The sequence below is a fragment of the Ceratotherium simum genome, chromosome 9, assembly GCF_057802395.1.
Source record: "Ceratotherium simum simum isolate JZ-2026a chromosome 9, ASM5780239v1, whole genome shotgun sequence".
Lineage (NCBI taxonomy): Eukaryota > Metazoa > Chordata > Mammalia > Perissodactyla > Rhinocerotidae > Ceratotherium > Ceratotherium simum.
Window position 1 is genome coordinate 83296268 of NC_141908.1, and position 143804 is coordinate 83440071.

At 42.8% G+C, this 143804-nt stretch overlaps 2 protein-coding genes across 12 annotated transcripts in view; one reads left to right on the plus strand and one right to left on the minus strand.

The window, feature by feature from the left end:
* The window catches only part of IDH1 (isocitrate dehydrogenase (NADP(+)) 1), a 15746-nt gene extending 7801 nt beyond the window's left edge, over positions 1 to 7945 (minus strand). The window contains exons 1-4 of one of the 2 annotated variants that reach the window (XM_087435723.1): positions 7828 to 7945; positions 7251 to 7313; positions 4576 to 4713; positions 1647 to 1938 (exon numbers count right to left, since the gene is read on the minus strand). In XM_087435723.1, the coding sequence (XP_087291849.1) occupies positions 1647 to 1938; positions 4576 to 4697 (414 nt within the window). In that variant the 5' untranslated portion in view covers positions 4698 to 4713; positions 7251 to 7313; positions 7828 to 7945. Of the gene's footprint in view, positions 1 to 1646; positions 1939 to 4575; positions 4714 to 7250; positions 7314 to 7762 lie in introns of both variants that reach the window. The other variant, XM_087435722.1, reaches the window with a different exon arrangement.
* A 6775-nt stretch (positions 7946 to 14720) lies between these two features.
* On the plus strand, positions 14721 to 100295 carry PIKFYVE (phosphoinositide kinase, FYVE-type zinc finger containing). 10 transcript variants are annotated; one of them, XM_087435725.1, is made up of 42 exons: positions 14721 to 14742; positions 18099 to 18279; positions 20008 to 20151; positions 23135 to 23253; positions 24248 to 24419; positions 29825 to 30032; positions 31805 to 31894; positions 46553 to 46691; positions 47967 to 48124; positions 49525 to 49636; positions 50587 to 50734; positions 51259 to 51426; positions 57813 to 57872; positions 59467 to 59596; positions 59947 to 60205; positions 61181 to 61255; positions 63668 to 63775; positions 67087 to 67227; positions 67912 to 68038; positions 68271 to 69430; positions 71341 to 71441; positions 72609 to 72680; positions 73344 to 73515; positions 75804 to 75982; positions 77581 to 77694; positions 78366 to 78474; positions 78579 to 78733; positions 79644 to 79734; positions 82298 to 82358; positions 83218 to 83355; positions 84134 to 84254; positions 86080 to 86175; positions 87670 to 87753; positions 88630 to 88739; positions 90347 to 90511; positions 91828 to 91887; positions 92548 to 92724; positions 93749 to 93852; positions 94585 to 94713; positions 95816 to 96077; positions 96485 to 96559; positions 97107 to 100295. In XM_087435725.1, the coding sequence occupies exons 2-42, from the start codon at positions 18108 to 18110 to the stop codon at positions 97220 to 97222; spliced, it is 6381 nt and encodes a 2126-aa protein (XP_087291851.1). In that variant the 5' UTR covers positions 14721 to 14742; positions 18099 to 18107; the 3' UTR covers positions 97223 to 100295. The 10 variants fall into 10 exon arrangements, with proteins under 10 accessions (XP_087291851.1, XP_087291850.1, XP_087291852.1 ...); XM_087435724.1 differs by lacking the exon at positions 14721 to 14742 and adding an exon at positions 15047 to 15129; XM_087435726.1 differs by lacking the exon at positions 14721 to 14742 and adding an exon at positions 15047 to 15129 and having other exon boundaries at positions 88630 to 88727.
* The last annotated feature ends 43509 nt before the right edge of the window (positions 100296 to 143804 follow it).

The following is a 143804-nucleotide window of genomic DNA, read 5'->3' on the forward strand; positions in this document are numbered from 1 at the left end:
CCTTACAAGGAAGGGACTGTGATGTAGTGCAAATAACACATCTAGGGGCAAAGACTTGGGGTCTGGTCCTTAGACCTTCAGGGCTCAGTCTCTTCCTGATGATCGTCACTCTAATGCCAGGCCCAGGACTTGTCCACATGAAGCAATCATTCTGGAATCGGCTGGGCACGTTGATGACCCTGAGGAAATGGCCATCCGAGGACGGCCACCTCTCTCATGGGTGTGAGCTCCTCCAGGGGGAGGATATGCCCAGCCTGCACTGGACCTCCCTCAGCAACTGAGGAGATTTCAGCAGCAGGTGCCAGAGATGCAGCCATAGCCACCTGCTCATGTCCGTGTACAGTAACACTAACGACAGCAGGGAAGACCTGTCAGACAATGACAAATGTCTATTCTGTTGAATACCTAGTCTATGCAGAGGACTGCTGACATAGAAAGCTCTTCACTATGAACGGTAATTTATTCCCACTTCTCAAAAGCAGGACACCAAGGCACTCAAACTCCAAAAGTGCTTTGTCTAGGCTGATGCACATTTAAGGATCAGGGAATCAACCTGAGGGTTGGAATTTTCAATGTGGGCTTTAATAAACGGAATGACCATTCTTCAAGTGACTGATGCCGAAACAATAAAAAAGGAACAAGGACAAAAAAGACATCACTGAACTTAGAGCAGTGTTCCCAGGATTAGTGGGATTGCAGCACCCTGGGCCTTTCCTGGCCTCTAGGGGGCAGCTGGGAAGGGACCGCCCAGGATGCAGGACAGTTTGAGTGGCAGGGCAGAACAAAGTAAACTAGCCCTCAAGGACCGACAGGTGGCCCTGTCCCCAGGAACAGAGTGGTCTGCCCTGGCCACAGTGTTTTTAAGGATGGCCTCATCCAAGCCTCTGGAGTCCAGCATTAGGGACTCTTGTTTAAGGCTCTTTTAAGACATAAGCTGCTTTCTATGGAAGTCAGAATTTTGATTTTGTTTAGTTGGCAATTTTCTGTTTAATTTGGCAATGAGCCTACTTGCACAGAGGTATAGAAACTATACTTTGTTTTCCAAGTAGGAAAGGAATGTTTTAAAGAGACTGCTTTCAACTAGTGAATTGGTTTTTCCTTTTATGCATGAAGTGATCATACTTAATATGATCTCTGGTAGTTCTCAGCCCAGTCTGCAGGTTAGCATCACCTGGGAGCTTTAAAACGCCTAAACCCCGTGGAATTCAGATTCAGCTGGTCTAGCGTGGGACTCAGGCATCGGAATTAAAACAAAGAAACAATTTTTTTAAAAAAGCAAAACAAAACAAACACCAGAAACCCATACAGGGAACCTACTGTACAGCTAGGGTTGAGAACCACTGATTTGGCTAAACCATAGGAAATTATCTGCACAAAAACATCAATATCATATGGTTTAACCTAATAAAAAGATAAAGGAAGGAAAAATATGTCTGAAAAAAATCATTTGTGTTGAGATGGGTGCCTCTCTGCAAGTTTATCTGTTTACTTCTATCTAAATGTATGTAAACATACAGATATAAGCTTTTCTCAATTTTGTACCTCGCTTAATGGGAGTAGACACCAAAGATAAGAATAAAACACATGTAAGTCAGAACTGCAGGCAGCCAAAGGCAGAAAAATCAAAGCATGCCAACACGACTTACTTGGTCCCCATACGCGTGACGACCTATGATGATGGGTTTCACCCACCCGCTCACAAGCCGGGGGATATTTTTGCAGATAATGGCCTCCCTGAAGACAGTGCCGCCCAGGATATTTCGGATGGTGCCGTTTGGCGATTTCCACATTTGCTTCAGCTTGAACTCCTCAACCCTCTTCTCATCAGGGGTGATGGTAGCACACTTGACACCCACGTTGTACTTCTTTATGGCTTCCGCAGCATCCTTGGTGACCTGGTCGTTGGTCGCATCCCGATTCTCTATGCCTAGATCATAGCTGGGAGGGAAAATCATGAGCATCATGTCCGGACAGACCGATGGGGACTGAGGGTGCTGCCCTTCTCCCAGCACACACCATTCCACGCACGCGGTGCCGCAGAGCCTGCCCTGCAATTGCACCTGAATCTGCCGAGTTTTAGCCTTAGTGCACCCACACAGAAGACAGCTGCCAGTTACAAAGCACTGAGAAAGGCTGGCCTGCTGGGCCTCACCACACCCTGTGGGAAGCCGTCTAGAAAGAAACATGTGCTGGCCCCTTCGCCTGCTCTCCACCATATAGAGGCAGTAACAACACATGGGTAACCCTCTGTAGACTTCCTTCCATGTAATTAGCATAAACATGTAACCCTAGGCACCATCTTAGTAAACACTGTGCTCTAAAAAGAAGGGGTCAGAGGGTTTAAAGGACTTTTTGTATTATGACATTAAAGTGGTAGGATGTGATAGTCAGTGCCAAAAATGCTAACGACTCCTTCGTTAATGCCAGTTAGTCATATGATGAACCTTTCCCTAATTCTTGGGCAAGTCTCTTTGTTCTGGAAACAAGTCTGCAGTTTATTGAATGAGCAATGAAATCCAGTAACGGTTTTATACACCAAGAGTGATAGCTCACTGCACGCCAACACCTAGACTGCAGGTTGCCCAGAGCTGGAGAGAATGTAGGTCGTCCACGGAGTACAAACAATGACGGTAAAGCTTTATCTAAAGCATAGAATACTTTGTCAAAAACAGGAAAAACAAAACAGTAATGTAACGATTTGCTCTCCAAGGCTTTAAACAAGTTTTTCACCTTCCAAAACATGCTGACTCATTAAGCCTCTAGATTTACCTTTTTGCTCTTGTATTTTCCTTTCCTTAGATATCCCAACTCAGATGCAAATGCAAGGATAGCAATCTTGACGTATTTCCAAACAAAAACAATTCAAAACTGCTTTGACCTTAAATAATTCCCGTAAGTCTACATGAGCCCCTGACCCCCTTATCTTCTGGCACAGGAAACACGGCATATCTACAAATGTCTACTCCTAACTCAAACACGGGGTGTGGGTGGCAGTTCTCACATTTGTGGGAAACATTTTTCATCAGAAGAACCTACCAGCAAATTAGTGGATTTTTTGCTTCTCTTCTTAACATTTCTAACAGAAAAAAATGAATAAGTGGGCTGGACCACTGTCTAGCCTCCAGAAACCAAAACAAAGAGAACCCCTCAAAAAGAACCAGTCATGTAATAACAACAGCAATTTTGGAACAACTTAAAACTTGTTTCAGCCTCCAAAAATTCTTTAGTCTGGGGGCCAGCCCCATGGCCGAATGGTTAAAGTTCCATGCGCTCCGCCTCGGTGGCCCGGGTTCAGGGGTTTGGATCTGGGCACGGACCTACATCACTCATCAGCCATGCTGTGGAGGCATACCACATACAAAATAGAGGATTGGCACAGATGTTAGCTCAGGGCGAGTCTTCCTCAAGCAAAAAGAAAAAAAAAAAATTCTTTAGTCTGTAGCCAGGGACTCTTTTCCTTCTAGGCATAATGACTGTCCTTTAACACTCCTGACGCCTCTAGGCTAAAGAGGCTCAAAGCTTCTTTGCAGCTACTATACCAGCAAGAACTCTGCAAACTCACCTACTGCCCAGTAAAGCTCTGAACAGGTGAGTGCTTGTGAAATGCTTCTTTAACCCCTTGGATGACGTTTCTTATGCTTCATCCTACCTTTGGTTGACCTCTGCAATATTTGCTCCTTCTGATGGTTGCAATATAGGCATTATCAATAGCTAAGGCTTAGAATAATTAAAAACAGTGCCTAATGACACCATGTGAATTAAATGTCTACACCCAAGCAAACAACAGGTCCTCAGGACATAGTCTGATGAATAATTCTGGGTCAAGGCAAACACACTTACAGTTGCCAACAGTTTGGCTGGAATGTGTTGTTCACCATCTTACCAAGCCGGCTTTCTGCCACTTCACCCTTGTAAAAATTCTCTTTCTACCTAGTTCAAATGCACAAAGAGCACAAGCGAGTTTACGAAAATCACAGGGGAAAAATGAGAGACTTCTGTACAGACTTTCATGTCTGTCTCCAAACACTTAAACACAGGGCAAACAAAGGCTCAACTCTTTGGGACAAGATGGTTTAAAGGAACTTCTAAAAGGTGGCATTGGATTAAATAACTTCAAGTGTTCTCTCTGTGCTAACAATTCAGGAAGCGGGCGAGGGCAGGAAGGAAAAGGGAAAAGTCCACTGACTAGTGAAGCAGACCACAGAAAACAGAGCTCAGAGGACAAAACTGTGTTGGTGGAGGAAGGACCTCTGCTACTTTCCCTCCCACAAATAGCACCTCGTGCTTCTCTCACCCCTGACTTATCACCCATAAAACCCTCACCGGAAGTACAGGCTTGGAAAGACCCGAGGAGCACTTTGTTCCCATCAAAGTTCTTCTCTTATGAAGAATGAAAAGTCCAGCTTTTCTAGCAATATGTTAGAATTAGAAGATTCATTTACGTACATTTAGGCATCCCTCCCCAAAAGCTTTATTCGCAAGATACAACTCTATCTATGTAAAAAGCTAGTCATACCCTGAAATCACTTAGATTACGCTTTTTGAGTTTGCCACTTGGAAGAGTAATTCATTTACCTGTGCAGGTCCAAATCCACATACGGAAAAATGAGTTTTTCTTTAATCAACTCCCAAATGATTCGTGTCATTTCATCTCCTTGCATCTCTACTACAGAACCGCCATGGATTTTTTGAGACATTTTGACTTCAATAAAGCTTTAAAAAAAAAAAGATAAGACATATGTCTTGTCATTTATTTCATTATAGAGTAAAAACAAAATACAAGCAATTTGGCTGCTGCATAAAAGGCTAATACTAACCATTACATTCACTGTTAGGACTGGGCACATTCTCTGTATAGAGCATGTGTTACAAGCTTCCCGTGTGGTTTCTGAATCAGCCCTCACAACAACCCCATAAGATGGAAATTATTTTTCCATTTTACTTGGATAAGAAAAAAATTGCTTTCCCAAGGCCACCTGGCGAGAGTGTGAGGGAGCCTGACCCTGTAACATGCCCTTAATGATGAATCATTATTCTTGACTGCTGGTTTGTCTTATGAGATTATTTCCACAATATCATGTTTATTTGAAAACTTCTAGCCAATTCCTCATTTTCCTCTTCTAAGAGGGTGTTTTGGTTAAAATAACTACCCTTGAGAAGATTCGACAAGTTCTTGTGACCCATGTTTAGGGAAACTTTAAGTTTAAAAGTGAAAGATGGGGGCCGGCCCGGTGGCGCAAGCAGTTAAGTGTGCGCGCTCCGCTGCGGCGGCCCAGGGTTTGCCGGTTTGGATCCCAGGTGCGCACCGACGCACGGCTTGGCAAGCCATGCTGTGGCAGCGTCCCATCTAAAGTGGAGGAAGATGGGCACGGATGTTAGCCCAGGGCCAGTCTTCCTCAGCAAAAAAAAAAAAAAGAGGAGGACTAGCAGATTTTAGCACAGGGCTGATCTTCCTCACAAAAAAAATAAAATAAAAGTGAAAGATGAAGAATTCCTGGAGGACTTATGTTTTCCTAGAGACAACAGAGGATCCTGGGGATGTCACACTAAATACAAAACTGATTTCTCAGTTAGAGAAGTCTGTCTATACAAGAACACAAGCATGTCCCTGTCCTGTTCTTCGGTGTCCCAACTCCTGGACGGTTCTTCCGGCTGCTCATGGGCAAACGTAAGCTGCCAATGAGTGGGATGGGGAAACAGAATTGTTTCAGGAAAAGACATCTTCCTGGGGGCTCGGGGTAGCAAATACAAATTGATCTGATTCCTAGAAAGGGCAAGGTGCACCCTTCGGAAGAAGCAAAACTCTGAGGCTTGAAGGAAGACCATGTCCCACTCGTGTCTCCCGAGAGACAGAGGAGGTCCCTAAGATTGCTGAAGGTAGCTGTTCCCTTACAAGTGCTCTAATGTAAACTTTTTTTTTCCAGCAACATAACTGCAAATTGCCTTTATTCCCTTAAGTTAGAGCTGAGGACTGGAAAAGTCAGAAGAACTGACTTAAAGATTATTAGGTAAGAGGCCTGTAAACAGTATCTCTTGAAAAGCTGAGCTAAAGTAATTTGGCCTTTAAATAAAAAAAGGCATGCCTGTAAGCCTCAGTTCCTTGTGACAAGCCAGGATCTATTCCTAACCCCAGACCCATCTTCACTTTCCAAATTGCAATTCTAGAATCCTGCTTATTGGTGTTTAGGAGGCACGCTAGACCATGATTGGGGAACCATCTGGAACTCAATGTGAATAAAAGAAGTGAGCAAACTGGTGTGGATGAGTCAATTACTACCTGTCTGTAATTTCGAGTGTAATTTACAGTACAGCTTAAAGTATGTGATTCAGTCATGCTGACCCCACTGCCACATCTATCTTTGTAGTTAAAACAAAACAAAACAAAACAAGAGGCAGCAAACTTATCTTGGTCTTGATAGCACATTTCCCAGGCCATATTCCTACACAGTATTATGTAAGAGTCATGACTTGGCTATTTTTCCTTGATGGCGACTACAGTTAATAGGTCATGCACCACACTTGAAATTTCAATGCTGAGTGACACGACTTTTTAGTTAATTAGTTTCTTCTCAGTTCAAGCAATCATTTTCTGTAGTAATCTTTCTATATCTCATAATGCATAACTGAAAAATTTCAGATTTTCCTCACATTACTTATCCATTAAAATTCTAAGAAAGTAAAGTTTTATTGTAGACCCTGGCTTACTGCGATGCAGGATATTTTATTTCTTCTAGATTTGAATTCCATGGGGTGGGCTCTAAGCCCCACTGGAGTCTCTTCTCTGCCCTCTACCTCAGATTTTCTGTCTACCCAAACCCTGACTTTGGAAGGAAGGACTTTTCCAACAGGCCGGTTCATTTGGTGCGAAAGCAGCTGCATTCCAATTTCCTGACACACCTGTGCAGTTCCAGAAACTAAACCTGGACTCATAGAGCAGTTTAAGAAAAAAGAGCTGCTCACCCTGTTTAATTTGATTTTCATGAACCCCAAATTTTAGCCACATTTTTTTTCAGTTGAGTTCATAAACTACAATCATTTCTGGGCAAAAATTAGTCTCTTGCGGAGAAGACGCTGGACTGACAAACAAGGAAGCGCCCGCACCTGACTGTTGGGAACACCCCCGCCCGGCTCCCTCGCGGCGCCTCCGCCTCCCTCCAGACCCCCGGGACCTCCGCGACCTCCAGAACCTCCAGGACCCCCGGGACGCCTGGGATGGAAGGCAGCGCGGGAGGGGGACCGCGCTCACTCACCTCCACAGCTCGCAATCGCCCGACCCCTCACTCCCGCGGCCTCGGCCGAGCGCGGTTTCTCTCCTAAAACGGCGGAGCAGAGCAGAGACCTGACGTGAGCACGCTGTGTCCGTGGGACGCCCGGTCTGTCCGGTTCCAGGGACGGCGCTGGGCGCGCCCAATGGACAGAGGGCGGGGTCGGGTCGTCAGGCGCCTTTCGGGGGGCAGAGGTCCTCCGGAGGGGGGAGATCTTCCGGGCGGGGAGGTCCTTGGGGGACGGCGGGTCCTCGAGGGGGCGGGGGGAGGTCCTCCGGGGACGGCGGGTCCCGGCCGCACAGCTCCCCGCGGCCGTCGTGCACCGACCCGCCACCCGGCTGGCCCGGTCCCCGCCCCGCCCCAGCAGCGGCCCGGCACTCTCCGCCCGCGCAGCCCGGCTTCTCGCCGCGGCGGCGGCCTCCCCGCGACCGGCCAGCCCCGCCGCGGCCTGCGCACCCGCCCCGCCTCCTCCGCCCGGTCCCCCTCAGCCCACGGACCTGCGGGAGCCACGCGGCGAGGACCCGCCCCGGCCGCCCACGCACTCCAGCCCGCAGGCGCGCACCACAATCCCAGTGGGGCACAGGCCGTCCCGGCTCCACACGCCGCCTGCCCAGGAACCCGCACCGGCCGGCGGGCAGCGCTTCTCCTCCGCCCGGCTTTTGTCCGCCGGCGATCGACCCCTCGGCCCGCCTTCCGGCCCCGCCCCCGCCACGCCGCCAATCCCGCGCGCCGGCCTCCCCCTCAGCCCACCTCCCAGCCCGACCCCCGCCACGCCCACCTCCGGCCCCGCCCCCGCCACGCCACCAATCCCGCGCGCCGGCCACCCCAAGGTGGGCGGAGCCAGGCCCCTCAGCCCACCTCCCAGCCCGGCCCCCGCCACGCCACCAATCCCGCGCGCCGGCCACGCCGCCAATCCCGCGCGCCGGCCTCTCCAAGGTGGGCGGGGCCAGAGGTCAGGGACGGGTCCCCGACCGCTGGGGCGAAACCGTGGGTTAGTCTTCCCTGCGCTCGCGACGGGGAAGGGGCTGCAGCGCCCGCTAGACTCGGGCCCGCTCCCCGGGCTCCGGGGGTGGGCCGAGACCAACGCCGGTGGGTGCGCCGGGCTTTGCAGCGACCTAGGGCCCGGCCGTCAGGAAGAGGGTTTCCAGGTCCATCCCCTTGTCCGCGCCCTGGACGAGCCGGAGCCCGGTCGCGCCTGGGGCAGAAGGAAGGGCGCTGCCGCCACCGTGGGGCGCGGTGGGGTGTCTGGGGGCAGCTAGGTCGCAACGGGGTGTCAACTTAAAAGGCAAATTCACCTGTTAATTTACCCTTGAAACGAGTTTACTTGGGAATAGCCAAAAGAATTGCAACTTGGGATATGCATGCTGTGGTGAACCACAGGCAAATCCAACCAACAAGGAAGGGGAGCTGCTTTTATAGGGAAGAAGGGGGAGAAGGAGGGGCTGTTCTAAAGGAAAGTCCATTGGGGGAAAGTGACAGTTCAGGGTGGCAATGGCTTCTCATTGGCTGAGCTGCAGCGTTTCTCATTGGCTGAGCTATGGTGTTTCTCATTGGCTGAGCTTCAGCGTTTCTGATTGGCTGAGCCATGGCATTTCTTATTGGCTGAGCTGCAGCGTTTCTGATTGGTTGGGCTGTTGCCCAGGTGAGGAGAGAACTCTTCCTTCAGGAGTAAAGTAGTTGTGCTTCCTGTCCGAGGTGCAAGCGATGATAGGGCTTGAGAGTTCCCCCTACAGGCCTGCCTGACTCCAATTTAGTGAAGGTTTATTTTATTAATTTCCAGGAGGTTGTCATCTACACAAGCAGGCATACCACAGTAAACAATTCCTGCCACCACGCAGGTGGTGACCAGGTCTTTAGAGCGTCTGTACCTGTAATTCCGACTATTACTACATACCGTAAATAAACCCAGTTGTCATTTGCATTAGGTAAGGATAATGAGGGGATTATTATCTGGGTTCCAGTGAAGCTGGACTAAAGCTGTGAAGCCTTAGAAAACAGTGGCTTTAAAAGAAATTCTGTCTCCTGTGGGGAATTATTTTTTGTGTATTCCTTACTCTTGAAAATATGGCGGGGGCGGGGAGGGAGGGGTATTTTAGATTGTGATTTGTAGGATGATAGCGTGCTTGTATATTGCTGCCCAGGATTCAACGCCCCCAAATTTATTTTTAAAATGATCTCTAGCATTGGGTTATTACAATTACTCTTGGAAGATAAACTGATATGAAGGGCACGACGCAAAGTGCGTTTTGGACACTAGAGGGCACTGGTATTCTTCCCAAGGGAAAAGACAGCAGGGAAGAATACACAGCGTCGAGCTTGCTGATTTTTGAGGCGGATTAAAGGAAAGTAGCAGTCATCTCTACTTATTCCTGTAGAAGTGATTATAGAGTTGTATGAATTTGTATTTTCATCTCGAATATGAGACTCAAAGTCACCTGAGGTTATAAATTGACTCCATATGATATGGTTTATTACCCCTTGCCCACTACTCAAATTATTCACATTCTTGTTCCAGAAAGCATTTAGGGCAGCCTTCGAGATACTTACAATATAGCACCATAAAAGACATTGAATATAGGTGAGGAAAATGAAGAAAAGAGAGGTTAAATATAGGAAATTATACAGAACAAAGGTGAGTGTAATCACAAAACGTATTCCATCAAATCCTAAACGCTGCTAGAAATGGGCTACTAACTTGGCTCTAAGCCAGTTTGGGAGAAAGGGTGACACCTAAGGGAGTCTCAGATCTAAAACAGTGTCTCCTAAGCCAGTAGTACAGGGACTACTCTTTCACTGAGAGTATCTTTTTGTAGATCCCTAGAATTGACTTATAATATTACTCTCTCTATATATGCATAAAACTAGATATATGCTTCTTACGCTGATAGCTCTTATACCTCTATAGTATAACAAACGTATAGACTAAATGACTAAGCTATAAAACAATACATTGCCATTAACAACATTAATTAAATGTAACATTCGATGTTTGGCTGAAATTAAATTACTGCTTGAAATGTGAATACGAAGCTCACTCCTTGCGTGCTGGTTCTTTTGAGCTTAGCTTGCCTCTTGGATGCCATGTGAGGATTCATTTAGCACACCATTTTCCTCTGTTTGGTTAATATTGCATGCCTTGACATCATTTGTCTTTCATTTGGCCAATAGAAAACTGAATATTTTAATATTATCTGGCCCCAAATACTGTTGTAAACACAGATAGAAACATGGCCATGAAATTTCTGTCAGTATTTGGTTATGAGACACTCATCCGGATAACAGGGGATTCTCATAAATGTTCTAAGGCATTTTTATTTTCATTTTGATGATTAAAAAAAATGCAGTAGAATGAACAGTTCATTCTACCTCCTGGAAATTTGGTTCATTGAAATTCATTGGCTGTGAAGATTATGGGGGAGAGAACAGTGATTTCTGGATTTGGGTTTTGTGTGACAGTGTGCCCTTCAACAAGGAAGGGATGTAGACAGAGTCACAGATTTAATGGCTGAGATAATAAGTTAAACGTGAGTTAAGTTTGAGATGCATATGCGACAGTAAGATAGATGTTCAGGGGGCAGTTAACCACGTGTATCTGGGGTTCAGGAGGGTTGTCTGGGCTGGAGAGAGAAATCTGGGAATCTTCAGGATTGTTATGGGCTTAATTGTGTTTAATTCTCCCTTAAATTCGTATGTTGAAGCTCTAACCCCTCAGAATGTGACTGTATCTGGAGATAGGACCTTTAAAGAGGTAATTAAGGTTAAATTAGGTCATATGGGTGTCCTTATCAGAAGAGGAAATTTGTACACACAGGGTATCTGTGCACAGAGGGATGAACATGTGAAGAGGCAGCAATAGGATGGCCATTTGCAAGCCAAGGAGAGCAGACTCAGAAGAAACTAATCCTGCTGGCACCTTGGTCTTGGACTTCCAGCCTCCAGAACTGTGAGAAAATGAATTTCTGTTGTTTAAGCCACCCCATCTGTGGCGTTTTGTTATGGCAGCCCTAGCAAACTACTACAAGCATATATTGATAGTGGTTGATGCCGTAGAGAGTATGAGATCGTCTAGAGGTACAGAGTGAGGAGAAATGTCTCCCTCAGCAAGAACTCTGTGGAACACTTAACATCTTTAACAGCTAGGTGGAGGAAAAGGAGCCCCCAAAAGAGAATGAGGAGCACTCTCTGGCGGGTAGTAGAAGAATCAGCAGAGTCTGATGGGGGCCAAAGGAAGAGAAATTTTCCAAAATGGAAGGAGTACTAAAGAGAAGTTGAGGAAGACATGGCCTGAAAATAATTTTGGCAAAAGTAGGAGGACCTCATGAATGACTTTAAGAATAATTCTATCAGGATGATTCTGATACAAGCCATACTATAGGAGATTGAAGCATGAATGGGAGGTGGAGAATGGAGACAAGAAAACTTTTTCTAGAAGATCGATTTGAAGTGAAGAAGAATGCTTTATAAAGTCTTAGTAAGCATAATTTTTGATGACTGCATAATTGTCCATCATTTAATTGTATTACTTTCATGTTGTTTGTGTTGGTTAGAAATTTGTTTCCTATTTATTTATCTTTTACTTGTTTAAATAACTGTGACAAACATATTTAGACTTTATTTTACACTTGAATCAGTTCCTTAGGCTAGATTGCTAGAACTGGAGTTGTTGGATCAAGGAGTATAAACATTTTTAAGGTGCGTGTTAGACCCATTAAATCATCTTCTAGGAGGGATGTACCTTCTTCTAGGGTTTTCACACGCAGTGTAAGAGAGTGCCAGTTTCATTACTTCCTAGCGAGAACTGAATTACATGATTTTTAAAAACATCTTTGCATTCCTTGCTAAAGGGAACCAGAGCTCCTTAGAGAACTGACTGATTCTAGGCCTGTGGCAAGGATACTTCAAGATGAGCCTGGTATATCTTACTGGGTCAGAAAGTAAGGAAGTGCTCAAAGAGTGATGGAGGTGTGTCAAGTGGATGCAGGAGCCAGCTCCAAGGGGCTCTCACTGGGAAAAGCAGGGACAACATGACCATCACAATGAATAGTGCCAGTAGTGAATATAACATTGGAAAAACCCCACAAGTCCATACTGATACTGTTAAAAGATAAGCTGAGGCATATTAAAAATTTTAAGAGTTTATTTAAGCAAGAATTGGGCATCACTGAATGCGAAGTGGTTAGTGGTGGTCCACTGACAGGACCTGGGGAAAGACTTTTACAGAGAAGAGGCGGAAGCAAAGCACGGAAGTTAGCTGAATGGCTATAGCTGAAGTGAATGCCCTATTTGGGAAAGCCCAGCTGGCTGTTTGTGATTGGTTGCCTTTAGGTTTCAAATTCATCCCCTGGAGGCACTGCAGGCTTAGGTTTTGGTTTGCTCATGTAGGCTACTAAGGCGTTGGAGCCCTCTCAGTCTAATGGCATCTTCTCTATAAAGGCTTTCTCCAGCTCCCGTGGGTAGAGTGCTCTTAACCACTTCCAGTCTGGCACTACCCTGTTCAAATAGATTTCTGCTCAAATAAAATCTTTAAATTTTTAATATGCCTCAGCATAGGAGTTTCTATATGCTCTAGGGTCTTGAATCGGCTATCCTGTTCATATGATCTCTAGGTCTAATTTATACTGTCAACTTAAAAAGCAAATTCTCCTGTTATTTTATCCTCAAAATGAGTTTACTTGGGAATAGCCAAAAGAATTGCAATTGAGGATGTGCACGCAATGGTGAACCACAGGCAAATCTGGAAAAGAAAGGAGGGAAACTGCTTTTATAGAGAAAAAGGGGGAGAGGGAGGGGCTGCTCTAAAGAAAGTCCATTGGGGGAGAGTGACAGTTCAGGGCGGCAACGGCTTCTCATTGGCTGAGCTGTGGCATTTCTGATTGGCTGGGCCATTGCCAGGTGGGGAGAGAAGGCTTCCCTCAGTAGCAAAGTAGTTGTACTTTCTGTTGAGATGCAAGTCTCAGTTTCTTCCTCTTTGGAGAGCTCCCTGTGCGGGCCTCCTGATCCAGTTTAGTTCAGGTTTCTTGTATCAATTTCCATAATATTTCATTGTATGTTTATGAAATATTAACATCTGGTGGGCCAATTACAAGCGGGGCCTTCTTTGCTCGTCTTTTTTTAGGAAGGCAGAGACATGAGAATTTCTGAGCTGAGGAGGAAGAGCCACTGGAAGAGGGGAGGTTGAGGATATGGGGCCAGCCCACAGGAGAGGGGAGAGGTGGGCTGGGGAGAAGAGGCCCCTTTGTCCCAGAGGTGAGGGTGGGCAGGCCAGGGCAAGTGTGGATGCAGGTACACGGGGGAGGGGGGGTTACACCCAATAGCTGGACAGTTGGAAAAGCAGCAGTGAGCAATGGGAGTGGAAGCCAACCACCATCCTGGGACCACTACTGTGCCTGCTGGGGACAGTGACCGGGATTTGTAGGAACCAGCCTCCAGGCTCCAATGCTGCTCTCCAGCAGCAGCAGAGAAGACCAACTCAAGGGAAACTGAGTAGGGATTTGCCAAAACCCTGGAGGGTGGAAATTAATAACAGAAACCTCAACTAAACTAGATCAGGAGGCCTGCAGCGGCAGCTCTCACCCCATCACACATTGTCAATTACGCCAACCATGAAGTACAACTACTCTACTACTGAGGAAGATTTCTCTCCCTGCCCAGCAACAGCCCAGCCAATGAGAAACGCTGCAGTGCAGCCAGTGAGAAACGCTGCAGCTCTGCCAATGAGACCCGCTGTAGCACAGCCAATGAGAAGCCCTTGCCGCCCTGAACTGTCACTTTCCCCCAATGGGCTTTCCTTTAGAACAGCCCCTCCCTCTCCCCCTTTTCTCAATAAAAGCAGCTCCCCTCCCTTCTTTTCCAGATTTGCCTAAGGTTCATCACAGCTTGCACGTCCCAAATTGCAATTCTTTTGACTATTCCCAAGTAAACTCGTTTTGAGAGTAAAATAACAAGCGTTTTGCCTTTTAAGCCGAGATAAGGACGAGGGCCTGCAGAATTCAGTGAAAATACGCCTCACTCTGGGTTTCCTCTCCCTTCCCACCACCCCGCCAGCCCCACAGTTGCGGGCAGCAGGCGGGCAGCAGGCGTGAGCGTTTTCTTCCGCCCAGGCCCCACGCTCGCAGCAGGACAGGGTGATGCACCAGCCGGCCAGGCTGGGCGACAGGGCGCGGGGCAGGTTCGCCGTCTTTGCCGCACAGAACTGGACCAGACGACTGGCTCTGGGGCCCGCGTCGCTCACTCCGATCACTGACGGGCGCAGACAGGCGCCCAGAGCGCACCTGCAATGTCAACTTAATCTCCAAAAACTATCTATGACGCGGGTACTAAGGCTGGACTCATTGCAGATGCGAGTTAGTCGTTGGCTCGCGGTCACGTGGTAGTTATCGGCGGAGCCTCTTCTCCCATCAGCCCTGCTTTCTGTTCCACGAGCGGATGTCAGGGCGCGGGGATACATTACGAGTGGGCGCATCATCCAACACATACGGTAACGCGGGCAGCCCGACCCGTCCGGTGACCCAGCACGCCTGACGGTCACGCGAGAGGCCGCCGCGGCTTCCTTTAGGAAGGCGGAGACGGCCCCACCTCTGCCAAGGCGTGGAGGACGACTCTCTCTGGGCTCGACTCCTTCTGCCTGAGCGTCTGATCCGGACGTCGTGCGGAGGGGGAGGACCGGAGCCGGCGCCGGGAGCGCTGCGGATTGGAGGGGAGGGAGCGGGGCGGGGCCTCGGGGGGAGCGGGGGGGCGTCCACCGGGTCAGCTGCTGGGCTTCCGGCCCCGCCCGCCGGCGGCGAGTCCCGGGCGCTGGTGGGGCCGGCGTCCTGGCGCGAGCGGGGGCGGGCGGCGCGGAGGGCCCGGGGCCGCGGCGGGCGGGGTGAGGAGGCGGCGCGGGGAGGCGGGGAGGCGGGAGGGGTGTGGATGCCGGCGCGGGGCGTGGGGCGGCCGGTGTGGGAGCCCGGCGCGGGGAGGCGGGGAGCCCGGCGCTGGGCGCGGGGAGGCGGGGAGGCCGGCGTGGGACCGGGCGCGGGGAGGCGGGGAGCCCGGCGCTGGGCGCGGGGAGGCGGGGAGGCCGGCGTGGGACCGGGCGCGGGGAGGCGGGGAGGTGTGCGGCGGGAGCGCGGGCTGCGCGGTGCGGCCTCTTGTTCCCGGTGTCCCGACGGGGCGGGCGCGGGTGGACGGGGTCCGGGAGGACGGGGCGGGGAGGAGGCGGTCCTCCGAGGCCCGCGGGGACAGGGCGCGGGAGTCCGCGGGGCGGCTGCTGGTCTGGGGGTCCCGAGCTGACCCGCCGGTCCGGAGGGCCGCCCGGTGACGCCTGCCCCGGTTGTGGTTACCGAGGCTCCTCTCGGCCTCCCGATTCTGGGGTCCCGGCAGAACACTGTTTTTCGGGCGGTTTGGATTCGTGACGAGACGGTTTCCCGGGCTCCTGTTTCTTCTTTTCGGGAGAGAAACGCGGGTCGCGCGTGCTCTTCGTTTAGAAAACCTTCATCTGTCTGTATGTCTGTCAGAAATTGAGCAAAAACTCCTTGGTGGTGGAAACTGACATTTCTGACGCTCAGCTGTCCTGCATTATTAGATATGTTTTGAGTATTTTTTAAAACTTGTGGTCAGAAATGACTGATACTAGGGTTTGTGCATCGGCTGAAATTTTGATATGCATGATTTGCATCATGCTTGTTTTCTAAATTTTAATTCCCGGTTAGCCTTTTGACTGGCTCGGCCCACAAGGCGGTGTTCCGTGGTTTGCAGGTACCGGTGGTCTTCAGGGGGCGGGGCCGAGCGCGGGCATATTGGAGGTCTTTGATGTGCAGGTTGGTATTCTCAGTACCTGTCGGGAAAGAGTCCTGGTTTATGTCACGGTCACCAAGCTGAGTTGTAAGGTAGTGTTTTCAGGGTCGCGGGATCACTATGTAATTAGGAAGGTTAACTTGATGGGATTGCATTTATGTTTCAGAGGCTACACTTGCTGAGCGCTTGCATGGTAATTTTTATCATCTCCAAAGCCTAATAAGTTTCCTTCGCAGATGACCCCTAGAAGTGATGGACTCCTCAGGCGGTTGCTAACTCTGCTTCTGAGGCTACTTGTGCCCGAGTAGAATGTAGGCTGTTTTCCGAGGCCTGAGGGTTGTTACCGCCATGACATTGTTCTTTCTCCAGTGCTTGTTCTCCCCCCTTTTTTGGCTTTTTGAGGTTACACTTGATCAGTCACCAGCTTATTCTCCAACCCTTTATGCTGGAATGTGAATTGTGGTGACACTTGAGAAGGAAGTATCCTTCCTCCCCCCTCTCCTCCTTCCTCTTCCCCCTCATCCCCCCCTTACCCTGCTCCTTCCTCTTCTCCTTCCTCTTTCTCTTCTTCCCCCAACCCCATAAACATTTGTTGCCAAAATCATGTTCAGGTCAGTGGTTTCATTTCTGCTGTGGTTAATTAATTTATTAACCAATTAAAGTATTAATGAGGCAACGTCTTGAGTAGTTAGAATTCACATAGGCTAGAATTGGAAGTCTGAAGAGCTACAAAAATAATTTTACGCTAGAGAATAATTCTGTGGTGACACTTGAGGTCTGGTTACAGCTCTACCACTGACTAGCTGTGTGACCCTCAAGGAAGCTTTTCAGGTTCAGTGCACATTGATTGCCTTGCAGGTGAAATGTAGTAAGGCTAGCTCTGCGCGCCTTCCAGGGTGTCTGTAACAATAAAATGAGATGGTAGATATGATTTTGAAAGTGAAAAGAATTTTATGAGTGTAATATCCTCTAAGTATGGGTTAGATTATAAACTATAACATTTTAATGACTAGAATTATTTGTAATTCATGGTTCTTTTTTATTTGAAGTAGTAATCAATATGGGAGAAAATAGACATCAGCATTTTTCTGTAGCCTCCGTCTGGTGATGTGGTTAGCTTTACTGCTTTGGTTGCATTATAATTTTTGGTTATTTAAAAAAAAAAGCCCTTTAAGATCTTCATTTTAATGTCTATGTGAGTTTAGGCTTAAAAGGAGAAAACCCAGGTTCATGTTCCTAGGAGGAAGGGTGATGGGGAACAGCTTGTTGTTTTGGTGGTTCTCATAGGTGAGGAGGCATAGTCTGAGGTCATTTTTTGAGGTTGTAGAAAAGTGTCATTAAGGAGTGACTATTTCATTTCATTTTCTTGCACATATTTATTTTTTATATTTTATAAAGGAAAAAATTGAGTAAAATAAAACTTTGAGGAATTTATATGCTTGTGTAAAACCAGTTTTCCCCATAACTTTTTTTTTTTTGTGCTGAGGAAGATTTGCCCTGAGCTAACATCTGTACCAATCTTCCTCTATTTTGTATGTGGGTCGCTGCCACAGCCTGGCTGATGAGTGGTGTAGATCTGTGCAGGGGAACCAAACCCAGGCCGCCGAAGTGGAGTGCGCCGAACTTAACCACTAGGCCACAGAGCCAGCCCCTCTCTATAACTTTAAAAAGCTGTTACGTATCTTTTTCCAAAAAAATTTTAAAATGGAAAAGATATAAATTATTTGAAAATGCTTTTTTTCTTTTGATCTGCTCACCTTTATGCCTTATCTCCAAGTTTTTAATAATGTTGATATTTTCTGTAATTTGAAGAGTGCTGGTGAACGTTAGATTGGCTGTATCGTCATGGTTTCGGATGATTGAGACTTCCGTATGACCAGGGCTGCAGTGTTTTCCAGTCTTAATTTGGAGTATATGCTGAACTAGATTTATTTATTCTTGGTTTTCATGGGTCTGAATTTTCAGAGTCAGATTTCTAGATATTTGGAAGCTGTTTGGAAGCTGTTCTGGGCTTCCTGAGGAACTTATATCTTTTGCTTATTTCTTTTGTTATTTTAGACTCATGAAATGGCCACAGATGATAAGACTTCCCCAACGTTGGAGTCTGCTAATGATTTGCCTCGATCTCCTACTAGTCCTTCTCATCTCACACACTTTAAACCTTTGACTCCTGATCAGGACGAACCTCCTTTTAAATCAGCGTACAGTTCTTTTGTAAATCTCTTTCGATTTAACAAAGGTAAGACTTAGTCCTCAAGATCAGAGAACCTACAATTTTGAGTCTATGAACAATTTTGAGTCTATGAAATTATCTCGTTCAACTTTCATGCTGTGTCTTTGCAAAACAGGGAAATATTAACAAGGAGATAGCTTTAGTCATAGGTCACTGGGGTTTACTGCTTAAGAGAAAGCTAGAATTTTCACTGTCATCTTATTAATTATTGGCAGCTAAAGATCTGAATTGAAAACTAAAAGGTGTCTTTTTAAAGAGAAGTTAGTGTTCTTGCATTCTTTTTTTTTCCCTTTCTTCATATATTTTAGTTTTCTTAAGTTGACTGACTGGACTTTGTTCTTTTAGGGGTTAATAGCCAAAAGATTTTAATTAAATATTGATTTAATTAATTAAAATTTAATTAAACAATGAAACTCGAGGACCACAACATGGGAGGAAAGGTTCCTAGTTTTTTTGAAAAATCAAAATCTGTCAGCAGTGTGTTGTTAACTGAAACCCATAAGATTAGGGTGTACCTGTAATGACATCAAGTGAAAAGAGAGTTTTAAATGAGCTCTTTTTAAGTAATACATATTTTTTTTGTGTGTGAGGAAGATCAGCCCTGAGCTAACATCTGCCAATCCTCCTCTTTTTTTGCTGAGGAAGACCGGCCCTGGGCTAACATCCATGTGCATCTTCCTCTACTTTATATGGGATGCCGCCACAGTATAACTTGCCAAGCGGTGTGTCGGTCCCTGCCTGGGATCCGAACCGGCGAACCCCGGGCCGCTGCTGCGGAGCGTGCGCACTTAACCGCTTGTGCCACTGGACTGGCCTCTTAAGTAATGTATTTTTTACCTAGAAGAAGACTTAAAAAAACTTGGCCTACATCTTTTGCTTTCTGTTTAGCTGTATTATTTGAAATGTGTTAGAAAGTAATCCCTCTTGTTGTAAGGAATTTGGGGGGTTAATAGTGTAATTAACTCAGTAGAAATTTCAGTAGTATTAACTGACTTTCATTAGTAGTCGTATTTAAAGCTTTATAAAAACTACTGTTAGTCCGTTTTTAAGGCAGTAATCTTTTTTAAAAAAAACCAAAAAACTTTATTTTTTTAGAATAGTTTTAGATTTATAGAGAAATTGGGAAAATAATACAGAGAGTGTTCATATACTCCCACTCTCAGTTTCTACTATTATTAACATCTTAGTATGGTACATTTATTACAATTAAGGAACCATTACTGATACATTATTAAGAACTAAAGTATGTATTTTATTCATATTTCTTCAATTTCTACCTAATGTCCTTTTTTTGTTCCAGAATTCCATCCAGGATACCACATTACATTTAGCCATCATAAGATGATTATTTATTTATTTATTTAGCAAATGTTTATTGAATAGCTACTGTCCACTGGGTGTTATTTTAATAGTGCAAGGGATCCACCCCATAAACAAAACAGAACAACAATCCCTACCTTCATGTGAAACTTGCATTCTATTTCCTTTAATATGCTCAAAACATTTCTGATGAAAAGTAAAACAAACTGAAGATCACATATACCAAGGATGTGATTGTGGCCTGTAATTTTGCCACCTTCTTTGAATTTCTGTCTTTTTGTTAAAAACCCCTAATTTTTACTTATGCATTATTATAGGTATACATTCTTTCCTGAAAAATCTTGTCTATTTGCTTTCTTTTTGCTGAGCTCTGAGTCTTGGTTTTCAAGTAACTCCAACTTTCCTCTGCTACAGAGAGAGTAGAGGGAGAGCAGCAGTTTCTGGGTGGAGGCTGGACCAGCCCTCAGCTCCCTTCCAGGACACAGTCTGTGAGGTCACCTACGCCTTATAAAAAGCAGCTTCCTGAGGAGCTCCCTCGGCGGTCTTCAGCTGTGTTGGGTAAGACTTGTTCGTGTTTCATTCCCCTCTGTCAGATTTTCCCACAGTCGTGTTTCCCAGGTTGTTTGTTGACTTAACTTTTCTGCTATTTGAAATAGACAGAGCCTCTTTAGAATTAAGGAAACTTATCTAGGTAGTGAAAGAATTTGTGGATACCTAAAAGAAATTCTTAAACATTTTATTAAACTTTAGTTTAGGCGAGGCAGAGATCTCTTGACTGTGTTTTGATTAATCACTGCTTGGGTTTCAGCAGAGAACAGTTTGCAGCGTCCCCAGAACACAGGTTAGTTTCAGCTTTGTGACTGAATTCTCTGTCTGTTCATGGATGGCTCGTGTACTGTCATGTGCATGCCCCTGGCTGCGGAGCTTCCTCAGCGCCATTCATGGGCTGCTGCTTCTCGTGGCCTTTGGTCCTTGTTGGGTGCAGACTGTCGGTGTGGCTGGATACGCTGAGCTCCACTTGCCTGATTGTTCTGTGTCCGGGTCTGCTACATGCTCACCGCCATCATTTTCGTGCTCTTCTGATGAGCCTAGGCTGGGGTCAGTGCCTGAACTGAGAGACTAGATGAAGTGAGTTGTTTTATTTCCATTAGATGGTGGAGCTCAGTGCAGTGGTTTGCGCAAGTCAGGGTGTAGAAGAAAGGCGCTGAGAGGTGGCGTAGTGGAGGGAGGCGTGCAGTGTTGGAAATCAGGTGTCTCTGAACACCAGATCTTGTCTGGTCTGGCCAGTCTTCCCGTGAGAAATTGGCAGGCCCAGGTGATGGTGGTTGGCAGAGGGATGTTTTATTGCTAGTTGAGACTTGTCTCAGAATCTCCTCCTGGTGGGTCAGAGGAGAGGAGAAACCAGGCAGAAGAAGAGCTTCTCCTGAGGGCTGGAGCAGAGCTGGCTGCAGCCCTCCTGCAGGTTTCCTGGGCGGTGAGCCCCAGCCTGGGTCATGGCAGCCACCTGGAAGGAAGAGTCGGAGCGGGCGAGGGAGAGAAGAAATGAGCTCCCTTTTACTCCACATGGATGGAAGGAGGAGTCCACCCCCCCCCCCCCCGCCACCTTTCACCTCAGTGACCTCTCCTTAGCTCTTGAACCTGACCCGTGGCAGCACTCCTGTTTTTGTTGAGGGAGCTGTTCTTAATTCAGCGTAGGAAAATTGAGGAGTTGGACTAGAATCTGGTCTTTTAGGGCTTACACACTGACAGCCCACCAAAGCTTGCCTTGGAGTTGTGATAAACTTGAATTGACGTGTCGGTGGAGCTCGTGGTGTCGGGTTTGTTGCAGTCCCATTCCTTCTTGTCTGTATCACGTCCGCTTGATTGTCTGCTTCTGCCTTGGCTGCTGGAGGCATTTGAGCTTCAAAAGCCTGGGACTGTGTGACCAGTCAAGTTCGTTTTCCTGCCAAAAGGCTGCAATTCCACAGTCTACTAGCTCTGTGACCTTGGAAAGGCATGTAATTTTTTAATGTCCATTTTACAGGAGAAACAACTAAGGTTATTTGCCTAAGGGCAGTTGCTAGCCCAGATTTCCTCTCAGGTCTCTGTCTTCCTCATTTGCGATCCGTGCGTCTGTTAGTTCCAGGCACAGTCTTGCTCTTCCTTTTCTAGAAGATGGTGTCATAGTACCTCTTGCACTCCCAGGTGGCTGAATGCAAGGGGCTTCATAGCTCGTTGTTGCCTGTGCTTGGGCGCATGGCTGCTGCAATGCTAACAGCTTCATCTGTCTCTTTTTTCAACTCATAAATCATGGAGAGTTGCTTTACATTGTGATACCCAAGAAAAATTTGGTCATTCTAATACGTTTTTACTCTAGTAACAACACATCTGAGGTATCTGCTGAAATTAGGACATTGCTATTTATGAAAAGATAAAGTTTTCTAATACGGGTGCAGTTTAGATAATTATTTCTGTAATTAAATTATCTTGGGAAGTTCTTTGTCAACTTAGATTTAGGTACCAACCTCTCATTTCTTTGTAATCCTTTCTTTCCCACCTAACCAAAACAAAGAACACCTAAAACAAGTCTAGCAAATAAGTGAGTTTGAGAAAGATTTAGGGTGGGGTATTTTTCATCCTGCTTTGCCGTAGGTTTTAGGTTGATGAGTTTAAGCTAATAGGGATGTTCATCCTTTTTGTCAAGCCACCTCCACTTCATCCTTAGGTTTCATAGCTGCTGGGAGGTAGGAATAGCCAGAGACTTTAGTTGTAATCTTGCTCTAAAATCAGGAAATAAGATGTGACAGCTTTGATGGGCACACCCCATTCTGGCCACAAAGCTAGAATTTGGGCTTGTTTTATTATTGGTGGTACTGGCTTCAGTGTTGCTATTTCACGCATAAATGATCTCTTTCAGTTGGAGCTGCAGGGTGGGGAGTGGCAGGGAAGGGTAGGACAGGAGTTCTAGCAATTACTTGGCAGTTTTAATCTGCTTGGACATTTGAGAAGGAAAGTCTGTGGGTAAATTACCATCCTGGATGTTCTGAAGTCTGTCATACTCTTTGGGGAATGGGCTATTAAATTCCTTTCCGATGATCCACTCCACGAGACTTTGGATATGGGGTCCACAGACTGAACTGAATTGTGAACTCTGTTGTTGACCTTTTTGGCCGTAGAGACTAAGCTAGGTTAACTCACTGGGGTTGCTTTTTCTTCTGTTAAATTTCTAGCAGGTGTTTATTATGGCTTGGGACCAAAGGTTCCAAGAAATCACTAATGAATTTGGGGCGGTGTAAGTGATGCGCCCCTCCCAGGCCTCACGACCATCAGTGGGCTCAGAGAGTGCTTGTCTTAGGCAGCCCTTACTTGCTCATGAGGCAGCGTTTTACATGGTAATAAACACTTTCAACAGCCTCTTCCCTCTATAAAGACCAGTTTTAACTCTCAATCGATATCACTGGCTGGGAGAACATAAGTATATGCTAAAAATAAGAGGCACTTTGCTTCTGTACTGGAGACTATTAAGGTTGCTTTGTTTTTTTTTTTGGTGAATCTGACTCAGACACAAGGAGGAAAGCAGAACCTACCTTTGGAGGCCATGACCCTCGTACGGCTGTTCAGCTTCGAAGCCTCAGCACAGTATTAAAACGCCTCAAGGAAATCATGGAGGGGAAAAGCCAGGTACTGTCTGGAGCGTTAGAAGAGAACTTCTTGTGCACTTGTGTGGGGGTCGTGTGTCCTCGCTGAAATGGAGTAATCCCACTTGAAAGAAAGCTCAGTTAGTGTGTTCTGACTCCAGCTATGAACACCATATTTTTACATGTAAGTTCTTAATTTTATTTTATTTTTTTATTTTAATTTAAAAAAAAATTTTTTTTTGTGTGGGGAAGACTAGCCCTGAACTAACATCTGATGCCAGTCCTCCTCTTTTTGCTGAGGAAGACTGGCCTTGGGCTAACATCCGTGCCCATCTTCCTCTATTTTATATGGGACACGACCACAGCATGGCTTGATAAGTGGTGCTTCGGTCCACTCCCGGCATCTGAACCCATGAACCCCGGGTTGCCGAAGCAGAGCACGCTCACTTAACCGCTGCACCACTGGCCGGCCCCTAAGTTCTTAATTTTAATCTACCAGTTCTTTTCCCTTTTGTGGCTAGTGCTTTTTGTGTAATGTTTAAGAAGTATCGATCTAGTCGGAGGTCAGTAAATATTCTCCCATGACTCCTTCAGGAAGCTTTGTTATTGGTGTGAGGTATAGGGGTCAGGCTCCATTTTCTTCTCATGGATGTCCAGTTGGACCCAGCACCTTTTTGAAAAGACCGTCCTTCCCCGACGCCTTATAAATGGTGTCGGAAGCCCCCGGGTGTGTGAGAGGGTGTGCCAGGGCTCTCTTCTCTCTTCCGTAGCTCCATTGTTTCCTGTCCTTGCACTAAGACGGGCTAAAACCGTTGTAGCTTTAGAGAGAGTCTCAATGGCTGGTAATGTGAGTCTGCACCTTTGTTCTTCTTCAAGATTGTTTTGGTCATTTTGGTCCTTTGCATTCTCATATGAATTTTAGAAATATCTTGTTGATTTCTGCAGAAGTAGTCTAGGGTTTTGGTTAGTGCTGCATTTGCCGTTCATCTTGATGCTCAGTGTTTTCAGGGGGCCTTTGCACATTTCTGCGGTTGCAGGACAGTGACCTGAAGCAATACTGGATGCCGGACAGCCAGTGTAAGGAGTGCTACGACTGCAGCGAGAAGTTCACCACCTTCAGGCGCAGGCACCACTGCCGGCTGTGCGGGCAGATTTTCTGCAGTCGCTGCTGTAATCAGGAAATCCCAGGAAAATTTATGGGCTATACAGGTGAATGCGTTTTGTGAACAGTTTCACAATTTTTAAAGGTTATAACCATAAAACAGTTGTAATATGGGACCAGTGTTGAGCCAGTTTTTTATCTTGGGCTTTGTGTGTGAGAAAAGGGAGATACAGCTTTGCTTTTAAGGACTTTATAGTTGAATAATAAAGTAGGTGGGGATGTTCATAAATAACCAGAGTGTAGGACAGTGCATTGCTGATGCTAGCGAAGCCTGTAGGAGCATACAACCCCCTAGACAAGATGGTTACTAGTTGATATTACTGTGAAAGTTTTCATTTTACACATGCACACCTTCCTTGAGTGATGGGTGCTGCACTTTGACAAATTGCATCTTACTCATATTCTCCCATAAATTTCAGCAATACAGAAATTTTAAATTTGATGAAGCAGAAAAAACTAAACAATGGTGTGTGGATTTATACAGTGATTTGGGAGTGGAAGGGGGGCAGAAGTTACCAAAAAGAGAACACTCTTAGCATCTCTCTCATGTTATTTTTATTATCATACAGGTCTTCCTCTTGGCTTTATTCACTTTTTTTTTTTCACCTAAACTGCTACAGAGTTCAGACCTGAATTATCTTTTATCCAGATTTTGGCTACAGTCTTTAAAAGACTGTTTTACCTTTAGTTTTTCCCTGCCTCTAATTCACTTTTCATATTCTAGTCAGTAATCTTTGTTAATGATAATTTGATCATGTCAGGTGTTCCCCTGTCTAAAACCCTTTCAGAGCCCCCTACCCTCAGGATAGTTAATGTGGTTGGTGTATTAGCTTCCTCGGGCTGCCATGACGAAATAGCACAAGCCGAGTGGCTTAGAATAACAAATTTATTGTCTCACAATTTTGGAGGCCAGAACTACCATAATAGGCCTCACTTCACAGGTCAGGGAGCTGGTGTAGAGATTCTGCCAGTTGCTGGTATGTGTGTTCCAATTATATGTTCTAGAACTGGGGAACAGTCACAGGATGGTTCAGGAGCCCACTGAACCCTCTGTAAGGTGGGCCTGAGCTAGAATTCTGTTGATCACCTGCGCTCTATAAGCCCCTGTGCTGACGGGTAGACCACAGTAACGTTTAGAGTCTCCTGGAATTAGTGTCCATTCAGAGCCAATGTCCACTAATTACCCCGAAGTTTGACCGTCTGCTTCTTCTTGGTGAAGGGTACGGGTGTACGGGTGAAAGGCTGTAGGGCCCTTTGGGGAAGGTTGGTAGAAAGATGGACAGTGTAAGTTTTGGGCAGTGGAGTAGGGTTCTTCCATAAGGGGACTCAGCCTCCCCTCATTTGAGGAATTCTGGGTCTGTAAATGGCTTTAAGTCCGAGAGTTGATGAGGGGTCACGACTCTGTTTTTGATTCAAGTTAGACTTCCATCCACTTGATGTAGAATTCTTCCTCTTAGACAAATCAAGTAAGAGTTTAGAGACTGCCCACCTACTTTACTTCTAGGAACACTGTGATCAGTGCTGTAGGTCCCTCTGAGTCGGACTGTTCTGATTGCTGCTTTCACTCCGTCTATTGCGGTTACCACGCCCATCTTGGCTTTGGTGCTCGAGTGCCACCGCTTTCCCCTGCCTCTCTGGGATCCACTGATCCCCATTGCATTTAGGTTTCCCAGTTCATTGGCAGAAGTTCCCACTATAATTTCTGACCTACAGAGAAGAGTGACTGCAAGGCACTGTGAGGATGCTGGGGTTCCCCTCACGAATTTGTTCTCATAGTCGTGGTGAAAATACATCCTCTGGATCCTGGGGTGAGTGAGCAGGTCTTACTTGGTAAATCCGCTCTTAGCATTACAGTCTCCCGCGGCCTGTGGATCCCTTCCATTGCAGTGCACCAGGGTGGTTCTGGCATTTCAGCTGCATTCAGTGTAGGCCTCCTCCTTTGCTCCGTGTTTCAGCCGGCCAGCCAGCCAGACTGTTGGAGCTCCTTTGAACGCCTCAAGCTACAGCGTTAAATCTAGAATCTCTGCTGAGTGGGCCCATTGCAGTAAATTCAGCTGGATCCAACTTATGTTCTTTCCACTGTCCTCCCGTACCCTTCATATCCATTCCCACATGTGGTCCCTGGCTTTCTGTCTGTGTCAGTTGGGAAGATCATGTTGCGCTTTTGGAGTGTAGTGCATCTCCTCATGGGTCACACTTACTCTTCACTTTCCGGGGTTGCTTCACCTGAGTCTTGTTACAGGTGTAGAGGCAAAGATAGTAGTGGGAGCCGGTCCTGAGAACAGTGTCTTGCAAGGCGGCTGACTCAGGGGAGGCCTTTGTGGTTTTCTCAGGCAAAGTAAGCTGAGTCCCCTCAGACAGGGTGGAAAGGCTGCTTTTACTGTCAAAGAAGCCTCAGCAGAATTTTGGGGTTCAGTGTCCCCAGCTTCCTCAAGATCCTTCTGTATGTCCCCATTCCAGTTTCAGGATCCCATTTCTTCCTAATCAGTGCCCTCACCTTAACAGCAGACGTACTGCAAGGTTAGTGATTTAGTGTGCATCGTCATTCAGCTGCTTGCAGGACGAGACTCTTGGTTTGATTTTCAGCAACCTCACCTCTGTGGCTACAGGAGATAATGGTTTGTTTCAGGGAAGACATAGAAAATTTTGTGTAATTTGTACAGTTCTTGAGTTGGGAATTTGAATTCCTGAGGTCATCCTTTTCTTTCAGCACTTCTTCCAGTGCACTTAGGAGCAACCAGCAATCTCATTATACTCGTTAGTTTGGCAAAAATGTTATAAGATATCAAATACGTGGTCACCCAGAGCTTTGCCTCTTACAAGTATTTGATTAGGAGTACCCACAGGTGGTATTTTGTATGTCTGTATTGCTGCATCAGGCGATGGACGATCAGGATTCTTTTTACTACTGGAAATAGAGTCTTTAATGTCTTTAAATCTAATCGATTAGAGAACCAACTCCAGAAACCCAGGAACCAATTCAGAAAACGCATCCTTATGATCCTGTTGCTCTAGAACCACTCTTGGTACAAAAATTTGTATTAGTCAGGGTTCTCTAGGGAGTCAGAACTAATAGGGTAGTTACAGTCCCCCCCCCCCACATTTATATGCAGAGAGAGATTTATTTTAAGGAATTGGCTCAAGTGATTATGGGAGCAGGCAAGTGTGAAATTCTGAGGGCAGGCCAGCAGGCTGGAATCTCAAAGACTTGAGACGGAATCCTTTTTCTTCTGGAATCCTCAGTCTTTGCTCTTAAGGCTTTCAAATGATTGGATCCACATTATGGAGGATAATCTACTTAAAGTCAAGGGATTGTAAATATTAGTCATATCTAGAAAAACCTTCACAAAAACAACTAGACTCGTGTTTGACCAAACTACCAGTCTTGCCAAGTTGACACAAAATTAACCGTTGCAGATGGGATAACGTATGCTGGACACAGTTGTGTTCTGTGGCCCTGAGTGCATGTAGAACACCTAGAATAACATCTGGCACAGAGAAAGGGGTCAGCGAGTGTTAGCTTGTTGTTACTGGTGGTGTAGCAGTCATATCTCTGCATCTGTCAGCCACCCTTTTTAAAAAAAAATTTTTTTTTATCGAGGTAACACTGATTTATAACATTATATAAATTTTAGGTGTACGTCATTGTATTTCAGTTTGTATGTAGGCTACCTCGTGTTCACCACCTGAAGACTAATTGCCATCCATCACCACACATATGTGCCCTGGCACCCCTTTTGCCCTCCCCCCTCCCCCCTTCCCCTCTGGTAACCACCAATCTAATCTCTCAGTTTTTGTGTGTGTTTGCTGTTGTTGTTTGTATCTTCTACTCATGAGTGAGATCATATGATGTTTGACTTTCTCCATCTGACTTATTTCACTTAGCATAATACTCTCAGGGTCCATCCATGTTGTTGCAAATGGCAAGATTTCATCTTTTTTTTTTTTATAGCGGAGTAGTATTCCGTTGTGTACATATACCACATCTTCTTTATCCATTCTTCCCTCGATGGGCACTTAGTTGTTTCCACACGCAACCTTTTAATTACATGTGTGTCTGTCAGCTCAGGCCTCCAGGCCTCCAGTGGCCTGAGCTGTTTGCTAGCAGGGCTGTCCCCTCAGTCTTGGTGCCCCATCACATGCACTCGGTGGGCCTTGGCTGATGCAGTTTCTTCATGAGAAGAAAACTTTTCTGGTCAGGCTTGGCTCTTCTCTTTGTTGATCTGATCATTTTTGTTCTAATAGCTGCCTGGTTAAGGGAGATTTCCTTACAGTGTAAGAAACGAACCAAGCCTTTGTTGTGGCAGCTTGAGAAAGTCCTGTCACTTCCTTGCTGCACTTCTTTGGCAGCCACTGGCTGGGTGTCCTAGCACTCGCATTCACCCTGCACTGGAGTTCACTTCTTACTTTTGGTCCTGATTGAAGTGGATATGTTTTTCTTTACACTTTTAATAAATTTCATCTGTTGAATTGTGGTGTCAGAAATGAGTGTTGCCACAAGCAATATTTAATTTTGCTTAAAATACATGCATAATTCATTCATAAATTAAATTTGTAGTTTATTAAAAACTGAGTACTATATAATAGTTATCTTAAAATGAAAAAATAAAAGGCCATTTATTGTACTTGGTAGTAATTATGGTAAAAATACAGTGCAGTTAACTTTTAGAAGTCTTTTGTTCCGTGTCACTTAAGTTTTCTAATGGCAAAAAAAGGGAGAATTGTAAAATAACGTGTTATTAGTAAAGTTTAATTATCTTACGTCCTTTTTTAGTACACTAAAATGTTATAGAATCACAAAAAAATTGGTACAGAAAAACAGGGTAGAAATGAAAACTTACATTTGGGCTGGACTGCATCTTAAAAAAAAAATACAACAGTTCCATCCTAACTTTCACTATAAGAATTTCTCTTATAGTTTTCCCCCCATATTTCATGTTGTCTGTAAGCCCATTTGCTATTAGTTTTTAAAACTGTGCCTCCTTGTGGAGGCCACTCCTCAGGGCTTCACAATCGAGACCTAAATAACATTTTTTCCTCCTTACTTGTTGCCTAGGGAAAATATGTAGTTTCTATGTGTATTGGTTTATATACTCTATTAAAATTTTTCTCTTGAACCTACTGACTCTGATAGATGCCTTATTTCACTTTTAGAACTCTGAAAAATACTCTTTTAAGCAGAGTTTTTTTCTAGTACATTGAGTCATATTTTCTTAACTTGTTATAAATATTTGAGGTAATTTGGATACCTGGATGAATGTATCATAATGAAGGTTTTTCAAATATATAACAGAGCTAACAAAATTATTTCACTTGTTAAAATGTCTTTATTGATAGTCTTTACTGGAAGACAGTTCCCTGTTGTTAGATTAACTATTAACCCAAGGATTTAATGTGTTCTGTTTAGTAATATGTCACTGTTATCTTTTACTTATTTTTTTTTTCCTCCTAGGGGACCTCCGAGCTTGCACGTACTGTAGAAAAATCGCCTTAAGTTACGCTCATTCCACAGACAGTAATTCCATTGGGGAGGACTTGAATGCTCTTTCAGATTCTGCTGCCTCTGTGTCTGTACTTGATCCGAGTGAGCCCCGCACACCTGTTGGGAGTAGAAAAGCCAGCCGGAACATCTTTTTAGAAGATGATTTTGCCTGGCAAAGGTACTGTCACCTGAAGATAATTTTATTTATATTTGAGAAATACTGATAGTCTTGTGACATGAGTGCTTTTAGTTAACATTTACCTTCTCTGAATTGTTTCCTACAAATTCACCATTTTCTCCTTTTTCCTTGGCTTGCCTCCAGAAGGATCACAGAAGATGTTTGTGGATAGTGATGCTGTTGCTTAATTAGAATGTTAGTTCTACAAGAGGAGAGACTTTCTGTCCTTGTTCCTTGTTCTACACCAACAACAGAGTATGGCACAAATGAGATCTTGATAGTATTTATTGGATAGGCACCAAACATTATTGAGATTCATAATTTCGAATGTAGCCTTCTTTGAGAAGGAGGATGCTCATAAGATTTGTATTCATAACATTGGTAAATGAAATTGGGTTTTTTTTCCTTCCCCAGGAACATTTCACATTCTTCCATAAGTCTAAATGTGCGGCACTGCCTGCTGTTGGAGATGAAACTCACTCATTCTTGGACGTTACCTAGATTGGTTCAGTTAGAATCCTCAGTTCATCAGTTTCTGATTGTTTTCTTTAGGTTAATAATTTTCTTATGTGTAATACCAAATCTGGCCATGGCATAGCGCTTAGAGTTTTAACTAACATCTTTCTGATAAGTTATTTTCTCAATTACCCCTTAAGAGTGTGAGGAGTTAGTATATAACTGACGAATTTAAATAGGAGTGAAAAATGAATGAATTACTGCTGTGTTCAACATGTATGAATCTCAGGGACATAATGTGGAGTATATCCAGTGATTATTCTATGTATATAAAGTTCAGAAGTGTACAAAACAAATACAGTGTCTAGGGATGCAAGCATGTGAACTCAAAGAAAAGAGAGAGAATGATAGATATAAAATTGACAGGAGCAGTTTCCTTGAGGGCAGGGTGGAGAGTGGAATTGGGTGGGAGCACAGGCACATCCAAGTCAGTGGTCGTGTTCTTAAATGGCTCGGTGGGTGCATTGGTGTTGGTGGCATCATGATTCTTTATACCTTATAGATAGGTTATGAATTTTAAAGAGCAATTCTACATTTAATAAAACAAACAAAAAAATACAGAGATTCTTCAGTTTTTGCTCACTTTAGTTAGCAGTGCCTGGCCCTGTTGTGTGAGCCCAGAATTGGCAAGTGTGATTTAATAAGACAAACCAGGTTGAAAGCTTTCTGAGAGATGTAGGATAGATGTCTAAGGTGCAGTAATTTTAGGTTCTGTGCTAATTGTTTAATGTTCATTCTCTTTTAGCCATCATATTTCTGTGGTAGGCACTCCCTTCTCCTTTTGACAGATGTGGATGGTGAGGTGCAGAGAGATTAAGTAGTGTGCCCAAGGTCACACAGCTAGTGAGAAGTAGAGCGGTCTGCACTTGGACGTAGGTTTGTCTGACTCTGGTGCTATTCCAGGGAGTTATGGGGACTGAGAATGAAATATTTGAACTCAGGATTTTCCCCCAAAATCACCTCAGTCTTATATATGTGGTGTGAGAAGGAGTTCTGTAAGTCAACCATTTAACCAGTTTTATTATTTTATTGGCATTCCATATGCTTAATAAACTCTATCAGTCTTTTGGCATTTGATATACTTAAGATAAAAACCGTTCTATTTCTACCTTAACTAAAGAGAGAAAATAAAAATGACTCATCATCTCATTGCAGGGAAAAAATAGTCTGCTTTTAAATGTTAAAGCACTTCATTGAAATTGGATTTGTGTGTAACTGTCCCAGATCACCTCAGCATTTTCCTGTTTTCTTTGTAGTTTGATTCATCCAGACTCCTCAAATGCTGCTCTTTCAACAAGACTTGTATCTGTTCAAGAGGATGCTGGGAAATCTCCTGCTCGAAATAGGTAAACTGCGAAATGAAAACACTGTGTTGTGTGTCTGATTTTTCATTCTTTTCCTAGTATTGAGAAGAAAAAAGAGATGAAATGGATGGGATTGATTGTTACACAGTTTCTTAGCTCTAAAAGCTGAATTAAACTCTCATTTCCTTTTGCTAGTCAGCTGTCACTTGCATTCTCTCAGTGGCTCTTTCCTCTTCTTCTCTACTGGCTTCAGATCTAGGAACCTTCACCCTCCTTTCTTCTAGCTTAGCAGTGACCTCACTTTCTGTTAAGAGGAGCTAACAGATGGGAGCATGCTCGGCTCTTACCATCACTTACCCACCTGATGACATTCGCAGCTCATCCTTTTTCTCTTTTCCACCTTGGATTCTCCATTTGTATTCTGGATCCCATTCCATCCCGTTTTTTCTCAGTTACCCTGTTGATGTTACCTCTGCCTCTCTCTGCTGACCCTTACCATCAGCGTTTAAACAAACTTGGGTCACCTGTTAAGAAACACAAACCCTTCCTTTTTGTTTCGCCTCTACATTTCCTATATTCTCAATTTCTTCTCAGCCCAAATTCTTTGAAATAGCATTCCTTCAAATAATTGTTCTGCACCTGCTCACTTCCTTCTCCCTTTTCAACTTCCCAGACTCTTACCAACATTTACACCTCCCTACTGAAAATGCTCTCATTGTTACAAGCCAAGTGGTGAGCAAGTGGTTGTAAACCTGAAGAACTGGACGTCTGAATCACCATGGTTTAGTGTACTTTCAGTTTGTTCTTTAAACAAGTGATTGTTAAGTACCTGCAAACTAGGTACTTTGAGTGCAGCAGTGAATCACAGACAGAAACTTAAAGCACAAGAAAGGAATGGGGTGGAGACTGGCGCGTTAGATAGACTTCACTGAGAAGGTGCCATCTGAGCAAGGACCTGAAGGGTGTGAGGGGATGAGCCGTGTGGACGTTGTGTGGAAGAGTGTACCAGGGAAACAGGGCATAGCAGGTTCCCGAGAGGAAGCACACCTGGCAAGGAATAACAAGGAGTCCTGTGCACCTTCTTACAGTTAATTCTGAGGACTCTGTCATTTACTCAGAATGAGATGGGAAGTCTTGGAGAGTTTTACTTTTTATGTTTTAAAATTTTTAATTATTTTGAAAAAATTTCAAACTTGCAGAAAAGTTGCAAGAATAGTAAAATAAATTTTCATGTATTCTTCCTTAGGGTTCACTAATTTACATTTTGCCCACTTGCTTCCTAACTTTTTGTATAATACTGAACCTTGCGAGAGTCAGTTGCAGACATGGTGATGTAGAGCAGTTTTAGGTTCACAGCAAAATTGAGCAGAAAGTACAGATTTCCCGTATATCCCTCCACACACACACTCTCCCACTATCAGCATCCTCGCACCAGAGTAGTACATTTGTTACAACTGGTGAACCAGCATTGACACGTCATTATCACCCAACGTTCATAGTTTATGTCAGGGTTCACTCTCGGTGCTGTACACGCTCTGGGTTTGAGCAAACGTATAAGGACACGTATTCACCACTGTAGTACAGTACAGAGTAGTTGCACTGCCTTAATAGTCCTCTGTGCTCTGCTTATTGATCCCTCCCTCCCCCCCAACCCCTGGCAACCACTGATCTTTTTAATGTCCCCGTGGTTTTGCCTTTTTCAGAATGTCATATAGTTGGAATTGTACTGTATATAGCCTTTTCACATTGGTTTCTTTCACTTAATAATAGGCATTTTAGTTTTCTCCATGTCTTTTCTGGCTTGATAGCTCACTTCTTTTTAGTGCTGAATAATATTCCATTGTCTGGATGTACCACAGTTTATTTGTCCACTCACCTTCTGAAGTACATCTTGGTTGCTTCCAAGTTTTGGCAGTTAGAATAAGGTTAGTATAAACATATATGTGCAAGTTTCCATGTAGACATGTTTTCAGTTCATTTGGGTAAATACCAAGGAGTGTGATTGCTGGATCCTATGGTTAAGAGTGAGTTTAGTTGTGTAAGAAACTGCCAAACTGTCTTCCAAAGTGGCTGTACCATTTTGCATTCCCACCAGCAATGAATGTTCCTATTGTTCCACATCCTCGCCAGCATTTGATGTTGTCAGTGTTCTGGATTTTGGCCATTCTAATAGGTGTGTAGTGCTATCTCATTGTTTTAATTTGCAATTCCCTAATGACATGATTTTGAATACATTTTCCTGTGCTTCCTTGCCATCTATATATCTTCTTTGGTGAGGTGTCTGCCTAGATCTTTGGCCCATTTTAAAATCAGGCTGTTTCCTTATTGTTGAGTTTTAAGAGTTCTTTGTATATTTTGTATAAGTCCTTTACCAGATGTGTCTTGTGCAAATATTTTCTCCCAGTTTGTGGCTTGTCTTCTAATTCTCTTGATACTGTCTTTCACAGAGCAGAAGTTCTTAATTTTAAAGAATTCCAGCTTATCAGTTATTTTTTTCATGGATTGTACCTTTGGTGGTATATCTAAAAAGTCATCATCATACCAAGGTCATCTAGATTTTCTCCTATGTTGTCTTCCGGGAGTTTTATAGTTTTATGTTTTACATTTAAGTCTGTGATCCATTTGAGTTATTTTTTGTGAAGGGTACAAAGTCTGTGTCTAGATTCATATTTTTACATGTGGATGTCCAGTTGTTCCAGGACCATTAGTTGAAAAGACTATCTTTGCTCTGTTGTATTGCCTTTGCTCCTTTGTCAAGAATGAGTTGACTGTATTTTATGGGTGTCTCTTTCCTGGCTTTCTATTCTGTTCCATTGGTCTCTTTGTCTATTCTTTCACACTGTCTCAGTTACTGTAGCTTCATAGTAAGTCTTGAAGTTGGGTTGTGTCAGTCCTCCGACTTTGTTCTCCTTCAATATTGTGTTGGCTATTTTAGGGCTTTTGCCTCTCCATATAAACTTTAGAATCGATTTGTGAGTATCCACAAAATAGCTTGTTGCAGTTTTGATTGGGATTGTGTTGAATCTATAGATCAATTTGGGAAGAACTGACATCTTGACACTATTGTATCTTCTTATCCATGAACATGAAATATCTCTCCATTTATTTAGTTCTTCTTTGATATCTTTGATCAGAGTTTGGTAGTTTTCCTCATATAGATCTTATACACATTTTGTTAGATTTATACCTGAGTATTTCATTTTTTTGGATGCTAAAGTAAATGGTGATGTGTTTATTTTTTAATTTTTTTTATTGTGAAATTTTTGTTGTACATTATTGTTTGTCAGTCACCATATAAGTGCACCCCTCCACCACTTGTGCCCACCCCCCTCCCCCTAGCCCCTGGTAACCACCAAACAGTTCTATCTGTCCGTTTGTTGGTTTATCTTCCACATATGAATGAAATCACGTGGTGTTTGTCTTTGTCTTTCTGGCTTATTTCACTTAACATAATACCCTCCAGGTCCATCCATGTTGTTGCAAATGGGATGAATTTGTCTTTTTTTTATGGCTGAGTAGTAATCCATGGTATATATACACCACATCTTCTTTATCCAATCATCAGTTGAGGGACACTTGGGTTGCTTCGATGACTTGGCTATAGTGAATAATGCTGCAATGAACATAGCGGTGCATAGCCTCTTTGGATTGTTGATTTCAGGTTCGTTGGGTAGATACCCAGTCATGGGATAGCTGGATCATAAGGTATTTCTATTTTTAATTTTTTGAGGAATCTCCATACTGTTTTCCATAGAGGCTGCACAAATTTGCATAACCACCAGCAGTGGATTAGGGTTGCCATTTCTCCATAGCCTCTCCAGCATTTGTTGTTTTTTGTCTTGGTGATTATAGCAATTCTGACGGGTGTAAGATGATATCTTAGTGTGGTTTTGATTTGCATTTCCCTGATGATTAGTGATGTTGAGCATCTTTTCATGTGTCTATTGGCCATCTGTATATCTTTGGAGAAGTGTCTGTTCATTTCCTCTGTGCACTTTTTGATCAGGTTTTTTGTTTTTTTGTTATTCAGTTGTGTGAGTTCTTTATATATTATGGAGATTAATCCCTTGTCAGATACATGGTTTGCAAATATTTTTTCCCAGCTGGTGGTCCCTATTCATTTTGATCCTAGTTTCATTTGCCTTTGTAGAAGCTCTTTAATCTGATGAAGTCCCACTTTTTTATTTTTTCTTTTGTTTCCCTTGTCTGAGTAGACATGGAATTCAAAAAGATCCCTGTATGGCAGGTGACGAGTAATGTACTACCTATATTTTCCTCCAGGAGTTTTATAGTTTCAGGTCTCACCTTCAGGTCTTTGATCCATTTTAAGTTAATTTTTGTGTATGGCGAAAGAAGATAGTCTTCTTTCATTCTTTTGCATGTGGCTGTCCAGTTTTCCCAGCACCATTTATTGAAGAGACTTTCCTTTCTCCACTGTGTGTCCTTAGCTCCTTTGTCAAAGATTAGCTGCCCATAGATATGAGGTTTTATTTCTGGACCTTCAATTCTGTTCCATTGATCTGTGTGTCTGTTTTTGGACCAGTACCATGCTATTTTAATTACTATCACTTTGTAGTATGTTTTGAAGTCAGGGATTGTGATGCCTCCAGCCTTGTTCTTCTTTTTCAGGATTGCTTTAGCTATACGGGGTCTTTTGTTCCCCCATGTGAATGTTAGTATTTTTTGTTCTATTTCTGTGAAGAATGTCCTTGGGATTCTGATTGGGATTGCATTGAATCTGTAGATTGCTTTAGGTAGTCTGGACACTTTAACTATGTTTATTCTTCCAGTCCAAGTGCATGGAATATTTTTCCATTTCTTTATGTCATCATTGATTTCACTCAATAATATCTTATAGTTTTCATTGTATAGGTCTTTCACTTCCTTGGTCAAATTTACTCCTAGATATTTTATTCTTTTTGTTGCAGTTGTAAATGGGATTGTCTTCTTGAGTTCTCTTTCTGTTAGTTCGTTGTTGGTATATAGAAATACAACTGATTTCTGTAAACTGATTTTGTACCCTGCCACTTGGCTGTAGTTGTTGATTATTTCTAATAATTTTGCAATGGATTCTGTAGGGTTTTCTATATATAAGATCATGTCATCTGCAAACAGCGAGAGTTTCACTTCTTCGTTGCCTATTTGGATTCCTTTTTTTTGCCTAATTGCTCTGGCAGACCCTCCAGTACTGTGTTGAATAAGAGTGGTGAGAGTGGGCACCCTTGTCTTGTTCCTGTTTTCAGAAGGATGGCTTTCAGTTTTTCCCCATTGAGTATGATGTTGGCTGTGGGTTTGTCGTATATGGCCTTTATTATTGTTAGGGTACGTTCCTTCTGTACCCACTTCGTTGAGAGTTTTTATAAGTGGATATTGGATCTTGTCAGAAGCCTTCTCTGCATCTATTGAGATGATCATATGGTTTTTATTCCTCGTTTTGTTAATGTGGTGTATCACATTGATTGATTTGCGGATGTTGAACCATCCTTGTGTCCCTGGTATAAATCCCACTTGATCATGGTGTGTGATCTTTTTAATGTATTGCTGTATTTGGTTTGACAATATTTTGTTGAGGATTTTTGCATCTATGTTCATCAGAGATATTGGTCTGTCGTTTTCCTTCTTAGTATTGTGTTTGCCAGGCTTTGGTATCAGGGTTATGCTGGCCTCATAAAATGTGTTGGGGAGTGTTCCATCTTCCTCTATTTTTTGGAATAGTTTGAGAAGGATAGGTATTAAGTCGTCTTTGAAGGTTTGGTAAAATTCTCCAGAGAAGCCATCTGGTCCTGGACTTTTATTTTTTGCGAGGTTTTTGATTACTGTTTCAATCTCTTTACTTGTGATTGGCCTATTCAGGTTCTCTATTTCTTCTTGATTCAGTTTTGGGAGGTTGTGTGAGTCTAAGAATTTATCCATTTCTTCTAGATTGTCCAATTTGTTGGCATATAGTTTTTCATAGTATTCTCTTATAATCTTTTGTATTTCTGTGGTATCTGTTGTAATTTCTCCTTTTTCATTTCTAATTTTATTTATTTGAGCCTTCTCTCTTTTTTTCTTGGTGAGTCTGGCTAAGGGTTTGTCAATTTTGTTTATCTTCTCAAAGAACCAGCTCTTTGTTTCATTGATCCTTTCTACTGTTTTTTTTTATTTCAATTTCATTTGTTTCTGCTCTGATTTTTATTATTTCCCTCCTTCTGCTGACTTTAGGCTTTGTTTGTTCTTCTTTTTCTAATTCTGTTAGGCGTAGTTTGAGGTTGCTTATTTGGGCTTTTTCTTGTTTGTTAAGGTGGCCCTGTATTGCTATGAGTTTGCCTCTCAGGACCCCTTTTGCTGCATCCCATATGAGTTGGTACGGTGTATTTTCATTTTCATTTGTCTCCAGATATGATTTGATTTCTCTTTTAATTTCATCAATGATCCATTGGTTGTTTAGTAGCATGTTGTTGAGTCTCCACAGCTTTGTCACTTTCCTGGTTTTTCCCTTGTAGTTGATTTCTAACTTCATGACATTATGGTCTGAAAAGATGCTTGTTATAACTTTAATCTTCCTAAATTTATATAAGCATGCCTTGTTTCCCAGCATATGGTCTATTCTTGAGAATGTTCCATGCACGCTTGAGAAGAATGTGTAATCGGCTGTGTTTGGATGGAGTGATATATATATATATATATATATATATGTATATCTGTTAAGTCCATCTCATCAAGTTTTTCATGTAAGTCCATTATTTCCTTATTGATTTTCTGTGTGGATGATCTGTCCGTTGATGAGAGTGGGGTATTAAGATCCCCTACTATTATTGTGTTGTTGTTAATATCTCCTTTTAGATTTGTTAATAGTTGCTTTATGTACCTTGGTGCTCCTGTATTGGGTGCATATATATTTAAAAGTGATATGTCTTCTTGGTGGAGTGTCCTTTTTATCATTATATATTGCCGCTCTTTGTCTCTTATTACCTGTTTTATCTTGAAGTCAGCTTTGTCTGATATAAGTATGGCAGCACCTGCTTTCTTTTGTTTGCCATTAGCTTGGAGTGTTGTCTTCCATCCTTTCACTCTAAGCCTGTGTTTGTCTTTAGAGCTGAGATGTGTTTCCTGGAGGCAGCATATTGTTGGGTCTTGTTTTTTAATCCATCCCACCACTCTGTGTCTTTTGAATAGAGAGTTCAGTCCATTTGCATTTAGGGTAATTATTGATATATGGGGGCTTGTTGTTGTTATTGTATCACTCTTTTTCCGGTTCTTTTGCATTTCTTCTGTTTCTCATCCCGTGTGTTTTGGACTACCAGTTCAGTTTGGTAGTTCTGTATGGGGGTTCTCTTAGTTTTCTCTCTCTTTATCGTGTGTGATTCTGTTCTGATTATTTGGTTATTGGTTACCATGAGGTTTGTATAAAAAAATCTCGTGGATGTGATAGTCCATTTTTTGATGGCCTCTTATTCCCTTAGTCTAAGTCGATTCGATCCCTTTCTTCTCCCCCTTCTAAGTTATTGTTGTCACATCTTATTCCTTCTTGTGTTGTGAGTTCGTGTTTAACATGATGAGGATATGTTTATATGCTTGGTGCTTACCTTCCCTTGATCTTTGGTTTTATAATTAAGTGTTTGCTAATCTATTTTGATAGGGGACTGCAATTTGTCTGGTTTTGTCAACCTATTTTCCTCCTTGTTCAAAACTTTGAATCCCCTTTCTCTTTTTTTCCTCAGGGATGAGGGCCTTCTTGAGCACTTCTTGTAGTGGGGGTCTTGTGGCAATGCTCCCTTAGCTTTCATTTATCTGGTATAGTTATTATTTCTCCATCATATCTGAAGGATATTTTTGCTGGATAGAGTATTCTTGGCTGAAAGATTTTGTCCTTCAGAGTTTTGAATATATCGTTCCACTCTCTCCTAGGCCGTAAAGTGTCTGTCGAGAAATCGGCTCAGAGCCTGATAGGAAATCCTTTGTATGTTATTTTTTTTTCGTCTAGCTTCCCTTAATATTTTTTCTCTGTCCTTGACTTTTGCCAGCTTTACTACTATATTCCTTGGAGAGGGTCTTTTCATGTTGATATATTTAGGAGATCTATTGATTTCATTCACTGGTGTTTCCAGCTCCTTCCCCAGGTTTGGGAAGTTCTCAGATATTATTTCTTTGAACAAGTTCTCTCCTCCTTTTTCCCTCTCTTCTCCCTCTGGAATATCTATAATCCTTATGTTGGATTTCCTAATTGAGTCGGATATTTCTCGGAGAGTTTCTTCATTTCTTTTTAGTCTTAGTTTTCTTTCCTCCTTCATCTGGAGCATTTCTGCATTGCTGTCCTCAATATTGCTAATTCTTTCCTCCATATTGTCAGCTCTGGTGCTTAAGGCTTCCAGATTTGTCTTTATCTTCTCTATTGTGTTTTTCATCTCTAAGTTTTCTGATTGTTTTTTTTTATAGTTTCAATCTCATTTGTGAAGAAACTCCTGATTTCATTGAATTGTCTGTCTGTGTTTTTTGTATTTCATTAAGCTTTTTTATGATGGCTATTTTGAATTCTCTGTCATTAAGGTTATACATTTCTGTGCTTTCTGGGTGGACTTTTGGGTGCTTGTAATTTTCCTGTCGGTGCCTGTCAGTGTTGGCTTACTTTTCCTCATAGTGAAAATATATGGTCGCAGTTTCCTCTTGCTGCCGCTGGGTGAGGGTCAAGGGCTGTGTATTCTGGCTCGCCTCAATCCATGGGCACTCTCGTCAGCCCCTGGCTGATCTAAGGCATGGCTGAGTGGAGGCTGCTGTGGGGGGAAGTGTGGGAACAGCTGAGACTGGAGCGCAGCTAGGCCGAAGCAGCTGGGGCTTGGGTGTGGGTGGGTTGCAGCAGCTGCAGCTGAAGTGCCACTGGGCCAAAGGAGCAGGAGCTGGAGCGCCGCTCGTCTGAAGAAGCTGGAACTTGAGTTCACTGGGCTGAAGAAGGATGAGCTGGAGCGCCACTGGTTCAGAGAAGCTGGAACTGGAGTGTGCTTGGCCGAAGAAGCAGTAGCTGTAGCACCGCTGGGCTGAAGAAGCTGGAACAGGAGTGCACTGGGCCGAAAGAGGAGGAGCTGGAGTGCCGCTGGGCTGAAGTAGTGGGAACTGGGGTGTGCTGGACCGAAGAAGCAGGAGCTGGAGTGCCGCTGGGCTGACGAAGCTGGAACTGGAGCGCGCTGGGCTGAAGAAGGAAGAGCTGGATCGCTGCTGGGCCAAAGAAGCTGGAACTGAATGCGCTGGGTCGAAGAAGCTGGAACTGGAGTGCGCTGGGCTGAAGAAGGAGGAGCTGGAGCCCCGCTGGGCCAAAGAAGCTGGTACTGGAGTGCACTGGGCTGAAGAAGGAGGAGCTAGAGCTCCGCTTGGCCAAAGAAGCTGCAACTGGAGTGCGCTGGGCCAAAGAAGCTGGAACTGGAGTGCGCTGGGCCGAAGAAGCTGGAACTGGCGTGCGCTGGGCCGAAGAAGGAGGAGCTGGATTGCCGCTGGGCTAGGGAAGCTGGAACTGGAGTGTGGTGGGCCAAAGTTGCTGGTGCCAAGTCAGCTGGAGCCTGAGCACAGGCCAAGCTGAAGCATCTGGAGCCAGGGGGAGGGGGGGTGGTCTAGCCGAAGGAGCTGGGGGCAGGGCTTGGTCCAGCTGAAGGAGCTGGGGCTGTGGCACTGTCGAGCCGGGGAAGCTGAGGCCATGGCTTGGTCCAGCTGGAGCAGCTGGGGCTGTGGCATGGTGGGACCTGAGCTGCCGCTGCCTCTGGTGCAGCGGCATAGGCTCGTCTCGCTGCTGGTCGGGCCCGGGCACCTGGGGGCTGCTGCCTGTGGAGTTGGGGCGTGGCCTCACTACCCCTTCTGGTGGAGCCCTGGCACCTGTGGGCTGCTGCCTCTGGGGATGTGGCTGAGCTGAGGCACCACTGTGCTGTAGGACCGGTCAGGTGGGCTGGGTGGAGGAGGGGCGCTTACCTTTGCCTCCCCGATCTCAGAGTCGTCCTGTCTCGCTGTCCTCTCTGCTCTCCTGATGGGCTAGCTTGTGGAAACTACCCTTGCAACAGTTACGCTCCCTCCATACGGGGATCCCCACGGGCTATGAGGGGTCTTGGAGATCGAGAGTTTTTATGTGGCGAGCCGCCCCTCCCCCTCCTCCGAGAGCCGCGTGGTCTCAGTCTCTGGGTTGCAGTCCTTCGGGAAGGAAGGGAGCTCCTCTTACCTCCTTCCACTTACTCTGGGGATTCCAGCACCTCAGTCCTTGGGTGTATGGCTGCCTGGGTGCTTCAGACATCCCCTGCATTGTGTGAATAGTTTCTGTAGGAATATGAATGTCCTTTTTGTTGTGTCTTAGAGGGGGAGAGTTCAATGGGGGAAGCTCACTCTGCCATGATGCTGACGTCACTCTGGTGATGTGTTTTAATTTTAAATTTCTGTTGTTCATTGCTGGTATATAGGAAAGTGATTGTCTTTTGTATATTAACCTGTATTCTGCAACCTTGGTATAATTGCTTATTAGTTCTAGGAGTTTTGTTTTGTTAATTCTTTGGAATTTTTACATAGATGGTCATGCCATCTGTGAACAAAGACAGTTTTATTTCTTCTTGCCTGAGCTGTATCCCTTTTATTTCCTTTTCTTGTCTTATTGCATTAGGTAGAACTTCTAGTATAATGTTGAAAGGCAGTGGTGAGATGGGACATCGTTGCTTGTTCCTGATTTTATTGAGAAAGCTTTGAGTTTCTCATCATTAAGTGTTCGGTTAGTTGTAGGTTTTTTGTAGATGCTCTTTATCAAGTTCAGGAAGTTCCCCTCTAATCCTAATTTACTGTGAGTTTTTATTGTGAATCATTGTTGGATTTTGTCAGATGCTTTTTCTGCATCTATTGATATGATCATGTAATTTTTCTTCTTCAGCCTGTTGGTGGGATGGTTGGTGTAGTGTGATTACATTAATTGATATTCAAATCTTAAACCAGCCTTTCATATTTGAGATAAATATCGCTTGGTCTTGGTGTATAATTCTTTCTATACATTGTTGCATTGGATTGCTAAAAGTTTGTTGAGGATTTTTGCGTCTGTGTTCATGAGAGATATTGGTCTGTAGTTTTCTCTACTTGTAATGTCTTTGTCTGGTTTTAGCATTAGGGTAATTCTGACCTCATAGAATGAGTTACAAAGTATTCCCTCTGCTTTTATCTTTTGAAAGAGATTGCAGAGAATTGGTAAAATTTCTTCCTTAAATATTTGATAGAATTCACCAGTGAGCCCATCTGGGCTTGGAGATGAGCCCGTCAGAGGCATTTGTCATTTCTATTACAGTATTTTTGATCTCTAGCATTTCTTTTTGATTTCTTCTTAGAATTTTCATCTGTCTGCTTTCATTACATATCTATTCTTGCATGTTGTCTACTTGTTCCATTAAAGCCCTTAGCATATCAATCATAGTTTTAAAAAATTCCTGGTGTGATAACTCCAACGTTCCTGCCATATCTGACTCTAGTTCTGATACTTGTTCGTTGTCTTCAAAATGTGTTTTTGCCTTTCAGTATTCGTTATAATTTTTGGTTGCCAGGTGGACATGGTGTACTGGGTGAAAGGAACTGTAGTAAATATGCCTTGAGGAGTGCAGTTGGTGAGGTGTGGAGGGAGGGGCAGCCTTCTCTCCTGTGAATAGGTCTCAGTCTTAGTGAGCCTGCACCTCTGACTGTGAGCTTGACAAGTGCTTCTCACTGTTTCCCCTTGTAGGTGGGACAGGATGGCTGGAGGACGCTGGATCCGTGGGTAGCCTTCCTCCAAGTGGAAGGCTACAGTTGGAGTTGGGTATTCTCCTTCCCTAGGTAGATGAGGCTCTGATATAACTGCAGCTGGTTGGGCTCTGGTAGAAGAGTTTCTTCTGAGGGCAGACTTGTTGAGAAGAAAATGCTCTGGCTATTTCAAAATGGTTCCTTTTCCCCTCCTCCTGCCAAAAGCCTGAGGGGATTTTTATGTGATATTCATTCAGAAAGCTGGTGCAATAATCCGGGCAGGAGAATTGACTTAGATCAGAGTAGTAGAAGTGAGGTGGATGAGAAACGGTGAGATACTAGATATATTTTGATTGTAGAGCTAACAGGATTTGCTAACCAGTTGGATAGAAAAGATGACTCAGGTTTTTGGTCTGAGCATTGGAAGGGTGGAATTGCTCTCTATTGAGATGGGGAAGGCTGGGAGGAACAGTTTGGTTTTGGACGTGTTGAATTTGAGATACTTTCTAGACATCCAAGTGCAGTGTCAACTAGACGGCTGGATATACGAGTGTGGAGTTCAGGACAGAGTTACGAGCTTGAGATAGAAACTTGGGTGTTGTCATCATGTGGGTGGTATTTAAAGCTGTGAACCTGGATGGAGATCATCAGAAGAGTGAGTGAGGCAAGCGAGGAAATAAGGACCAAGGATTGAAATTGGAGAAATAAAGAGGAACCAGAAAAGGAGACTGAGAAGGAGAGACCAGTGATGAGGTGAGAGGCAACTTATGAGAGTGTGTTGTCTTAGTAGCCAACTGAAGGAAGTCTTTCAAGGAAGGGGGAGTTACCTGCTGATCTTTTCCAGTAAGATGAAGAGTGAGAACTGACCACTGGACATAACAGTAACATTGGTTACCCTGATAGGCAATTTCAGTGGGTTGTTCAGGGTTCAAGGGAGAATGGAAGAATTGGAGACAGGAGTTTTGCTGTCAAGTGAAGGAGGGAAATGCAGCAGAGGGATGTGGCGTCAAGAGACAGTGTTTCAAAGGATGGGCAGTTACAGGACTCCTGTTGGCATGTACACAAACGTGGGGATGGCTGTGTGCATTTACAGTGTATCTCTGTGCTTTGGGTGAATGCTCAGGTAGATGTGAGTCTTTAGGAAAGATGTAATTTCGTCAGTGAGTACTGTCTCTAAATAAAGTGTTAGTCAACATTCTTACCACTCTTGCCTACTTATTAGAACATCGACAACAAAATTGACTAATTTTCTTTTACATTTTGTCCACTATATCAGAATATGTGGAGGGATGCTTAGAATGTTAGAGAAGCAGAATGCATGGATAATGCACACATTGGAAAAGAGATTTTAATTAGTTGAATAAGACATATTGGCAACTTCTCACTAAAAGAATATGCCAAGAAATGAATAACTAATTATTTTAAAAGATCTTGTTTATAGACTATATTTATTTGATATTGGTGGTTTCTTGCTACCTATTAAGAATGACTTTTTGCTAAACCTGTTAGAAACTTGTGAATAATTTCTTTTTTTTTTTTTGTTTTTTGTGTGTGTGTGTGTGTGAGGAAGATCAGCCCTGAGCTAACATCCATGCCAATCCTCCTCTTTTTGCTGAGGAAGGCCGGCCCTGAGTTAACATCTATTGCCAATGCTCCTCCTTTTTTTTCCTTTTTCTCCCCAAAGCCCCAGTGGATAGTTGTATGTCATAGTTGCACATCCTTCTAGTTGCTGTATGTGGGACGCCACCTCCAACATGGCTGGAGAAGTGGTGCATCAGTGCACACCCGGGATCCGACCCTGGGCCGCCAGCTGCGGAGCATGTGCACTTAACCGCTACGCCACGGGGCTGGCCCCGTGAATAATTTCTTAAATTATTTTAGGAGTATCTTTATCTTCATGCTGGGGAGAGCATAGTTTTTCACTTGAGACCTGATTTTGAATGGCAGCCCTGTTATTTATTAGTTGAGTTACCTTAGACAAGTATTTAATCTCTGATTCTTGACTTCTTTACCTGTGGAATGGACCTGGTCGTGCCTGCCCCACAGGATGCTGTGAGGATCAAATGAGGGAGAACACATGTACAAACATGGCCCTGCCCTGTGTGCTATGTAGTGTCTAATGCTTCATAGATGCTCCTGCTTTTATCCTTTATACAGAAGCTAAACTTGGGTTTCATTTTTTCTGGGTAGAAGCTAACTCAATTTCTAGCTAAAAATTTTTTATAAATAAAAGCTTGCTTGGTGCTATTGATGTTCCACTTAGAAATTATTTATCTGGTAACCGTGCCAAGAGGCCAATTAAGGATATTCTGTCAGTACTTATATAACAAGAGAGGAAACGAATTCCCACTCATTTTTTTATTGATCATATTCAAAATATGTTAATAATTGAGGACAATATTTTTAGTGTAGATCTACTATTGAGAAGGAAGGAATTCTTTTTTGGGACGATAACCTTTTGCTTAGTTGGGATTCAAAGTTAGTGTTTCTTGTCACCAGAACATATAGATGTTCAACTAACAAAACACCCTTCATTCACTGCTTATGCAAAAACTGTTTGGCCTGTCGGCCATGGTTTCCCGTCGCTGATCTGCAAGATTATTTCTGCATTGTCCGTGATTCTTTACGTTTATCAACAAAAAGCACACTAATTTTCATTCAGCATTTTAACAAGAAGAGTTTGTATCTATTTCCTTTGAAATATTACTCAAAAATGAACTACATCTGTAATTGTTTCCCTGTAATCTTTCTATAACAGCTTTCTTTTAAACATATTTTGAAATAATTTTAGACAAACACAGAAGTTGGGAATATAGTACAGAGAATTTCTGGATACTCTTCTCCTAGCTTCCCCCAGAGATCATATCATACATAACCGTTGCAACTACTTTTAAAAGTACCCTTAACGTTGGCAAATAAGCATTTATTTAAAAATGAGTTTTCACTGTAATTCTATTTATTGATGAAGAATTGACAACTGTTTTCACTTTTTATTTCCAGATCAGCCAGTATTACTACCCTGTCACTGGATCGATCTGGTTCTCCCATGGTACCTTCATATGAGACATCTGTCAGTCCCCAAGCTAACCGAACATACGTTAGGACAGAGACCACCGAGGATGAACGCAAAATTCTTCTGGTACTGGTCCCGTATCTTTGACCCATTGCTAGTTTTGAGCATAAAGAATGTTTAGCATACTGATTTTTTTTTTTTTTTTTAAGAAACACACAAGTGAAATAGCCAGTTAGCATGTAAATTAAATAGAGGAAATAATTAGCTTAAGGTTTTATTAGGATCACTTGAGAGAAATTGGTCAAGCATTCCATGCTCATATATTGCATTAAAGTTTTGTTGACTCCTTTCATCTGGCAAGATCAGAATTCAGGTGCCTCCATACCAAGAGAGCTTAAGATTGCTGTTGAAACTTTGAAACATGTTTCTCATACACATGGAATACTTTTCAGACATTTCATCCTATGTTTGTATGAGATAATAATCAGTTGTTTATTGAATTTATGTGTAAAATACTGTGTTCAGTTCCAAGAGTGACTGAAAGAAGTGGAAGATATGGCTTCTGTCCTCAAGCTTACAATTCACAAGGTAGAAGTGAGGTCGATGGGCAGGTCCTTAATAGTAAAAGAAGTAAAACTTAAATAAAAAATAGCAAGGTCATTAGTAGTGAGGGAGTCAGGAAAGGCTTAAACTGAAAGGCATGGACTGGACCTTGAAGGGTAGAATGGATTGTGAGGACAGCAGATCTGAGGAAAGGTAGAGAGGTGAGAATAAGTGTGGCATTTTCCGGGGACCAAAGCAGGATGTATTAACTGGGAGGGTTGGGGGAGATGAAGTTGGAGTCTGTGGGCAGTGAGATTGGAAATGGATTTTGGGCTACCTGGGGGAAGGTATGGATTTAGTCTCTGCAAGTTTAGATTTGAACCTGCAGGCGCTGAGCAATGTTGGAAGTTTTTTTGAGCAGGGAGTGATTCACTGAAGGCCTTTCTCTAGGAAAATGCGCCTGGCAGTTGAGTCCAGGTGAGAATGGTGGGGACCTGGAAGGGTGCTGGAAGCAGTCCCTGTAGGTTAGTGTGGTGGCTGTTCTCTCCCTGCCCCCTCTCCAACAGGGAGTATGGAACTTGTACTTAGACAACTAGGAGACTGATGATCTGTGCCGTTGACTGAAAATATTATTTGGGATAGTTGGTTTTCAAGAGGAAACGTTACGTTTGGAGTTAGATGAACTGAGTTCAAGCTGTTCCCCATGCACATGTCGTTTCTGTTAAATCGTGTAAGTGAGCTATGAGAAAGACATCTGAATTAAATTTCCTTTTATGAATCAAAAAATCACAGCAAAGAATCTGAAAAGGTATATAGTGTCCTTCTCGGGAGTAATTACTTGCTCGTGATGTGCTTCAGGACAGTGTTCAGTTAAAGGACCTGTGGAGGAAAATCTGCCATCACAGCAGTGGCATGGAGTTCCAGGACCACCGCTACTGGCTGCGGACGCATCCCAACTGCATTGTAGGAAAGGAGCTGGTCAACTGGTTAATCCGAAATGGACACATTGCTACAAGGTAATGTGATCTTAAGAAGGCTTTTTGATATTATTTATTACTATTTATTTATTTATTTTTTGCTGAGGAAGATTCCCCCTGAGCTAACATCTGTGCCAGTTTTCCTCTATTTCATGCATGGCACCCTGCCACAGCATGGCTGGTGAGTGGAGTAGGTCCGTGCCTGGGATCCCAACCCTTGAACCCAGGCGCCCAAGATGCAAACCCGCGCACCCAGGCTGCTGAAGCGGAGTGTGTGGAACTTTAACCACTTGGGCCCTAATTATTACTTTATTTTTAATGAGGACATATCGTTGTAGACACAAGGGGAGCAAATTTCTTTGTGAGTAGGGTGCTATTTTCTGCATTTGATGTTTGGGATACTGATTACTCAACCCTCCTGTCTTCTGGGTTTTCACCAGTGGAGAACAGATGCAAGGAGCTGAATGGGGTCCCGGTTTACCTTATTTATTAAAGCAGAGCTGTGCGGTAATTCCCAAAACACAGAGCTCTCTAGTTAGGCGGGACTGGGCAATGCAGCGAGAGCTGAAGACCACGGTGGACTCCCCTGCTGCTCCTCCCTCGTCTGCACGTTGCAGCCTTGAGGGTGGGGTGCATAGCCACCCCGGAGTGGCCTAGCCTGCCTCACAGTCGTTTCTAAAAAAGAGACGCAGATCCTGTTGCCTTTCAAGGTAACGTGTCCCTTGGCTTCTCTGCTTGCTTAGGTTAGCTCCTCCTCCCTTGTGGGAAGAAACAAGTATGTAGGAAGAGGGGAGAGCAGCTTTAAGCTGTGAAGCCCTGGGTTCCAGTTTTATTTATATGTCTTTTTGGCTTTGTACTTTTAGTCAGGTTATTCAGTCTCTGAGACTTGGACCTCTCAGTTCCAAAATGAGGAAACTATGTGGTTCTGTGAAGAAGCCATGAGGATGAAATGAAATAACATGGGCTAAAGTGCTTTATAAATTGTGAAATGCTGCATAAATGCAATGTGCTAGTAAGTGTGTTTCATGTGATACACACGTAACTTTTTTATCTGTATCCGTACTGTTGAGTGTTGTCTTCTCGTCAAGACTGTAAGCTCCTTGGGGGCAGGAGCCGCACTCTTCTCAAGAGTGTTTTCACTCCTCCAGGGGGCACCAGGGGTCAGTACACGTGCATCGAGTATCTGATGAAACGCTTGTTGTAATTAAAGTTAGGTTTCTTTAGGACTGCCTCACCAGTAGGTTCTCCTTTACTGTGGGGCCTGGGAAAATCCTTTAATTTAGCTTCAAGTCTCTCTTGCTTTATCCCTCACCTATCCAAGGACCATATGAAATTCCAACTCTGATTAGAAGGGAAAAAAATTCGGTTTGTGTCTCATTTTCTACCTGTAAAATTATTGACTGACTTTAAAAGTTTCATTTTTGTTGGTCTTGATTCAGGGCGCAAGCTATAGCGATTGGACAAGCGATGGTGGACGGACGGTGGCTGGACTGTGTCAGCCACCATGACCAGCTCTTCCGGGACGAGTATGCGCTCTACAGACCCCTGCAGGTAGTGCCCAGCGCCACCGCTGCCAGCAGAGAGCAGGCTGGTGTGAAGTCTGTCTTCAGCGGGAATAAAAAGTAGTTGAATTATCCAAAGATACATTTTTCTAGCATGTTTTCCCTGCTGTTTGAGGAAAGTTAAAACATTTTTACTTGGTAGGTAGCGATGATGAAAACCTATTGGAATAAAAAAATCCAGTTGGCGTGGCTTTTCTTTAGCTTGGCCTTGTGGTCTTGTAGCTGCTTGTCATTTACCGTCAGTGGTTTTCAGTTTTACTGTGTCTGTGTTTTTAGGACTAAGAGGAAATACATGTAACAAAATGACTGAAAAGTTGAATGTCACTGCTGAAATAGATTTTTATTCTTTGTCAGTATTAAATTGTATAACAATGATAAAATGATGAATATTCTGTTTTTTTTACTTTAATTAGGGAAGTGAAAATTATTTAAAGACAACTTTAAAAAAAGATATACTTTCACTTTTGGTTTATGTTAATTTGATGTATATAATAGTAACACCGTTATGAACTAAAATTGGAAACTCAATGGTTAGAAAAGATGAAGAACTCAAAAGCCTGGTGTGGGGTTATTTGTGAACATCTAACAGGGTTTCCCAGGATGTGTCCTAGCCTTGGCACAAGGTTAGAGGAAATTCTCAGCCATCTTCACTCTCAGGACTAAAGGATGAAATAAAACCCTGTAAAAAATCTGTATATTATGTTTTGTTCATAATGTGCTCCCTAAGCCTACTGATTAATGAAAATTATAATTTTAAGAGTGGAATTGTCAGCATGATACTAGTTTACTACTTAGTTTCTATTAACTTGCTTATTTTTATATAAATTTATTCAGTGGTTTGCTTTGTAGAAATATTGGACTAGAATTTATTTGTAGTGTGACAGCTCAACATTGTTGCCATTGAGGTCAACTGCTGGGATCCTGTCTTGACCCTTTCAGAGTACAGACTTCTCCGAGACCCCCTCTCCAGACAGTGACTCAGTGAACTCTGTGGAAGGACACTCTGAGCCATCCTGGTTTAAAGACATAAAGTTTGATGACAGTGACACAGAACAGATTGCTGAAGAAGGTGACGATAATTTGACTAGTGAGTTTAACTTTCTAACATTTTAGTTTTTATGAACCATTACTGTGTACGTATGATAAAATGAGTGTTTTGTTTGGTTGAAACAATCCTACTTTAAGATTTATGGTTCCAACTAAATGTGAACATCTGATAGCAATCCTTGTCTTAGATACAGTATTTTCTTAAAAAACCAACTTCGTAGGCTAGTGGTGTTTCCAGATTTTGCTGTAGTCTCTAGTTTGCAGCAGCTTAAAAATAACTGAGCTAATATCGCAGCCGACAACTTTCTCACCTCTTCACTGTGATATCAGACTTTCTCTCTGCAGAACCTCCAATATATTTCTTCATTTAAAAAATTCATCTTATATTTAACTTGTTCAAACTTCATTAAGTCTATACAGAAGTACATGAAAATACTGTATCCATTTTGGTATTGCACATTGGGCTTGTATATTAAAAAAACATTTTTCTCCTTTCCTCCAATACCCTGATGAAACCCATTTTTACTCCCCCCCCATATCTCTTCCCCTCCCCAACACTAAAAGACTCTGCCAGTCCTAGCAAGCGCACGTCAGTCAGCAGTTTCCAGTCCACAGTGGACAGTGACTCAGCTGCCTCCATCAGCTTGAACGTGGAGCTGGACAACGTGAACTTCCACATCAAGAAGCCCTCCAAGTACCCACACGTGTCCCCTCACCCTGCTGACCAGAAAGGTAGGAGGCGGTCACCATCCGGAATCCAAACACAGGCTGCAGCATGGGCCTCAGGACCGGACGCCTGCCTGTCCTCTGGCTTCCTCTGTCCCACATGGCTGAGGGTGCTGGGGTGGGCTTTGTTCCACCCTTTCTCATTTTCCCCACACCTCCTCCCTACACTTTTTTTGGCTGGTTCCTTTTATTTCTAGTTTTCTCCCTCAGTACCAGCGCATCCAGTTTAAAGGGTGCAGTCTTTGAAGGAATACATCTGACTGCTCTTCCCTTAGCATAATGTGCAACTTCCAAGGTGGCAGTTCTTCATATTGATGCCATGGATGTTCTGCTCTGTTCGTTTCTCTTTCTTCAGTTAACATTTTAAAGCCTATTTGCTTATGCTGTTACCCAGTAGCATAGTATTTCACTACATCTTTTCAGATGCTTTAACTAGATTGGGGGAAAAACTTTCACACATTCCAAAATATCTTTCTACTATAATTTAAAATGCTTATTATGTATATGCTGTATTTATAAAAGAATTTTCTTCTCTAATTAATACAAAATGAATTCATTATTTTTAGCTATCTTATTTGAGCTTTTAGTCTACTGACTCAAAAATAATAATGACCATATTCAAAAGACATTTGATATAAAAGGAAAAATAAACCATTACTAAAATCTAATGTAACAGTACATAAGAAATCAAATGCTTCTTTTTAATGGATGATGAGGTTTAGCTTAGGGCTAAAATTTTAAATTTTAGTTTAGTGCCATTATATAAAAGTAAATTAGTAAAAAATGCACAAGTAAATAAATGTGGGTTTTCATTATGTTATAGTAACTGAAAAATCATTATTATAAAGAGGAAGCAGTTTATTCCATGATTTCACCTGGAGTTGGAATTTTTAACATTTAGCTCTCTGAAGTTGAATTGTCTCTGCACTTAGATCTGAAATACTTGCGGAATTCTTTGCTGCTTCCTATTTTGAGCCTAAAAATATGATCAGAAAAGAGAAGCTTTTGAATTTAAACATCTATGCTAAGATAATTGGAAACAGATTCACATTTCTGCAACAGATTTCTCATAATTGTCAATATTAGCCTTTACAGTCATGTGCCACATAACAACATTTCAGTCAGCGACCGACCACATATTCGACAGTGGTCTCATAGATTAGCACCATACAGCCTAGGTGTGGAGTAGGCTATACCATCTAGGTTTGTGTAAGTACTGTAGGGGAGGAAGAAATTTTCTTCTACCCTCTAGGTTCTTCTGGCTGGTCTAAGAATTAAATTGACATTAGACAGATTAACAGGAGAAAAACAAACAAAAGTTTAATAACGTGTATACGTGGGAGAAACCCAGGGAAACCTAGTAACTCACCAAGTGGTCGAAGCCCTCCCCTTAAATACCATCCTCAGCTAAAGACAAAGAAGGTGTTGGGGGTGGGGAGACTCAGGGACTTGAAACGGAAAGAATGAATTCACAAGTAGGTGAAAAGGAGCAAACGTTTGGAAAACAAGTGTTTGGCCGCAAAGAAACGGAAGAACACAGAGGGGAGCCCAACAAGCAGGCTTTTCTGGTTTCCTCCCTGTCTACCACATAGTTCACATTATGCTAAGGTGATAGCTCGCTTCCTGAGGCAGGTTTCTGGTTTTTTTTTTTTAAACTTTTTTTTTTTAAGTGAGGAAGATTGGCCCTGAGCTGACATCCATGCCCATCTTCCTCTATTTTGTATGTGGGACACTGCCACAGTGTGGCTTGATGAGTGGTGCATAGGTCCGCACCCAGGATCCGAACCCACAAACCTTGGGCCAGGAAAGTGGAGCTCACAAACTTAACCACTATGCCACTGGGCCGGCCCCGAGACAGGCTTTTTTTATTTGAATTCTTTTACAGAGTTAAGAAGGAGATAACAAGAAAAACTTTCTGAGTCTTTTGTTTCTTAAAAATAATCAGCCTAAAATAGTCCCCATGTTAAAGACACACATTTTGGGGTGGTAAATTTTGTTCCCCTTTAGTACGCTCTACGACGTTCACACAACGACGAAATCGCCTAATGACACGTTTCTCAGAACATAGCCCTGTCGTTAAGTGATGCATGACTGTATCACCAAGATGTAGTAACATGGCATTTAAGAGTTATAGTAATAAAAGAGTATCTTATTTAAAAATAGAAATTTAGAGAGTGTGGGAAAAGAGGAGACTTGACTAGTGTTGAACATGAGTAAATACACATCTTTATAGCAATCCTCAAAACAGAAATTGGAAAAATGGTGGAGAACATTTGGGTGAGTATGAAGAGAAAGTGAAGCAGACGTGACACTCGTGTGAGATGGGCCTGCTATCTGTGGTGCATGGAGGGTACTGGGTGATGCTCTTGTGATGTCAGTTACAGGTGTGGCTGGAGCAGGGTCTGCCACGACAGAGAATAGCTGTTCTCTGGACACACCTGTTGTCAGTTCCATTTTGCTGAGAGTAGAGTGCGAAATACATTTTTGACTTGCTGGTAATTTCACCTCTTGGAAAGTTAAGGAAGTTTTGAAAATCATGGAGAAAGTGGCCTGTCATCATGGAATTCATAATAGCCAGAGATAGACAGTCAGACGTTGACTTCTGGAACCTGACTCATAGTGTCGGGAGAGGGGTGGAGTACAAGGCTTCACCAGGACCTTTTACAGGACAACCGCAAGTTGTGTCTCTAAGAAAAACTAAAGGAGAGGCACCTGCTGCTGAAAATATCATGACTTCTCTGGAGCCTCTGATCCCAACCGTTCAAAAAGATCGTCCACGAAAGTTGAGAGAGGCAACCTTCATGGAAGGATGAATCTGAAAGAGGGGCCAGCACTTTTAAGAAAAATGACAGGATAGCACAAGTCCAGATTGCACTGAAGGGTGGAGTAAATGCCAAGGATATCTTAGAAAAGATTTTAAAAATTGTGATGCAAAGAAAGAAAAATTAGGCCAGTTATTTGGGGAAGTCGATATATTAATTGAAGTGTTTTTTTTAGAGGTAATCTTATCCTTTTTTATCAAGGTAATCTTATAAGGAAAGAACACACCTGGTTGAGAGGAAAGTGAAGTCCAAGATAATGAAGAGATAGAAAATGCCTGGTTGTTTTAAATAAGTCTGTTGCCAAGTTCAGGCAAACTCTATACCAGATTATTCAAAGAATTTGGGGCTGTGATCATGGGGCCAGAGTTTGCTATCTTTGAAGAATTGTGGAGAATAGGAGAGGATCTAGATGACTATAGTCAAAGATACATTAAAACTCTTTTAAAAGATAGGTTCTTGATGCAACATTGGAAGGTGGAAAAATTGTAGCGAAATTTAATGAAAGAATGTACTGTGGTATCTAGAAAAGGGATTGTCGGTGACTAGGCCCGGCGTGGTTAACTAAAATAAGTTGTACCAAAACAACCCTGTTTCCGTCTTTGATGGTGATGTGAGATGGTGGATCAGGAGACTGATGGATACTGTTGTCTTTAATGTTGATGAGACCTTTGATGGTGTCTCAGTATGGACACAGGACGGTTTTGCACTTGACGTCTGTTAAAGAGGTGGTTGTAGGCAGTGGTCATGTTTACTTGTTAAGAGCATAGGCCCTGGAGTCTATGAGCCTCTTTATGTAAAAAACACATAAAGAGCTTAGTGTATTTGGCAACCGTGAGAGCTCAGTAATGCCACTATTTTTATAGTACATGGATTTGTAGTCTGTTTAATGGTTGTGCCATATATTGAAAGAGTAATTAATAATTTGATGTCAACAGGAAGGGAAATGGTCCTCGATTATGCTGTAGGGCTTTGTCAGTCTATATTCACTGTTGTTCAACAACTTTTTTGGTCAGCATTTTTGATATTTTTCAGGTTCACAAATCATTAAAATATGAAAGAATAGCTAGCATGTTGGATAAGAGAACTGGAATTTAAAGATATTTATTTTCTTAAGCAGTAGACTGAGACTAACCAGATGAAATCTAACATAATTAAACAGAAAATAATGTAATTTGGCTTAAAAAGTTTCCTGTTACTATGGTGGAGAGAGCCATTCTTAATAGTTTATGTGGTGTTGCCCTTGGGTACCTGGAGTATCTGAAAGAAATGATATTTGTTTGTGCACGGCTGAAGGAGGAGCTGGGAGCAGGGAGTGTTGCTGCTGTGCGCTGGCCGTGTCCCTGGTGTCTTAGGCCCACCTTCCAGGCTTGTTGAGGATGGATGCCTACACCAGCTGAGAGGCTAGGTCGGCTTGGTGACATCTAAGTTTCCTTTTAATTCTGAATCTATGAAATGAAAAGTCTAGATCTAGAGCTGTGAAAGGATTGTGAGGAGTGTCAGGAATCCTTGAGCCTACTCAGTAAGCGTGTAGTAGAGGAGGTTCCAGCATTGGAAAGGAGGTGATTATTAGATTAACTCCTAGGTCGTTTGCAACCTTGAGAGGCTATAATTTAAGGATTTGATAAATCCCTTAATAAATGTTCTGGCTTTCACAGTTCTCTCTTGTTAGTTTTTAGCATACTAACAAGAATTATTCTTTTTTATTTTTCTTGTGAAGTTGAAATGCAATAATTTATTTTTTCTGTGTTATGGTTAAGGTGAGCACTGATTACGAGAAAGGCAAGATCCTCAGAGTGATCTCGCAATGAAATGAAAGAGTAATAGCCTTCTCCTGCCTCTGGCTCTCGTTCCTCTTAAAATACAAATGGGAATGGGTGGTTTTTATCTCTCCGTTGAAGTTAAAGGTACTAGTTATTAAACCTTTTCTCAGGGATCATCCTCTGTCTTCTAAGGTTGAGGAAATTTGGATTTATAAAATTGGTTGAAGTATCTGTACTTTAAAAAATCTGCCTTTTTACTTCTTATGTAAGCAAACCCCTCATTTGCGGAAACTTGTAAAACTGAGACAGTGTGATCTTCTGGTTTGATTAATTTTTCACTATTGGTCTTAGAGAGTTGTACAATTAAAATATATTTTATTATGTGTTGCAAGCAGGATTCTGAACCGTTCATGGAAGGTCGGTGAGTAGAAGCTAGTGAAGAAAGTGAAAAAGTGGCTTCTACAAGCCTCTAGATCGACTTCCCACTTAAAGGAGAACGTGAGCTATGGGAGCATGTTAAACAGCACCAAGCGGGAACAGTCAGTAAAGTCCAGGGTGTGGGACGCTCCACAGAACGTGTGGCCTGGTTGCTTTCAGAAGTCAATATTCATGAAAAAGAAAAAAGGTAGGAGGTCTGCCTTAGATAGAAGAGAATGAAGAGAATCTTTTTAGATCCAGGTTTGAGGAAGAAAAACATTTATTAAAGCATTTTGGGGACAGTTAGATAAATTTGAATGTGTATGAATTTGATGATCTATTAAGACATTGTCAGTTTCTTAAGTATGTAAATGGTGTTGTGGCTGTGAGAAGAACGCCCATATTTTTAAGAGAGGCATTCTGAAATGTTAGCAGTAAAGTGTCATGAGGCGTGTAACTTCAAATGGGCAGGAAAAAAGCATACGTGTATGTAGAGAGAAATCAGATATAGCAAGTCGTTAACAATGTTGAATCTAGGTGGACGGTGTACAGGATTTTCTGTATGTTTGAATTTTTTCATAGTGAAATGGGGACAATCCATTACTTCTGGAATTTTTATGTGTATCTACTTAAGCTTTGTGTGAAGAGTAAGGCTTGTAAAGCCCGGGCGTTAGTTGAAGGAGCCGGGACTGGCATCTCTCATTCTGTGAGGGAGGGTGGAAGTGAAGGGTAGCATGTGATTGTGTTGTATTTGGCATGGCACACTTGAAGTTTTGAAGTAAAGTTTTTTCTGTGCTTTCTTGTTCGAAGGATGAGCGTATTGGCTTATAAACACTGACGTTTGAAGCCCCTTTGTTTATAAATGAAATCTACTTGGAAAGAATTTTGTGGAGAACCTTTACCTTAAAGGGCTTAAAGTGCATTGTGGTTTAATTTGCATGGTAGAAAGAACCCACTTGAGCTGCGCTTGGTCACAGACCTAGAGAAAAGTTCCTGGGGAAGTAAAGAATGAGTTTCACTTGTAAGAAAAATATTTAATATTCTAAAAGTTTTAAAAGGACACATTCTGAGTGTGTTCAGCAGTTATCTTATGGCAACAATTTGGCAGTGTTTGGTTAGAATTTTTGAAAAACTAAAACTCTAATTCAAAAACTGATAAAAATTCAGGGTTCTGTTGAGTTATTAATGTAAGTCTGTTACGTTTAGCATGAAGTGTGTGGAACAAGTGTAAACAGGCATTTTAGGCTGAAGCTTTCTTGAATTGGCCGAGCAGTGATGGGTGTAGTCTGAGTTAAGACTCTGTGTGTGGGTGTGTTCTCTGTGTAATTATACTGCAGGTCACAGTCATAAGTCTCCTTTCCTTCCTCCTCTCTGCTCTCTCCCTGGTATGCAGAGTACTTGATTTCTGACAACGGAGGACAGCAGCTCTCGATAAGTGACGCCTTCATCAAAGGTAATTTTATCAAAAGCTGTACCTGGGATGGTGTCTCTTTTGTACATGGGGATATGCTTAGGGCCTAACACATTGATTGGTGCGGAATAGGTACTAAAGATGCTAGTATCATGGGAACACCGTTTTTAGTATGTGTAGTAACTCTGAGAATGTTGGAAACCAAGAGTATAAACTTGGACTTGGTTTGAGAGAAGAATGTCTCTGATCTGAAAAGTAGTTGTTTAAAATCTTTTAAATAGAATTTGAATTTTATTCTTTTAAAGGCATAAATAGTTTATGCTTTCCTGTATCATGAAATAATATTAAGTATTGATATGCATATCATCATGGATTGTTGAACTTGTCAAAAAAGCTCACAGGCAGATTTCATCCAATTAGGATGCTGCTTGCCTTGTGGAGGTGAGAAGAGGGATAGGCAGAAGGGGATAAAGAACTAACTTTGTTGATCCATTTCTTGGCGACAGAAGAATACAAGCCTTTTCTTACCCCTTCCTACTTAGGTTAGGATACAGTAAAGACGTTCTTAATTAGTCCATAAGACTCTGTGGCTTAGACCTCAGATAATGGGAGAGTTTCCAATGAAAGAGAACAGGTCGGGCAAGCTGGTATAAGGGAGGCCACTTGCAGCTGATCTCATAACTTAGCAGTGTTTCTAAATTCACCTCCGAGCACCTAGTTCAGCTAGAAGTTTGTAGACCAGCCATTCACATAACTGAAATGTGCAGTTGTTGAAACTGCCATGTCACGGACACATGCCTCACTGTCGTCTGCTGGACTGATGGTTGATTTGCTTTAAGAGGGGAAAGATTAGAGAATTTTTGTAAGCATTTCCTACCTGTTTTCTTCCCGTTCAATCACATTTTCAGCAGTGCAGTGAGCATCTTTTTTTGCAAAGCATTTAATATTATCTATTAATTTTTTGTCTTGATCCATTTTTATTCTTTCTAAAAATTTAAGGATTTTACAAAATTTTATGTAAATTGTTATTTATCGTGTTTGAATATTTCTTTATAGTTTATTTTTGGGTCTGACTTAGAACTAAGTTTTGTTAAAAAAAAAAGCCTTTGTTCCAGTATTGAAAAAGAAACACCATTAAGGATTGTCTGAACAGACTTCTACACTGTTTGAGATGTGGCAGAACTGAGCTTTTCTCTGAAGTTCAGTGCCCACACCGTCACATGTTGTTCTGTCAGCGTTCAGATTTCTGTGCAATGCAGTTTTCAGTTGTGATTTTATAAGGAAAATTAACCTCCTCCTTTGTTAGTCCCCAAATAAATGAAAAAACAGTGTAAAAATCTCGTTTTAGTTCGCTTTTCAGAAGCTGTATTTATAATTATTGGCTTGAGAGTCCTAGTTGCTTATGTAAATAAATTTGCTTTTCACAGTTCTGTCTCTGATTTTGGCTGTTGGGACTATTCGTGATCTAATTCAGGCTTCCTTTATTTATGTATTTATCCATGTCCCTGTCTTTTTACACCAACAATTTGAGTTGGCCAACCTAAAAAATTTAAAAAGGGAAATCGGCAATTTCTAAATCTATGAATAGAAGGTATACAACACGACAATGAAGTATAATTTCTTATTTTATACTTAGAATCCTTGTTTAATCGTCGAGTTGAGGAGAAGTCTAAAGAGCTGCCTTTCACGCCCTTGGGCTGGCACCATAACAGCCTGGAGCTGCTGCGGGAGGAGAATGGAGAGAAGCAGGCCATGGAGAGGCTGCTGTAAGACGGGCGTTTGGATGTGATTTTCTATGTTTGTAATATTCAGTGACTGGATAGGCATATGCATAATTCTTCTTCCTTATAAAGTCAAAAATACTAAGATTACTTAGGAAGTAAAGCCTGTTCTGATGAAATTTCTTATAAAACAAGAGAGTCCTAATCTGTACTTATCTGTCCCCATTGTAATTTATGTGCTAAAATTGCGTTGCATTAAAGGGGTCAGCTTAATTGAAGATATTTGCAGATTTCATTTATGTGCGGAATCATTACGGTGCTGAAATACTGAAAGAATAAATTTGACCTAGAAGATTTATCTGTGAGCCATAATTCATATGCTTATTTCTTTGTAGACTACTTGTTGCATCTTCAGAATTATTGTCTCTGGCAGTATTAACTATGGAAACTTCTTCCTTGCAACATTTTTGTAGTTCAGCTAATCATAACCACATGATGGCACTGCTCCAACAGTTGCTCCATAGTGAGTCATTGTCACCATCTTGGAGGGACGTCATCGTATCACTGGTCTGCCAGGTTGTTCAGACAGTCCGACCTGATGTCAAGAACCGGGACGACGACATGGACATCCGTCAGTTTGTCCACATCAAAAAAGTGAGCTCTAGTGGCCGGCCCCGTGGCTTAGTGGTTAAGTGCACGAGCTCCGCTACTGGCGGCCCAGGTTCGGATCCCGGGTGCGCACGGACGCACCGCTTCTCCGGCCATGCTGAGGCGGTGTCCCACATACAGCAACTAGAGGGATGTGCAACTATGACATACAACTATCTACTGGGGCTTTGGGGGGAAAAAAAATGAGGAGGATTGGCAATAGATGTTAGCTCAGGGTCAGCCTTCCTCAGCAAAAAGAGGAGGATTGACACGGATGTTAGCTCAGGGCTGATCTTGCTCACCAAAAAAAAAAAAAAAAAAAAAAAAGTGAGCTCTGCTAATGCTTCCCTAATGCTGGGAGCTGACGAGGTGGGGCTGGGAGTACTTTGCTGCTTAATGGTGATCTAAGAGAGTCATTACTGCGAGGGTGCTAGGTGAGGGTGCTAGGTGAGGAGGGGAGGTTTTTCTCTTGCTGTTTGTTAGCAGTGCACTTAGGAGTCGTGGAAGCCACTCGTAGGAAGTGAGAGGTGAATGGAAGGGGTGAGTTGGTGGGGAATGAATTGGGAACCCAAACAAATACAGTTTCTTCCTTTCCTGCTTCCTCTTTTTGACACGTCATCTGTGAGAAGGCCTGTTCCCACAGATGACTGTGCCTGTTCTGAGGAAAAGCAGTGGGTAGTTGCTTTATTTACTGCAATGGAATCTTGTATATGTTTTTTGCCTGTGATATTTAACTTAATAGTGGTTTGTTTGGTCACGTGAGTTTATTAGAGTACCAGATGGTATGTTAGAGAGTGAGAGGTGTGAAGATAGACAGTCTTGACCATTGATTATTGATGGGAAGGAAGACCTGTATTGTGAAACTCGTGGTTCTTATTTGATTACATAATAGTTAACATAAAAAAATGGAAAGAAATAATAGCATCCATCTGACTGGATTCTAAGGATGTATCACTGAATTTTATTTTCTTGTTTCGTCAGATCCCAGGTGGAAAGAAGTTTGATTCTATGGTTGTCAGTGGGTTTGTTTGTACCAAGAATATTGCACATAAAAAGGTAATGTGATTCGCTTCAACAGTGCAGTCTGGCAAACTGTGACCGTGTGTTAAGCCAATAATTGGGGTATCCTGATCGTGGAAGAAAAGGAGAATGGGTGTTGAGGGGCAACTGGCAGCGTCTGCCATAGGGTGAAAGTTCGGAGGCTCTGAGAGGGTCTCCCAGAGCTGATGATGATTGGGATTTGATAATGGGAATTTGTCAGACAGAAGAAGGAAGAGGGAGGGAGGGTCAGGCTTCTAGACCAACATATGATACGGCACTGGTAGCATTTCTCCCCTGACCCTGCCACATTTCAGGGAGACAGGGTTTCCCCAACAGACTGGAGTCCTTCCAGAGGCCTAGTCTTTTACAACTCTGTTCTTTCTTCTAGGGCTGAGCCCAGAACTGTCACTGGTATTCTGTTATCTTCTCACCTTCTGTCTATCTCTGCCTTCAGTCCTGAGACCTCTTTCTAGCACTGACACAAAGGAGTGGGGTGAAATAACCTGTCATATTAAGGAAGGTCTGAGATCCTAAGGTGCAGGATGGGAAATGGCAGGAGATGAGGCTGGAGGAAGTAGGCAAAGGCTTTGTACCCCATTAAGGGTCTTGGTCTTGATTCTGAAGGCTATTGATTCTCCAAGTGCAGTGTACATCAGGATCACCTGTGGGCCTTGTTAAACATGCAGATTCTGAGGTCAGCCACTAGAGACTCATTGAGGAGGCTTGGGGGCATGGGGGGTGGGGGAGGGTGGGACTGCTATGAAAGTAGCCACTCTGGGGGTTTCCAGTGTCGTTTGCTCGCCCTCTGTTTTGAGAATCCATTGATCTAGAGCAGTGACTCAAACCTTGCTATGCTTCAGAATCACTAGGGGAACTTACTGAAAATAGAGGTATCCTAGCCCCACGTCTGGGGATGCTGATCTGGTTGTAGCAAGAGCTCACAGATTTCTAGCCTGAGGGACTAGATGGATGAACTACAGTCCTGTTTGCACTCTTTTCTAAGTGGAGACTAATAATCCTTTTTTTGTAAGACATTAAGCCTCCTGAAAATTGTTAGTGACCACATAAAGTGTGCTTGGATTTGCTATTATTTCATAGCAATGATGCAAAGTTAGTATTTCTACCGAGTCTTACGAAAACAGCATATTACCCATCAAAGTAGTGCTTTAAACCAAATTAAGTGATCTTTGTTTGAATTAGGAGGTAAATACGTTGTGCTCGTCTCTGGAACTGAACGTTGTTTGTGGGTGTGGTAGAAACACATGCGTGAATGACTGTCTTGCCCAGCTGACTGTGTTTAGAGATAGTCTTTAATGTGTGGTTGCTAAAAGAGCCCTGGATGTCATTCCTCAGCTGGTGTGTCCCTGTTCTCAGGACCATTTGCCGGCTTGAGTTCTGTAAGCTTGGTTGGGGTCTGAAACCTCGACTGTGGGAGTCAGGCTCCTGGGCCTGTGGCTTTAGTTGCGTGGTCAGCGTATATTGTTTGAGTCTCCGTTTCTGGAGGTGCTTTAAAGTTAGCTTTTTTAACTTCTTATTACCCGATTTGGCTTGCCAATTTACGACTTCTTGGAAATTTATTCTGTTAGAAATATATTTAGGAAGTGTTTTAATTCTTTTTTCCCTCCTCTACCCTTCTTTAATTTTTAAATGGTTAAATTATGCTTTCTGAGTTGCTGACCTCTGAGAGTTTGTGAAATAGTCCCTTTCCCTTCTGCCTAGGACTTGATATCTCTTCTTGCAACATTAGAAATAAAAAAATAGAATAAAGAGGACCAAGCCAGGTGGTCTAGTGGTTAAGATCTGGCGCTCTCACCTCATGGCCTGGGTTCGTGTCCGGGTCTGGGAACCATAGCACCCGTCTGTTGGTTGTCATCCTGTGGCGGCTGCGTGTTGCTGTGATGCTGAAAGCTATGCCACTGGGATTTCAAATACCAACAGGGTCACCCATGGTGGACAGGTTTCATCAGAGTCTTCCAGACTCAGACAGACTCGGAAGAAGGACGTGGGGCCACCCACTTCCAGAAAAATTGGCCGTGTAAAATTGGTGAATAGCAATGGAGCATTGTCTGATATAGCACCAGAAGGTGAGCGGATGGGCAAACAGACCAAGCAGGGTTCCGCTCCGCTGTACACAGGGTTGCTAGGAATTAGAATCAACTCAATGGCGCTAACAACAAATAGAGGACTAGATTAAAATAGCATTAGTGAAACAAAGCCAGTTTTTGAAGAATTTTGCATTGCTCTGAACTAATTATTTGCTTTGAAAAATATAAGAGAATACCACAAGATAACTAAATAAGACTATTTTAATACTAATATAATGAGAATATTTAAGAGGAATTATGAATAGTATGAATTTAAAGTTATTTTTAAAGGATGTCTATAAAGTGCAAACTTTAAAGTCTTTAACAGACTGTTTTTTTGTAGATGAATTCTTGCATTAAAAACCCCAGGATTCTTCTGTTGAAGTGTTCCGTTGAGTATCTCTACAGAGAAGAAACTAAGTTTACCTGCATTGACCCCATCGTGCTTCAGGTAAGACCTTCTTACCGAAACAGTAATCTGGAGGGATTATTTGTGTATTGTAATGCTTGCAAACTGTTAATTAGCATAACGCATTCCAGCTGATTAAATTGAACAAGCTAAGAAATTTGTTTCATTTAAGAAATTTATTATAAAAGATATTTTTATGTGTTATACTTTAGAAGCTTACCAAAGCCTCATTCACTCCTTATTTTAGAGTTTCAAAGTGTTAAAGGAAACACATGGGACTGGCCCCGTGGCTTAGTGGTTAAGTGCTCGAGCTCCACTACTGGCGGCCCAGGTTCGGATCACGGGCGCGCATTGACGCACCGCTTCTCCGGCCATGCTGACGCCTGGTCCCACATACAGCAACTAGAAGGATGTATACCTGTGACACACAACTATCTACTGGGGCTTTGGGGAAGAAAAAAAGGAGGAGGATTGGCAATAGATGTTAGCTCAGAGCCGGTCTTCCTCAGCAAAAAGAGGAGGATTAGCACAGATGTTAGCTCAGGGCTGATCTTCCTCACAAAAAAAAAAAAAAAAAGGGAAACACATGACTTTTTGGGACTATATGGAAGAAAAAGTGAAAATCCAAACCCTGGTTTCTTTTCCTGCTTGGGTCATTGATTGACTTTAAGGATTTCTCTAACTTGTCAGGTTCCTAGTGGTAGTACCCAGTTTTTAATGCAGTTTATTCTACTAAAACACATGTTTCTAGAACAACAATGAGCTTATACACAGTGGGTAAATAGGAATAATGTCAGATGGAAGTTACGTTGGTTTCCATGTGGTTTTTCTTAAGTAAGGGGCCCAGAATAGCTGCAGTAGGATTATAACTCTCAGCTGGAAAGAGAAACAGTGTCAGCTCTGCTGCTACACAGGCGGGAACCGTTTTGGCTCTATTTTAAGAAATTAAACATGAGCTCCTGCTGGAAGGGCTCTCCCCGCACCGAGACGGGCCCCGGCCTGGGAGGGACGGCTCTGCCAGCCGCACTGTTCAGAGCTCTGTTTCCAGCTGGACTATGGTAGTTCTTGTGTACCTTTTATGTTTCCCTTGAAGCCGCCTCCAGCTCTGCTGAGCTGCCTGTCTGGGCTGTCCAAGTTCTCTCTCAAGGTACCAATTTTTGTTTTTGTTAGTGCTCTGGATATGAAGCTGCATGGGTTTTAAGTTTTCTGCCCCAACCCCTTTTATCCTGTTAAGTGCTGTTAATTTTAATTTGCGGTTGTTCAAAATGGGAGGTTTTCAGGAGTGTATATATTGTATTATAGCAGGAACCCTTATACCTGGTTCCAGAAGCATTTAGGAAAAGCATCACTTGAAAATGCAGAGGTGACAGGCGCATTTTTCCCAGAGTGGTGGGAGCAGTAACTCTGTCCTGGATTCAGACGCCCACGGAAGAACGGCACAGTCATGAAGGCACAGTGCTTGATGAAAGTGCTCTGTTGCTTCATGAACTCTGTTTTTTGGGGCTGTTTCCTCTTTGAAATTCAACTACGTATCAGTAAAAATGAGGGGTTTTGACTGGATCTGTACCATTCTTTCTAGCTCTCATTTACTGTGACTTTTCAGTGCAGAACTGAAATAAGAAATAAGGGGAAACAGTTATTGTATCTAAGATACTTTGATGCTGGGGGTTTCCTTGATATCCCAGAATGTTAGCAGAAGACTTTCATGGGATTAGATCACACACGTTGATTGTAAGACACATCCTGATTGCAGAGATGTTAAAATGTGTAAAATTGTATGTCTTGGAATTGGTGAACTGCGTAATTGAAATCCACATATTTATTTATAAAAAGTTATACCTAAATTTATCCACTTTATTTTAACTCCATTCTTGCAGTCAAGTCCACAGACTAAAGTCTTTTCATGGTAGAGAAGTGTGCTCTGGGCAGATATGTACTTAAGAAACATGATTTAATTCCTATAACCTAAAGCATCTTGTTCACCAGTGCTTTAAACATCGTTTTATTATACCTTTACCTCCATATTAAAATTTTTAGTTTGAATTGATAGAAAGCATCAACTTATTTGGATTTTCCTCCTTTTTCTTTGGTGCAGCCAGTGTGGAATAACCAATCAGAGAGGAAGCTGAAAGGTAGAGATAGTCAGAAAAAGGAACATAAGAGGCAGGGCAAGGAGACGTCGGCCAGCTGGGTCTGCTGGTCTGCGGCTGCTCCGTCCCTGCTTGTGGCCTGCCTCCGCGTCCTCTTCCTTGCTGAGCCTGGCCCAGGCCTCCTTTTAACATGGTGCTTCACGTCCAATCATGATAGCTGATTGGAGCTGGAACTGAGAGGAAATGTGTTTGTCATCTCTGTTCCTGAGGCCGGAAACTTAAAAAAAATCAACTTATTCTAGTTATACTTTATGGGAGCTGCACAAATAAAATAATTTTAAATGCCATTAAATTACAATTTAGTAAGCAGAGTAGGAAATTAACACATTTCAGGAAAAAAAATTCCATTTTGTTAATAATGGGAGAATTTGAAAATGTACAATTTCTATCAGTAAAACAGAGAAAGGTGAGAAGAAATAAACTTGATGACAGGGCAGGTTCACTGCAGGGCGTGGGCTCATCCGTGGCAGGTGGCACTGGCTGTGACTGCGACCTTTGGATGTGTGGAGCAGAAGTGACACGCACACTCACACGCTAGGTCATCCTGTCTGAGCCCAGAACTTAGGAAGCAGTTAATGAGTTGTGTTGTTTTAACTCTGGTGCTGTTTACAATATTCTTTTGCTTTGAAAATAAGCCTTCGTCATGAAATTGTGTTAAGCATTATGTTTTAATTTTTAACTACAGCTGTTCTAGGTAGAATGTGATCTGTTGGGAGATTGAAATGAGGAAGTAGCTGAAATGGCGTCTGTGAGAGAGTTATTTATTAAATGCCCAGAAGAGAGACTCTGGTTGGTTTCAGAATGTAAAGGGGAACCCTAACCATATTAAAAACACTTAGAATTGCTTTCAATTTGGGAGCTGTGAGGTTAGGGATTTTTTGTTCTTGTTTTCTTTAACCTCTGAGAGCTAGCTAATTAAATTCTTGGCTTATATTATAGGTCGTTAAGAACTGAAAATCTTTCAAAGTAAAATTAGTGAGTCGCAGAATGGAATTTCTCCTGAAACTCTTTTCAGCATAATTAACCGTTTAGAATGATGAGTGATATTCTTGGTTGTATTTGAATTAATTTACTTACAGACTTATTTGTGGATGGAGGAAACTGAGGCTGAGATTGATATTAACAGTCAAACTGTCCTGATATTTTAGTATGCCTAGATCGTGAATTGTAGCAGGTATAATATTTCTGACTTATCTTACTTAGGAAAGGGAATTCTTGAAGAATTACGTTCAGCGAATAGTCGATGTTCGACCCACGTTGGTTCTGGTTGAGAAAACAGTGTCTCGGATTGCCCAGGACATGTTACTGGAGCATGGCATCACTTTGGTCATTAATGTCAAATCAGTGAGTGTTCTTATTTTTCTATTCTATATCATTTTTAAAAATTCATAGCTTTTAAATGTATATGCATGTGTGGTAGATATGCAGGGGTCTTTGATTATTTATCTGTTTCTGTGCTGCGCCATATATATTGGAATAGGATAGGAGGCACGGCAGCTATTTCATTATTCAGGCTGGCAGAAAGTGTGGTTAATTATGTAGCACTCACCCTAGGTGTTTACGAGACAAAGGTGTGATAGACATTAGGTAATAAGTAGTATTTGTTGAGCCTTCCTTTGGTTTGGGGAATTGCACAAGCAGCAAGTGTTCTCTGCCTTGAAAAGTTACCCTCTTCAGTAGAGCAGCCAGTTCTAGGAAGTTGTCTTCCGCCCCCATCCCTGCCTCCCAGCGGTGTCTTGTGCCAGTGCCTGATGCTTACATTCTTGTTGATAATGTTGTTAAGATGAGTATGGTTTATTTCAGGGGGCACATTGATTACTAAGTAACTATGTGTAGACTAATCTAGAATCTAGAAAATCTAGGAAAAAAGCTAGAAATCTAGAAAAAAAAGTCAATTATTAAAATTAAGGAAATTCATTGTGAGGGTTATTTTTAAATTTTCCCATTACTTTTTCAGATTAAATTTACTGAGAATTTTATTCTTTTCTGTCTAATTTTGAAATATACTGCTTTTCTGTGTTTTTCTAGCAAGTTTTAGAACGAATCGGTCGGATGACCCAAGGTGATTTAGTGATGTCGATGGACCAGTTGCTTACAAAGCCCCACCTGGGCACCTGTCACAAATTTTATATGCAGATGTTTCAGCTGCCTAATGGTGAGTGATCTGGCTCGGATTCTCCTAAGCCGGGCGCCTACAGGAAGGAGGCAGCTCTTTGGCGCTGCGCTGTTTGCTCCATGGGAGTGTCTGTTAGAAATGGTGAGATGAGAACAGCAACTGTGGTCTTCCTCACTTCAGGGTTTCCTCTTGTAGGTGTTGACAGTGAATTGATTCTGTCTAGACTTCTGGATCGCCACCTAAGTCTTCTTAATTTTCTGTTTATTTGTAGAACAAACCAAGACACTCATGTTTTTTGAAGGCTGTCCACAGCACCTGGGCTGTACAATCAAGCTTAGAGGAGGCTCTGATTATGAGCTGGCTCGAGTTAAGGAGATCCTCGTATTTATGATCTGTGTAGCTTATCATTCTCAACTAGAAATCTCCTTCCTCATGGATGAATTTGCTATGCCTCCTACGTTAACACAAAACCGTTCCTTCCATTCTCTGATTGAGGGACAGGAGGATGAAGGGGCTGCACAAGAGCAGCTCAGTGGAAGTCCCCTCTCCTGGGAGCCTGACGTCCCTCCGGAGCATCTGCCCTCTGGTGAGAGCAGTTTGCTGGAATCAAGGACTGTGTTTGAGAAGGGTGACCAGGAACTTAAAGGTGTTTCCCAGGACGTCACCTCGGTGAAGCATCAGGAGTATGCTGCAGCAGCCTGCCCGGCAGGCGTCCCCTGTGCTCTCTTTCCGTCGGTCCCAGAATCATTGTTGCCACTGCATGTGGACGACCAACAGGATGCCATAGGCAGTGAGCAGCCAGAGACTGTGCAGCAGACGGATGAGCTGCAGGATCCCAAAAGCCAGATGAGAGCCTTTAGAGACCCTCTGCAGGACGACACTGGATTGTATGTTACTGAGGAAGTTACCTCTTCTGAGGATAAACGGAAGACTTACTCCTTGGCCTTTAAACAGGAATTAAAAGATGTAATCCTCTGTATCTCTCCAGTCATCACATTTCGGGAGCCCTTCCTTTTAACTGAAAAGGGGATGAGATGCTCTCCCCGAGATTATTTCGCAGAGCAGGTTTACTGGTCTCCTCTGCTCAATAAAGACTTCAAGGAAATGGAGAGCAGGCGGAAGAAGCAGCTGCTGAGAGACCTCTCCGGCCTCCAGGGCCTGAACGGAAGTGTTCAGGCCAAGTCCATTCAAGTGCTGCCCTCGCACGAGCTGGTGAGCACTAGGATTGCCGAGCATCTGGGTGACAGCCAGAGCTTGGGCAGAATGCTGGCCGATTATCGGGCCAGAGGAGGGAGAATTCAGCACAACGGTTCAGACCCTTTTGCTCATTCAAGGGATGTGTCAGGTTCTTCAAGTGGCAAATCAGGAAGCAGAACTGAGGACGACGAAGAGAAAGGGCTGATGCCAAGTGATGCGGTGTGGTCGACAAAGGTGAGCGAGGCCCAGGGTGCTTGTGTCATTGGGAAGGTGTTGAAAAGCTCTGCGGTGGCAGGGGAAGAAGTCAGTGTGACAAATCGGTGCAGACTTATTAACTGTCCTATGCTCTTTTTATTTTAGGTCTGTCAGCTTATATGTTGCTTTAAATGCATGAAGTAGGAGTATAATGTAATGCAGCTGAGTTTGAGGGTTTCGAGCTGAGCTCACAGTAACCTAGGAAGAGCTCTGAGGTAGAGGACGTGGAGCTGCTTAAATTTCTGGCAGGAAGACTTGGATGTGGTGTGTCCTTGATCCTTTTAATGGTAGTGAAGGGGAGAGTGAGAGATGGAAGCTTATTGTAGGACATGGATGTGCTTTTACAAAGTGTTAGATTCATTCATTTATTTATTTATTTTGTGTGTGTGTGGGGGGCGGGTGGAGATTAGCCCTGAGCTAACATCCATGCCAATCCTCCTCTTTTTAGCTGGGGATGATTGGCCCTGGGCTAACATCTGTGCCTATCTTCCTCTACTTTATATGGGACGCTGCCACAGCATGGCTTGATGAGTGGTGCATAGGTCCACCTCTGGGATCCTAACCTGCGAACCCCGGGCCACCGAGATGAAGCACACAAACTTAATGGCTGTGCCACCGGGCCTGCCCGTATTTATTTTTTAACATGAAACACTTCACATATTATTTAACTATAACAGTGCCCTTTTTCTTTACTTTTTAAACAGAAGTTGAGGGCAAATTAAGGAAGATCTATTCATGGAGGCATTATTGATAATGGTGGTAATAAAACTAATGAACAAATCCATTTCTAGGTGAGGAAATGCAGTTGTTGAATAAAAAGATGTTCGGTTTCCCTGTTAGGGAAGGCTAAATAATAACGGTCCACCATTTTTTACCTGTGAGATTGGCAAAAAGGAAAGTGATAAGAGCCATGGTTAATGAGCTGTGGAAAAATGCCTATAGTAAATTTTATGTAAATTTATGTTTACATACATTTATGTGAATTTAGAAAAAGTGTTGGGGAGGTCTCTTTAATTTACATGAGCATGTATATATACCTTTGATTCAGGATTCCTATTTTATAACCGTTCCTGCAGAGGTAAGCAAGCATTTTATATAAGGATGCTTACATCTTGTAAGAGTGTATATAAAGGGTGTTTACTGAAACGTTGTTTCTAATGGTTTGCTGTAAAAAAGGGTGAGTGGGATCTCATTTAATGACCCAGATGGAGCCCATGATGTATTTTCAAGAGTTAAAAAGCAAGTTGTGTTTTAATATATGTAGCACCATCCCATTTTTATAAAAACATCACCTCTGTCTCCCTGTGTGGGTGGTGGTGTGTGTGTGTGTATAAGCTAGCAAAAAGAGACCCTGGTTTTTAACCATACAGTCAGATTTGTCAATCTGGGAGGCAAGGCGGCCTCAGAGGAGGACAGGCTTCGTGAACTTCTTCATATACCTCTGCACTATTTGAATTTCTGCAGAGGGCTGGTGTTACCTTGGTAATGATCAAAAACAGGTATAAAGTACAAGCAAATAAATACCTTAGAATTTAGATTTCTGGATGTCTCAGACTGATGTTATATCCAGCCATCAGTTCAGACTTTCATATTTAATTAACTATTTACTTTCAAAATAATTTAATGCAGTTTTATAAAAATAAAGAGTATTTAGAAAACAAACTATTTAAAAATCTGTTTGTATTTTTAAGTTTAACTTAAACTTTTTGGATTGTTTTACTTCAAAAACTAACTGCTCTTCTTCCTTATATGTAGTTTCTTATAGTTTTAAATCTTCCCCAGAACCCCTGCAGTGGTGGTGGGAGGCTGTGAAGGTCGAGTGGGGTGTGTTGGATTTGAGCAGCGAGCGTGTGCCGACTGCGGGAGCTCACCCGACCCTTCTCTCCCAGGTGGACTGTCTGAACCCTGTGAACCACCAGCGGCTGTGTGTGCTCTTCAGCAGCTCTTCTGCCCAGTCCAGCAATGCTCCCAGTGCCTGTGTCAGTCCTTGGTAGGGTTCTTTTCCCCCTGCACTGTTGCATTTAAGAGCAGAATTCCAGCTTTTAAAAAAAAATGCAAGTATTAGGATCTGTTTTTAGGTACATGGCATGCTGCTGTCATATATGAATTGATAGTAAATGTGTGGATTAAATATGAAATTTATGTTTGTTCATGGGTAGAAGTAAATGAGAGTACCTTAAATAAGAATGAAAAGGATGTGAGGGATGAAAGGAAATTTGTAATTATAAAAGCAAGAAAGTTGATACATAAAAGCTAGTTTTAAGCATTTTGATGGTAACGTACAATTTAGGCAAGTTTTTCTTTAGGCACCATTTTCATAAAAGCAGTCGGTCTTTTCCCTTAAGTTTTTTCTAAAACTTCTAAGTGGATTGATAGAAACAATTTATAATGTTATAAATTATTTGTTTCAAATGATAGTCACAAAAGCCTAGTTATTACATAATTTGATTTACCTTTAGTTTGAAAAGTACTATGGAACATAACTGCTGGTTTTTGGAACACTGTTTCCATGACAAAATGTGCCCGTCTTTTAGTTTTGAACCCTGGAAACACTTACTCCTCCCAGCGAGATCAGGAGTTTGTCTAGAGTCGGCATAGCTCTCAAGGCTGACTTGGGGCAGGGGGCCATAGGAATTTTCTCTGGGAGTTGATGGACTCCTGAGGTCAAGGCTTGAGTACAAGGTGGGTTTCAAGAGGGATATAGCCAAACTCTCCTATTTGTGGGCATTTGTAAGTTAGAGAATTGGCTCTTGTGGAAGAAGATGAGCTGCTGTTCTCCATGCTCAGTAGTGGGTGGACTGGAGAGCAGGAGACCGAGTCCCATTGTATGTTGACAGGGCTGAAGGCTTTGTGAAGGAAACGTTTACTTCTTTCTAACTCAGATCAGGTTTGCTCATTTAATGTTATAGTTTATGCATCCTGATTAAACAGTTTCGTAAGACACTGATGGACTGGGAGTGGATAAGATGCTGTAGTGTGGCTAGTCCAAACCCATTTTATCAGATGGGGTAAGACCTGTTCTAGAACAAGAATATTACCCACTTCAGTACTGTCTTATACGCACATCTGACAGGTAATCAGTTTGTAGTCTCATGAAATGTCTTTACTGTGTGGTAATTCTTACGATAGGTTACTGAGAAATGTTTTCTTCTTTTAGGATTGTAACAATGGAATTTTATGGAAAGAATGATCTTACATTAGGAATATTTTTGGAGAGATACTGTTTCAGGTAAGATCAGATTTTCTCCTTATGTTCCATTTATGCTTTTTTGATGTCCAGAATTTCACCCTAAAACATCAGCGTGAGTTGGAGTATTGTTATGTGGCCTTCATGTTCACACCACATGTCAGAGTGGACCATACCAAGAAGTAATCTGTTTCATATCCAACCTGAGGTGCCTTATCCAGCTCACTCCTCAGATCTTTGCCCGTCTAATTACTCTGCCATCCCTAAGACTTTCTTTTAGGATGTCTGTTTTTACAGTGATTCAGATGAGAGGCAAGAGAAGCATAGGACCTCGGTTTAAGTCTTAGTGCTGTCACCTGCCGCTTATACAACAAAGAGTAATAATTTAATCTTTACCACCCCTTGATAGGGAATAACAAGCTCCAGAAATGTCAGAGTTTAAATAGGTAAAACGAGATGGTGTTTAAAAATCCCCGGCAGATAGAAGGTGCTTAACAAGTGGAAACTGTCCCTATGCTGTAGTTGAAGACAGGGTGTTCAGCTGCATGCTCCGAGCGGTACCAGTGGTACCCTCACAGATGGTCCATTGTCGTTCTTACTCCAGAGAGGGTGCTGCGCTCTCGGCAGTGGTTCTGATCAGCCAGTGTTCATTACACGTGGCTCCTTGTTTCCATGGCTAACATGAGGACTTTCGTTTTGTCGAAGGCCTTCTTACCAGTGTCCTAGCATGTTCTGTGATACCCCCATGGTGCATCACATTCGGCGCTTTGTCCACGGCCAAGGCTGTGTGCAGATAATCCTGAAGGAGCTGGATTCTCCAGTACCTGGATATCAACATACAATTCTCACCTATTCCTGGTGCAGAGTCTGCAAACAGGTAAATGTACTCTGTTGCTATAGTATTTCATATAATATCATTTATTTCTTTATTTGTCTAGTTCTTTTTGCTGGGAGAGGGTAGTCTGTATTATTTTGGATTTTGTTATTTGTCATTGGGCTCGTATTTATTTTACCTTCCAATGCTGTATGTTCTGTTTAATGTTTGTTTCTTGATTCCATTTTAGGATTTATCAGTCATTATATAAAATTAGGTACCTTGTCTAGTAAAACATATGGAGATTGTCTTGAGAGTTCTCAGTTATGTTTATTTATTCATTCAACAAACACTTATTTAGTGCCATCTATGTGCATGGTACTGTGCTAGGCCCTAGGAATGAAAAAAGTCAAGGTATGTCTCCTGTTCTCCAGGAGAGGAGACAGACTTGTGGCACAGTTCATGTGCCAGGATGTTTGTGTGGGTCTGAGCCTATGTCAACGTTTCTGTCTTAAGAGATACAGGTGAGGCCATGTTTAAGTTGGTCTTTGTTGGTTTTCATGTACATTCTTGACAAAAGGACCATGTGTTTTATTTCTTCTGTTTTTTCTTTTCTAACTCTGGAGGAAATATTTGGTACCAACATTATGTTTATAATGTATACTTTTTATTCAAATTGTTTGCAGTGCGTATGTGTGAAATTTAACTTCATTGTTATCTTAATTGGCTTATTTTGAAGTGTACTTTTGGAAGGCACATATGGGAATTACAGATAAAATAATAGTGTGACCTACATCAATATCAGTGGTTGAGGAGGGCAAAATCAAAGTTAGGTCCTTCTGCGGTAGAAACATACAGCCAGGAAATCATTTCTTAAAATTATCAGTCTTAACTTTTTTTTTTTTTTTGTGAGGAAGATCAGCCCTGAGCTAACATCCATGCCAATCCTCCTCTTTTTGCTGAGAAAGACTGGCCCTGGGCTAACATCTATTGCCAGTCCTCCTCCTCCTTTTCCCCAAAGCCCCAGTAGGTAGTTGTATGTCATAGTTGCACATCCTTCTAGTTGCTGTATGTGGGATGCGGCCTCAGCATGGCTGGAGAAGCGGTGTGTTGGTGCGCGCCCAGGATCTGAACCCAGGCTGCCAGTAGCGGAGCGTGCACACTCAACTGCTAAGCCACGGGCTGGCCCCAAGTCTTAACTTCTTATAATTGTTCTTATAGGACTTTAGTTCCTGTTAGCCAGCTGGTAATGTTTCGTTTTGTGGAATTTGTGAACTTCTGTAGATTGCCCAGTGAACTAAATGCATAACTTGTTTGATCTTTATATCTTACATACTTTGGTGTACGCACTTTATTTTAAAACAAAAACTTCCGCTTTTGAGGTTGTGTTAGAAAGGAAAAGGTAAACAGTTTTTGTTACACAAAAATGAAAAACTTCTCTGTGTGTCAAAAAAATTTATAACAAATATGCCCAGACATTAGTGTACTTAATATTAAATTTATATAAGCCGCGATAATAGAAAAATGGGCAAAAGGCATGACAAAGCAATTTAACACAAGTGGCCAGTAGACGTGCAAATAAATTTTACTTGCTAGTAGTCAAAGAAGTGTAAATAAAACCAGTGAAGTACATTGTTTGTTTGTTTTTTAAGAAATCACATTTCAAAGTTTTATAATTCTGAGATTGGTAAGAAAGTGGGGAAATTGGTATTTGCAGATACTGTTGGAGGTTGTATAAACCAGTGCACCTGTTTTGGAAGACAGTGTGGCAAAAAGTATCAAAGACCATATAAATGTTCGTGCCCTTTTTATTAACTTATTCCAAGGAAATAATTATGGATATCTGTAGGTATATATATATATATAAAATACACACACAAGGAAGTTCATCAGATTATCATCAAAATGAAGAAAAACATGTAATGTCTTAAATGCACGTCGGTAGGGATTGGTTAAATATGTCTCTTTAATGGGATGCTCTGTGGCCATTAAAAATCAGGTTGTACGAGAAGATTTTATGTGGGAAAATATTTGTGATCTATTTCTAAGTAAAAACAAAAAGTTATGAAACTAATTACAGGAAAGCATTTTTATTTACAGATGCACTGGCTGTGCTGTACGTGTTTGTGTGTAGAGGGAAAGTACCAGCATGTTAACGATGGCGGTGGGGTTTCTTGTGACACTGCTCTCCCCAGCCATCTCTAACTCCACCGCCTTCAAACCTGTCTTTGTTTTTCCAGTTTTCTGCAGTCAGAATATATTAGATTTATACTAGAAAAGAAAATACATTGTTTTTTAAAAGTTCTCAAAAAAACGTGATTAGGTAACAAAGGATTTATGCTGAATTTCAGGTAACGCCAGTGGTTGCTCTTTCCAGTGAGTCCTGGTCCATGTCATTTGCCAAATACCTTGAACTGAGGTTTTATGGGTACCAGTACACGCGTAGAGCCAATGCTGAGCCGTGTGGTCACTCCATCCACCATGATTATCACCAGTATTTCTCCTATAACCAGATGGTGGCGTCTTTCAGGTGAGAAGTCAGAGCGACCTTGAACACAATCACAGACTCCCTGGAAGGCTTTGTACTAGATGAATTAATTTGTGGTGTGTGTTGTTCCCTACCCTCATCCTTGCAAATTCAGAGGGCCATATTTTGCTAAGAGCTTTCAGGGTTACTGTTTTATCTAATCCTTACCCTAAGAAATAGGTGTTATTATTACCCTCACGTGGAGACCTTATAGCTCGCTTACAGAGCTAGTGAGTGATGGGGTCATGCGATGAACTAGGAGATCTGCTACTGCAGATGTTACTCTTAACCACTGCTTTTGCATCTGAGAGTTTGTCAGAAGTTTTGCTGACATTAAGTAGCATAAGGATAATCAGATATTCCGGATAGAGCTAAAGTCACTACTTCAAAGAATGGGTAGTTAGACTGTGGTGTTAAATGACTTGAGAAAGCCTTCAGGGTCTGCCCTCAGAATGCATCCAGGGTCTGCACGGTTCTCACCAGCCCCACTGCTCCTCTGGACTGAGCCTCTTACGCTCACTGGGTCATCGCAGGAGCCTCACCAGTCTCCCCTGCAGCCTCTTCTCAACACAGCAGTCACAGTGATCCTGTTCACTGGAAATCAGCTCGGCCTCTCCTGATAAGCTAGACTTTCCAGGGGTGTCTTTCTCGCCCTGCGTGAAAGCCAGCGTGTTTATGGGTCTGTGAGCGCCTACGTGCTGTGGCCGCTCAGACCCCTCTGTGCTCCCCTCGCTTGCCTGCTGCAGCCTTGCTGGCCTCCTGGCTGGGCCTCAGTTATGGCAGGAGGCTCTTCTTCTCTGAAGTGCTGCTCCCCAGATACTGGCCTGCTGTTCCTTACTTCCTGCAGGTCTTTGTTGAGATGTCACCTGCCCTGACTCCTCTCACCCCTGGCACTCTCTGCTTCCCTTTCCTGCTTTATTTTTCTCCTTAGCACTTCCCATCTGATATGATATATATTTTAGGTATTTATTTATTTTGTTTATTGCCCAAATCTTGTATTCCTGACTCATAGGTCAGGAATTTTGGCTCTTGTTTGGTGCTGTATCCTCAGCACCTAAAACAGCATCTGACACATAATAGGCCCTCAGGAAATATTTGTAATTGGACCCTATTTCCTTCTTTAAGCAAGAGCTTTTAAAACCATGAACGTAGGGCCTAGGAGGGTTATAGCTGTATACTAGACAGCATGAACCCTCAGGAGGAGAGGAAAGAAGGACTGGGAGAGTCTCAGGAGCTGGGAAGGTGTGAATACCTGTGTCTAGGCTCCTTGTAAGGAAGGAGTTCCTCTCCTCATTCATAGAGGTTTATTTCCCAGTCTTGTGTTTCTAAAGCACATGAGGACAGCCTTGGGGGGTAAATGATGACATCACAGTGCAGTGAAAAAACAAACAAAACAAAATTCTTCCAAAATTGGGGAGGATATTTATAATGGTTGAAAATTGTCTTCAGAATTTTTATGATTGTTTTTAAAATGCAATTTTATAGAAACTTTATTCTCTCTTGTGGCTCATAGGAATTAGTTGATGATCACGATATACCTCTATTCAAAATATTAAAATATTTTTCACTTTTCTACTGTTACTTGTATTTTCTTCTCTCAGTTATTCTCCCATTCGGCTTCTTGAAGTATGTGTTCCACTCCCCAAAATATTCATTAAACGTCAGGCCCCATTAAAAGTGTCCCTTCTCCAGGATCTGAAGGACTTCTTTCAAAAGTAAGTTTTAGTTTCTTTGATCATCTTTTTTTTTTTTGGTACTCTCCATAATCTACAGCTATTTTGTATATCAAGTTTGTTCATTTAGCTTTCTTTGAAAACATAAATAACTGTATTTTTATAATTGTATGTTATATATGCCTGATGTAAAAAAAGAAAAATGTAGTCAATACATAAAAGTATTAGAAAAGAACTTAAACCCTCTCAGGCGTAACAACTGTTAACATTTTGATTTATATCCTTTCAGGTCTTTTTTGTTCTACAAAACTGTAGATGATGATTTTTTTTTTTTTTTTGTGAGGAAGATCAGCCCTGAGCTAACATCTGATGCCAGTCCTCCTCTTTTTTTCTGAGGAAGACTGGCCCTGAGCTAACATCCATGACCATCTTCCTCTACTTTATATGAGACTCTGCCACAGCATGGCTTGCCAAGCGGTGCGTCGGTGCGCGCCTGGGATCCGAACCAGCGAATCCTGGGCCGCTACCACGGAGCGCGTGCACTCAACCGCTTGCGCCACTGGGCCGGCCCCAAGTAGATGATTCTTACTTAGATAAAACATGTTATAGTTAAAGTTTTGTGTGCGACATCTATTTTTCTATTTATGTGAGATTAGGCAATTTGATTTCAGCTTTTCTAAAGTGTTTAATATTCTTTATGTTTATGTTATTAGAGTTTCACAAGTATATCTTGCTGTTGATGAAAGACTTGCATCTTTGAAAACTGATACGTTTAGCAAAACAAGAGAGGAAAAAATGGAAGATATCTTTGCACAAAAAGAGGTAATTCATTTCTTTGACAGAAACCCAAAAGTTAGCTATTAACTCACTAGAAGTTCCTTTTAGGGTGTGTCTCAGATTACCAAAATTGTTTGTGTTCCTTTTAGATGGAAGAAGGCGAGTTCAAGAACTGGATTGAGAAAATGCAGGCAAGGCTCCTGTCTTCCTCTCTAGACACCCCTCAGCAGCTGCAGTCGGTCCTGGAGTCCCTCATTGCCAAGAAGCAAAGCCTCTGTGAGGTGCTGCAGGCCTGGAATAACAGGTGTGACTCTGCAGCCCAGTGTTTGTTTAGTATTATTGCAGAATTTGCTCTGCCACAATGTTGTTAATTTAAATGTCTTTATTAATTATGGATGTTTCATTTTACCCTCAAGTTGTAGAAGCTTTTATTTTCTGTCACCACTACACCCCCCACCTCTTTTCATCCTTTAAAATATATATACTAATCTTTAGGTAGTTTGTGAGCATAAAACAAAGATGAGAACAGCCTTCAGTGCTGTTTCAAATACTTACAGTATGTGTGTTCATTGAATCTAAGATCTCTGAATTAGTATACCACCAAGTGATTCTTGGTTTTTAGGCCAGAACTTTCAAATCCATTACTATGTGTATCTTATACCTTTATTTAAATATTTATTTTGAGGACTGTTTCCCTTTAATGCTTGTTTAGAAGTTCAGTTAGATTATTATATTGTTTATGTTTTGAACACTGTGCTGGGCACTAAGGAAGCACTAGATGGAGTTCGCTTTTATTTGGTCTTCTGAGTCCTGCACTGTGAATGCCATCTTCATTGTACAGAAGAGGAAACTGTAGTTTTAAGAAACTAAGGGATTTGCCCGAGTGATGTATCTGTTAACTCTCAGAGCGGGGCTGTGTGCCCAGGTCTGTTGTCTCTAAAGCCACGTTTTTCGCATTATGTTATGCTGTCTCTTTTGATAACTTGCTATTCTTTTATAACTGTAGTCATAACAGTAATAGTTCTTGATTGGTTGATTAGAAATAAGACAAAAAACTTAGTCTTAATTATTTACAACTTTAAAATCTATTGCAATTGAAATAGGAAAATCTAATTATTGTGGTTTCAAAGCTGTAAGCAGAAAAGTTGTAAATGCTATTCAGGATATTAGAAACAAACCGTATATATTTTTTCTTTTTTTTACTTTAACTGTAGGTTGCAGGACCTTTTCCAGCAGGAAAAGGGTAGAAAGCGGCCTTCAGTTCCTCCAAGTCCTGGGAGACTGAGGCAAGGGGAAGAAAGCAAGGTAATAAAATGTAGTTTTGTCTTTGGGATTTCTTTGATATAAGTATTGTAATTAATTTCATTTATGACATCAGAAGTGGTAGTTTAATTCATAGTTTATTAATAATCTTAAACAGGGTTTTTCACTTTGAAGTTGTGAAGTTTCAAGGAGACATAACCTGGATTAATTTTTTATCTTAGCCGGAAGTAAAATGTTATAAGTCATTTATTTGAAACATTTATCAGAAGCTCCTGTGCACTAGTGTCAGTGAGGGTTGCGTCATGGTGGCAATAGGTGCTGTAGAGAAGAAGTTGTGGACACTTCGAGTGTAGAATAGAGTCCTAGTTTATTTTACTATGCGGTTTTGGGTGTTCTTTATCTCTATGCTTAAGTGAGAAGCTTTTCTTGGAGTCAGACGTGCTACCATTGTGCCACAAGGTCCTGAGAAGCTTTCGTTAAGGGGTCTGCACTGGGTTATTTCTACACATTGATTTAATTAGTCTTTCCTAACTGTGTTAGTTTTCTCTTTTTGTGTAACAAATTACCACAAACTTAGTGGCCTAAAACACAAATTTATTATCTCACGGTGGGTCGGGGGTCTGGCGTGGGGTAACTGGGTTCTCTGTGCAGTCTCACAGCTGAAATGTGGTCAGGGCTGTTATCTGAGGCTCAGGGTGCCTTCCAGGCTCGTCTGGGTTGTTGGCAGAATTTGGTTCCTAGTGGTTGTAGGACCGAGGTCCCCCGTTTGTTGCTGGCAGTTGACTAGAGGCGATTCTCAACTCGTGGAGGCTGCCTGCATTCCTTGTCATGTGGCCCCTTCCATCTTCAAAGCCGAAAACAGTGTGTCGAATCCTTCTCCTGCTTCCCATTTCTGAATTCTCTCTGACCTCTAGACACAGGTTTGAAGGTCTGGTGTGATTAGGTCAGGCCTACCTGGATAATCTCCTTGTTTAAGGTTAGTGGATTGGGGACCTTAAATACCTCTCAAAATCCCTTCATAGCAGTATCTAGATTAGTGTTTGATTGAATAACTGGGAGGCGTGTGTGTCTACCAGGGGCAGGATTCTTGGGGGCTGTCTTAGAATTCTGCCCACCATGCTAACCATATTTCAGATGAATTGCTGTCAGTATAAGGGCTTAATATTCTGATATCATGAGGGCTTTTGAGAGAATATTTTCTTTTTGTCAAGTGTATAGTGTCATGTAGATGCTATAGAGGTCATTTTCATGGAATGATGGATCCAGGTGCCTTAGATCTTGTGTTATTTTGTAATATGTAAATGAATTCTTCCTCTTTGTCTCATAAACAACTGTGTAGGAATCACTTAAAGTTTAGGTGAGAGTAAGAATACGGACTACTGAGGAGGATTTGTGTGTTAGTGTTTGTCGAGTAGTCTGGGCTGCTCGTGGCTGGCACAGACTGCTAGTGGCCTTTCTAGTTGCCCACTGAAGACACTTCAAGGCTAGTTGGTAAGACCTTTAGTTGTAGTATGTAGGCATAGAACCATTCAACAGATGAGCATCTTCTTGAAAGGTTGAAAGTCGATTTGAAGATCTGTAGCACTACCTTTCTGTTCGTCCATTTGATAACTAGTTCTTGAGTGCTTTGGGGTCTGTTCTGGGTACCAGGTGTCCACGTGTGAACAGAGGCCATAGTCAGCGTCCCCGTGGAACATTTGTCTAATGAGGAGGAGACTGACAATAAATAAGTGGACTACTAAACATTTAAAAAATAAGTGGGGAAAAAGGCTTGAGGAAAAAAATAAGGGCAATGGAGAGTATTGCGAGGGAAGCGGGGTGGTGGGTTCTTTTATCTGGGTGGGCGGGGAGGTCTCTCTGGTATGTGAGCAAATCTGAGAATGTTGTAAGTGGTGATCTGAGAAATGACTTTGTGATCAAGTTGTACACAGGGCTTAGGGTCATTCTAATTGTACCTTATCTGTGGATAATGGGACTTGAGAAGGTCCCATGGATAACAGAAGGTTACCAGACCTAATGGATAATCATATGTGGTTCCTAGATGCTCTAATGCTAAGTCAGCCTACTGTTTAGATCAATATTCTCAGTGTGATTCAGAGACCCTGGGGGTCCAAGACCCTTTCAAGGGTTCTGCAAGTTTCCCTCTCCAACTACATGTCGGTGTGAGGCTAGATTTTCTTCATATAGTTCAATCGTAGTAGTGTAGCTCAGCAGGTTAACTGCAGAAGCGAGAGATGAATCCAGCCATCTTCTATTAAGCTAGACATTAAAGTATTTGTAAAGGTGTAAAACAGTGCCACTCTTAGCAATTTTTTTTGAAAATAGCTGTTTTTTTAATTAAAAAATGTTATGTTCATATGTAATGGGTTTATTGTTATTTTTAAATGAATTAATAAATGCATATTCTAAAACTTTGTCAGTTTTAATTTTTAATAAGGTAAAAATTGAAAGGTAGACCCCACATAAACAAAAGCTGAGTGTTTTAATAATTATTAAGAAGTTGAAGGGGTCCTGAGACCAAAAAGTTTAAGATTCGCTGGGTTAAGAAATTTTTTAAATGTGATTTTAATGTTTCCTTAAGAACAAAGTGTTTAATTCTGTACAGATAAGTGCAATGGATGCATCTCCGCGGAATGTTTCTCCAGGACTTCAAAATGGAGAAAAAGGTTGGTCCTTGAGTCTGGTGATCACTGCCATGGATATAAAGACATTTCTTAGTCTATAAGTTGTTTTTAACTGCTAATTTTGAGAATATTTTTGGGTGCAGTTGTTCATAGACTTTTTTCCCTACCTGTAGAGCATTTGTAGCACTGTCATTTAAGATTATCATAAGGTGTATTGCAGGAAGGTAAGTTAGGATGTAGAAATAGTAAATAGAGAAGGCTGCTGTGAGGGGAAGAACAAAACAGAAAAAGGGAGATGGAATTTCTCTTTTGGTTGTTCCAAAGTCAACTCCCAGTTTTCACTGCAAAAAATCTTACGAAGTTTAATTTAAATTTTTTGTCACTAAAATCTTTTCTAGACTTAAGCTGTCTTCCACAGTATTTCATTGAATAACTTGGTGCCATCCTAGAAATTTGTAGGGAAATTTACTTAGACTATCTTTGTAGAACAAGAGCTCAACCCATAATTCTTGGCATTTTTCTATTATAATTAGGTAAATTTTCCCCTGAGAAGAAGCATGTGATTTTTTTCCAATAGTGTCATAATTTCATTCCCTGTTAAAGTTGAATGGGCTAATATCAGGTAGGCATTATGGTCTCGTGCACAGAATATTGGAAGAAGTCAGACTGGGCTGCAGTCTCTGAGCTGTCTCTGACCTGGTTGTGATCCAGTCATCTAACCTGTCTGAATTTCTGTATCCATTCTAAAATAAGTGCTAAAATGGCCTCAGTAATTTTGGAGAAGCTGAAATTCTTTGCTTTGTGAAGTAGAAATATGAGTTGGCATTTTAAAAACATTCCTTGCTCGGTAGAAATGGACTTAATGGTTTTAAATGACTCACTGAAGTTTGTTTTTCTCTAGAGGACCGCTTCTTAACGGCCGTCTCCAGCCAGGGCTCCACCTCTTCCGCCCATCTCCAGTTGCCCAGTCCCCCTGAAGTCCTGCCGGAGCCGGCAGGGGGAGGGCCCCCCGAGCCAGATGCAGCCAGCAGTTCCGAAGGTGCGGTTCCTGTCGCTATCGCTGCTGTTCCTCCAGGAGAGAGGGGCCTGTGCGCACTCTCACACCTTGGGGTTCTAAGTGTGATATACTTGCGGCAAGTGCGCTTTCAGATACAGCTGTTTACATGTCGCTTCTTGGGTTGCACTAGTTGACGTGTAAATATCTGAGTAACAGAATGCTATTCAGCTTCATCTACTTTCTGGGGATATTACTTTCTTAAGCCCCGTAAAGCACATGATCATTGCCTTGTAAAAAGATAAGGGAAATTGCGACCATTTCTCCAATAACAAATATTTGTTCACTAATAGCAAATTTATGCCTTGCTTCTCTCTTTCCTTGCTTTCTGTTTAAGCAGTAACCACTTAACAGTAGTGTAAACTTTAAAAATAACTTTTAAATTGCAGTTAAACTCAAATGTAATACCACAGTGCACGTAATTGGGTTGAACTGGCAACATGCTGTTCGTGCGTGCCTAGGCAGCGATTATGTCATGCTGCCGCAGGCCCCTGCGATGGTAAGAAACTGTGGATTCTAAGGTGGTCTCAATTCCAGGATGTTTGTGTGAGAACATGAGCCCTTGGAGTCAGTGCTGTGTACGCTTCACTGTTGCTTCCTGTTTCAGCCTGTAATAGTCATTATACCTGGATCAGAGCCGCAATTGGTAATTGTGGAGTGCATGTTTCCGTGTTCCAAAAAGGAAAAGAAAGAAAGCTGACTCTTTAGACTTTTTTTACTCCTTCTGAATATTAACGTATAAGTAGAATATTTTTCATCCTAGATGTGTTTGATGGACATTTGCTGGGATCCACAGACAGCCAGGTGAAGGAAAAATCAACCATGAAGGCTATCTTTGCAAATCTGCTTCCAGGAAATAGCTATAACCCTATTCCATTTCCTTTGTAAGTATTATAAAAGACAGTGGCTGTTGGGTGGTTTTTTTCCACTTAATTTTAAAATCTCTCTTAGTAGATTTACTCTCTACATATTTAAATATGTTTATTTAACTGTATATATGTATTTTTCAATCCTAAATTACACTTCATTATAGTAAAAGAAATGTCTTTTGGTATAATGTAGTTTGTAGAACATGTAAACATTATTATATGGTAGATGAGTGGATGAAAAAAGCAGTAACTAATGTTGCTTAATGCTTAAGATGACTGTTTCTGAAATAATTGTTTATGTGTATATGCTTGAAGACATACTGCTCCATCTCTTGATCTCATAATCCATCGTAAAAACATATTGTGGTCGTATATGAGGATGATGGGACTGTCCCAGTAGCCAACTGGGACATGGTGCTTTTCTAGTAGTGGTGGTGAGTTACAAGTGTTCAAGTAATCCTGTTTGTACTGGGCTCGCTCAGAGTGGGCGGGCGGAGGCTGGCTGGGAGAGTTTGTTTTGCTTCCGCTGGTTGACCTGTTTGCCGTCAGATGCCGCTCTTGTTACAGTGGCACAAGTGTATCCACAGGTGGACCTTTGCTGATAAGGACTTTGTTCTTAACTGACTTATGTGTTATTTATTCAATCAATATTTAAACTTACTGACTGCCAGCTCTGGTGCCCCGGGACGTAAAACAAAGTTAATAAGGAAAGGCACTGCTCTCAGAGCTCACAGCCCTCGCAGTGTAGGAGGAGACGCAAAGACTCCCAGCGCGAGGCTCCAGCCTGCTGTGGAAGCAGTGCGTGCGAGGTCCCTGTTTTCTCTGCCTCAGACTCGAGTATCTTTGTTTTTTGGCGGGGTTATGGTCCCACCTGTTTTAAGGCCTTTGCACTTGCCCTCCCTCTCTTCTTAGTCATCAGCTCCTGTGCATGCTTTCTTGGGAGAACTCGGTTAGCCCCTCCCGAGCGCCCCGCCCCACCCACGTTGGAGCTTTGTGCTCTGTGCTCATGGTCCCCCATGGCACTCGTCACAGAAGGCGAGCGTACTGATTTGTAGAGTGCCCTGTGAGCTCGCCCAGGGGCCTGTTTCCTTGGCTTCGTGTTGACGTCTTGCACCTGTCAGGTGCTTAGTAGTGGTTTTCCTTGTTGTGTCTCTGGCACCTTAGGTGCTCAGTAAATAGCTGTTACCTGAGTGAATGAATGCTTTCCTTGGGGATTTAGGGTGGAAGTCAAGGGAGCAAGATTGGGGTTAAAGTGGAGTCACACCGCTGAGTTTCCATGGATAATAGGAGAGCGGCTGCATTATTTATTGTTGGTACATTTCCACAATTTCCAGAAGACTTTTCTTTCATGCTTATAGTAGAACAAAATCTTACACTTCTGCTGTTCATTGTAAATGCTTTTGGAGGCGAATATGGCCCAAAGTCTTGCGGTATAGAAAGCTTTGTCTGGAGTGACTATTCCAGAACCCTCTGATTTGAACACTAATTCTGGTAATTTTCAATTGCCTTCAGAAACTTTCTGCTGATAAATTTTCCTTTGCTGTTTGGTTCAAGAAATGCATACATTTTGGCTTACTTAATTCCTTTTTTTTGATTGAAGTATAGTTGATGTACGATATTATATTAGTTTCTGGTGTACAGCATAGTGATTTGATGTTTATGTGCGTTACGAAATGATCACTATGGCAAGTCTAGTAACCAACTTAATTATATTCTTATAATTGTGCAGTATTTAGTTAACTTAAGATTGTCCTGAGATTTTCTTCTAATGTGTTAATGGTTTATATATGTGATTTTCTGCTAATTTTGTTCTCATTTATGTATTTAAACTTTTGAGCAGTGATCCAGACAAACACTACTTGATGTGCGAACACGAGCGGGTGCCCATTGCCGTCTGTGAGAAGGAGCCCAGCTCCATCATCGCTTTCGCTCTCAGGTATGGCTCGTGGGCCTTGTCACCTGTGGTTCTGTCGATATTCTACGTGTATCTATGAATCGCCTTACAGTTAAGGTCTGTCATGTAGAGTAGAGCAAAATGATTACATAGAAGTAAAAGTGTGTATTATTTGGGCATGATAGCTTATTCTCTTTGTATCTGAAGATGTACTCTTTACCCAAACAATTACAGGATGGTTCTTAAGCAAGCTCCTAATAACTAAATTGACTAGGCAAGTTATTTATAATCCTTATGTCCTCTAACCATTCTCTGTATTATCATATGTATCCCTTCCTTCGACTTACGTACTGACGTAATACTTGCAGCATGTCTGCCTTATATCATCTGATTATCTTTTCTGTGCTCTTCATTCACTTCTTTCCTGCTTCCCACACACAGCAGGTCGTTTCCTTACTCAGAGTAATGCTGTTCCTATGCCTTAGCCCATTTACATGCCCACGGTTATCACGTGTCCTAAAGAAGACTCCCTTTTTAAAAATATTCATATATTATGTCTAAAAGAACAAAGCTTTTTAATCTCAATAGTATCTTGGCAGTGGTAGAACTTCGTTTAAGTAGAATCTAAGATATTTCATTTTTTAAAATATGTTTTTTCTATTGGAAGACATTTAAATTGTAATTTTTCTATTTATATATTTGTTATAAGGAGTTCACTTATTCAAAATATGCGAATGTCTACACTATGTGGTATATACTAGGTATCGGGTCTACACTGGTAAACAAGATAGATTTCTGTGCCTCAGCATTTATGGCACTTAGAGTTTACTGTTTGGATAATGAGGAATTTTTTTCCTTTAGAAGATTCCATATGATAAATTTTTTATCTTTGCCTTTTGGCCTTTATGAAGATAGTATTTGCTTCTTGCTTTATTGCTTAGTCGTACTACATTGATAGATAAGAAAGTCAACCAGCTCGAGAATGTATTTTGTACTATTAGGAAGCAAGTGTTGTAATTAAGGTCACCTTTTTCAATATCTTGGACTCTAAGATGCTTCTCTTGTTCCCTGACATCTGGTTGATCTAAATCAGCTCCCTCTACTAGTCCAAGAGTTGGATTTTTTTGAACAATGCAACATAAAATTTTTTTTCTTAAAATTCAGTACCTTTAAGTAGAAAAGCACTCTCCAGTTCCTTTCCTCTCTATCATGGTACACCCTGAAGTTTCATACACTTGTACTAGCTGCTCATCCTAAACAGGTATTTGCTCTAAATGTTAGTACGTCAGTCTTGTTTAGGATATTGACACTGGTTGGCGTGTGGGTCGTGTTTTGTATTATTCTCTGTGAAGACATTGATCCTCTTCGTGAAGCTTCTACGTGATAACTTTTGTTAGTTAACTCAAATGTTTTTGTTTAATTATGGACACTTAAAATGATTGTGTTTTTCTAATGCAAAGCTTATTCTAAAGCATGAAATTTATTTTAAAAGAAGAGCTTACTGTTTAATATTTTCCAACCCATTTCTACCCTAAGTTGTAAAGAATACCGAAATGCCTTAGAGGAATTGTCCAAAGCAACTCTGCGGAACAGTGCTGAAGAAGGGCTTCCGATAAATAGGTGATCCATAATTGTGTACAATCTGTTTTAATGTAGCTATGTCATCATTTTCTAAATGCTCATACATCAGTTATGTTATAGCATGTCATCACATGAATGTTTCTGGGGTACACACAGTGACATTCATATCTAGTCAAGAATTGGTAGAACAAAACTCAAGTATAGCAGAAGGCCTGGAACAGCCCCTTAGCATACAGTTTTCTGATCCTTGCCATAGAAGTTCAATGTATGTTGCAGATTTCAGCTTTCAAGATTTTTAATTCTCTTTATTCTTTTCATATAAATAACAGTAACTTGTGAAATTAGTAAACTACTGCTTGACTTTGTAATTTAAAGTACTTGTGAACTTTTCATAATAATTAAAGATCCTAATAGTTAAAAAACAAAACCAAACCCCCAAAACCAATTCTTTTAGTATGTGCAGTATTTTACATGTTTAGACAGAAATTGTCATAGGCTAATTATTTTCATTCTGACTGACCTAGGTTTTCCAACTTTACGAACCTGATAAAATTTGCTCTGAATTATATATTATCATGGTGACTAGCATGAGAAATATGAAATTGGTATTTTCTGTAATTGTTTGACTTAGAGGTGCTAATATTGCTCTAATGGACTTTGGAAAAATACTGTAACAGCCTGTGCTTTCACGTATTTTTCTGTACACTTTTATAGTTCTAATATTCTGCTCTTCTTCCTAAGTCCAGTAGACATTTCCAGACTTTTTCTTCCATGTCCTAACTGGTGTTTATGTAAATTATGAATTAGATTTCTGGTACTGTGGGGGCGGTGGGGAGTAGGTTAATGTAGGATGAAGTACTTGCTATTTTCTGTTGGAGTAGTGTAGGACTAACTTTGCTTTGCGTTTCATTTCAGTACCTTCGACAGCAGACCGAAGAGTGGCAGTCCTGTGAGGTTACCTGAGTTCAGTGGAGGCTGTCCAAACCGCGCGGCAGAGGCTGAGCCACAGCCAAGTAAGAGCACAGGTGCAGGAGGAGTTACTAGTTGTGTTTGTAACTGTGGTTTGGAGAAGAAGACACATTAAATAAGAAATGCCATCCGGCACGGATTTATTACTTCTGGTCTTTGAAATATAATATGGATTTTAAATTTTTGATATATCCTCTTTTATACGTATTTTGCTTTTCTTTTATTCTTGCCTTAAGTTTGTTGAACTTGAAACTCCTAGAAGCTCGTAGGTCTGTGCAAGAAGCAGCAGGACCCGCCTTCCTGGCTGCAGCTTTGACTGTGAAGTGTACAAACTAATAACTAGAGCAGCCATGTTTTTGTCATTTGTGAAAAGAACTTTTCCCGCAGTATCTCCTTTAATCCCCACCATAACCACATAAGAGTTATTTGACGTATCCCCATTTTTCAGAAAGAAAGTTAAGACTTAGATTAAGCAGTTTTCTCAGGGTTATACAGGTAGTGGGGAGCTGGGATTTGAACTTGGGTTTCCTTGACTTTGTCAGGCATATGTTCACTACCAGTAACAGAAAACTCAAGTGACTATTGGGGCTTAATAAACAAATGACGGTTATTTTTCTAAATCAGCAACGTCTGCAGGTGGGCAGTTGCTGGCATTGGTTCAGCTACTCAGCATTGTCATGACAATATGTGATAGTTTCTCTATGATTCTCTTGAGTTTTATTCATGGTCAAAAATGTTCCACTTATAATGTCTGCATTTGAGGCAGAAAGAGGGAGGTACAAGCGCAGCTGTTCCCTTTTGTTAGGAAAGCAGAGGCTTCCCTTCAGTTTCATTGGTTTGAACTGAGTGTCACAGCTGCCCCTCCGTGCAGAGGAGACTGAGGAAGTGGTGAGCAGCGGTGTCCCCGTGGGCTGATACACATCATGACTATTCCCTGGGGCTCTGCACATTGCTGCCCCAAACAAAAGTGGAATTCTGTTAGCAAGGAAGGAGGTGGGATTGGATATTAAGGAGGCCATTTGGTGTCTGCTACCCTAAGTAAGCCCTTTATGATTGACAGTTGATGTGGATTTTGTAAATGGTAAATGTACAAGATTAGAATCCTATATATTAATGATATGATGAAGCTCAAAACTAAGAATAAAAGTCTAGAGCAAGCTTTAGTAATATTTTTGGTCATCCTGTACTACTTATTTTTTGAAAAATGCTAAAAATGAAACCTTATATTTTGCTGTTAAAATGTAGGAACACAAATGATATAAAGATATTACCTTTAACTCTGAATTCTTGTAGCCTATAATGCTGTTTGTATTAGTTTAGTTAACTGTACTGTAATACCATAAGAACTCAGCCCTAACATAATCATGTTGCTTAAGATATTATGACTGCTTTGGAAAGATTTTTCAAAGGCTCTCTGTATATTGTCTCACATTTTGATATACAGCTATCTGAGCATCGCTCTTCTATGTTTCTCATAATAAGTGCTTGACTGCCCCCAAAACCCCTAAACATGTGGAATAATAATCTGTGCAAATGAAACTATCACTGTTACTCATACTCATTATCCTCATATAATGGTTGCTGCTGACAAAGGAATGAGTTGAACGTTTTTATTTTCCCACCTGCAGTGACCTGTACTTAATATGTTACCTCTTATTTTTAGCCAAAAAGGCTTCTGGAATGTTATCCTTCTTCCGAGGGACAACAGGGAAAAGCCCTGACCTCTCTTCCCAGAAGAGAGAGACCTTACGTGGAGCAGATAGTGCTTACTACCAGGTTGGGCAGCCGGGCAAGGAGGGGACGGAGAGTCAAGGCACTGAGCCTCCAGGTGTGTTGAAGGAGACCAAATGCGCTTATCCTAGGCTTCAATTTACTTACTGTGGTTGCCTCTGTTCCTTTGAGCCTTAAGAGAGAATTCTTACTGCTGAAACCAGGCCCTTCCCTCTCTCTGCACACCCCAGGGTGGCAGCGTGGAGCTCCACCCGGTGTCAGATGACGTTCCACCACGCCCTGTGTGGTAGAATCAGAAATCTTTAGTTTCCATTCCTGTAAAGTGGCCAAAGCGATGTCTTCTGAGGTTCACCAAGGACTCGGCATCACACGTGGGACACGTCTGTCACCCAGGGTGTATATTCAAATGTTTTCTTTCCAGTGCCCCCCCAGATGTTTCCTTGTTTTCTGGTCTCTGTAAGGTGGAGGCTATTGGTGTCCCCCTTCATTTTGATGTTTGAAAACTGTGTCTACCTGACTGTGTTTGAGTATGGGGTTAGACCAGGAGTGGGTGAACTGTGCTGACTGTTTTTGTATGTAAAGCTGCATTGGAGCCCAGGCACAGCCTTTCGTTCGCTTCCTGGCGGGCTGCTTTCTCGGTGTATTGGCAAGTTGAGTACTGGTGACTCGGTCACGTACTCACCATCTGCCCTTTACAGGAATGGGCTGGTGACCTCTGGTTAGGTCATGAATTGGTAGCTTAAAAAATAGCAACTGCACAATAAGTTTTCATTAGTAATTAAGATGTCTGTTTAGTATTCTGTAGGCTGCTTTTGGGCTGTGATCCTTGGAAGCCATTGATGCTTCAAAAAACATAATTTTGAAATGTGAAACTTACAGGATGACTTGTTCTTCTGGATGTTAAAATGTATTTCAAATCTATAATAATTAGAGTGGGTCTGGCAGTAGGTTTGCCAGACAAGTCAGTCAAATATAAAAAAATAGCTCTGAAGTAGACACTAGTACATTTTATGTATTACGTGTCTATCTTAGTATATGAGAGAGAAAACATCTCAGAGTATCAGGGAAGCGTTGTTCCACACATGGGCAGAAAACTGGTAGCCATGGAAACTTGATGTCAGAGCTGAGTTAGTGTACTGCTGTCATAGGAATCACGTACATGTAGGAAATTATTCTTCAACCTGAATTCTCTATTTTTTAATCTAAAAATTGATCTTTCAAAAGGTACATATATTTTTATTTGTAATAGTTTACACAGTTTAATTGTGTACATAATGCTTGCTTGAGAGAGACTTGACGAGGGTAACCAGTTGACATGCTAGTTTATATTGTTGCATTGGGGAAAGAGAACAGATAACCTGAACTGATAATTATTTAAAATGTTGGCTTTACTAATGATATTAAACCTTTTAGATGAGGTAGATGGAGGAGATACACAAAAGAAACAACTCACAAATCCTCATGTGGAACTTCGTAAGTATGAAGTAAAGTTTTCTTGGCTTGGGGACGGGGACTGTAATTGAGAAAACTGTTATTTGAGGCTTCTAGCTTCATACTAGATAAATATCCTATTTCTTGAAATGAATATTAAGTCCATGTGGCGACATGAGGTTTATTTAATCTGTGATTTAGTTTATAAAATATTCATTATTTATAGATAAATTTAATTGAAATTATAATTTCATTTGTAAATATATAAATTATAATTTGATTTAATTTCTAATGTTTAAATAATTGCTTACTGTATAATCTAGAGCCACAGAGCCTTGACAAGACATCTAGAATTGTGTGTGTGCACATGGGTGCCAAAAATTTATCCAGAATATACCATGGACAGTAAAATTTAAGATGTAAAAGTACAATGATGAAAATACAGTAACCAGTATAAAATTAGAACTGGGTCTAATTTTATGTTTGGTTTTTCTGTAAATATGTGAGGGTGGTTATAAGAGGCTCTCTAATCCTCCCTGAAGATCACTTACACAGAATTGTGATGAATGGTATGTAGACCTAACATGAAAAACTATCATGGAGAAAATTAAACGGTTGCATCTGGTGGGGATGGGGACTGGGCAAGAAGGAAAAGATATTTCTAATTCATAAAAGCTTTTTTTTTAACACTTGTGTTTATAGAATTTTCCGACGCTAACGCCAAGTTTTACTGTCGGCTCTACTATGCGGGAGAGTTTCATAAGATGCGAGAGGTGATTCTGGGCAGCAGTGAGGAGGACTTCATCCGTTCCCTCTCCCACTCGTCACCCTGGCAGGCCCGAGGAGGCAAATCCGGAGCTGCCTTTTACGCGACGGAAGGTACGTCTCATTCCTTGTTTGCTGACTGAGCAGTCTTTTTCCTCAGATAATTTGTGAATTACTTGAACTGAGGAATTATGATACTGTCAGTCGGCAAACACAGTTTTCTGTTTTTCTTTTTTATGCTTAAGAGGATGTAATAAAAATACTTAAGGGGCTGGCCCCGTGGTGTAGTGGTTAAGTGCGCCTGCTCCGCTGCTGGCGGCCGGGGTTTGGATCCCAGGTGCACATAGGTGTACCGCTTGTCAGGCCATACTGTGGCGGCGTCCCACATAAAGTAGAGGAAGATGGGCACAGGTGTTAGCTCAGGGCCAGTCTTCCTCAGCAAAAAGAGGAGGATTGGCAGATGGTAGCTCAGGGCTGATCTTCCTCACACACACACAAAAAATACTTAAAAGAATATATACGTGTATGGTGTGTAATTAGAGACAGACGTTGATCAGATCCTTACTGAACTTGCTCTAGTCTCAAGTTCTCCAAATGTAAATAGTAACAGAGAACTTCTAGAAAACTCAGAAGGGTACCTTAGAGCTAATGGGAGAAAAATAAAGACAGAAATGTTTAACCTAGAAACAGGAAGGCCAAGATCTTAACCTACAGAGGTTTCCAGAAGATGGCAACCATTTCTCATTCCATTCTCCACACCTACTGGAAGCGAGATTATTTGAGGAAATGCAGCAGGAAGGATGTTGCTGGATAAGAAGTTCCATGACTGTAACTTACTGGATTGTTAATGAAGGAGTTTATAAGATTTTACTTAGTCGTTTCAGAAGGTAGCCCCTCTGGTTGTGACTCAGTTGGGGAACTGTCGAGGGAGAGGTTTGTTGATGGTGTAAATCCTCGCAGCTCTTCCAGCCTTTCAGTCACTTGAGAACTGTGCACAGGTTAAAATTTTCTCTGTGACTCAGAAAATGTCCCTTAACATGAAGCACACAAATCATTTGGGATCTTTGGGATGATTTGTTCTAGATTACCTCAGTGCACATTGTGACTGGAGTAAACCTGTGAAACTTCTGCCTTTCAGATGATAGGTTCATTTTGAAGCAGATGCCTCGTCTGGAAGTCCAGTCTTTCCTCGACTTTGCACCACACTACTTCACGTATATCACAAATGCTGTCCAACAAAAGGTAGAGATCCCAGATCTCTGTCTGTAATCAGAGTTAACTGGGCTTTTTCACATGCTGAGAGTTAGTGTAATGGCAATTTTCTCCATGGTGAGATGTGGCAGGACGTGACTGGGTCTGTTACACTGTTGAGGTGTGGCAGAAGGCAGTGATTGCAGACTCTCTCCTGCCTTTGCCCGTGAAGAATTGAGAGAGCTTGGGCAAGTAGCACTTAATGAGTATGTATAAGAGTCACTTAGAAACGTGAAGACTGGATGAAAACAGCTGCACGTTTAGTCATTGGTAATTTTGCTGAGACAGAAATTGGAAACGTGTCTTGAGAAATGAGGGTCTAGATCCTTTACCCAGCAAGAGAGGGAGCCAGTGGCCCCGGTTTGCCAACTTGTACCTGAGCAGTGACCCTCCCAGTAGGAGTGTGAAAGAGTCACATGGATTGTTTTTTTAATTTATGGTTTATTGCACATTATTGGGGAAATTATATGTCATAATAAAATTTATGAATTTGAGAAATTGTGAAGGATTATCCCTTGTTTGAATGTTAAGGATCTAATATTTTTATTGGCATTGCTGCCTTACTTGCTCCTGAGATTCAAGGGTTTGAGTGTCTTTCAAGGTCCTCTGGCTGGTCATTTTAATAGAAAATCATGTTTGGATATTACATGGATAATCCAGGTATTTGTTAAATTACAAATAATCCTTTTTGATAAGAGTTCGTTTTCATATTTTCTTGATTAGAGGCCTACTGCATTGGCCAAAATTCTTGGAGTTTACAGAATTGGTTATAAGAATTCTCAGAACAACACTGAGAAGAAGTTAGATCTCCTTGTCATGGAAAATCTTTTCTACGGGAGAAAGATGGCACAGGTAAGGGTATTGGACTCTGCAAAGCATTAGCTGCTGGAAGCCTGTGTACTTCTGGTTCGTGAATGTCATGAGGAATGTCATGGACATAGTCAGGGAATAACATCTTATTTGATGGTAAATATTAGAGTTTGGTTAATAGGCCAAACTCAATTTCTGATTTGCTGAACCCTGTAGGAAAGAATAAAGGAATATTGTGGACTGGTCCTAAACTTGAACATACCCAATATCCTAGAAATACAGAATTATAAAATTAGAAGGCAGATCTACTTCCACCATCTCAGTTTTAAAGATAAGGAAACTGAGGCCTGTAGAAATTAATTACTTTATGACAGTCACACAGCTGTTCCCAGAACACAGGTTGGTGTAGATTCTAGGACAGGACTCTTCAAAGTGCTGTTCCTTGAACTGTTTCCGGTCTGTGGTGAGAAGGAGCTTGTGCTGGAATGTAAGTCAGTGCGAGGCTTTCTTCACTGGGAATGTCTTGCTCTGAGAAACATCAGCTGAACTCAGCCGTGTGCTGAATGTTGTCACTGGTTACCCTCTGGCACCAGCTCCTCGTGTCCTCACGAGTCAGAACTGACTAGCCCCGGTCTCTGGAAGACACTGCAGGTGGGACACTTGGGTCTTGTAGCCAAGTCCCCTGATGTCTGAGTGCAATGCTTTGCCTGCTGCCCCAGGTTCCTGGAGATAGATGTTGCTTCTACCATGAGAAATTGCAGAGTTTTGCTTTCAAAACTTTAAGTTTCCTAAGACTATTTGCATGTGTTTTGTAAACTGCTTTATGATCCAGGAACATATTTTTGGAGTTACTTGTTAATGTTTCTTAAAATTGATTAAATGGGTTAGTGTACTTCTGAAATGTTTCAGTAACTGGTATCTGGTATTAATCTCATATGATGTGATTATATCACCATGTTTTTTATGTACTATATAATTACAGTGCATGCCTTTAATGGCTTATGTAATAGGATTAAGTTTTTAATTAAATTAAAAACTACATAATGGTAGTGGCCTCAAGGAATCTTTCAGCCTTTTTAATTTTATTACATTAATTAATCATTTGTAGCAGGTCACATAAATGACAGAATTTTCTTTCTGCTAGGTTTTTGATTTGAAGGGTTCACTTAGAAATAGAAATGTGAAAACTGATACTGGGAAAGAGAGTTGTGATGTAGTCCTGCTGGATGAAAATCTCCTCAAGATGGTCCGAGACAACCCTCTGTACATCCGCTCTCATTCCAAAGCCGTGCTGAGAGCTTCCATCCGGAGCGACTCCCACTTCCTCTCCAGCCACCTCATCATTGATTACTCTTTGCTGGTTGGGCGAGATGACATGAGCAATGAGCTGGTTGTTGGGATTATAGGTGAGTCAGTAAGACGCCTTACTTCAGCTTATGATGGAAGCCAGAGTAAAATTGAGGATGCCACTGAGTCTGGTCCAGTAAGAGCTTATTGAATGTTTTCACCAACTTTCATTTGAAAATTCAAAAATAATAGTTTTTAAATTCTAGTACCTCTGTTGTTCCCTCATTTCCATTTTTATCATCTTTACCAAAAATATCTGTATTCAAAAAGCCACTTACAAATGAGGCCCTGTGAGATTGTTGTTAGGATTAAATGAATTAATACGGGGAAAACCCTTGGACCGCACCTGGCATGTTGTCAGCACTCAATAAAGGCTACCTGTTGTAGAAGTAATAGTCATAGTGATTACTATCATTTGCTTGTATTTATTAACATAGCTTTACTGTTAATATTGCCCCTGCAACAGATTATATTCGAACATTTACATGGGACAAAAAACTTGAGATGGTTGTGAAATCAACAGGAATTTTAGGAGGACAAGGTGAGCAGAGTTTTGTTTTGTTTACTCTTTAAACTATTCTCATGTCTTCCTTATCAGTTAACATTTAAAAAATGGATAATTTCTTTAAATTCTAAAAAAACGAGTGGTTATCTCTGATTTTATCATCATTTCCAAAATTATCAAATAATAAAGGGAATTGTTTAGGTGGGGACATATTGGGTTTAAATTTATGTTAAAATGCTAGAAGGTCTCAAAATGAAAAGTTAAAAAAAAAAGGCCAGAGGTTTTCAAGAAGAGGTTGTGTTTAATCAGCACTGGGAATCTTCTGAGTTCTTGGAGCACTGCTGGCCCCATCTGTGCTCCCATGCATCTCTCATCTCTAGGCAAGAGCTGTCTCTTGAAGTAGAAACTTGTACCGGGGAGGACCTGTCCCATGTCATGTGGCACAGCGAACACCCTCCCTCCTCAGACGGCTGTGGTGTGTGTGTCTTCGTGTCAGTTTACAAGAGAGAACATAGTCTTGAAGTCAGTTAACCGATCAATTATGTAACAGCTTTCTACTCCCTTTTCTCTTTCCTAATCTTAGGTAAAATGCCAACTGTGGTCTCTCCAGAGTTGTACAGGACGCGATTTTGTGAAGCAATGGACAAGTATTTCCTGATGGTACCAGACCACTGGACAGGCTTGGGTCTGAACTGCTGAAACGTGCACACATTTTGAAATGGACCGTGAAGGGAAGGGGCTGGGACAAAGGACCAGAAACAAGCTACATATTTTCTTTCTTCATCACATTCCCCACCACACACCAAGGTCTTTCAGTTATGCAGCACTCGGGCCGTCTGTCCCTGAAGGGTTCAAGCTCCGAGGCTTTGCACTCTGGACTCTGCTACCTAAGGATCAGCTGTCCGCAGGCTGGGCAGTTGCATGAACGTTTTTGCACTTAAGCTGACAGATTTCAAAGGGCTGAAGACTAATGTATGGTTAGAGATGAGGAGATAGAGTGAAAAACTCGTTGCTGGAATTGCTAATGAAGAAGACAGTGTCACAGAGGTTGTGACCGTCCTGCATCACAGGCAAAACGGGCTTTATGTTGAGAGCATTTGTAGAGCTGCCGGGTCTGTTCTCTGTTTCTTATGTGACAATTTGATACTGCCTATTATCAGAATTTCTGAAACCTTTAAAGATTCTGAATTACTCTATTAATGGCCAGTTAAACAGATTGACACAATCTGTTCTTGTTTTATTGAGGAATTTGACTTAAATTGGGGATCCTGCCATGTTCTGCATCTGCCCTGTTTTCGAGTATGTTTGATGTTTTTCAAGCTCTGTCTTTACTTCTCTGTGGTGACAGGAGGCTACAGCCATTAACTTGAGCCTTTTTCGGGAGGTATTTTTTAAGCTTGTTTACAACTTGTGTGCAGTTCATGTGTAAGCTGTACTTATCTGCACATGCTCATATTCTAGGTTTTCCCCCACTTTCAGGGAAACATTAGTGAGTGAGTCCACAATGACTAAATCCCCAAAGGGAAAATTATTAATGAAGGATTTTTTTTAAATATAAAAAATAAATTAGACCCGATCCCAAGAACTGGGTGAGACGGAAGCACTTGCTTGTTATTTGTGGAGGTAAAGTGTCTTTTTCAACATAACCAGCAATGAAAGTCACTTCTATAAAATTAAGAAGTTTCTAATGTGGACATCCCTGTTTCCTAACATTCTGTGCCAGTTTCTAGGCCAGTTCTGACTATTGAGAGATGTTGAGATACAATATTCTTAGTAAGGAACTTCTTGTTGAATCGCGTTTTTCTTTGTTTAAAAGGAGATCAGAAGTACTAAACGGTCCTTGAGGAGATTCCGTAACCCTGGAAGTCTGTTCTTGGCTTCGTTCCATAACAGGGATAATTTGGGATTTATCAAGTTTTAGGGGTTCCACTCTTTTTAGGCTTCCTGTGATTGCTCATTTCTGTTGTAACTTTCACATAAGAAGAAGAAGGAGTCTGAATACATTCCATTTACAGAGGCTCTTAGTAGACGGAGTAGGAACATTTTGGAAAGTTTGCCGTGGAGAATGAAAGCGTTAGTTTGGTGTTTGGTGCTTATTAGAAACATGGTTTGTTTTGAACTGGAAACAAGTTGGCCAAGGGCTTAGGGCTGATCTGATGATAAGCATTTTTGAAAAACATGTGGTGTGCCTTTTGAAAACATACAAAACACTGATGATTTTAGTTTTGATATCAAAGGCGAGTAAAGGGCTTGTTCAGGAGTGAGAGACGTGCAACGTTATCAGCTCACGTGCCAGGAGCGAGAGGTTTGGGTCTTGCTTTGAGGAAACACTCTTCTGCCTCTCGGTTTATGTGTTCTGCCCAGACTCTGCGGCTTGTGTATCCTGCCCACGTCTGCCCCTGGTCTTGAACGCTCGTGGAAGGAGTGTCCCCTACTGTAAGTGCTGGTTTCTCTGCTTTAGTCCCAGTACGATGTGTGGCTGGAGTGTTCCGCTGGGACAGCTCGGGACAACGGTGTGTCCTGTTGGCTTTGTTTTCCTTGCCCAGGACTCGAAGAACTATTTTTTAAGGTACTGCTGCCTCTTAGGTAATTGTGTGGCTAAGAAAGATGCGGGTATAATATAATCTGCAGCAAGAGTTGCTGCCTTGCAAGGGCATCTGTGCGTTTAAAGCTGACAAGGAAGGGGAAATGCGAACTGGGTGGGTCTGGAGCGGCAGAGCGGTGCCGGGCTGTGCTGGGCCTCCGTGTAGCTGTGTCACATGCTGTGCTGCTCGGGGAGGCGCTGGGTCGCTGCTGCCTCTCGTCAGTTCCGTTTCCAGGCCGGAGGGCGTTCATACTGAGAAGTTAGCAGTGAGGGAGAAATCTTAATACTTTCTTCCTCAGAAAAATTGTGAATCCCAAGAGTAATTGATAGTAGCACAAGAAGGCTGTGTAAACATGTTGCATTGGTAAAAATCTTATTTATACTTGTGAAGCTTTTTGATGCCATTAAAACTTTACTGAAAAATAAAAAGGATTTACTTTTTTCTAACCCAAGCCTAAGAAAAATAAGGGGAGTAAGCTGTTACAAGACCCTCTGTAGTCTGTTGAATATTTAAAATTTATAGATACTCAAAATTTCCTACAAGATGTCCTACTCTGGTTTTCGCTGGGTCAGCAGTGAGCAGTTTTCCGGCTCTGGCCTTCACCGGGTCTTCTAAATAGTAGGGTTGTGTTGGTTTTTGTGGCCTCAGCTTCTCCCTGGCGTTTGACCCGTCAGCGCTGGGCAAAACTGACAAGGAAAGTCATCTCCCTGTAGAAAGTTCACTTCGCTGGCAAATGAAAACCGTTGTGAATGAGCCTGACAGTGAAACGGCTCGGGCCATCCACTCTCCTCGAGCGTTGACGTGCTGACTCGGACAGTGTTCACACCTTCTAGTGCAATGCTTCTCCTTTGTTTTTGTAACGCGGGTGCAGTGTGTTAGAGAAAAATAAAAATTACAATCATAGCAGCTTTATTAATGCTGCTGTGCTGGTTTTATAAAAAATGTACATTGTCTTTCGATAGGTTTAATTTTAATTAAAGAAACGACATTGTAAATCATAATAGCCTCTTCTAATTTAATATGAAAAATTCAATTAACAGTATTGAAGATGCTTAATGTATTATATTGTATATATTTCCCTACTTTGGTTCCAGCTGTTTTATATGGTTGACATGTTATTTAAGAGATAAAACTGCCTTGACCTTTTGGAGACTTATACTGTAAATAAAGACTTACAATAAACCGAGGGTCAGCTTGACTTAGTTTTGAATTGGCTTGAGAAATTGACGACAAGGGGAGATGGAGTTTGGAGCGCAGGCCTGGCCCTGCCCCCAGAGTTGCCCACTGTGTGTTCTCTCTCCCTTTCAGAAGCTCGGGAAGCTCTGCCCAGCCCAGCAGAGCTGTGACCCCAGCTGCGGGTGCCCCTCGAAGCTCCTGGACTCACCCGGCCAGTTATACCTGGACCCAGGGGTGTGCTCGGCAGGAAGAGTTCTTTGTTCTGCTCACCTACAAGTCTCGTGGGTCAGAAATTAATTTCTCATAAAATTCCTGGGTTAAAGCCTAGCAAAACTATGTTTTTTTAACCTAATTTTTAAAATTGTGGTAAAAAATAAAATTTGTCATCTTAACCTTTTTTTTTTTTGGTGAGGAATATTGGCCCTGAGCTAACATCTGTGCCTATCTTCCTCTATTTTGTATGTGGGACGCTGCCACAGCATGGCTTGATGAGTGGCACGTAGGTCTGCGCCCGGGATCCAGGCCTGTGAACCTTGGGCCACTGAAACAAAGCGTGAGAACTTAACCATGATGCCACCAGGCCAGCCCTCATCTTAACCATTTTTAAGTGGTGCGGTTTGGTAGTGTTAACTATACTCCCATTGCACAGTCCATCTCCAGACCTTTTTATCTTGCAAAACTGAAACTGTACCCCGTCCCCCCAGCCCCTGGTGACCACCATTCTGCTTTCTGTTTCCATGAATTTAACTACTTTAGGTTCTTCATTATAAGTGGAATCATATGGTATTTGTCTTTTTGTGACTAGCTTATGCCACTCAGTGTAATGTCCTCAAGGTTCCTCTATGTTGTAGCATTTCCTTCCTTTTTTAAGGTTGAATGATATTCCATTTTATGTGTGTACCACATTTTCTTTACTCATCATCAGTGGACATTTGGGTTGCTTCTACCTCTTGGCTATTATGAATAATGCTGCTGTGAACATGGGAGGGCAAATATATCTTCAAGATACTTTTAAAAATTCTTTTGGATAAATACAGAGAAGTGGGATTACTGGATCATATGGTGGTGCTGTTTTTTAACATTTTGAGGAAACTCCATACTGTTTTTCCTTAGCGGTTGCACGATTTTACAATCCACCAACAGTGCACAAGATTCCCAATTTCTATACATCCTTGCCACCACTTACTATTTACTTATTTTGATAGTAGCCATCCTAGTGAGTATGGTGATATCTCATTGTAATTTTGATTTACATTTCTCTGATGATTAGTGATGTCGAGCATCTTTTCATATGCTTGTTGGTCATTTGTATGTCTTCTTTGGAGAAATATCCATTCAAGTCCTTTGGCTGTTTTTTAATTGGGCTACTTGATTTTTTTATTGTTGAGTTGTAGGAGTTCTTTATATATTCTGGATATTAACTCTTGTCAGGTATGTGATTTGCTGATATTCTGTCCCATTCCATGGGTGGCCTTTTCACTCTGCTGATTGTCTTTGCACAGGAGTTTTTAAGTTTGATGTAATCCCATTTATTTTTGCTTTTGTTGCCTGTGCTTGTGGTGTCATATCCAAGAAATCAGGTCAAATCCAATGTCTTGAAGCTTTTCTCTAGTTTTCTTCTAGGAGTTTTATAGTTTTAGGTCTTATGTTTAGGTTTGTATCCTATTTTGAGCTAATTTTTGTATGTGGTATAAAATACAAGTCCAAGGTCATTCTTTGGCATGTGGATATCGAGTTTTCCTGACACCATTTGTTGAAGAGATTGTCCTTTCCTCATTGAGTGGTCTTGGCACCCTTATCAAAGATCATTTGGCCATATAAGTAAGGGTTTATTTCTGGGCTATCCTATTGGTCTATGTGTCTGTATGCCAGTACCACACTTTTGATTCCTGTAGCTTTGTAATATGTTTTGAAATAAGGGAATGTGAGATCTCCAACTTTTTCTTTTTCAAAATTGTTTTGGCTATTTGGGATCCCTTGAGAGTCCATATGAGTTTTAGGATGAATTTTTCTGTTTCTGAAAAAAAATGCCATTGGCATTTTGATAGGGATTGTGTTGAATCTGTGGATTGCTTTGAGTAACATGGACATCTTAAAAATATTAAGTCTTCCAATCCACAAACACAGGATATCTTTCCATTTTTGTGCCACCTTTAATTTTTTTCAGCAGTGTTTTGTAGTTTTCAGAGTACAAGTCTTTCCCTTTTTGGTTAGGTTTATTCTTAAGTGTTTTATTCTTTTTGATGCTATTGTAAATGGAATTTTCTTAATTTCCTTTTCAGCTTATTCATTGTTAGTTTATAGAAACACAACTGATTGTGTGTGTGTGTGTGTGAGGAAGACTGGCCATGAGCTAACATCTGTTGCCCATCTTCCTCTTTTTTTGCTGAGGAAGATTGGCCCTGAGCTACCATCTGTGCCCATCTTCCTCTGTTTTGTATGTGGGACTCCGCCACAGCATGGCTTGATGAGTAATGTGTCGGTCTGCAACCAGCATTAGAACCCTCGAACCCTGGGCCACCGAAGCAGAGCGCACAAACTTAACCACTATGCCACCAGGCCAGCCCTCACAACTGATTTTTGTTTGTTGATTTTGTATCTTGCAACTTTGCTGAATTTATTAGTTCTAACATTTTCTGTGTGTGTACTCTTTAGGGTTTTTACATATAAGATCGTGTCATTTGCAAACAGAGATCATTTTACTTCTTCCTTTTCAATTTGGATGCCTTTTGTTTTTTCTTCTTGCCTAATTGCTCTGGCTAGGACTTGCAATACTATTGTGAGTAGAACTGGTGAGTGGGCACACTTGTCTTGTTCCTTGACTTGAGAGGAAAAGCTCTCAATGTCTTTCACCATTGAGAGTGAGATTAGCTGTGGACTGTCCATATATGACCTTTATTATATTGAGGTAGTTTTCTTCTGTTCCTAGTTTGTTGAATGTTTTTATCATGAAAGTGTGTTCAATATTGTCAAATGCTTTTTCTGCATCAATTGAGCTGATCAAGTGGTTTTTGTCCTTCAGTCTGTTAGTTGGTGTGTCACTTCAATTGATTTTCATATGGTGAACCATCCTTGCATCCCAGGGATAAATCACACTCGGTCATGGTGTTTAATCCTTTCACTGTGCTGTTGAATTCAGTTGGCTAGTATTTTGTTGAGGATTTTTGCATCTATGTTCATCAGGGATATTGGCCTATAGTTTTCTTTTCTTGTAGTGTCCTATCTGGCTTTGACATTAGGCTAATGCTGGGCCTCATAGAATGAGGTTGGGAGTGTTTCCATCCTTCAATTTTTTGGAAGAGTTTGAGAAAGATTGGCCTTAGTTCTTTAAATGTTTGGTAAGTCACAGTGAAGCTGTCTGGGCCTGGCTTTTCTTTGTTCGGAGGTTTTCGATTACTGATTCAATCTCACCAGTTATAGAGCTGTTCAGGCTTTCTGAGTCTTCGTGACTCAGTCTTGGTAGACTGTTTCTAGGAGCGTGTCTGCCCCCTAGGCTGTCCCATGTGTTGGCTGACTTATTCACAGTCGTCTCATGATCCTTTTATTTCTGTGGTTCACTTGTAATGTCCCTTCTTTCATTTGTGGTTTTATTTATTTGAGTCTTCTCTCTTTTTTTCTTAGTTAATCTAGCTAAGAGATTGTCAATTTTTTTTATCTTTCCAGAAAACCAACTCTTAGTTTTGTTGGATTTTTTTCTATTCTCTGTTTTGTTTACTTCTGCAGTAATCTTTATTATTTCCTTCCATCTCCTGACTTTGGGTTTAGTTTGTTCTTTTTCTAGTTCCTTGAGGTATAAATTTAAGTTATTGATTTGAGACCTTCTTTTTTAATGTACACTTTTATACCTATGAACTTCCTTCCCTCTTATTCCTGCCTTCACTGCATCCCATAAGTTTTGGTATGTTGTGTTTACATTTTCATTTGTCTCAAGATATTTTCTAATTTCTCTTGTGATTTCTTCTGACTTTTTGGTTGTTCAAATGTGTTGTTTAATTTTCACGTATTTGTGAGTTTTCCAGTTTTCCTACTGCTGTTGATTTGTATTCATTCCATTGTGGTTGGTAAAGATACTTGGTATGATTTCACTCTTCTTAATTTATGCCTAAAAGAAAACTTCTGTCTAGAACCTGTATCCTGATGTCTTAGGCGAAAAGAAAGGAGCAGGAAGATGAGGCAGAGATCCTAGCAAAGTGTTCTGAGCTGATTGGCATGTGGTGCAAAATAGGAGTAAATCCCCAGTTGCTGCCCAGGAATTTTTTCCACTGTCTTCACCTATTGAAAGAAGTTTTGGTTTTTTAAATCTCTATTCCTGATTTGTTTAACTGGAGGTAAAAGCTAAGAGAGGGTAACTTTACTGTAGCAAATGTCCTTATGCATCCTGGCTTGACCGTCTTGAATGTGGCCCTGATTGGTGGTTGTTTGCTGCTTGTACATTTAAAATTTTCAATTTGCCAGAATGTATGTGACACGGTGGAAGAAGCCTTCAACCTCATAAATTCTCACCTTCAGGACGTGGTTTGTGCTTACGTGGCTCTTGGAGAGGTGCCCTGGGAGCCGCCCTGCTCGTCCCTCGGGGAGGAGGCGTTTTCAGGGAGATTGCTGGACCGGGCCAAAACGAGGCCACTGACGCCCTGGATCCTGAGATTCCAGATCTGCCTTCCAGGCAGAAGAGAGCCTGGAGGGACCCCAGGAGGAGGGAACCGAGTCCCTGGTGTTCACCAGAGCCGTCCATGATCTCTAAGCTGTTCTTTGACGAGAGTTTGGTCCATCTTAGATTATGTAGTTTTCAGAGGGAGATTTAAGTTAGAACTAGTATAATTCTTTTTTCAAGTGAAGGTAGCACTAAAAGCTTTTCATTTGGAAGAGCACGTGGGATAAATTTGCTGTCTGTACACCACTGACGGAGTGGAGTTGAGGCTGAATAAATGAGTGAAAAGGACGTGAAGAAAAACTAGGGAAACCTCCACCTATGGATTTTAATTAATAATAATGTATCAGTATTGGTTCATTTATTGTAACGCTTCTGCCTCACTAAATGTAAGCTATCAATAGGAGAAACTGGTGTATGGTGTCTGGAAACTGTCTGTACATAATATCTTTGTAGTTTTTCTGAAACAAACCAACGAAAAACACAAACAAAATGAGAGATTAGACTGTAGGTAGGAATAGCCCCACCTTAAAGATGTTGATTTTAATGAGATTAAAGGGAGGGTCTTTTTTGTCCTTTATTTTTACTATCCTATTAAAATATTTTTCTCTTTCCCCTTCAGAGACCCAACTGCCCTACATTCAGAGGAAGCAGGCGAGGGGAAGAGGTGCTGCCCTGTCCCATGCCTCCCTGGCCTCGGGGGTTCTCCTCCGGGGTTCTCCTGGGGGTGTGGTCGGGGCTCTTCGGGGCACCCTCCCCTGCAGACCTGGGGGCACTCTCCACGTGCAGCTCTCCCCGCCAGGACCCCGTCCCAGGAACTCGGCTGCCTCGGTCTCCCCGACTCACAGCCCCAGGGGCACTGAGGGTCCTCCTCAGTTGCCCCTCGTGCCTCGGCCTAGACGCCCTCCAGGCTCGCCTGGGACAAAGAGGGCTCCCTCAACTGCTTCCTCTCCTCAAGGGTTACTGCCTTGTCCTCGCTGATGTCCACTGTCCACCACGGTTCTACATGTTTTACCTGGTTGTCTTGATTGTTTCAGGCAGGAGGATAAGTCTGGTCCCCATTACCTCATCTTGGCCGGAAGCAGAAGCCCAGGTCAGATGGAATTTTATAAAAATTATATCTAAATGCTGTGTTGGATTATTGATTCAGTGTTTTCTCTGTCAAAGTGAAAGGTAGTTCTCTATTCATGACTTTTAAAAATGATTTTTAAGAAATCCAGTTTCTTCTAATTGAAGTCCTGTTATCTGCAACAAATTAGAACAGACAATAGCATAACTGGGGAGAGAGTTTTAATTAGTTCAATATGCAAACATGCCTTGAGGTACCACCAGATAGTCAACCCTACACATAGACAGACGTCCTCCGGACAGAGCACCTTCTGGGCAGCAAAGAACCGAGCCCAACCCTGGTGTTGCCACCGTCGGTGCCTTTAGCTTCTCATCTCGAATGTGCTGCTGAGCATCCAGGTTGTTCAGGACTGTCCAGGCATCATTAACTGCCTTTTAGCTGGTTGGCGGCAGGGCTTGGTACTTCTAGACTTTTCCACAGAGAATTTGATGGGCATTGCTGCTGCTAACTCGCCACTTCATCCAGGAGAAACCCGTCTGGCAGCTCCAGCCCCCAGACCCTGACCATCATCATCCCCTCCAGTGATGTCACTTGAGGCGCCCAACTACCAGTGATGTCACTGAGGAGCTCCTTTGAGGGAGAGTCCAGCGCCAGCTGCGCGAGGAGAGCATGCCTGGGTCCTGGGGGGACCCCTCTGACACCCGAGTCTAGACGGGATTCCTCTGTTGCCTGGGTCCCGGGGGGATCCCTCTGACTCCCAGGTCTGGAGGGGATCGCTCTGACGCCCGGGTCCCGGGGGGATTCCTCTAGACGCCCGAGTCCGGGGGGCATTCCTCTGACACCTGGGTCTAGACGGGATTCCTCTGATGCCCGGGTACGGGGGGGACCCCTCTGATGCCCGGGTCCTGGGGGGATCCCTCTGACTTCCGGGTCTGGAGAGGATCGCTCTGACGCCTGGGTCTAGACAGGATTCCTCTGACGCCCGGGTCTCGGGGGGATTCCTCTGACGCCCGGGTCTGGAGGGGATTCCTCTGGGAGCGTCTGGACTGATCGCATCACCTCCAGTAGGAGCCTGTTCTGTGCCATCCGTGTTCATCTCTAAATGCCCATAGGTGGGAATTCCCAGGATGACTCTTAATGTCAGAGGATGGCTTCTTCCTCTGTCCATCAGAAGGGAATGCAATCACAGGTGACCCTGAAGAGACTGGACGAGAAGTCCAAGCTCCTCAGTTGTGACAGAAGGTGGACGCTAGCTGCCTTATCCAGGTCTGGCACAGGCTGTCTGGCTGCCACAGGAGCAGAGTTTCCTGCTCCTCCTCTCGACAGGTTTGTGCTCCTCACAACACTGTATCAGCAACGCCCTTCTGCTCTGTCCTAGTGGCGAACCACCTGGTGAATGAGGTCTCCCTGGAGTAGTCAACCCACAGCTGTTCAGCTTTGTGTCACCTCGACTCTCAGTTCTTGTTTGATTTCGCAGCATTTTCCCAAATTGCTGTGTTTGTATGTGTGCAAATTCACAAGGGGAATGATCAGTAGCTGAGTGATTCTAAAACACTTTTTCTTTGGTTTTTGTTTTGCTTCCAACCAAGTTTAATTAACCAGAGGGAACCTAAATTGTGTATCATGGAAGCTCTTTTTGATTGAGAAGATATTAACTTACATAGCAATAGAGAATAAACTGATGGTTTTGAGACTTTTATGCCTAAATGATGGTGTGGATGAGATTGACAGGTTTTAAGTTTGCTACAACACTTGCTGACTTTAAAAATTGCAGACTGAGAATTGACAGTCCCTGCGATTGTACCAGAACAATATGCACATATATATGAACAAAGAATTTTACTGTTTTCAGAGCAGCAACAACATACTGTTTTTAGAATAAGATGAATCCTGAGTCCAAGCAAATGTTGGTTTTACGGTTCGTGTGACGTTTCCTGCCTCTTCAACGGTGCCATCAGTCATGTTTATTCAATGCTGTTAATCTGCTGTGTGGACCGGATGAGTTTGTTTCTCAGTTTGTGTGTGTTCCTCTCGGCCTCATCCCGCAGGAGGAGGGGCTCCTTCTCCCCTGCCGGGTTACGCCCTCTCCTTCCTCAGGCTCCAGGTCCCTCAGGCTCCCGTCTCCTGAGGGGTGTTTCTCCGAGGAGTAAACTTTCGCTTCTGTGCGATTCCCTCTTTGCCTCCAAGGCGCTGGCAAGTGGACATTCCACTCGCAGTCACAGCCCTGCCGCACCTTCTGTGTGCAGCCGTCCCGTCTCCTCTTCCTCTACACAGAACTTTGAGAAGGAGGCGCCTCTGTCATCGCTGCCTCACAGTAGCCTCACCTCACCCACTGCAAGCTGCTGTCTATCCCCACCGATCGCTCCTTTGAAGATCACCTTGGGTTTAGCACCCTTGTGACATCCAATGGCCTAAATGCATGGCCATACTTTCACTCATTCAATCAACAAACTTGTCGGGATCACGTACTCTTGGCTAGGGACTGGTGCTGCAGAGATGAAAGACCCCACTCCCAGCCTCGAGGAGCCTGCAGTCCAGTGGTGGCAACGGAGATAAAACCAGGAACTGTAGATGTGAGGGAAAGACTGATGCAGGTTCATCTGTGGACGAGGTAAGTGTCGTGCTCTGATGAGAATGGTGTTCAGTTAGCAACAGGACAGCTTTGCTGATTTGAAGGATGCTGTGTTGAAGTGAATTTAGAAAGAGATTTGTTTTTACTTTTTTACTTTTAGAGAATTGTGTTATTTACAAAATCTTATTTTTTTTTAAGATGTAAACTTGATGCAGTCTTCTTTGTAAAGTGATGTGTGCCCCCGTGAACTTCAAGGAGAAGAAAGATTAGCTTGAGCACCCAGTTTCAAGCATCTCTTGTGGGCTGTGCTGAATGGCTCGGGGAGGGAGGTGAAGCTAAGGCAGAAGGATAACTCCAACTGTGGGGAGACACCAGAGGGAAATCACACTTCAACCCTCATTAGTAACATGGAGCTGCCCTGTGACGGCAGGACCCTCCCTGACTCCTTGCTGTGTCCTCCACAACATTTCTTTGCAGACTCCCTGAACTGGAGACAAGGCCATGGCACTGTGGGGACCCAGCACTACTGTTTCAGTTTCTTCTGGACAAGCCCATGACCCTTCCCGATTGATCCAACCCTTCTTGATGCCACAGCAGCTCTCTGTCCCGGCCGCATGAATGGAGCCCGAGAGCTGATCTGTGAGGGGATCTGGTTGAGGGCTCTGTCCAACAGAAGGGCTCCATGTTAGATGGTGACCAATGGAGCCAAACAAATCCTCTTTCTTGGTCATTTTGACTTCCAGAGAAAGAGCAGAAGCAGGGCCTGTGTGTGAGCTGAGACAGAGAAGAGAGTGGAGAGAGGAGCTGAGCCACGAGTGCTCAGTAGGGTGGGGAGAGGGAGATCTGGCCTCTGAGGGTGACAAGGCGCCCAGGCCTCCAGCACTTCCTCCCTCTCGTGCACAGGGGTGACTTCTCAGCCCTCCACGAAGCCCAGGTAGGTTCTGGGGTTTCCTTTCTTTCCCGCACGTAGATAATAAATGCCGTCAGGTGGCCTGGGTGAGCCTGCTCCTCACAGCCTGTGCGACTCCAACACTGATGCTTCTGAGAGGAGTTAGCAGTGCCCCCGTCACCATATCTCACATCGTGATAGCTGCACTTGCTGTTAATGTTTAGCCTTATGTTGTTCTGTGTTTTTCATTCATTTTTGCCAAGATAATATAGTGTTAAATGGTATCGCTTGAAATACTATGCTTTTTAATGTAAACTAGCACTTTAAAAAATATGACAAAGAAAACTAACCAGGTAAGCTTTAGAAGGAATTTTAGTATCTATATTATTTTAGAATAGTTCATATGTAAATAAAAAAGCTTGCTGCCATATTTTAATGTGTTTTGTAAGTATAAATAAAATCAGGCTGGCAAATACGTGGTTTTCATCAGATAGGCTTTGTCTGATTGAAGATTAAATATCTTTGTAAAACTTGCCCTTGTTTGAAGTTTCGTGTTGCCACAAGAATTGATCAGCAGAAGCTCATTTACAATCTGTGAATTGATCTGTGAGTCCCCAAGGGTGTCACCTGTTGTTTTTGCACTTGCTCCCCAACCCACACATGCAAGTAAGAGTCAGGAGACAGAAAACACTCCTGTGGTCACCTGTGAAAGTCGAGGTCCCATCTGGGACGCAGCCCTTCTTCCTTGGTCTCTGACGGTCAGAGCACGCCCTGGCGGGCTCTCTTCCCTACAGCTCTCCAGCCCTGCTGAGGGGACATGCCCCTTCCGAGTGTGTAAGGGACATTTGGTGGGTGCCTGCCTGCGGCACGGGAGGCCTTCTTCCCCAGGGACTGGAGAGTGTGCTTTGTTTTTAATGTGCCGTCTATGCACATAAAACCAGGAATTCAGATTAACATGGGGAAAAACTCAGTTATTCAGAATGTTTGATCTCATAGAGCAGTATCCTTCCTTGGTGCCTAACAGAAGCTCTAACGGAATTCAGGTCTGTTTTAGTTTAATTTAATTAAATTGTGAAGCCAGCTCGGCGGCCACTCCAGGTTCCCAGGCAGAACCGATTCTGCAAGGCATCTGCTCTTTCCCAGTTCCACCACTCTGTGGATTTAAAAGCATTTAGCAAAAATTTTTAAATGATCCACCCAGGCCTTTCATGCAAATGTTATAATGAGTAAAAAATATATATAAGCATACTTATTGGAAATTTAATGGCCTCTTCATGAAAGTTCAAGAATTTCATAAGGACGTGGAAAAATACAGGAAGGCAAAAAAGTAGCCAAATTATTGAAGGATTGTTGCTGGACTTGTATTAGGCTCCTGCTAAGGAGGAGCCTAAGTCTGAGTCTAAGTCCTGAATCCACGGGCAAGCATTTATTGCGAGGTTAAGACCAAGGACCTTCTAAACAGAACCTGATCTATGATTGTGTACATTTTGGTAGTTTTCCTTTTTCGTTATTTTTTTCTTTTTTGACCCATGTAGTTGGCAGATCTTTACTTACTGAAAATAGTGACCGCCATGTAAAGAAGACCCTCTTCTCCAAGGAAAAGTTATTTCTGTTTCAGTAAATTCAATAATAGCCACTTCTCTCAAACAGGAGTAATGCACCTGGTACTCTGCAGAGACCAGAGAGACCCGTGCTTAGCTGCTCTCTTTGGATTCTAACCGGTTTTTGCTACAAAGGACGTAAAAGTTCCTTTGGTGCCGTCAGGACTTCTCTTCTGACAGCCTGTCAGCCTCACAAGCCATGTGCCATCTCCGTCTTAAATTAGAGGTAAAACCCTGCCCATTATATTAATCTCTGACAGGTTCCTGTCTAGAGGATTGAGAAACTACTGAAGACAGCTTCCACGGATCTATGGTATTGTGCTAGCAAACACATTGGAAATGAATATAAATTGTTTTCTGGGAAAACAAAAGTCTTGTTTAACTTACATCTCACCAAGTAGCCACGTTTCGGTCTTTCCCAAAGCAGTCTTGAAGTGAGAATTGAGTCTCCTTCGAGCTCTAGCAAAATATTTTCAGTAATAATCGTGCAGCCCCCATTTTCATGATGTCGGCCCCATAGAAAATTGATTGGGCATATTCAATGTTCAAACATTTTAATAAAACAAACACATGAATGGTGTTAAAGTCACCATGATGAAAATACTCAGAAAAATATGGTTTACTTAATAATCACATTTATATTAAAAAAGATGGTTCCTTTTTCTGACTACTTCTTTTCTAAGCTAAACTTGGTTTGGAATTTCTCATTTTTTCAAGGAGGTGCCATGATATAAGGGAGCGGCAGCCTTGGTGGGGAGGGGGTTTCAACCTCAGCTCCCACTGCCTCAACCCTGCGGCCCGCAAGTCAGCCTCACGGAGCCTCGGTTTACTCGTTTATGAAGTGGGATAGCAATAGCGACCTTGCAGCGTGGTCGTGGGCATCAGAGTTAAGACGCTGACGGCTGCGCCTGGCCCGGCGTCGCCCAGCACCACCCTACAGGGAAGACGTGGTGGAAACTGCAGACGAGGCAAGAAACACGGTCGTCCCTGCGTGCAACCGGCCCTCCCCTCGTGCCCGCGGTTCATACCACAGCCACCGAGTCTCCATGAACAACCGTGGTCGACAGCAGGCTGGGTGCTTAGGAACGTCACCGAGTCAGCAGCTGCTGTCTGGGGCGTTCACGGGAGGAAAATGCACCTTCACGAAGTACTGTGTCTTGTGCGGGGTCTTGCTTTATGAAGGTGACCGAGACACGACTCGGAGGGTCGACGCCGCTGAAAGAAAAGCTGTCACACTCCCCCGGAAACGAAAGGCAGGGCCCGCGCAGGGCCACAGGGGACACCGGGCTTGGTCAGGAGGCAGCAGCAGAGGGAGGGAGAGCCTAGGCCGCAGCCTTCGCTGGAGCGTCCTCTGAAAGGCGAGGCGGGGCAGGGGAACGCGAGGACGGCTGGGTTGAACAGTTGCTGCAGGCTGTGGCCCGTGGTCCCGACTTGCACCTGGGCTGGTAAAGCAGAGCAGTACTGCCTCCTGGGTGTGCAGGCCAGACACAGGATGGCTCGGCACTGGTTGATGTAAAATATACAGAAAACTAAAAGTATGACCAATACACAGAGATGATGTTCTTTGTCAAAATACTGTTGTCACCGTGGGACACAAAGGAGCCATAGCAAATGTACGTTTGCACAATTGAAGGTCCAAGTTCTGTAGCGACTTCTTTCATGACTCGGAGGGCTTCCTGGAGTATCTGGAATATTTAGTAATTAATTCAGCCTATGTTCTTCTGCAGGTAATCAACTTCAGTAATAAAAAAAACCAAAAATGGAATTATTTTCTGCTTATTGGAAAGATATTTGCACACTGAAGAGGCAAAACAGTGAAGTTCGACACATTTAGATTATAACGATTAAAAACAGATCTTACGTTCCACGTGAAAAGACCCTTAGTAGGGGGTGTTCCACACCCAGCATTCTTGAGCCACAGTCTCCAGCGCCGGGAAAATGCAAAGGGAGAAGAATCATCCCAGACCAATTTCCCAGTGCTGTCGGCATTTCTCGACTTCATCCACACCAGCTGGATGAACGTGGGTGACTTACGTGACCTTATGAGCCACAGAATCCCTAACCACTAATTTGCAGGACAGCTTCAAGGATGCAGTCAACAGCATGTGTCGCTTTCCGGGGGGCCGTGCCTTCCTTGGCAAGTTCCCCTTCTACGGATGGTTTATGATCAAGTTGTGAAGACGCCCAGGGAGTTTACGGCACAGAGGAAGCAGTCCAAAGGTATAGGATGCAGACCTTAAATTCATGAGATGCTTGTACATAAATTAAGGTAGGGCCTGATATTAACAGTGATATTTGAAATTCAGCGGTGCTTTTCTCTCCCTGCGTCTGGGGCTTTATAAAAACCCCAGCTGTGAGTTATGTATGACAGGAGTTTCATCACCACCTGCCAGCTCTGTGATTTGGGGAAGTTGTTCATCCTCTCAGATTCCAGGCCCCTCATCTGTGCAGTACAGTTATGATGCTCACCTTACTGGGTTACTGCGAGAATTAATACAGTTTACGTGAAACACCTACTTGAGTGTATGACTTCCTTTTCCCTTTTCCCCCTAAATGTATTAGGTCTAGTTAAAAAAAATCTATTTGGAGCTTGCGAATATCTCAGCAGTGTTTCTTTACCCTTTTTAACATTTATTAGGAAAACTGGCATCTCTTGTCACAATTGATAGTAATAAAATATAGAATTTTTAATCAAAGTTTTAGTATTTTTATACAAAATAACTATATTTGCATTTAAATTTTGAATAAATCACACTCAGTTATCTATATGTTGCTACATCTAAAAGAACAACACAGCCATGGATGTCTTTTACAGTGACTATAGTACAGTCATTCGGTTCTTACAATTGCTGGCATGACTCTCAGTGACCCACCCTGACAAGCAGTTCCTTCCCCTGGCGGGACTTGCCTCTAAGCAATAGGATACGGCCAGCGAGTGAGTGTGCAGGTTCCATCAGCATCCCTAATCCGTTGACTGTGAGCTAATCAAAAGGGACATTTTTCTAGGTAGACCTGCCCTAATCAGGTAAGTCCTTAAAAGAGGGCCTGGATGTGCCCGCGAGGGAAATTCTCCTCCGGCCGTGTTGTAGGAGGACCACGTTGTCAGCCTGTAGGAGCTTAGTGTGACCCTCGGCTGACAGTGAGCAAGGAAGCAGGCACCTCAGTCCTGCAACCGCAGGAACGGCATCCTGCCAACAACCTGAAGCTTGGAAGGACCCCGAGCTCCCGATGAGAATCACAGCCCCAGCCAACACCTCGGTCTCAGCCTGTCCAGACCCTGACCAGGGGACCCAGCTAACCCGTACCCAGATTCCTGGCCCAGAGGAAAGGTGAGAGAATACGTGGGCACTGTTTTAAGCCACTATATGTGTGGTAATTTGTTAGCAGCAGTAGAAAAGGAATATCCTATTATATACAACACCTATGGCAACTTGGCAAAGAAGTGTCACAAAAATTCCTTCCATGAAAAAGGAGTTTCAGTAAACACTGAAATAACTTCGGAGTAAAATGGAGGGCAGAATTCAACTTAAGAAATAGGTAGCCATAGAAGAGGGGGATTATTGAAGGAAACAGAGAAAAAGAATACTAGAAACGGACATTTTACAAAATTTGAAGGGAACCCTGTATGTCTGAAAAATAAAATGAAAAAAAAAAAAATTCACAGCAGACAATGTGTCATCAAGACGTGTAAGTTCACCTCTCACCCCGGTTCAGGAAAAGGAAAAGGAGCTATAGGGAAATAAAGAGACTTCAGGACACACGGAAACGACTTGTTCCTGCGTGTGAAGTCGACTTGATTTTCTCCACACCACTTTATTTAAATTACTGGTTACCCAGGAAAAAAGAAAATGAAAGCAATGAATCCCTAAGAGAAGAAACACAGCTCTTTGAAATCTAAACGGCAATTCAAGAGTTGTTCAAATGTTCTGGTTTACCGTAATAAGATTTAGGAGAGTGGTTAACAGCTGACTCAGGAGAATTCTAATTAAATGAAAACTAACATTGAATAACTATTTCAATAGTAGCCTTTCCTTTTTTTTAAAGTTAGGTTTATTGATGTATAATTTATATGCCGTAAAACTGACACTTTCTAGGTAAACAGTTTTATGAGTTTTGATAGATGTATATAGTTGTGTAAGGACTTGCACAATCAAGATATAGGATATTTCCATCACCTCAAAAAATTCTCTTGTGCCCCCTTGTAGTCTAGTCTCCTGCACCTGGCAGCTGCTGATGTGTTTCCTCCAGGGTGTCGTCTACGTGGAATCGTGTTTGCAGAGCACACGTCACTCGATTCTTAGCCCTCTGGCAGGAATTTTCTAAAGAGCGTGGATGTGATGAAGGTGTAGGCAGCATCTCTGCTCAACTATCGATGTGCAGCTGCAGGCAGAGACTTAGCTTGTAGCCTTCAGAGTCAGGCTTCTTTCACTCAGTACCGTGTCTTGAAGTTCACCCATATCGTTGCATGGGTTTCTTTTCATTGCTGCGTAGTATTCCATTGTATAGCGACACCACAATGTGTGTATCCACACATCTGTTGACGTATAGTGGGCTTGTTTCCACTTTTACCTGTTATGAATAAAACCACCACAAGCATTCACATGCAGGTCTTTGTGGAAATGGGTTTTCTTTTCTCTTGGATGAATACATAGGAGTGGGATTGCTAGGTCCTGTGGTAAGTATATGTTTAAAACGATAAGACATTGTCAAACTGTTTTCCAAACTTCTTATACCGTACTTGATTTTTAAAAGAAGAAATAGACTAGCTATTTTGATGCCGTATATCCACAACCTTAGAGAATCAAACAGCTTCCCAGGCAGTGCAGGAACTGCTTAGGTGACGCACGGAGAACGTGGATGCAGCAGGGACACAGGAGACTTGGGTAGCCCGTCCAACTGCATTCCTGAGTCTGATCACCGTGCCCCTCACAAAGAGCTGGGTTCTTCAGCCTATAGGCCCTTGTCTGCCCTAGTTGTTGACCATCAGACAGAGGCGGGAAGAACTTAAGCTATTTCAGGGAAATTTTGATACTACTGTGTACTTAACGGATCGCTGGATGGCTGTACAGTTCGCCCCAGCTGCCTACTCAACCTGAGGTTTACTGGCCCAGCGTTGACAGGACACTGTTATTCTCTGAGGTTCCTTCACGCTGTCAGTGTGCCCCAGGTCATACAGCTGGGCCTCCAGCGTGGATTCCACCCCAAGCTCCTTGCCCTGCCTTCACATAACTGTCCCCTGGGGAGACCTGGAGCTCTGACTTATCACTATTATTAGTTTATTCTGCCCAAGAACCGCACCTGTGCACCAACCAGTTCACTCTTTCCCTTCTCGTAATGGGCAGATCTAGGCCCAATCCCTCAATTTCTGTACCAACGCTTTTTACAGTAAAGCTGTTATGTTGTCTAGAAATTCATCAGTGAGAAAACTACGCCAAGGTAAGTAGTTAGAGGTTGTAAGGTGATAAATATTTTTCTTTCCTTCTTTTTAAGTGTAATTTGCATCTAAAGAAAGACAATTTTCCTTTTATTATTTGTACAGCGTATACCTATTGATTTTCAGACCTTGGGCAGAAATTTGTTAAAGAGCATGGATGTGAAATAAGGGTGTATCTGTGGTGGTTCACAATCTCAGGAATTCCCGGGGTAAAATCGGATCCAGCCCCAGTACATGGAGGGCAGGGAGAGACTGAAGAAAGAGGTGCACACCTCAGAATTGTGGTGGCAGGTAGGAAGGGATCTTACTTACTAGGCTTGTCTTGGGGGCTGCAGGACGAGTAGATCTCCACACCCTCTGCCAGAATCTTAAAGTTTATATAGCAGCTTTAATAGGGGTTCAGTCACGTACACTGTCCATCCAGATGGTCCCAACAACACCTTCTGTCTCAAGGCTGCGTCCTTGGAAGAGCTCCCACTGTGGGAACGGAGGGCAGAGTGTCCATTCCAAGGACAGGGGAGGGGGTGAGCCTCCGATTGCCCAGGTCCAGCTCGAGGGTCAACTGGTGGTCACGTCCTTGGTGACCTCCTCCGACAATCTGGTATCTGTGCTCAACCACTCACATGTGGCTACAAGGCAGAGATTAGGGGAGCAGCAGGCATAGCCAAGGAGAAATAATAACATTGTCAGGGACCTCAAGGCACTTTAGGATGTAAGGAATTCCTTAAATTTTCTGGTAGAATTGTTGCAAAAGTTTAATGCTTCCACGTTTAAATAGGATTCTTGTGAATCTCACACAACATTCAGTGACAACCCTCTGAAGTTTGGGTTATTCCGGCCTTACTGTACAGCATAGGAAAACATGGTTCTGTTTAGCCTCTTTACCTAACTTTTTTCTGGCCTATAAAGGATCCCAGGAAAACAATCTAGAAACACAACATTCCGTTGAAGTAATGAACGGGGAGCATGTCGATGGCTAACAGCTGAACGTGAACACCATGTGTGAGTGTGTGGGCTGGTGTGGATGAACACAGTTTACTGTCGCTTCCTGAGGAACCCGGGCCTCACCTGGCCCTGCACTGAGCCTCGGGGGTCTGCGTGCTCTGACCCAGACAGACCTCCACGCTGAGTGTCCATCTGCCAAGACGACGCTACCAGTCTGCAAGGAGGGTGGAGTGGACCGTGGGGAGAGGTCAGGCTTTTCCTCTGGCTAGCACCCTCACGTAGAAGCTAGGAGTAGGGGATCCACGTTTCCACCTAATATTTACTGTGGGAGAGAAGACATCCATGTGAAGAATAGCTATGTACCCAAACAAGAGAGCCGGGGACACAGAAGACACGTCGAGCAGCAGTTCCGCAGAGCAGGAGCTCCGTGTGGGTTGGCCTGGTGTCAGGAGGTGGGGCTGGACCAGGCCCTGGGGATCTGAAGTGGTGCACAGAGACAGGTGGACGTCTCAGTCCGAAAAGCGGCCATGCCCGTGGATTTGAGAAGTTTGCATATTTGTGTCAGAAAAACGAGGAAGAGTTGGCATGGTAACATGGAGAAATCCACAAGAGCAAGAGGCTCAAGATTTCCAGCTGAGGAGTGCTGACGGGGCTCTGGAGGTCTGGGAGAGACGTGATGGAAGCTCTTTGTGACCTGACCTTGGAAAGCAGGACGGTGAACCCCGAACACCCCCCATTCTACTCTCTCTCCCACAAGGATCAGTCCTGCGATAGACAGCGAGTTACTGCAACAGACGGTTGATTCAGCGCTGCTTCTGAACGCTGCTTTCTTTAAACACGTGTGCACACACGCTCGCACACATCCTTCTTTTGAGAATTTTTTTGTAAATAGATGAATTGTTATTTAAACTAAAAAGTTATATAGTCCCATAAGACAATGAAGCATTTAGGTGATAACCCCAAAGGGAGAGACTATTGTTACATATTTATAGCAAACCGATTCTGTTTCAGTGTTTTGGACTGAAAGAAAAGATCATAAGCAAAAATAGCGTGAACATCTGAAAAAGCTCCTCTAACCTCTTCCTCTCCCTTCTTAGAACAGAAGTAAAGGCCTTGTGCTTTAAAACACCAGACGGAGGAGTTTTATTTGTACTTGTTGTCTTCAAGTTTCAGTCACTACTGATAGTGTTAATTCCTGTGTTTAGTACCTTTCTTTAAAAAACACAGGGAAACAATCTGTTCCAAGAAACGGTCCTTTCATTTAATTGTACGTGTGCTATGACTGTTTTTAAAATGGCCTATTGAGCAAAGGACACAAACAGGTCATTTAAAAAACAAGCTGTAAGAGTGGTTAATAATGTAAAAAAATGTTCCCTCACTAATATTCAAAGAAATGCAAATTAAAATAATGAGATACCATTTGGCCTCAAACTAGTACTTTTAAGATTGTTACATGATTTTATGGATAGGATTTCAAACCAACACACCTTTTTGGCAATTGGTGCAGCATTTCCACCCGTAGACGGTGTTGCAGGAAGCTCTGAGATCGCTGGGAAGAGCCTGGCCGAGGTCCAGAGGTTTCAGCAACGCTAGGGGACGCTGCAGTCTCTCCTGTGTGCTCTCTTTCTTTGCAGCGATTCGTTCTAATTTCAAGCACATGTTACCAATCCATCTCCTAACTCAAATTTTTCTGTAGGGCCCTGGATTTGAAAGGGAATCAGGCTTTCAGCCTTGATGTGGCTTCTCCCAACTTCATAGTAAAAGACCTACGAAGACCTAGACACAGAAAACAAAAAAAAGTTTGACAGATAACTTATTGCCAAAATTACTAGGTTAGGTCAATAGAGGTAAACTGAAGAAAAACTTCAGAGAAGTGTTTTCTATTGAACTAAGCAGCTCTTCCCATCCGGGCACACGTGCAGAGACTGCCCACCCGGCCCCATTCAGAGGCCCAGAACTTGGGCTCTCACTGCCACCATTTTCTGTGAGCATTTTAAGCAGCCAGATTGCTGTTCTCCACTCTTGATGTTCTTATGTCTCTTCAGATCCAGAAAATCCCAGAAAACATTTGAATCGTCAAGTCGTTAATTCGTTCCCTATATCTGGCACAAGACAGTGTCCCAATTCCTACCTTCCTCCAGAGAAGGTCAGACTTTGGCTTATGTTCATCATGGTAGTCACCTCTGGCACCACTGTCTCAGCTCTGACAGGTCACGCTCACATGGCTCATTGCTGTGTGTACACACCACGTTGTGTTTGTGCTGTGACCCGTGGAGTTAGATGTAGGTACGCACAGTGATGGTACCGATGCTGTGGACACAGTGTTGACACAGACGTGGCGCAGCCGTGTAATACATCTGTACTTCATGCACATCTGGTCCGTCCACATCAATAGCTCACTGAGTTTGCGGCATAAATAAGGTGATGCACAGGACGCTCTCAGCTCAGCACTTGGCACGTTGCAATCAGTAAAAATTAGTGAGAGAGAGAGACACAGAGAGAGGTAGATACAGAGCAAGACAGGCAGAGAGAGAGCCTGCTAATCAGTGTAATTTATTCGGCGATGTCTTAGTCACCTCTGCCTGCTATAACAGAACACCTCACGCTGCATGGCTTACACAACAGACATTTGTTTCTCATGGTTCTGGAGGCTGGAAGTCCAAGGTCAGGATGCCAGTGGATTTGGTTCCTGGTAAAGGTCCTCTTCCTGGTTGCAGACAGCCACCTTCTTGTCCTTACAAGAGAGAAAGATCAGCTCTCTTGTGTCCCTTCTTCTAAGGGCTAACCCCATCACGAGGGCTCTATCCTCATGACCTAATCACCTCCCGAAGTCTTTACCTCCAGAAAACATCACATTGGGAGTTAGGGCTTCTACATATGAATTATGAGAGGGACACGTCATTAGCCCATCACAGGTAAGGTACAAAATCTCAAGAATGTATATTCTCTATATAAAAATGTATCATTAATAATTGGCAGAATTTTAAGTTAAAATGGCAATTTGTGGTCTATGTTCTCTTTTTTAAAAATTCTTTTTTACTTTTCAATTGTTTCATAGACAAAGAGACAATAATTTGACTAAATGTTTTCTGTTTTTTTGAGATCTGGATTGTTATTCGAATTATTATCATCATGGTCATCCTGTAATCTTATGCTTGCAAAGATAGCACCTTACATTATTAAAAATAGTTTTATATGCAGTATTAAATTTTATTTTTAAAAAACATTCTATGAGGCAGAAAGATATATTTTTATTTTACAGATAAGCTCTAAGGGGAGTACAGGGTCCCTAGATTATACAGCTAGATTATGGTCTTAAATCCTAAAGAAACAGTCCTGTTTTTCCAAACGCACATTCAGGTATCCACATCACATCACATCACATCATATCATTACATCACAATCACATCATCACATCATCATATCACAATCACACCATCACATCACACCATCACATCACATCATCACATCACATCATCACATCCATCATCACATCACATCACCTCACCTCATATCACAATCTCATCACATCACACCATATCATTACATCACAATCATGTCATCACATCACAATCACATCATCACATCACAACACACCATCACATCACATCATATCACAATCACATCACATCATTGCATCACATCATCACATCACGTCACATTACATCAATCAGTCTGACAGTCAGCTCCTGACTTATACCACTGTACACCCTCCTAAAAGTCTCCTCACTACTATCCTCTTTGCCCCACCTTCCTGATCTCTAAAGCTCCTGACTCTGCTGCTTTGATTTCTTTAGGGAAAATTCCTGGGCCTTGGAAATGAAAAGCCACTTAATTACATTAGAATTTTATCCCCCCTTACAAGTGTGGCTCTGTTCTTTGCAATTAGATGATCATTTTCCATAATGAAAATGACTGAGGCAATATAACATTCGGTGATTTTGCTTCTTTATTCCACCATCATAACAGTATTTCCAGAAGATGTCACAGTATCATAATCTTCTTTTTACTTGACTATTCTGAAGGGGAGTGACCACATCTGTCTTAGTCACTGATTGCATCATTGCAACGCCCCTCTGATATAGAATCCCTCTTCCCCCCTTTGTCTTACAAAGAGCAGAAAATTGGTGCTCAAGGGTTATATAATTTATCCCAGCATCACAGATGATCCCAGCAGTGGGCAGAGCCTGGGTTTGGGTGCAGGGGTCTCCCATCAAAGCCAGCACGTGAATACCGCACCATGTTCCTCAGGAGATGAGCTATAGTCGTGGATGGAGTCATGAATGAACTTACAATGGCTTGAGACTTCACCCTTCAATTGCGTCGGTTCCAACACCATCAAAGCTGTAACTCCACACACACTTTCAGGAAGGTCCCAGGTCAGGTGACGTTCCATGCCATCCCTAAACATTGCTGTGAGATCTCTTTCTTCTGCTGTGTCCTCTCATGAGTCCCATTCCATCGAGACTTGGGATAACCTGTTAGGTCATATTTATCTCCCTGTCTACCTGCTCTTTGTTGGTGCACAGATACCATAACTCTTGAAATCTTCTATCTTTGCATAAAATGCATCTTTATGAATCGTGTGGTTTTAAATGCCAAGTAGTAATAATTATTTTGGATTAGACATATTGAGATAAGAGTCATACTATAAAGCCAAGTAGAAGTGGTGAAATAAACATGACTTTAGAAAGAAAACTGTGAAAGACCATGGCCAAACTACTAGAAGATGAGATACACCAATTCACCTCCCACGTCTCTGAACTTCTGCTTCCCCTGATGATCGGTTATATTTCTACCCCCAGCAGCTTCAAATGCCATGTTCAGCTGGCACCCACCCTAGGGTAGAGAGTCCTAACCCAGAATCTGGATCCTAGTAACACTTATGGATGTGAGCCTCAAAGGTCCTGTAGCCCGGATGGCTTGCGACAGAGCACACATGTGAGAAAGCCGTGGAAGATGATGTGAACCTTACATGACTATGTTGAATTGAATAAAACAACCTTGGCATCAACATCTTTGCCCCTCCTTCTTAGAATCGAGAGATTCTGATTAATAATAATAGGGTGTTCATAATGTGAAGATGCTTTCATTATATCTGAATTTAAGCACTAGTGTGTATTACACATTCAAGGTATTGGAAAGGAGTAAATTTCTAATAATTTATTTTCCATTACTCTGAATGTTAGGAATACGTACTTCATAGAATGATACGTTAAAAGCAAGCGCATGCGTGTGTGCACGCACATACACACACACACACAGCTTAGGGAAAATCTCCAAATAGATTTTCTACAAACCTTGGTGCTGCTCTATAGCATCATGAACTGTTTCATTAAAATTCTTCCTTATTATTTTTAGCTCTTGACAATTGTTCTGCTTAATTAACTCAATCAATTGTGGATTACTGCCAGTTATGTTGGCAGAAACCATGGCAGTTTATTAACTCTCTCAAATGCCAGAAGATAACAGAAGCACTGGAGGGCTGGTAGCTAAGTGCATCTTTTCATTTCTAGTCCACAAATGGAGTTGAGCGCACGTTAGTTTGCAGTTTGTTGTCAAGTGTAGACTCTGGAATAGCACTTCCCCACAAGTCTGGGCTGTGTGTGACCCGGGAGGGGGTCACGACTTGTGGTTACACTCACTCTTCCCTTACCTCCAACACAGTGTGCTGAACGTTGATGTTTTATTGCAAACCGCCAATGAGAAAAATTTTAAGGTCTTTGAATGAAGACTTTTTTTAAACTACTGTATTGCCACAACCTAGAAAAGCATCTGGCACATAGTACATGTTCAATAAATATTTGTTGGAAAGATGAACAAGCTGCTTTTAGTCCTGTCTTTGAGAGGGTACTCACATTTTTCTTGGTCTTCAAATATCACATATCAGAAGAAATTTGTTGAAGGTAAATATTTATTAGTCAATGAATAATAGTAATAATACATATGATTTATTACTAGAAAGCAATTTATTCATCCAGCCTAAAAATAAAATCAATAGAAAATTAATTTTTGGGGTCTTTGATTCTTAATATTTTTTAAGACATAGAAATCATGGAAAAAACTGAATTTACTACCTTAGGCATTTTGTTAAAAAATATTAGTTTCTTTTCCTGTCAGAATGAAGTATTCTAAGTCCCAGAGCAGATATATCTTCATTGTCCTTAATGAAATCGTGATGTTTCTTGATTTTCTGTATGCAGAGTCTCTGTTCCACTCAGCTCTCCTCCGTGTTCTCTTCAAGGATCTGACGCTAGAAGCTCGGGAGTCAAACGCCTCACGCAGGAAACGGACCAACAGGCTCAAGGCTGGCTCCCAGTAACGGCGGGCTGGAAACGTTTGTTTTCAGTAGCAGCCTTGATCGGTGCTCCACCCACTTCCAACCCGTTTAAGAACCTATATACCGGCTGTGGTCTGGGGATGTAATTAGATCGTTCTGTTAACAGTATTTAAAGGGACTCGTCTCTTCCCCGAAGTTGTTATATTACTAATTAATTTATTTGCTATCTCTATTTGGTGCCATTTGATCCATGCCTAGGACAACTTGAGTCTTTGGGCAGAGAAGAGTTGTCTCATTGACTATGTCCCTTGTGATAATACAACAAAGGCTTGAAGATCATCAGACTCTCCTGAATTAACCAGCACCGAACTCGACTAAAGAGTCAAAAGCTCAGGCCAGCACCAGGCTTCCCGGAGAAGTCCGAGGCCGCCGAGCACGGCTTCCTAACGTGGCCCTACTCTCATGCGGGAGGATGCGCTTTGGGTGCAGATTCAGCAGATGAGTTTCTTTCTCAGCAATGTTCGCAGAGACGTTGTTCAAACAAAGCGAGCAATTTTGGCTATGAAACATCTCTTCTTCGTATCCTATTGAGTGACTATTGGCATGATCACCCCTCATTTTGTAGCAAACCATATCACCCATAAATCTGTAAATTCTGTTTATTTATAATAAACAACCTACGTAGTCAAGATACATCCTCCTAAAAACGTTTTACAGATACAGACTCTCCGTCACCTTTCGACTCCTAGTGAACACCGTTAGTGTGTTTCCTGCGTTTCTGGTCATCGCCATGCGCAGGAAGGGGTTGACTCGGCGGGAAGTCCCACGCTTTCCCAAGGAGGCCTGGTCCTCAGGACTGGCCCTCGGCTGGCTCCTGGGCGGCGAGCTCCGCGTTCTTGGGACGTCTGCCGGGGAGGAGCGTTTCGAAGGCCTGAGGCCTTGCGGGCCTCGGTTTGACCCGAGTTCAACAACGTAATCGGTGAGAAATGCCTGTTTTTGCTTGGGGAGGGGAGGCTGGAGTAGGTGAGTCAATGAAAACCCTGGACACCAAGTCGGGGAGCTCCCCTGGAGGCAGCGCCCCGTTGCTGGGAGAGCTCTCCGCTGGGAGGCGACGCCTGGGGGCTGTGCTCGACGTCCCTGAACTTCGGCCGTGTGTCTCCCTTTGCTGAACTTGGTCTGTGCCCTTTCACTGCAAAGAACCCTAACCATGGATACAACAGCTTCTGAGGCCCACAAGTCCTTCTAGCAAACGATCCACAGGGAAGGCGGTGGGCTCGGGGACCCCCAGCGCAGCACATTTACAGAGATTTGAGGTTTTCTTTCCTCTCTGGCGGAGGAGACGGTGGCAGGCCTGCTGCTTTTCTTTCCTTCCCAGCGTGTAGAGGGGCTGCAAACCTCTGCGCCCGTCAATCCCTCCAGCCCTTAGAGTGACATTCGCTGTCTCTGGAGCCTCAAACCTTCATTAATAATCCCACGGAAAATAAAACTTGATTTCAATAGATCCCCAGGTAAATCACCTGGAAAATTACTCTCCTCCTAAATCTCAAGCTGCTTCCTTTAGTTATCCGACCTGTTTTGTTTGCAGATGGTGCTGCTATTTACCGCTTACTATGGAAATATGATGTTATAGTAGTTGTGCGTCCAGAGGCGAGGAGAGCACTTGTTTACTGCAAATGAAACAAAACAAAACACGAATTCTAAACAGTAATATCCAAATTCCTCAATGTGGAAGTGCTAGAATTGACTTCAGCAGACTTTTCTCTTTTGCGATGTTATAATATCCTGAGAAATACCCACCAAAAAACCTGCCCAGTTATTAAATTAGTCATCAGTACCTATCTTTGAGACCAACTAAAATGAAAGGAAATGTCTATTTACTCTGCAATGGGATATTCTTGTATTTTCAGGAATAGCAAGAGCTATTTGAATTTCTCCTTAGAATCTCTTTTTTTTAAATGTCTAATTTAACGTGGTAATCTTGTAAAAATAGGAACATTACCCAGATGACTAAGGGATGGTTCAGAATAAATTATATTAGTGGTTAATTTGGAATTAGGTTTATTATATTATCTATAAGTTTTCATGCAGATCCCGTTGATTTATGTTGATTTAGGGAAAATTATTTTAGACATGGAAAAATCAGACAGTAACTATTTTATCTAAATGTTTTTCAAACTAGGTCAGTGGAAGTTCAATATATAATTGCTAAGAATAGTTTCTTTAATTTCTAAAGCCTAGTTATGTTTTATTGGAAATATGATGTATATGTGTTATATTCAACTAGTCAAGATATTTTATCAGAAGGTATTGGATGTCTAGACAAATATTTAACCAGATGTATTTGTATCTCAAACTTTTCTGTACGAGCAAAAAAGTTTTGTGGAGAAAATAAAAGCAAATTTCATAGTAGATCTTAATAAATATTTGACAAGTGTTGACCTCATAGTTCCAGAATAGAAACCAACTGGATATGATTCGAGAGTCAGTGGCTCTGGGTTAGCAATGTTATGCTCATTCATTAATTGTAATCCAGATGTCTGAAGGAGGTGTAGAGGGGTGTTGGGGAAGAGGGATAATCCCCCTCCGCTCTTTCCCTTAAGGTTCTTCTGGCTGGCCAAATAATTAAAAGACAGGTTAGCAGGAGAAAATAATACCAAGTTTAGTAACATATATACATGGGAGAAACCCCGGGAAACTGAGTTTCTCAACAAAACGGCAGAGATTCTCATCTTAAATACTATCTTCAGCTAAAGACAAAGGAGGATGTTGGGGGTGGGGGGAGTCAGTTATGGGAGATTACCAGAAAAGCACAGTAAACAAGAGTAAGGTTATTATGCAGATTTAAGGCCTCACCTTCCACATTGATAAGTTTCTAGAGATGAGGTCATCTTCCCTCTTCCTGGTACAGAGAGGGAGATACCTTTACAAATGGAGATTTCTCTGATAAATGTAAATGTTTGTCTGGCAACTCTTTTCAGAGCCACCTAGAGAATGTGGCCAGGAAGAGACAGAATTTTTGATAAGTTGGGCTTGTTGGTGCCTTTCCTATTGTAACATCTATTTACATTATATTACAGCCATCATATGATAGTTGCTCCTTTCTGGAACAGGTCTTCTATGTTAAATTCTTTAGGCAGTTTGGGGGAGGTCAAATGTCTGTCAGAAAAAATAATCAAGGTAAAGAGACATATTTCAGGGTGGCCAATTTTGATCTCCCACAGGGGATTATGCTATGCGTGGATATATTGGATGCACGTCTACAGACTCTACAGGGAGTCTTTTGTATTCCCACATATGTTGAGTCTCTTCAGGTGAGTCGGCCACTGAGGGTCTCAGCTCCCACTTGGGCCTGGACTGTCCGTCTGCCTTCAGCAATCACTGCAACCCCATCTCCAACCTCACATTCTCTTCCAACCCCACATTCTCCCCACCTGCTCCCTTTGTGTGCTAGTGTTGCGTGAAGTGTGACATGGAGTGTTAAGTTTAGCATCTTCCCCTGCACAAACAGTGCCTGTTCCCGCCTCCCCTTACAGCCAACACCACCCCCAACACTTGCAAAAAGGTGTTTTTAATCCCCTCAGCCCTTTTACTGGCCAGTGCCAGTCAGTGACCAAGTCCTGCTAATGTTTTCTTTCACATTTCCTCCAGCTCTGTCCCTTCCTGTGTATTTTCCTTCTGGTCATTTCCGTCCTCGGGATTTGCCACTGCCCTTCCGCCACCTCACAGCTCATATTGCAGAGCCCAGTGTGGCTCGCACACCCGCTCTCTGCACATGCTTTTCCCTCTGTGTGAATCCCTCTTCAGGGTCCTCCATTGACACACGCATGGCCAGTCTTCACACTCAGTTCCCGTTTCCTCTGGAAGTCCTCTCTCACCCACACAGGGCTGTATCCCTCTTGGGAACTTGGAAGACAGGACAGGATCATTCTCTTCAAAGCTCCAGTGCCTAGCACAGCACCTGGTGTGTTGTAGTTACTGTGACAGATGGTCCTCTGACACAGCTGCCTGGTACCTCATTGCATCTGCCCTACATGGAGCAAACAGAATGCTTTTTCCTATAAAAACTTTCTAATGTCTCTACTTTGTAGGGGGACAACTGGCTATCATGCTGTTCCAAAGTCCATATCTTAGCCAGGTAATGAGGGGCTCCCAGCCCCTGCCACTTCTCCTCACCTTCCCTGTTTCCTGAGATATATTATATAACATAGTTATATTATATAATACTTATATACTATACCCAGCTTCTTGATGAGTTTGTGCCACGCAAAACACATAAATGCCCTCTTGTCTGTTGTAACACCTAAGAAGCTTTGCACATCCTTCCACCTCCTGGAAACTTTCTTCAGTTAACCTCAGCCTCAGACTGATCCCCCCTACTCTGCAGCCTGTAGATATTTTTGTAAGACATTATTTTGTCTATGTTGACATTTTGCTTTGTCATATAAATTCTTTAGGGCAAAAATAATATGTTCTGTTTCTTTGATTTTATCAGTGTTTACTTTGTACAATGAGCTTTAGTGTCTAGAAACTATGTAGCATAAATTGCTAGCTAACTGTCATGGCTCTCAAGGTCTTAAATGTCTTAATCAAATGATCTTCAAGATTTCTTGCACTTTTTTTGTTTTAAAGATAGAGAAACAACTACACTGACATTTCCATGTTCTTTCCTAATTCATCCCTGAATTAAAGGGTCATTCCTTTTCTCATCTAGGTTAAGTTTCTCTTCTGTTATTTGGTACATTCTTGGGAGCATATGGCTCCCGGTGCTGAAAGACTCAAAATAAATCACCCATAGACATGTCATACTGCCCGAAATGTGACTAATCCTTTAGTTCAACAAGAATCTCTTTTAAAAATGTGATTCTACTAGGAAGTTATCTTTGTGGGAGAAATGAGAAAGTAGGTGAGAAGCCATTTAGTAGATCTGTGACATTCTCTACTGAGGCTAATGTGCTGACATGAGGATGGGCAGGACGGCTGGAAAAGGGACAGATGTGGGAACAGAAGACCGAGCTGACGTCTCCACTTGCCAAAACGTAACGACTTTAGGTGACTACAACTGCATACGAGCTCAGAATCTGTCACTGCTCTGCCGCATTTGCTGGGAGGACCCATTCCCCACCCGGCTCTCTTGCTCGGCTGCCGGCTGTGCTGGGTGTAGCCTGGACCTCAGTAAGGTTGAGAGCCCAGATCCCCCTTGTCTCCACGTGGGTTCTCAGTGGCTTCTTGGACGTCCCCAGAGAGTGGAGGCGAGAGTGAAAGTGAGTCCCTGGAGGTGGAAGCTGCCAGTCTCTTAGGCCAGAGTTCACTCCCACCGTACTTTATAGGCTGGGCAGTCACAGAGCCCAGAGTCAAGGCGAGGAGACATAGACCCCCCCACCTTTCAAATGGGAAGAGTTTCAGAGAACTTCGGGGACATGTTTTAAAACCTCTACAGACAGAGAATGTGAACAGAGAACAGAGAGCAGAAGTCTTGGAGGGCAAGGTTAAGTGGGGTGTGTGTTAGCTACTGGGGCAAAGTTCTCATCTAATTATTCAAGAATCAGACGAAAATCACTGGTATTTAACAAGCCAGGGCGAATGTCGATTCGAGAGAAAGGAGGTGGATGGTGCCCAACACGTAACTGTCAACTTCTTGAGTTTCTTTAGGCTTTATCTTGACTGAGGGGGGCCTTGAGTTTATTAATTATTTTCTTTAATCCTCAGTAGGAAACATTTAAGATTTGCTGTTGCTTCCCTTTCATTATTTCCCTATAAGCTCCAAATTTTATAATAGGCTTTGCATATTAACAATTGTAAACTGAATGTGATAGTGTATATGAAAGTATTCTGTAAGTACCAAGCTTACTGTCATTTGCGTAATTCTGTACAGCTGATAAAAGTTTCTCTGCCTTTGTCATTATCTCACTAAATTTCACACGACCATTGTGAGACAAGTTGTTGTAATTATTATTATTATATTTTTAAACCATCACACCTTCTTTCCTTCCTTGTTACATTTTCCAGCTGAACATAATGTAATTCCATTTGTTTGGAATTTTCACTTCCACCTGACAAAACACTGGTTGCTAAAATGAATTTATTGGTCTGATAGTAATCTTTTTATAAAAATAATTTTATTGAGGTCATATTGGTTTATAACATTGTGTAATTTCAGGTGTACATTATTATTTATCAGTTTCTGTATAGACTGCATCATGCTCACAACCAATAGTCTAGTTTTTATCTGTCACCATACATGTGTGCCCCTTTCCCTCTTTTGCCCTCCCCCCACCCCTTTCCCCTCTGGTGACCACTAATCTGCTCTCTTTGTCCATGTGTTTGTTTATCTTCCATGTATGTGTGAAAGCACGTGGTGTTTATCTTTCCCTGTCTGGCTTATTTTGCTTAACATCATACCCTCCAGGTCCATCCATGTTGTTGCAAATGGGACGATTTTGTCTTTTATTATGGCTGAGTAATATTCCATTGTACATTTATACAACATCTTTATCCATTCATCAGTTGATGGGCACTTGGGTTGCTTCCACACCTTGGCTATTGTGAGTAATGCTGCAATGAACATATGGGTGCATAAATCTCTTTGTGTTGTTGATTTCATGTTCTTTGGATAAATACCCAGAAATGGGATAGCTGGATCACATAGTATTTCTATTTTTAATTTTTTGAGAAATCTTCATACTGTTTTCCATAGTGACTGCACCAGAGTGCATTCCCACCAGCAGTGTATGAGGGTTCCCTTTTCTCCACGTCTTCTCCAACATTTGTTATTTTTTGTCTTGTTAATTATAGCCATTCTGACAGGTGTAAGGTTATATCTCATGGTAGGTTTTTTTTGTGTGAGGAAGATTAGCTCTGAGCTAACATCTGTTGCCAATCCTCCTCTTTTTGCTGAGGAAGATTGGCCTGGGCTAACATCTGTGCCCATCTTCCTCTACTTTACATGTGGGACGCCTGCCACAGCATGGCTTGATAAGCAGTTCATAGGTTTGTGCCCGGGAACCAAGCCCACGAACCCCAGGCTGCCGAAGCATAGTGAACGAACTTAACCACTATGCCACTAGGCCAGCCCCCTTCTATACCCATTTTATTGCGAGTTTTTATCATAAATGGATGTTGGATCTTGTCAAATGCTCTCTCTGCATCTATTGAGATGATCATGTGATTTTTATTCCTCATTTTGTTAATGTGGTATATCACATTGATTGATTTGAACCATCCCTGCATCCCTGGAATAAATCCCACTTGATCATGGTGTATGATCCTCTTAATGTATTGCTGTATTCAATTTGCCAATATTTTGTTAGTATTTTTGCATCTATGTTCATCAGCAATATTGGCCTGTAATTTTCCTTCTTTGTGTTGTCATTGTCTGGCGTTGGTATCAGGGTAATGTTGGCCTCATGGAATGAGTTAGGAAGCATTCTGCCTTCTTCGATTTTTTGGAATAGTTTGAGAATGATAGGTATTAAATATTCTTTGAATGTTTGGTAAAATTCTCCAGAGAAGCCATATGGTCCTGAACTTTTGTTTTTTGGGAGGTTTTTGATTACTGTTTCAATCTCTTTACTGTGTTTGGTCTATTTAGATTCTCTATTTCTTCTGGATTCAGTTTTCGGAGATTGTATGAGTCTAAGAATATATCTATTTCTTCTAGGTTATCCAATTTGTTGGCTTATAGTTTATCATAGTATTCTCTTATAATCCTTTGTATTTCTGTGGTATCTGTTGTAATTTATCCTCTTTCATTTCTAATTTTATTGATTTGAGCCTTCTCTCTTTTTTTCTTAGTGAGTCTGGCTAAGAGTTTGTCAATATTGTTTATCTTCTCCAAGAACCAGCTCTTAGTTTCATTGATCCTTTCTACTATTTTTTTAGTCTCTATTTCATTTGTTTCTGCTTTAATTTTTATTATTTCCTTCCTTCTGCTGACTTTGGGCTTTATTTGTCTTCCTTTTCTAGTTCTGTTAGGTGAAGTTTAAGATTACTTATTTGAGCTTTTTCTTGTTTGTTGAGGTGGGCCTGTATTGCTATAAATTTCCCTCTTAGTACTGCTTTGCTGCATCTCATAAGAGTTGGTATGATGTGTATTCATTTTCATTTGTCTCTAGATATTTTTTGATTTCTTCACTGATCCAATGGTTGTTCAGTAGCATATTGTTTAGTCTCCACATATTTGTGATTTTCTCAGCCTTTTTCTTGTAGTTGACTTCTAGTTTCATAGAATTGTGGTTGGAAAAGATGCTTGATAGGATTTCAATCTTCTTAAATTTACTGAGGCTTGCCTTGTTTCCCAACATATGGTCTATCTTTGAGAATGTTCCATGTGCAGACAAGTTGTTATATTAATCACAACCTTCCAGATTAAACAGGCATCACACCACTTGCATATGTGCCACTGCACATCAGTTTGGGGTCCAGACAGAAGCCCTCTCCTGTGGAGCACGTTTCCCCTCTGAGGGACCCTGACTGGTACCCTTGTTTAAATGGTCAGGCTTTTCCCCACTGCCCTCTGCCTACTTCCCGAATTCCAACCAGAAAGCCCACAGGACTGAGCTATGGATGCCTAATTTCTTACAGCATTCCAAATCCAATAGTCAGATACTCAGAAGAAACATTGTGAACTGTCTGATAGGGCCTTTGACATCGGGGTTTGATGAATGGGATTCCATCATGGGTAAAATGGAGAGGTGCTCTGTTAGTTTCTAAACCTCTTCTAGCGTCTCAGCCTTCCATGGAGTTGAAGTTGTGATTTCAGCGCTATCAGCAAACTTCTGTTGTCTACCTCCCTTCAAAACATCTTCCCCATTAAAACCACAGATTCTTTAATAGATGATGCTGTGTTAACAGGTTAGGTACTTGGGAAAATTGGTAAATCACCATTAAAAAAATTCAATACTTTAAAATGTTAAATGTAAAATTATGAAATAGTAGAAAAGAACCAGAAAAAGATCTGGTGAAAAGATATTCTAATTTTTAGAATGTAATTTCTTTCTTGGCCTAAAAGCTAAGAAAGAAACTATAGAAGAAAAGTTTGATAGATTTAGATACATAAAAGTTTTTAAAAAACTTCTGCACCAAGTAAACATTACAAATGTTTAAATGTGCAAATTAGCCTGAAAATAAAACTGGAAAACCTTTTGGTACTTATACCAGAAAAAGATGTAATGTTCTAAATATAGACGGTGCTTTTCTGCATAAATGAGGAACATCCAGACTCACCACCGTCCTTCGCCTGTTCACAGACTCTGGTCACAGGACTAAAATCATTAATCATAATAATAGCCATCAACAAAACAACACTAACCATACGCCAACACTCAGTGAGCACCTCCACAGACAGACATTGTTCTCAGTGTTTTGTGTTTGTTAACTCATTTAACTTTTCCAACAAACTTTTGAGGGACCTACTCTTATATTCTTCATTTTACAACAGAGGAGATTAAGATCAGAAAGGCCATTATAGAATTTGCCCGGGTTACGAGGCTGGGAAGGGGCAGAGTTAGAATTCAAACCCAGGCTTCAGACTGTGTGCCATTCATTTCTCCCCTCAAGAGGCAAGAACAGGAGATTTTGAAAGGAAGTGATACAATCAACCAATAAAGCTATGCAATAACCAACCTGATTAATAAACTAAAAATTAAAGTTAAAGCAATAGTGATATGTCATCTTTGCTAAATGGACAAGACTCTAAAAAGTAATACCAATGAGAGCAAGTTTGCAAAAAAAAAATGCTTCACTGAGACTATAAATAGGTTCAATTTTTAAATATCCACAATAAGCCTTAAATTTGAGCATCGTGTTGGAGGAGGTCACTTAGAGGATGTGACCGCCAGTTGACCCTCGAGCTGGACCCCGGCATTCGGAGGCTCCCCCCCTCCCCTGTCCTTGGAATGGATGCTCTGCCCACCGTTCCCACAGTGGGAGCTCTTCCAAGGATGCAGCCTTGAGAGAGCAAGGTGTTGTTGGGAACATCTGGACGGTGTACGTAACTGAACCCCGTTAAGCCCTCTAGATAAACTTTAAGATTCTGGGAGGATTGTGGAGATCTACTCATCCTGTGGCCCCTAAGATAAGCCTCATAAGTAAGTTCCCTTCTTTATCACACCTGCCACCCACCGACCTGGGGGGGGTCTGCCTCTTTCTTCAGTCTCTCCTTGTTCTCCTTGATCGGGGGCTGGTTTCAAACTTCATCAGGGCAGCTCCCGAGGTCGCAAACCAACACATATCCTTTTAACAACAATTTTGATTAAAAAATTTATTTTAAGGCAATATTCAATGATTTACATAAAAATACATGCTCAGTGAAAGTCATCACGTTGATTTTTTTGTTTCTAGAATAGTTTTATAACTTTTGCTTCCAGACTATCTTATCATATACTAAACATATAGAAAGTACAGAAAATTAAATAATAAAACCCACGCAGCCCAACATTCTTATTGAGTCTGTTTCTCATCCTTTAAAAATGTTATGTACAGTACAAGGTCAATTTTGCTTTAAAATAATCGTGAGTGGACAAAAGATTAGGTAATGGAACCTTGGGCGCCTCTTATTCTCCTCTTTGTGATTTTTTTGCATTTTCAAAATTTGCTCTTGGAACATGTATTATAACAAAAAAGTGTGACTAAGAATTTTAAATATGTATTTTACCTTAGGCTTCCAGAAAGAGAGGGAGCACTGAGAATAGACATTTACTTCTACTTCCTGCTCAAGGCCCCATAGAAATGAAAGAAAATGGGGGCCCAGCCCGTGGCTTAGCGGTTAAGTGCTCAAGCTCTGCTACTGGCGGCCTGGGTTCAGATCCTGGGCACGCACCAATGAACCGCTTGTCTGGCCATGCTGAGGCGGTATCCCACATACAGCAACTAGAAGGATGTGCAACTATGACATACAACTATCTACTGGGGCTTTGGGAAAATAAAGGAGGAGGATTGGCAATAGATGTTAGCTCAGGGCCGGTCTTCCTCAGCAAAAAGAGGAGGATTGGCATGGATGTTAGCTCAGGGCTGATCTTCCTCACACACACACACAAAAAATGCTTAAAAAAAAAGAAATGAGAGGAAATGAATATATATTTTTTCAACGAATCAAACTTCATCATACCGGAAAATATCAAAGAATGAGATTGGTACACTAAAATTTTTGAGAAATTCCTGGAATGTTAAAAGCAGATACAACTGCAAACACACACAGACACACACACACAGACAAACACACAGCAACAGCAGCAACCACCATACCCAAGCTTGGGATCCAAAAGCTTGAAAGGACTTAAATCATCCAGGCAGTTACCTTACATTGGTGACTGATTAATTAACTTCAAATTCATTAATTGGTTTTAGGATTTTAGTTGCCCTTCCCCCAAACACAGAGCAGCTGACAGCAGGATCTTTGCTCCCAGAATAAAGCCCTCCAGATCAGGCTCTAGCGACAGTGGTGGTCTGCTCAAGAGAAGCTTGGCAAAGAGTATGGAGCCCGAGAAAGCGACAGACAACTGCAAGTCCTTAGTCCTCCACAACAAAGACAGAGGAGGAAGCACAATGTTAAAACAAGAAAATACACCTGTACGCAGAGATGGACACACAACAAAGATGAAAGTGTCCTCCTACACAGAAGGCTGTCCATCGGCACCTGTGGGGACATCAGCGCTGCTCGTCTCTGTATCTCCACCTTACAGAGCAGGGGGTCTGCTGACCTACCACCCGCCCCTTCACCGCAGAGGATGACGCACTTTTCAAAGCGGACACCTCTTGGGCTAACAGACCTCACAGCTGCCCAGGAAGCCCACAGCAGCCACGTGGACCAGTCAGTCTAGACAGTGGTGCCCAAACTTTATCTCGTGTGAGAATCACCCAGGAGCTTGTTGAAAACGCAGATTCCTGAACCCCAGTCCTGGAGATTGGGATTCAGCTGGTAAAGCCCAAGAACTGCATTTTCACAAGCATCTGACTCATTCTGATGCAGTGTTCAGTATGTGACATAGTGGACCTATAAAAGACAAAAACAAAAACAACTCAATAACAGCAAAAAACAAAACTAACTTTCCCAGAACTAACCAGATAATTTACTTGGGACTACAATTTGCTTGAAATTGAGTCCCTTTATCACCAAGATCCTGTTTTTCCTTTGTGAAGGGGAGTGATCAGAGCTGCCACCTGTCCTTCACTGATTTTAAGGATCCTCAGGATGTCATTTGCAAAGAGATTTGGCAGGTAAGTCATTCCATTGACTTTGCACAAAGGTTTTTTAAAGTTACCAGTTTGTAATACTCAACTAATTATTCCAAGTTTACCTGTAATATAAGCAATTATAATATTTTATGGTAGGAGTAACAAATATCTTGATGATATCACAGCAATTTGTGTAATTATTTTTAATTTTACCTAACATGCTAGAAACATGTAGTGTGACACACCAAAAAAAATGTAACACAACCAAAAATTGCCAGATGTGCCCTGGGGCACAAAACTGCCCCGGGTCAGAACCACTGCCATGACGCACAGTGAACTATCCTCAAGTTGGCGGAAGGGCACAAACAGAGAAACAAAAAGAAAAAATTGCTGGAAAAGGGTCTCTGGTTTTGTGAGGCCTAAGGAATATGAAAAACAAGTTGTAACGATGCTGCTGCACAAACAGGAGAACAGGGGACGAACGGCGCCACAGTGATGGGGTATCTGGACCTGGGGCAGGTGACTCAGCCTCTGTTTCCTCATCTACAAAGCGGATAACAGTGACGCCATCTCACAGGCAATGCGAAGATGAGTTAATTCTATGGGGAGTACTTAGAAGAGCATCTGGAATGTGATAGAGTACTTAAGCCATGCTATATGTCAGTGTCATTGCTATTACCATTATTCTCTCCTTGAGTAGGGTAGTGCACAAGGTAATAATTTAATCAAACTGAAGATTTTAGATAATGGGACTATGGAGAGTTCTATTTTGAAAAAGAGTTAAAAAATCCCTTAAATTTTCGATAGAATAAGTGGAAAGTAAACTTTACGTGGTGACTTTGCAGGTGTGTGCACGTGTGTGTGTTGTGTGATTCGGATCTCGCTTCTTCCACGAAGCACACGGGATTGTGTACACACATGTACACAGCGTCAACAATGCTATTAAAGTGGAGACAGGAGTGAACACCCGGAGACAGGCAGAAACAGAAATAAAATTCGTCTCTTTCTGGTGTTTTAGAGCTGGCCAGCTACTAACAATCCGTAAGTTTTAAAAGCGCGCCCAATCTTCACTCTGGCGCTCACAGCCAAGCCGATGGCGACGGTCTCCGTCCTCGCTGTCAGGAGGAGCCGAGGGGACCGTGTCAGACCCGGGGACGGACCCTTCTCCAGCTCGGCGTCTGGGAGGCAAGGGCTCCAGCATCCTGATGGTCGAGCCTCTACGAAAAATAGAGGAAGAGGCCTTGTCCCAAACGGAGGTGTTTATACACAAAAAAACCGTTCAAGACCATCGGCTGTCCTTCTTTAATGCCTGGATCCCAAACTCACAAAGCGATACCAGGAAATTTTGACCCAGAGATTCCTGCTGAATCTCTCTCTCACACACACTCCCCCACGCACTCTCACACCCACACGCACACTCACACCCACACGCACACTCACACACACCCGCGCACTCACACACACGCGCGCGCAGCGTCGTCACAGGGTCCGGAAAAAACTCGGAGCGTCGCAGGACTGTCCGGCGCGCGGCCACAGGTCCAGGGCGCGCGGAGCCTCCAGAAGCCCGTGCCGCCCGGTCCAGTCCCGAGCGGCGGCAGTCAGCGCGTCCGCACGCGGGGGACCTTCCGGACGCCCCCGCGGACCGGCCGGCGGAGGGGGCGGAGCCGCGCGGCGGGGCGGGGCTCGGGGAGCGCGGGCGCAGGGCGCCGCGCCGGCCGGTCACCCGCGCTCCGCGGGCAGGACGGGGTCCGCGCATCCCGGTGCCCCCCACGCCGGCGGAGTGCGCGGGGAGCGTCTGCGGCTCCGGGGTCTGGGGTCCGAGGTCCGGCCATGTCCGCGCCGGGGGCGTCGCCCCGCGCCTGGGGGTGGCTGCTGCTCGGCGGCTGCGTCCTCGCCGGAGCCCAGGTAAGAGCCGCCGCACCTGCCGCCCGGCCCGCCCGACTCGCGACAGGGAGACCGAGACCGGGCGCGGGCGCTTAGGGGAACACATACACCAGCCTGCACGCACTAACACACTAACACCTGCATACAGTCACACACTAACACACAGACACACACTGACATACACTGACACTAAAACACACCAACACACACCAACACACAGACACACTAACACACAGAGACACTCTAACATGCACAAACACACAGTGACACACAGACACACACTAACACACACTGACACAAGAGACACATTAACACACTAACACAGACACACTAACAAACTCGCAGATACACACTAACACACATGCACTAACACACATGCACACAGAGACACACAAACACGTGCGCTAATACACACTAACACACACACCAACACGTACTAACACAGTAACACACATGCACTAACACACACACACACACACACACACGTGCGCCGGGCAGGTTGACAGGCACTTAGGGGCGCTGCAGAGGCAGCTGTGGGCCACAACGTCCCGGGGCGCGCACAGTTGGACCGGCGTCCCGGCCTCTGCAAAGGGGGCGGAATTTGCCAACAGCGGGGTCTGGGGCAGGGCGAGAGGGTGGAGGACCTTTCGTATTCTTAGACTCCTTGGTCCCCGTTTCATTCATCCACATTACTGCGTCTGCTGGCGATGTCCCGCACTTGGAGAAACCTGAACTTCTGGGACGGGCGGTGGCGCTGTCGGGAGGGAGAGCGGCGCCCCGCGCAGAACCGCGGATCCGCACGGCGAGGGCACCGGACGGAGGAGCTCGGCGCGTTCAAGCGCAGTCGCCGATGTTGGGGACAAGCGGGGGCGTCGCTTCCGTGCGGCCGATGTCCTGAGAGGCGTTCGGCGCGGCCTCCCAGGGGGCCCTCTCCGTGCGCGCACAGCCCACCGCGCGTGCTCCTGAGCCAGGTGAACCGCGGGGTTTCGCCCCGCTTCCGAGGCGCTGGACGGAGGCGCTGGTGCGTGTGCCCCGGTCAGAGCCCGGGCGTCGGGGGAGCCGGCGTCCTCCCCGCCCCTGACGGTGGGGGCGCCCTCCACCGCCGAGGAAAGCCCCGTGGGGTGTTTCGGGTTTCTTTTAAATTCTTTCACCGTGAGGAAATCAAGGCGTTGATTTATGTACTGTCTAAACTTAATACTATGCTCTTGGCCTGCAGAGGACCAGTTTAAGTTTCAGTTATTCTAAACGTGCAGTTGTTTTTTAAGCACATAACCACATAAATTAAAGGAAATAGGTGCCCAGCTGGGCACCGGGCTTCACCGAACACAACCAGGACGATTCGCGTAAACTTGCTCGTTAAAAAAAATCAAACGATGACGTTGACTGACAAGATCGGCAGTGGACGCTCACGCCTGAGAGTGTCACCAGGGTGGCGGGAGGACTCTGGTTATAGAGACAGAGCCCTGGCCATCGAACGTTCTCCCTGCGTTTCCATCGCATACGGTGTTTGGAAAATGTTCTTGAAAAGACCACTTCCTTGTATAAGGGGCAGTGAACTCTATTTTATTCAGTGTTCTAGATCATTTCTTCTGAGGAAGTGGGGAGATATTGTTTAGTATGACAAACAATCACTGTGCGGTTATGGGCGGAATATTTCCTTTACTTCAGGTTTCGATAAGACAGTCAGGACACTGAACACTTCTTCTAGAATTTTAAACCAAAGATTCCACTCCTGACGTTTTGGGCCTCGCAGTTCTTTGTGGGGGCCGTCTTGTGCAGTGCAGGGTATTTCTCAGCGTCCCTGCTCTCTTTCTGCTGGACTCCGGCAGCGCCTGCGCCCTCCCTGCGTGACCGCCAGCTACGGGGCGATGTGCCCTGGAGGCGGAACTGCGCCTGGCTGAGACCTGGCTGTGAGCTGACTTCCGTTTACGTTCACAGATGAGGAATTGTGTGAAATGACAGTTTGTGATAATATATGACACTTTTGGCACTTTAAACAAAATCTGAAAGTTAAAGTAGTTTACAATGACATTGACGCCCTCTCTGATCTTCATTCCCAGCTGATAGTATATTTAAAATTTTTTCATGTATCAATAGAAGAATAAAGGGAACTCTTCCAAGCAGAATTAGCTTGTGTAGAATAAATGTTTAGTACTCAGTAAACACTGGGTGACATCGCAAAGCAGATAATGCGGATCAGCGCTCCTCACTTGTCTTGAAGGTCTCTGTGGTCTTGGCGGGTGAGGATGCCGCCGGCGCCTTGGCACACGGTTCAGACCCGGCGTTCACGCCTCAGGTGTCATCGCAGAGCCCAGCAGTAGCTTCCTAAAGTCAGAGTGTCACGTGGTAATAGGGCCACTGTATAAATATGTGTAGTGCCAGTGGGTCCTCCTGGGAACAGACTCTGGGATGGGGTTAGGAGTCCAGTAGGTTTATTGGGGGGTGCCTGTGAAAGGTACAAGGGTGGGGAAGCAGGCCTGGATAGGGAGCGCCTCGGATAGGACTGGATCTGATGAGGTCTGGACAGCCCCACGGGAGCTCTGGGCAGAGACTGCCCTCAGAGGAGGCCCACGTGGTGGTAAACGGCCAGGTCCCAGGCTCCCACTGTGCTCAGTCAGGGACGTGGCTCCAAAGCTGAGACAGATGCCTGAACGCACGGCAGCGCGAGCTGTGGCAGCCACACTCTCGACAGACACACGGCTGGATATTCCTGGAAGGACTGACGCAGGGGAGCCCCTCGCGGCTGCTCCCCTCACAGAATTATCGGGGAACAGGGTGGGCTTTGCTGGGCTTGCGAATGGGCTGACCTCTTGTGATTTGGTCGCCTTCTCCAGGCTCCAGGGGGCAGATCAGCGTGGCCCTCGGACCGTGCGTGTGCAGGGCAGTGGCACATAAGGCCCAGGGAGCACCAGCTGTGAGCAGACGCCAGGACACAGGCTGGATTGCCTGAGTGGAGTCCCAACCCCGCGTGGGCGTTCTGCTGCAGGGAAGGCGCCCTGGCCCAGAGCAGGCAGCTGCACTCAGATTCCTGCTCTGAGAACAGCAGCCTCTTTGGGCCTGAAACTCGATCTGCTGCTCTTTCTGTGTGCTCTGCTGACCTTCCAGTGTGAGATTCAGAGTCCACTGGGAAATCACAAATCTCGTACTGGATGGGGAGAAAATGATAATCAATGATAGCCAAACTGTCTATTATTCTCTCATTTAATTCTCATAGTCACTTTATAGGATAGGCGCTGTAATTGTTCACACTTTGTAAATGAGAAAACGGTGCTAAGAGATGTCAGATAATCTCTCAAGTCACACGGCCAGCAAGCAGAGTAGCTATGATTCACACACTGGCTTCCACTCAGGGACCTGCCCTCAGATTGGTGGCCTCGTGGTGGAGATCCACTGGGCCCTGTTCAGCTGAACTGTGTGTACACACACCCTGTCTCAGCAATGCCCCCCGAGGGCACACATCCCAGGGAGATTCTCACACAAGTCCAGAGTGGATGTTGCAGTCATTCTGTGGTGTTGGAGACTTGGGACAATGTGGGTGTTCATAATGGGGTGTGAGGCATCGATAGAAAGCAGTGGATTCAGTGTACACAAAGCGGCATGAATGGGATCTTTAAAACAGGATAAGAGGTGGCACAGAAATAATGAGATATGCGATACCACGTACATGCATTGAGATACGTGCACGTGAAACAGCAGTACGTGCTGTATAAACATATTCAGATAAAAGACACGTGTGTATTTCACGTGAACGGGAAGGAGAAGTGGGGGTGGGCACAGAGATAAACGGGGTGGATAGTTAGCAAACACACAGAAGAAGCAAACCTGCCGGTGTCTCGGTCTCGTGCTCACTGGCAGTGGTGGTGAGGCCGGAGGAATTCCCAACAAGCCGTTTCGGTGGATTTAAGAATGAGGACCTACCGGGGTCCTGGGCGGCTTCCCGGGGTGCGGGGGGAGGCGAGGGGGCTTCCCTTCGCAGATCAGGCTGGGACTTGACGGCTGGCCATCTGGGTGCTTGTTTCCACAAGCCTGTTGTAGTCGAGGATCCGACGGCGGGTGGTCCTTCTTTCCCGAGGGCAGCCAGGACTGTCCCGTTTGTCCTGTCACAGGGAAGCTTTGTGTGCCTGAGGGGGGCCTCCCGGTCACTGCACTGGCTTGGGTGGTCTCTTCAGCCGGGAGCCCAGACGCGGCAGGACGGAAGGAGCCAGACGTGGCCTCTTCTTGGCGATGCGGAGAGTAGGTCTTGTTTCCTGAGAACTTCTCAATTCTTTGTGAAAAAAATAGAACATTTTCAACTAAGATTCGTCCATCCCGTTTATTTCCTGTTGGTTTTGTCATCTGCTGGAATCCGTCTCCTTTCCATCCCCTCTGCTCAGTTGTTGCCTTTTCTCTGAGTTATTCTTTAAATCTTTTAACGGCAATGTGACTTCAGGCAGCTCATTCCACCTCTTTCAGCCTCCGTTTCCTTCTTCCTAAAATAGGGCAATAATGGCATTTACCTCATAGAGTGTGGAGTAATGCATTTAAAAACGGTCAAACGAAGGCCTTAAGCGTCTGACTGAAAATGTCAGCTCCTCTCTTCTACTCACCTATTAGTAAGGGCTTTTCAATGGAACGATTCTTACATTGAGATTGTTTCTAAACATTATTGGGAGCCACTGAAGGCTTTTGAATGGTGTGTGTGTGTGTGTGTGTGTGTGTGAATTTTGCAAGGCTGTTCTCTTGGCCTGTGACTCTCTTCCTTCTGTTCCTTATGGTTTCTCCTTCAGAGCCCAACCCCATTTTGATAGCAATTGGACATTTTATTCATAGTACTTCACATGTCATAATTTTTCATTTATTAATGAGTACTTGATTAAAGTCTATCTCTCCCTTTGAAGAAATCATTCTGAAGACAGAGAAACTAATCAAAAGGCAATTGCAGCCGTCCTGATTGTCACTAGTGTCACCTTGTGGAAGTGGAGATGCAAGGGGGCAGATGGAATTAGAGAGTTAGAAGGTACGTTCAACTGAAGGAAGAGAGGGTCCGGGCAGGTGCAATGAGTTACATTGTTAGATCAGCTGAGTGTGAGGAGTCTGTGGGATATTTGGTAGATGGTTGGGTACTGGCTTATGGAGTTTAAGAAAAGCTCTGGATTTAGCATCATCACTTTATGGGGAGTACCTGAAACTACAGGTGTGAATAATATTCTCAATGAGCGCACAATGGGTTAAAAGCGCCTGCTAACTTGTTTGTAAAAGAGCATGCGGATGGTTTTCTATAAGATCACCTCTGGGTTATAAACTCACAGGGGAAGAGGACTAAGAAGCAATTTGAAACCCCTGTGACAGTTAGCATGGTGCCTTTGGATGGCAGGTTCTCTATAGATGTTTGAATAAGCTAATTTATTTTCTTTCATTCCGAGAAAATTCGTCCTTTTTGATCCACTTGGAACTCAAGTCTAATCGTCTACCCCAGTTTTAGTTTTAAAAAGGTCATTCTGTTCCAAGGGGCAGAGGTGGCTGCCCTGGGTACAAATGATGCATTGGAACCTGCGCCTGGTCTGGAAGATGGAGAGAAGAATGCTGCTGGTAAAGCATGTCTCTAAAAGAGTTCCAGTTTCCTGAGGGCTCTTGTCTTAGTAACCGACAGACAGCAGACGAGTGTTGATCCTGGCAGGTGTTCTATTGGCTGATGTTATAGACTCTCAAAGAAAGGGAATCATAGCTTTCTGGAGGGGGAAGGAACTATACAAAATGGTTAAGATTATGGACTTTGTTATCAGAACTGAATTTGGAATCTATGTTTTCTGCTCTCTAGCTGTTACTTAACATCTCAAAAACTCAGTTTCCTCATTTAAAAAATGGGGATGACAAATTCATTGCAGTGGTGTGTGGAGTCCATGAGAAGCTCAGGAGAAGCATTTAATGTGGCGCCTGTCACAGAGTTTGCTCACTGTGTCAGCTATCATCGTTGTCATTGTCATCATCATTGTTATCATAATTTCTGTTACATTTTCTAGTTAGTTATTACTGGTATAGAGAATCTCT

What these genes read in the sequence shown, in the direction of transcription:
- PIKFYVE (XM_087435725.1), top strand. Translation starts at nt 18,108, where the DNA reads ATGGCCACAGATGATAAGACTTCCCCAACGTTGGAGTCTGCTAATGAT. An exon ending in AAATCTCCTGCTCGAAATAG is followed by an intron (nt 31,895 to 46,552) that starts GTAAACTGCGAA and finishes TTTTATTTCCAG; the next exon opens with ATCAGCCAGTATTACTACCC. An exon ending in ACTTCAAAATGGAGAAAAAG is followed by an intron (nt 82,359 to 83,217) that starts GTTGGTCCTTGA and finishes GTTTTTCTCTAG; the next exon opens with AGGACCGCTTCTTAACGGCC.